Source organism: Salmo salar, chromosome ssa27 (genome assembly GCF_905237065.1).
Source record: "Salmo salar chromosome ssa27, Ssal_v3.1, whole genome shotgun sequence".
NCBI classification, from domain to species: Eukaryota; Metazoa; Chordata; class Actinopteri; order Salmoniformes; family Salmonidae; genus Salmo; species Salmo salar.
Window position 1 is genome coordinate 5890664 of NC_059468.1, and position 142069 is coordinate 6032732.

Sequence of the window (142069 nt, forward strand, 5' to 3'; positions counted from 1 at the left end):
CCCATTCTCATCGACGGGGCTGTAGTGGAGCAGGTTGAGAGCTTCAAGTTAGTTTGGGGTCCACATCACCAACAAACTAACATGGTCCAAGCACACCAAGACAGTTGTGAAGATGGCACGACAAAACCTATTGCCCCTCAAGAGACTGAAAATATTTAGTATGGGTCAGATCCTCAAAAGGTTTTACAGCTGCACCATCAAGAGCATCCTGACTGGTTGCATCACTGCCTGGTATGGCAACTGCTCGGCCTCCGACCGCAAGACACTACAGAGGGTAGTGCGTAAGGCCCAGTACATCACCGGGGCCAAGCCTCCTGCCATCCAGGACCTCTATACCAGGCGGTGTCAGAGGAAAGCCCTAAAAATAGTCAAAGACTCCAGCCACCCTAGTCATGGACTGTTCTCTCTGCTATCGTACGGCAAGCGGTACCGGAGCGCCAAGTCTAGGTCCAAGAGGCTTCTAAACAACTTCTACCCCCAAGCCATAACACTCCTGAAGAGCTAATCAAATGGCTAACCACACTATTTGCATTGTGCCCCCCCCCCATACTGCTGCTACTCTGTTATTATCTATGCATAGCCACTTTAATAACTCCACCTACATGTACATAATTACCTTGACACCGGTGCCCACGCACTTTGACACATTAACTCTGTACCGGTACCCCCTGTACGTAGCCCCACTATTGTTATTTACTGCTGCTCTTTAATTATTTGTTATTCTTATCTCTTACTTTTTTAGGGATTTCCTTAAAATTGCATTGTTGGTCAAGGGCTGGTAAGTAAGCATTTCACTGTAAAGTGAAATTTACCCCTGCATAAACCTTACATGTGACAAATAAAATTTGACTTGATTTGAATAATGAGGCCTGTTTTACCTTGCTTCAAAGTTGCCTTGCGAAAATCCATCAGTAGAAACGTGGAGGCAATTATTTTATAAAGACTTCCTCATGCAATTAACTAGCATTTCTCTCCTATTCTATTTTCATATCAACTCTCTTTCGTTGTCCAGAATCCTACGGCACAATCCTAGTCATATTAGCAACACATCATAGCTGTTGCTATTAGATTCACACACCTCATTGCTAGAGTAATGCTTTTAATAGGTTAATGTTACATAGGCTTACGTTTTTGAAGTCATGTAAAAAAATATATTCTGATCGGTAGATCTTGGCTTGCATTTTGACTCAAAGTAATCTTCACTCAAAAATGGTTGGTGACCACTGGTCTCAGTAGACTAGTTCTAAATTGCTTGCCGAATGGGGCATGTCACGCAGCAATTAGCCTAGTTGTGAGCATGGCATGAGCGCCAATTTGATTGATAACGCGATGACAAGCTCACATAAAAGATAACTGTCAATACTAGTAGACTATGGTGGGAGAAGTCAGTTAAATATGAACTAGAACAAACTGCTCTAAGTTTAAATGACACACGGACCAAGCTTTTGGTGTAGCCCACTTAAAACATGCAGTGGAATGTCTCAAGATCGTTTCTGTTCCACAGGGCCAGACATCTTTCACTTACGATGGGGGCTGTCGGGAGTGGACTAAATGACAGATACTATGGCATAATCTGAACAGGGGCAACGTTGATACCAAATATGTTATAATGTGTCGATACTACATAGTGTGATGGTGGATGTGTGAAAATGTGACTGTGTTGCAAAAGTTGCTAAATAGATAGCATCACTTGCTAACTACATTGTTTTAGAAAAGCTAGTTAAATTGGCAGAAAAACTTGTATCCAGACAGAGTAATGTTGGCTACCGCCAATTTCAACGCCTAAAATCATCGATTATCAAAGATCCTGATAACGTTAATGTCAGTCTAGGAGGCTGTCAGGAGATGTTGTCACTGTTAACTACTAATGTTTACTTGTCACTGAGTACAGTGGATTGGTACAGTAACTAGCCAACATTTGAACCACAATCTGGATTTATAAAAGAGGCGTTGAATACGGCTTGAACGTCACCTGTAAACACAGATTCTGGTTCAGCAAGAATTGAAGTTTGAACAATTGTATAGTTGGATACCTACTGTAGCCAGGTAACGAACGTTATCAGACACTTTATTCTCAATATAATCTATATTACACAGCGAAGGCTGTGGAACATGCACGTGTTAATTGGGTCTGTGGTGTGGGGCTGTTACACGGCTTGGAAACTCACCTCTCCACTCCCGCTTGAGTAGAAACCCGCGTCTCTCTGGCGCCTATGTTTATCAGCAATCCCAAGTAAGCGCAGCAGCGACGGGTCCTCGCTCAACGTTAGTCCAATGTTGATGGGCCTCCGGCCTCCAGTGACTATCCCTCCACTTTCCGAGCCCAACCTTCCCCGCTGCGGACGTTTCTCCGATCGTAGCCGAATACGAGATGTCCATGGCCGGCCCGGGAAACGGGCCCGGGCTACGGCCGGCGTGCTGGAACCCGCGCCATTAGCGGGAGATGATAATCCCCCTCCCGCTGCCGCCATTATTCACTACTATAACAACAACGGTGGTAGTGCGCTGTGTCTGTAGCGCTTCTGGTGAAACAAGATGGAAAGGCGCGAGATCGGAAGGAAATACCATTGCATCATGGGAAAACGAGTTTGTTGTATTTCAGAATTCTCAGCATTCTTTTTGAGGGTTTATGAATGTGGAGTACATATACATTTTGTTTTATTCATGTTTTATATTTCAATTAAGTAAAAAAGTATTAAAAGGAACTAAAAGAACATAAACATACATGTATAGTAAAATGCATTATTATTCAGTATTCAGTCCACTTGCAGTAAATGTTTGCAACTTTAACCATTTTTTTCTCCTTCTGCCCACATGTTCCTCTCCTTTTTGCCATAATATGTATATATTGTTGTGCAGGTAACCACACAGATTCTTATTTGTAATGAGGATCTTAAGTGATCACAGCAATATAAAATACCCCTCAAAATCAATGTCATTCCATCTCTCTCTGCATTCCTTCTCCATGATACTCATTTCCATTTGACTCAACATCTACATCACATTTTACATTTTAGTCACTTAGCAGAAGCTCTTATCCAGAGCGACTTACAGTAGTGAATGCATACATTTGATACATTTTCCCCCCATACTGGTCCCCCGTGGTAATCGAACCCACAACCCTGGCGTTGCAAACACCATGCTCTACCAACTGAGCCACACCTGCCATTATTTTTTATATGACTCTCCAGAGTATCCATCTACTTCAACAGCACCACCCTTATATACCGTTTCTCTGCTGCTTCTCGACCAATCCCTCGTAAACCTATCTACTCTTTTCCTCCTCCACAGCACCATCCCCCTTTCCTGTTTCTCTGCTGCTCTTCTCCAGAATGGTTTTGACCTGGACCCATCCCTCCTTAGTCCATCTCCTTTTCTCCTCCACTTCTCTTAGCCAGGTTAATCTCCAGCTCACTCCTTAGCTGGTTCCAGGTGTTATTCTCCTCTTTCCCATTCTCAACTACAAGCAGTTGCCTTATTTTAGGCTTATTTTTTTACATTCATTCATCCTTGACCTCTCATCTTTTCCTTTTTCTGCCTTTGGATTTCCTTCTCATTCTCTATCCTCACTAGCTCCTTCTGCCACAACCTCAATGAATGGAAAAGATAAGCACCATACAATCTTACTCAGTATTCATCTTTTCCATTAATTTCAGGTTCACACACTAGTTTCCACTAATCTCAAATTCACATAAATTACAGACTCCAATTTAAAAATCACTCCTTACTATTTAATTATGGATGAAAAAAAATACAAGATCATATCACAACAACGACATCCTTCACAGAACAATATATTCTCCAGACCAATATATATAAATTGACATGATCAGAAGATGCCTTGACAGGAACGTAAACTAAATGATGAGTGGAATGTTGAAGGCGGTAGGTTGCCCAGCGATTAAGAGCGATGGGCCAGTAACTGAAAGGTCGAATCCCGAGCTGACAAATCTGTTGATGTGCCCTTGAGCAAAGAATTTCACCCTAATTGCTCCTGTAAGTTGCTCTGGATAAGAGCATCTGCTAAATGACTAAAATGTAAACCAAAAAAACCCATTGATTTCCTACTAAAATCAGTATGATAAGTTACTAAATCTTCTCACAATTGAGGTAATACGGAAATAGATTCCTACCCTGGAAGGGGGCTGGCAGTTGAAATTCACAATCATGTACACATCATTAGAGGGTTCTAAAAGCACTTCAAAATAATCAGTGGGAGCAACCAGGAACAAGCTAATGATCCAACTGAGTGCTTATCCATAATGGTATGTCACATACTCCAAACTCCCATCTTGAACATAAAAAACCCACCCACATCAATGCCTGTTTTAACTAAATTATATTTTCCAAACCCTTAAAAGCTGCAGCATCTAACTTTGTAGGTAACCCGACCAAATTCACATAGAAATATGAGTTATAGAAAGAAGCAACTCATTGAAAGCAAGTCTAAGAAGCCGTCGATCTGTTCTATGTGCGCCATTTCTATGATTCCCTTAAGTTTCGTTTTGCGGCTTTTACTTTTGGGTTTGTACACCAGCCTCAAACAGCTGACAATATATTTCACAGTGGTTTAGATGGTAGAATGATTCTCTATGCTATACATTGCCTAATTTTAGTTTGTGACAAAACAAGCAAACTATTAGAATTTTAGCAACCAGAAAATGTTAAGCAATTTCTGCATATTGCACCTTTAACCATTACATAAATTGTCCATGATGACATTCCCCTTTCCCCAGATTATCTATTTTCTTTGTCTGTTGCCTCTTCTCCCTCAGTGTGGGTCTTCTGGTGTGCCTTTAGGTTGCTCTCCCGGCCAAAGGTCTTGCCGCAGGTGGGGCAGTTGTGTTGGCCGTAGCCGTGAGCCATGACCATGTGGGCTTTGAGCTGCTCCGGTCGAGCATAGCTCTCTTCACATTCAGAGCAGGGGTGAGTCTTGAGAGGTGGAGGTGGCCGCCTGTGCTTCTCCTTCTTGTGGGCCCGGAGAAGGGCAACAGAGGAGAACATGAGGTCACACTCAGCTTCAGGACAGGGAATTTGGAGCTCCTCCTTATGGGGTGGACCCGGTCGTTTCCCTCCTTTTGCCACAAGCTCCTCTCCCCCATCGTCAGCTTTCCCACTCTTCTCTCCATTAGCTGCCTCTCGCTCAGCAGACTTTGGCTCAGCCACAGACACTTTCTTGGGAGGGCGTCCGCGTTTTTTGGCTGGGACTTTTGCATCGCAATGCCGATGACCCACAAAGTTCTCCTGGTGCAGCACAAGCTCCACCTCCATCTCAAACCTGCGGCCGCACTTGCCACAACGATGAGTCTTGGTGTCATCATCCTTCTCTTCCAGCAGCTGGGGGTGCTGGGTGAGGCAGTGGGTGCGTAACTGGTTTGGGCCCCGCAATACCATGCCACAGTCCTTGCACGCACACCGACGCTCCTTGCACAGCTGTCGCCGGTGGACTGTCAACTATGAGAGACATCAAGAGACAAAAAATTACAAAGAGGTTCAGGCAGGGTTTCCGTTATGAAAATGTGGCGCCGGACATTTGCCTGGCAGCATTTTCATTTACCGGACATTTAAAAAAGGTACCGGACCCATATGCATTGTAACATGATTAGGGCTTCCACCTACGGTTCTTAGAATGACAGAAAACACATTTAGTTTATGGTAATTGATCTTAACAGAACATGCAACGGGGTGCATCATTCTTACCAAACTCCCATGAGCAATTTGAAGATATTAGAATACATAGGTGGCGCGTACATAAGGCTAGGGGAAGCTGAGCTTTTTCAACAGTAAATTGAATTTCCAAAATGATATATCCTAATTAGCATACTGTCTATACAAAAAAATACATTCAATGATTCAAAATAGGCTACTACACCAGAAAGCATGATTTTGCCACAGAGGATCATTAAGTTAATTAAAAATCAAAAGCTGTGGATTGTTTAGAATGGCATAGCCTACAGTCGGAAGGGCCCGCAATTTGGGTGATTGATGAGTTGAGACTGTCAGTGAAAAGCAGAGACCCAGCCAGGCATACCACAATATTTAAAAATACAATCGCAGAAAAACTGTTTGGAAAACAAAATGGCTATTGCTGTAAAAAGAAGACAATGAAGAGACTCCAATATGTCTTTTCGTTATGAAAATGTTCAACTTAATTAAGCAAAGAGTAGCCTATCTTATTGGCACCAGCAAAGAATATTGGCCATGTCCTCAGTAAGTGTCCATATTCACTGTCTTTATCATTGGGTTAGTGCCACTTCTTGTTTTTGGACAATAATTTCTTCTTCAGGTTAGAAGGATGTCATTGTATTTGTGTCTCTCCTTTTCATAGGACTAATATATGACTCAGACAATGTTGTTTTTATTGATCTGTTTGTGTCAGCAGAGAAGGTTACCCTGTAATTTTTCCTCTTTGGTGCACGACCCACCACTTGAGAATCGCTGCTATAGGCTATATCAGAGCCTACATTTCTTCTCCTTTCATATATATATATATATTTTTTTTTAATGAAAAATATACTCCAGTCTGAACTTAAGTGACTTAAAACAGGTAGAAATTATAATGAACATACCATTTTTTATTATTATTATTTTATATTTTTTTAATTCAATCACAGTATTTTCAATATAGAGTTCTTAGCGGCAATATTTTGTTTTATTTTGTGGTCTCAAGCCAGTGAGTTTATTAACATTCTTCATCAATAATATTGGCAAAATTGTACTATTGACAATGAAAATGGTGGGAATGTTGTTCCCCTGTCATATAATTGCTCCATTTACTATCAATACAGCATTAAAAATAGTTTTCCAGATTCTATTTTGGCGATTCTTTTTCGCAAAGCAAATATTCGGTCGTGGCAGACTACCTGGTTCAATTTGGATCCCGAGGCAAAACCAGCTGAGAACCACCGGCCTATAGCCTAGGCCTACTCTAAGTCTACTCTTTTTTTGTGAACAATGATTGAGTTATACTTTTAGACAAAAATTAGGACTATGAAATCTAGGAATAGTAGGCCATGGCTATCTTACATACATAAGTCTGCAAATGCGAGGATGCATGGAATGCTTTATTATAAAAGGTACATTTTTATGGTGAAAATTTGCTTCCCCAAACTTAAAACTGCCTATGTTTTATTAACCGCCCACATTTACTTTTCCTCAGCCAACAAGATGAGCAACGAACAGCAAAATCACTAGCCTATGTCAATTTACTATCCCCATAGTAGAAAAGTTGACCTATTCTACTGGTCAGCTTGTCGTTCTGTGCGAGAAAGAAAAAGCCATTCCAAAACACTCTGGGACAATTGCGGGACGATAGATCCCAAATTCATACAACCAGTAGGCCTAGGCTGCATCCAAAAAACATTCAAAAACAATGAGGCTCACGCAACAGATAAGAACGTTAAGCATAAAATGCTGATAAACTATTGTTTTTTCACATTATAAGCGCAGAAATGCACGCATGGCAGTAGGCTACCCGCGAATGGTCATTACAGAATACAACTAGTGGGAAAACACCATTGTGAGCGGTTTCATTTTTATATTTCACCTTTATTTAACCAGGTAAGCTAGTTGAGAACAGGTTCTCATTTACAACTGCGACCTGGCCAAGATAAAGCAAAGCAGTTTGACACATACAACACAGAGTTACACATGGAATTAACAAACATACAATCAATAATACAGTAGAAAAAGTCTATATACAGTGTGTGCAAATGAGGTAGGATAAGGGAGGTAAGGCAATAAATAGGCCATAGTGGCGAAGTAATTACAATATACCAATTAAACAATGGAGTGATAGATGTGCAGAAGATGAATGTGCCTTATAGAGATACTGGGGTGCAAAGGAGCAAGATAAATAAATACAGTATGGGGATGAGGTAGCTGGATGGGCTATTTATGCGACAGAGATGAAAATATCTGTTCGAAATTTAGAACGAGAGAAGATCTAAATATGCAACAACTAGCATGTGTAGCTAATATGAATAGGATTGTGCCTTTGGCTACTGGACAATGAAAGAAAGTTGATTTGAAAACCAGTAGAACATGAGAGAAAAAGGCTACTGGTTTCAATGGCATATGGAGGACTATAAAATAATTGTCTGCACATTTTATTGGATTTTGGCTTGGCTACTTTGAAGCAAGGTAAGACATGCCTCATAATATGTAGTAAAATGTTCAGGTTTCACACAATTAAGTATATCTTTTTAAAATGCATACTGCCTCCAGCCCATTGCAAAGTGGTGTGTATGCACTTGAATGGTGAATGGGAAGTGTGCTTCAATTACTATTTGAGAAATAAAAATAGTAGCTCTGTTTAATCGTGGCCATTGTTTTTTTGTTTTTTTTACAGACGATTAACTTTAGAATTGTTGCACAATGACTGGGCATATTAAAGCACGTTTCAATCCAACAGCAACAAAGTTGTTTGAGCTCTCACACTACATCAACTGGTATTTCAATCAATGAATAGGCTAAAATGCATCATTTTAGCAATGGAATTTTTTCCCCCCGGATAATTGACCGGGGAATTTACTTATCTGCTTTTTTTTTTACGCAGCCAAAAGTTGGCTAACAGAAATCCTGGGCTCAGGCCACCTTGAGGAAACAAACATGGAGACAGAGGCACCAATGGATAACAGAAGGCAGATGCACTACAGAGATTTACTTGACCTTCTATAAATGGTATTTCAATGTTTGGTTTTTAAATGTGATACGCAACTCTGGCATGTCTAATGTCCGTTTTTATAGTTTACTCCGTTTGCTACTTGAGTTGCCTTTCTCCCTCTCCTCCTGCTGCATGCCGCTTCCCACACCTAGCCCCGCCCCCTGTCACTCAATGAGAGAGCAGTTGCTCCAACATGGAGTCATGAGTACTTTCTTGTTGTTCACTCTGACACCTGCATGGTCAGATAGATGCAAAAATATGTTGGTGAGAACAATGGTGCTTTCCACAAGCATTCTATAATTACACTATTGATTTGTGTGTGTGTGTGTGTGTGTGTATCTTACTTTCTGCAAACTACTGTCTGGTAGTTTGTCTTAGCAAGTTGTAAATAAATCGCTAGCCGCTAATGTTAATCGCTAGTTAGCTGGCTAGCTAGCTAGCTTGCTAAATGTACTAAGAGTCAGAGCAAATGTAACTAGCTAATATAGCCTTAGTACCAGTGCTGGTGATATTAATGTTGTTTGTCCAACAGTATCTTCTAAATCAGATAGGAATTATATAGGTGAAGCATGAATATGTTAGCTAGCTAACTACATGAGGTAAGAAAACATGTAAAGTACCATCTAATTAGAGTCCCATGGAAAAACTAAGCAACACTTTGGTCCTTACCCTGTCAATAATTCCTCCCCGACTTATTCATTTGTTGCCATGTCAAACTATGTATTCAAGGTGGGTCTCACTATACTCATATTTCCATGATTCCAACAGTTCACCAATTAACTAGGCCTAGATTTTTTTGCCCATATCATGCAGCCCTGCGTGCCAGTGCGTAAATGATAACAAAAGTGCAGGAAATGCAGAAATTGATCAATTATTTTGGTTTGGAGTTGCATTAAACAGAATAAAACAAATCAGAATGGATAAAGCCCCATTGAAATCACTTAATTTATGTGTTGCCACCTTAGGGTCATGAACTATTGAAAGCATATTTAGAACTTTTATTATTCAAAAACATAAAATACTGTCAAAATATTGTAATATGACATTTTGGCCATATTGCCCAACCCTAGGCTTATCCCCAAAACCTAATTAAGCATCTCCCCAAATGTGAAAGTTTCAAATTTGAAACTTGAAATTACACAAGATTTTAGTTCTGGGTTAAATGAGATTACTGGGGCACTTACACACAGCTAAAAGTCATTACAGGCTAAAGACTTTACAACTTCCATTGAAAGACCGCTCTCACCTCAGAGAAAGTGCGGAAGCTTCCCTGGCAGTGGGTGCAGCGGAAGGGTTTGTCTTCGAGGCTGTGTGAGGCCTGGTGCTGCGTCAGCTCCTCAGAGGAGGAGAAGGTACGATCGCACACATAACAGGTGAACAGCGTATCGGTCTGCAGAATAACATAAAACAGCAAATAATTAACAGTGTCTTAGTTATGCTGTGCATATAGGCCTACAGCATTTTGCTGTTAAGCTGTGTGCTTTGCAGCTACGGGGTGAAGTTACCCCTAGGTACAGTTGTAGAATCAGCTCCCCCCTACCCCCAAAATCTTAAACTTAATCACTACTGAGGAAAGTGCTAAACTCACCCAAAACCAGCATCTAGGGGCAACTTCACCCTACTCTTACATTTATTTTCTCCGTTCCATACCTGCTGGAGCGACTGCTTGTATTCCTCACGATGGCTCTTCCTCATGTGTCTCTCCTTGGACTTGGCATTACAGAAGGTAATGAAGCACTGAAAACACTGTAGGCTGTCATGCTGATCTGCAATGAGAGGAGATTTATTTATTTTTTATTTATTTAATCTTTATTAACTAGGCAAGTCAGTTAAGAACAAATTCTTATTTACAATGACGGCCTAGGAACAGTGGGTTAACTGCCTTGTTCAGGGGCAGAACGACAGATTTTTACCATGTCAGCTCGGGGATTCGATCTAGCAACCTTTCAGTTACTGGCCCAACGCTCTAACTACTAGGCTACCTGCCGCCCCAATACTGCACTTGAAATTCATACATATGAACAACAATGTGAAATAATAAAATAAAAAATGTGTACTTACAGGTTTGGAGAGCAGGGACAGTCTGTGGTTTGATGATGGATGCTGTGGCACTGGTCATCACCTCTTCCCCCAAAACGACCTGCTCTATATCCAACATAACGTTACCAAACTCCATTTTCACGTCTGAATCCACCCAGCTATGCAAAAAAGTTTACGTCGAGCTGTAACCAAAATATAGGAATCATATACGGGAATACATTAATATCTGTAGCATGGTCTTATTTTACTCTTACATGCTTACCACACTGCCCACATCACGTGCGCTGCAAAATACATTTACACATACATGTTATTCAATCATTTGTATTTATTATGGATCCCCATTAGCTGCTGCAGCTACTCTTCCTGGGTTCCAGCTAAATTAAGGCAGTTTATACAATTTTAAAAACATTACATTCACAGATTTCACAACACACTGTGTGCCCACAGGCCCTTACTTCACCACTACCACATATCTACAGTACTAAATCCGTGTGTATGTAGTCATGGCTCTATGTAGTACTGTGTGCCTCCCATAGTCTGTTCTGGACTTGCAGACTGTGAAGAGACCTCTTGTAGCATGTCTTGTGGGGTATGCATGGGTGTCTGAGCTGTGCGCCAGTAGTTCAAACAGACAGCTCTGTGCATTCAACATGTCAGTACCTTTCATTAATACAAGTAGAGATTAAGTCAATCTCTCCTCCACTTTGAGCCAGGAGAGATTGACATTAATAGTAGCTCTCTATGTACATCCAAGGGCCAGCCCAACTGCCCTGTTCTGAGCCAAATGCAATTTTCCTAAGTCCCTTTTTGTGGCACCTGACAACATGACTGAACAATAGTCCAGGTGCGACAAAACCTGCCTTGTTGATTGCACCTACACTGCTCACGCGCATCTGTGTAGCCAGGCGCTAAAATATAACTTGGGTTCTATTGTGAGTTTAAAGCGCTGCCTCATTGGTTTTTAGGAGCATATACCCACGTGGGTGATTGAAAGATTAACTGAAGTCCACACACCAGTCCAGTGTGTTCTAAATTCAATCTGGAGTGCGCTCTGGCACTCAGACGAGTGTTCAGAGTTTACAGCCAGAGTTAATTTACGAACGCACCCTTAATGTTAATTGAGAACTAATAGTTAGCAAATGTGAACCTTTGGGTATTTGTTTCAATAACTACCCAGTTACAACCAATTTAATAAAAATGCGCCGTGGATCAAATTATTGAGGAACTTAATTAGGATTTAGCATGCTAGCTGGGAAGGCTGGCGGGCTTTGCCATCGCGGAATTATGAGGGCAAGAGAGGTACAACAAATCAGGTATTCAGTTACCTAACAAACATTCACTATATGTTTTACAGAACAGTAAAGAAAAAGGCAATGACAACTAACCAGAAACACTGCAAAAATAGCAAGCGAAGTAGCTAAAACTTTAGTCAAGTAATGCAGACAAAACAAACGCGAGGGGGGAGAAAATAAGATAGCAGATATTTTCCGAGACCATGCTAAAATAGTATTATAATGTTGTCTTAGGTGTATATGAAAGTGTCTTTAAAATAATTTGGGAATAAACATGAAAAACCAAGTTAAAAATAAATGTACACATGTATACTTATGTTTATAACGACCTACAACCGTTGCTTACCTTTGAAAGTATCCAACGACGCACTGCTGTAAAGTACTTCCAGGTCACGGATTTTTGGAATCCTTCAGAATAAAAGTGCTGTCCTGTACACGTAAAATAATAATTAGGGCAATGATGGAACTATCGAACGATTTTATACTAGTTATTATACAAAGAATAATTACAAGTATTTCTATCAGGTATTATGCCATTCATTTTTATTTATTTTTCATATTGGACATACATATTGAGTATGGTGCAATAAATTATAGGAGTACACAAACAAAAAATATTGTTGTCCATTTAGCTGATTGGCCTTTAAGGGCCGCAGAATGAGTAGCGATGCTCCTTGGGTTGTATACCGTGGATTTGGAAACTAGAGGTGCTCCTGAGTAAAATGGACACCCCTTTTACTGCGACACAATGTACAGGGCAGGGGCGCAGCTTTGGTTTTAGAAGGGGGGCATAACATATATATATATATATATATAAAAAATAAAATATATATATATATATATATATATATATATTTTATTTGTTTATTTATTTATTTATTTATTTATTATTATTATTATTATTATTATTATTTTTAACCAGTCGGATAAACACTCCAAACAGCCTACTCGACCACTCGGAGGCATCCGCATGGTCCTAAAGCACACATTTGCCTAATTTTCCATCACATTCCAATGATAGAAATGGGGAGACAAAAATGCAATTTCAGAATGTGAAGGGGGACATGTACCCCCCCATCACCAGTGAAAGTTGCACCCCAGCGGTACAGTGCAGTATGTATGTCCAATATGAAAAACTGACTGGATTTAAGCTGAAACATATTTTTCAGCACTTTTTAAAGACAAATGACAAAATTATTGTTTTAGGCCCTAACCGTTATGCAAACCAGTTTTGTTGTCCCTATCCGGCCTGCCTCTAGTTCAGCATGACGGGAGACACTGTTTCTGGGTCACGAATTTGAATCATATTTTTGAGCACACTTTCATGAACATAGCCCAAAAATGTTTTTTGTCCTTGTCCGGCATGCCGCTAGTTCAGCATGACAGGAGACACCGTTTCTGGACTGCGAATTTGAAACATATTTTTCAGCACTTTTTCAAGAACAAGGACGAAAAACCTTTCTTAGCTAGCCACAATCGGCATTCTGCTAGTTGTCCCTATCCATCATGCCTCCAGTTCGTCATGACGTGAGACATCGTTTCTGGGTCACGAATTTGAAACATATTTTTCAGCACTTTTTCATGAACAAGGACGAAAAACCTTTTTTAGGCACAATCGGCATTCTGCTAGTTGTCCCTATCCGTCATGCCTCTAGTTCGTCATGACGGGAGACACTGTTTCTGGGTCACGAATTTGAAACATATTTTACAGCACTTTTTAAAGAAAAATGACACAACTCTTGATTTAGGCCCAAACTGTTATGCCACTAGTTTTGTTGTCCCTATCCGGCATGCCTCTGTTTCGGCATGACTGGAGACATTGTTTCTGGGTCAAGAATTTGAATCATGTTTTTCAGTATAGTTTCATTAACATAAACGAAAATACTTTTTGTTGTCCTTGTCCGGCATGCTGCTAGTTCAGCATGACAGGAGACACCGTTTCTTGATAACGAATTACAAACATATTTTTCAGCACTTTTTCATGAACAAGGACGAAAAACCTTTTTTAGGCCCTATCCGGCATTCTGCTAGTTGTCCCTATCCGTCATGCCTCTAGTTCGTCATGACGGGAGACAGTGTTTCTAGGTCACGAATTTGAAACATATTTTTCAGCACTTTTATATGACCAAGAACAAAAAACTTTTTTAGGCCCTAACCGGCATTCCACTGGTTTTGTTGTCCCTCTCTGGCATGCCTCTAGTTCGTCATGACGGGAGACACTGTTTCTGGGTCACGAATTTGAAACATATTTTTCAGCACTTTTTCATTAAAGGCCGAAAATCTTGTTTTAGGCCCTAACTGTTATGCCACTTATTTGATGTCCCTATCCGAAATGCCGCTAGTTCGGCATGACGGGAGACACTGTTACTGGGTCACGATGTCACGTCCTGACCGATGAAAAGGGTCATTAGCCATAGTAGCATGTTCAGGGCGTGGCAGGGGGGTTGTTTTGTGTGTTTTGGGGTTTTTGTTTCTAGGGGAATTTGTTCTAGTTTTGTATTTCTATGTTTCGTTTTCCATGTTTGGCCGAGTATGGTTTCCAATCAGAGGCAGGTGTCTTTCGTTGGCTCTGATTGGAAGCCATACTTAGGCAGCCTGTTTTCCTTTGGGATTTGTGGGTGGTTATTTTCCGTTTAGTTGTTGTACCTGACGGAACTGTTGAGCGTTTGTTATTTTGTTGTTTGAAGTGCATTTCATTAGAATCTAAAGATGAGCACTATACACGCTGCGCCTTGGTCTAATCCTTTCGACGCCTGTGACACACGAATTTGTAATATTTTTTTGGAGCTTTTTTTAAATAAATAGGGCAAAAATCTTGTTTTAGGCCCTAACTGTTATGCCACTAGTTTTTGTCCCTATCCGGCATGCCGCTAGTTCAGCATGACAAGATACACAGTTTCTGGGTCACGAATTTGAAACATATTTTTCAGCACTTTTTCATGAACAAGGACAAAAAACTTTTTTTAGGTCCTATCCGTCATTCTGCTAGTTGTCCCTATCTGACATGCCTCTAGTTCGGCACGACTGTCAGGACTTCCGCCAAAGTTGGTCCCTCTCCTTGTTCGGGCGGCGTTCGGCGGTCGACGTCACCGACCTTCTAGCCATCGCCGATCCACTTTTCGTTTTCCATTGGTTTTGTCTTGTCTTCCATCACACCAGGTTCTAATTCCATCAATTACATGTTGTGTATTTTACCCTCTTCCCACCCATGTCCTTGTCTGTAATTGTTTCTTGTAGTGCTTGTGCACGGTATGCTGGTTATTACCAGGTTTTGTTTGACCCATTTCATGTATTGTTCTGTTGACGGTGGTTTATGTTTATTAAACCACACCGTTGTAAATCAGTTTTCGCTCTCCTACGCCTGACTTCTCTGCCGCCAGTACGCACCTCATTACAGAATTACGGACCAAAACTATGGAGTCAGCAGGAGCAGGTACCCCGGGTATAGGGGTGGAGGAGTGTGTCCGGGAGCACGCAGCAATGCTCCAACATCTTGCCACCGTCATGGACCGCGTTGTCCAGACTATGGACCGCTGGAAGAGACAGGGAGTTCTTCCAGCGCCTCCACTAGCACAACCGGGGTCTCCTATGAGCGCCCCACTTCCTCCTGGTCTCAGTGGGATTTGTCTCTCCCTGCCCCATGAATACGATGGGAAGGCTGCGAACTGCCAGGGGTTCCTTTTACAACTGGACCTATACCTGGCCACCGTCCACCCGGCTCCATTGGGCCGTGAGAGGGTGTCCGCCCTCGTCTCCTGCCTCACCGGGAAAGCCCTGGAGTGGGCCAACGCCGTGTGGAGAGAGGGAGATGCGGCGTTGGACCAGTTTGAGGAGTTCACCCGCCCGAGGGTAGAGCGGTGGGTGAGCGCCTCTTCCATCTGAGGCAGGAGACGAGGAGCGCCCAGGAGTTCGCCCTGGAGTTTAGGACCCTGGCTGCCGGCACGGGATGGAATGACAGGGCCCTGATTGACCATTACCGCTGTAGTCTGCGCAAGGACGTCCGGTGGGAGTTGGCCTGCAGAGACACCACCCTCACGTTCAATCAGCTGGTGGACCTGTCCATCCGGCTGGACAACCTGCTGGCTACCCGCGGATGTTCAGTTTGGGGTCTGGTGGTTCCATCCCCCGCAGGGGGTTCCAGCTCGTGCACCATCTGTGGCCGCAGAGGTCACACTGCCGGTCGGTGCCGGGTTGGTTCCTCTGAAGATTGAGGCAGCAGGCAGGGCGCTCTGGCGTCACACCAGGTGAGCTGGCACCATTCTCACCCATAGCCCTCTGTTGCTCATATGTTTGTCTATGTCACTTTTTCTGAGTTTTCCCCGCATTCCCAGCATAAGGCGCTCGTCAATTCAGGCGCGGCTGGGAATTTTATAGACAGATCGTTCGCCCATAGTTTAGGGATCCCCATTGTTCCCGTGGATGTGCTCTTCCCCGTTCACGCCTTAGATAGTCGACCATTAGGGTCAGGTTTGATCAGGGAGGCCACTGCTCCTCTGGGCATGGTGACGCAGGGGGAGCACAAGGAGAGAATTAGTCTCTTCCTTATTGACTCTCCTGCGTTTCCTGTGGTGCTAGGCCTACCCTGATTAGTTTGTCATGACCCCACTGTTTCTTGGCCACAGAGGGCTCTCACGGGGTGGTCGCGGGAGTGCCTGGAGAGGTGTTTAGGGGTTTCCGTTGGTGCTACTATGGTGGAAAGTCCAGACCAGGTCTCCACCGTGCGCATTCCCCCTAAATATGCCGATTTGGCTCTCGCCTCCTCTAAAAAGAAGGCGATTCAATTACCACCCCATCGACGGGGCGATTGTGCGATAAATCTCCTGGTAGACGCTGCACTTCCCAGGAGTCATGTGTATCCCCTCTCACAGGCAGAGATGGAGGCTATGGAAACATATGTCTCCGAATCCCTGCGTCAGGCATACATTTGGTCCTCCACTTCAGCCGTCTCCTGGAGGTTCTTTTTTGTGAAGAAGAAAGAGCACCCATGTATTGACTATCGGGGTCTAAACCAGATCACGGTGAGGTATAGTTACCCGCTATCACTCATAGCCACAGCGATTGAGTCAATGCACGGGGCGCGCTTCTTCACCAAACTAGATCTCAGGAGCTCTTACAACCTGGTGCGTATCCGAGAGGGAGACGAGTGGATGACGGCGTTCAGTACCACCTCAGGGCACTATGAGTACCTCGTCATGCCGTACGGGTTGATGAATGCGCCATCAGTCTTCCAAGCCTTTGTAGACAAGATTTTCAGGGACCTGCACGGGCAGGGTGTAGTGGTGTATATTGATGACATTCTGATATACTCCGCTACACGCGCCGAGCATGTGTCCCTGGTGCGCAGGGTGCTTGGTGGCCTGTTGGAGCATGACCTGTACGTCAAGGCTGAGAAATGCTTGTTTTTCCAGCAGTCCGTCTCCTTCCTAGGGTATCGCATTTCCACCTCAGGGGTGGAGATGGAGAGTGACCGCATTTCAGCCGTGCGTAATTGGCCGACTCCCACCACGGTAAAGGAGGTGCAGCGGTTCTTAGGGTTTGCCAACTACTACCGGAGGTTTATCCGAGGTTTTGGTCAGGTAGCGGCTCCCATTACCTCACTGCTGAAGGGGGGGCCTGGTGTGTTTGCAGTGGTCGGCTGAGGCGGTCAGAGCTTTTAATCATCTGAGGGCTCTGTTTACCTCGGCTCCCGTGCTGGCCCATCCGGATCCCTCTTTGGCGTTCATAGTGGAGGTGGACGCGTCCGAGGCTGGGATAGGAGCTGTGCTCTCTCAGCGCTCGGGTACGCCACCGAAGCTCCGCACCTGTGCCTTCTTCTCGAAGAAGCTCAGCCCGGCGGAGCGAAACTATGACGTGGGGGACCGGGAGCTGTTGGCTGTCGTCAAGGCCTTGAAGGCGTGGAGACATTGGCTTGAGGGGGCTAGACACCCTTTTCTCATCTGGACTGACCACCGCAATCTGGAGTACATCCGGGCAGCGAGGAGACTGAACCCTCGCCAGGCCATGTTTTTCAACCGTTTTGTGTTTACCCTCTCTTACAGAGCAGTGTCGTGTCTTTGGGGTACCATTAAACTGAAGACATGTTTATCAATTAACTCCCTGTAATTATTATCACGCGATCAAACTGATTAATCGTTTAATTGTAATTAACTAGGAGATCGGGGCACCAAGGAAAATATTCAGATTACAAAGTTATAATTTTCCTAATATAACTTTCCTACATTATAACATTATATATTATATTCTATTATAGTATAGGCCGATTATCTTCTGGTTTAAATGGTGTATTTTACCTCGCGTCCAGTCTCATTCCAAACGTCGTAAATTGTTGTATCTGCACGAACCCAGTCTTTACTAAAATCATCCATACATCAATTGTCTTAAAATCATTTATTTACTAAACTAAGTAATTCACAGAAAGTATACAAACAGTAATTATCATCACAAAGAATTGGTAGAGTAATGTGCCCTAGTGGTCTAAACAGGCCTGGCTGCTGTCTTGTAGAACAATGGTTCATAAAAGGCAGCTGAGAAGACACTACAGAGTTCATTAATATTAACAATTGATATGCTAATCCTTTGCACATGAACGCTCACTCATTCGGGAACAATTGCAATCAATATATATTTACGCTCAGTGTGTCGTCGGGATCCTTGTTGGAGCGTCGTTCTGTTGGAGAGTTTTGTCCGCGTTCTCTCTCTCTCTCTCTCTCTCTCTCTCGGTTAGAATGGATCTTTCAAAGCGACATTCATTAATGTCGTTATAGAATAAATGTTTCGTTGGTCTTCGCCTTCAATGATATAATTTCTAGCTGCAGACTAATAATTAATATCAAAGACTTGTTCTTATTCTGTCGGTATCAATAGTCTAAAAGTTAACCACGTGGTATGGTTCACTTTCAGTAGATGGATTGGATGGTCAAACCTATTGGCCAACTCGCAATGGAGTGGAGGCCTGGTCTGTTAGAAAGTAAATCTAGGTATGGTTTTATAGTGAACATGTCACATGACGCCTGGTCCTGTCTGTGTCCCTGGGGGCGTGCCGATGACTGAGTTAAGCTTGGTACAGAAATACAATTCTATCACATTAACGTCAGTACATAGCATCTCAATGTATTACAAATAGCTTTATCCTTATTAATACATTCTATACAACCATGTGGATGCAAGTCTCAAGGCTGAGGCTATTATATAAACTGTTTTATGGTAATATGGCTATATTGTCTCTTCTGAGTATCACAAAATTGTACCAAGCGGACCAGTTCGTAGCTGGATTCTTCACCAATCTTCCATACCTTCTCCAGAACACAAATGTCACTCGGTTCCCCAATTCTGTGAGTTGGAAGAATTTCCTGTGTCTCTCTATGGGCCATGTGGCCAGAGATTCTTCTCTGGAATTTTACCACTCCTTCACACAGGGACTGGGTGGGGGAAGGTAGGTTGGGGGATGGTGCAAGGGGGAGGGGGTCAACTGTCCTCCCTGTACTCAAAGAGGCCAACGTCATGACACCAGGTTCCCAGAACGTGAAGGCAGACGCATTGTCCCGGCTGGATGACACAGAGGAGCGGCCCATGGATCCCACTCCCATACTCTCCGCCTCCTGCCTGGTAGCGCCGGTAATGTGGGAGCTGGACACGGACATAGAGCAGGCGTTACGTGCAGAGCCCGCTACCTTCCAGTGTCCCGCTGGGCGTCTGTATGTACCGTCTGCTGTTCGTGACCGGTTGATCTATTGGGTCCACAGGTCACCCTCCGCTGGTCATCCTGGGATCGGTCAACAGTGCGCTGTTTGAGCGGGAGGTACTGGTGGCCTACCTTGGCTAAGGATGTGAGGGTTTATTTTTCCTCCTGCTCTGTGTGCGCCCAGTCTAAGGCTCCTAGGCACCTGCCCAGAGGTAAGCTACACCCCTTACCCGTTCCACAGCGGCCTTGGTCGCACCTGTCGGTGGATTTTCTGACTGATCTTCCACCCTCACAGGGTAACACCACGATCCTGGTAGTTGTGGATCGTTGCGCTATGTCCTGTCGTCTCCTCCCTCTGCCCGGTCTCCCTACGGGCCTACATACTGTGGCGGCCTTGTTTACACACGTCTTCCGGCACTACGGGGTGCCTGAGGATATAGTGTCTGATCGGTGTTCCCAGTTCACGTCTAGGGTCTGGAAGGCGTTCATGGAATGTCTGGGGGTCTCTATCAGCCTTACTTCAAGGTTTCACCCCGAGAGTAATGGGCAGGTGGAGAGCGTGAACTAGGATGTGGGTAGGTTTCTGCGGTCCTATTGCCAGGACTGGCCGGGGGAGTGGGCGGCGTTCGTGCCCTGGTCCAAGATGGCACAGAACTCGCTTCGCCACTCCTCCACTAACCTCTCTCCCTTCCCGTGCGTACTGGTGTACCAGCCGGTTCTGGAGCCTTGGCATCAGAGTCAGACCGATGTTCCTGCGGTGGACGACTGATTCAGGCACGTGGAGGAGACATGGGAAGCTGTCCATGTTCACCTTCAGCAGGCCGTGATGCGCCAAAAGGAGAACGCAGATCACCACCACAGTGGAGGGGCAGCTTTCGACCCGAAACCTGCCCCTCCGCCTGCCCTGCCGGAAGCTGGGTCCACGGTTTGTGGGGCCATTTAAAGTCCTGAGGAGAGTGAACAAGGTTTGTTATAGGTTACAGCTTCCTGTCACCAAGAAGTTAACAAATGTGTTGTCAGGCTTAGTGGTCTAAAGTGCTTGATTAAGTGTGTGGAGGTGTCGGTTGAAATCCCACCATTGAGGTTGAACTTGGTAAAGCTATTCTTCAATACCTGAATCTTAGCAGTCGCTCTATTATTGTGCAGGGATTCTATATTCATGTGGAGCCATACAAGAGAAGAAATAACAACTGTTTTGCAAAGAGGTTGGTGTTCCAATCCACACATGGAGTTCATCACCTTCACCACTCAGATACCAAGTGCTGTGCTCTCGCAGTGGCAGTCAGCCATCTTACCAGTGTTTGCGAAAGTCAAAATCTTACAGTACCATAAGAAGTTCAGATTTTTTTTGGTTGCTCGATGAGGATGGGATTTGAACCCATGCATGCAGAGCACAATCCATCACCTTAACCACTTGGCCACCCCATCCTGTAGCCCACCTGTGGCAGTTGCCTCCACAAACTGTAGTTGCTGTATGTAAACCCTTGATTGAAATCAATGAAAGTTATGCATAGCAATGGCAGAGCCATGTGTCGATCCCATCGAGACATTTAACAAATGTGTTGTCAGGCCGAGTGGTCTAAAGTGCTTGATTAAGTATGTGGAGGTGTCGGTTCAAATCCCACCATTGAGGTTGCCCTGCAAGAGAAGAAATAACAACTGTTTTGCGAAGAGGTAAGTGTTCCAATCCACACATGTAGTTCATCGCCTTCACCGCTCAAATACCAAGTCCTGTGCTCTCACAGTGGCAGTCGGCCATTTTACCAGTGTTTGCGAAAGTCATAATATTCCAGTGCAATAATGAAGCACTGATATTTTTGTGAGGTCAATGGGATTCAAACCCATGCGTGCAGAGCACAAAGGATTAGCAGTCCATCACCTTAACCACTCGCCCACCACAACCTGTATCCTACTGGTGGCAGTTGCCCCCACAAACTGTAGTTGATGTGTGTTATCCCTTGATTGAAATCAATGAAAGTTAGGCATAGCAATGGCAGGGCCATGTGTCGAACCCATTGAGACAGTTAACAAATGTGTTGTCAGGCCGAGTGGTCTAAAGTGCTTAATTGAGTGTGTGGAGGTGTCGGTTAAAATCCCACCGTTGAAGTTGCCCTTGGTAAAGCTATTATTCTTTGCTGATGTTCATCGGAATGCAATCCCAGGACTCCCACTTCCACAAGAAATTCAATAAACTCCATATTTATGTCCAAATACCTCCGTTTTGTTCACGCGTTCAGATCTCTAATCCATAGGCATAATGCGCGAGCGCGAAACCAGAAACTATAAGTCAAATAGTTCCATTACCGTTCGTAGAAACATGTCAAACGATGTTTACAATCAATACTGGGAATCTGTGCTTGCACGAACAATGACAACATCAAAGATGACAGCATTGTGATACAAAGCCAATCCTCCAGAGAGACTTGAGCATAGAAGATCTTCAAAGGTAGGGCATTTATTATATCGCTATTTCTGACTTTCGTGACGCACCTGCCTGATTGAAAAATGTTTTCCATGTTTTTGTATGCGGGGCGCTGTCCTCAATTAATCGCATGGTGTGCTTTCGCCGTAAAGCCTTTTTGAAATCTGACACAGCGGCTGGATTAACAAGAAGTTAAGCTTTATTTTGATGTATAATACTTGTATTTTCATGAATGTTAAATATTTATATTTCTGTAATTTGAAATTCGCGCTCTGCAATTTCACCGGATGTTGGCCAGGTGGGACGCTACAGTTAGGCAGATCTCAGCCAACTGGTTTGCGGGGCCACCGCTACAGCAGAGGACGAGTTAGTTAAGGCAATGTGCTGCTAATTCATTGTGTTCTGCACTCGTGGGTTTGACGTCACACAACATTTTCCTCCTTTTTCCTTTTGTATTCTTCATTTATATCACTTTGCTTTTTCTTCCTGTGTCAACACACCATTTGTTTTTGCTGCTTTGTCTGAAGATCACATTTGTAGTTCCCTTTAACAAGCTCAGAAAGGTGTATCTCGGCCAACTGGTAGGAGGGCCACCGCTATAGCACAGGACCAGGTAAGGCAATGTAGTGCTAATTCAATGTGTTCTGTACTCGTGGGTGCGACTACACACAACATTTCTTATTTCCCTTGTAAAAATATAGAAACGCTGCAAAAGTATGGATTGACTAAAGAGATAGCCACACTGAAGCCTTGCACGAACAATGACAACATCAAAGATGACAGCATTGTGATACAAAGCCAATCCTCCAGAGAGACTTGAGCCTAAATCCAGGGCCTTAGACCACTCTGCCACGCTACCCAGCCCCTTCCTCAAAGTCACACTTTGTCATCTGTTACCTAGGTTTGCTAAGCTCCCATTAATTTCAACCTCTTCTTTTTCCTTTTTCATTTCATTTTCTTCGTTTATGTCATGTTGCTTTTTCTTCCTGTGCCAACACATCATTTGTTCTTGCTTCTATGTCTGAAGAGCACATTTGTAGAGCACTTTAACAAGCTCAGAAAGGTGGATCTCGGCCAGCTGGTGGGTGTGGCCACCGCTATAGCACAGGACGAGGTAGTTAAGGCAATTTAGTGCTAAAGATGCCAGCGGTGTTATTTCCCTTGTTTGAATATGGAAATGCTACCAAAGTTTTAATTGACCACACTGAAGACGTGCACAAAAAACAAGAATGATGGCAGCAGTGGGATTCGAACCCACGCCTCCAGAGAGACTGGAGCCTAAATCCAGCGCCTTAGACCACTCGGCCACGCTACCCTTCACTGCCAATGACCCCACACTTTGCCATCTGTTACCTAAGCCTGCTAAGCTCCCATTAATATCGCTCTCTTCTTTTTCATTTTTCCTTTTGTGTCCTTCATTTATATCACGTTGCTTTTTCTTCCTGTCTCAACACATTATTTGTTTTGCTGCTATGTCTGAAGAGCACATTTATAGAGCCCTTTAACCTCTCTTGGGTAGGGGGCAGTATTTTCACGTCCGGATGAAAAGCGTGCCCAAAATAAACTGCCTGTTACTCAGGCCCAGAAGCTAGGATATGCATATAATTGGTAGATTTGGATAGGAAACACTCTAAAGTTTCTACAACTGATAACATGATGTCTGTGAGTATAACACAACTGATATGGCAGGCGAAACCCCGAGGACAAACCATCCAACAAAAACAAAAATTCAGCCTTCCACTGTTTCCAATGGCTTTCATGTTTATTATGAGGCGAAGTCCTCCCAGATTGCAGTTCCTAGGGCTTCCACTAGATGTCAACAGAAAGAGTTTCAGGCTGGTTTTTGGAAAAATGAGCTAGAAGTTGTAGTTTTTCTAAGTGGCTCCCATTTTGGCTGAAGTGTTTCCATGCGCGTGGGTGAAAGCGCGTTCTTTGTTATTTCTCTCCGGTAATGAACATACCTTTCTCCGTCTTAAATTTGATCATTTCTTTGTGTATAAGGGTACCTGAGGTTTGATTATAAACGTTGTTGGACTTGTTTGGATAAGTTTATTGGTAGCGTTTGGGATTCATTTTGTATGCATTTTGAAGGAGGGAAACCGGTGGATTATTGAATGAAGCGCGCCAGCTAAACTGAGTTTTTATGGATATAAAGAAGGACTTTATCGAACAAAAGGACCCTTTGTGATGTAACTGGGACCTTTTGGAGTGCCAACAGAAGAAGATCTTCAAAGGTAGGGCATTTATTATATCGCTATTTCTGACTTTCGTGACGCACCTGCCTTGTTGAAAAATGTTTTCCATGTTTTTGTATGCGGGGTGCTGTCCTCAATTAATCGCATGGTGTGCTTTCGCCGTAAAGCCTTTTTGAAATCTGACACAGCGGCTGGATTAACAAGAAGTTAAGCTTTATTTTGATGTATAATACTTGTATTTTCATGAATGTAAAATATTTATATTTCTGTAATTTGAAATTCGCGCTCTGCAATTTCACCGGATGTTGGCCAGGTGGGACGCTACAGTCCCACATGCCCATAAGAAGTTTTAACAAGCTCAGATAGGCAGATCTCAGCCAACTGGTTTGCGGGGCCACCGCTACAGCAGAGGACGAGTTAGTTAAGGCAATGTGCTGCTAATTCATTGTGTTCTGCACTCGTGGGTTTGACGTCACACAACATTTTCCTCCTTTTTCCTTTTGTATTCTTCATTTATATCACTTTGCTTTTTCTTCCTGTGTCAACACACCATTTGTTTTTGCTGCTTTGTCTGAAGATCACATTTGTAGTGCCCTTTAACAAGCTCAGAAAGGTGTATCTCGGCCAACTGGTAGGAGGGCCACCGCTATAGCACAGGACCAGGTAAGGCAATGTAGTGCTAATTCAATGTGTTCTGTACTCGTGGGTGCGACTACACACAACATTTCTTATTTCCCTTGTAAAAATATAGAAACGCTGCAAAAGTATGGATTGACTAAAGAGATAGCCACACTGAAGCCTTGCACGAACAATGACAACATCAAAGATGACAGCATTGTGATACAAAGCCAATCCTCCAGAGAGACTTGAGCCTAAATCCAGGGCCTTAGACCACTCTGCCACGCTACCCAGCCCCTTCCTCAAAGTCACACTTTGTCATCTGTTACCTAGGTTTGCTAAGCTCCCATTAATTTCAACCTCTTCTTTTTTCCTTTTTCATTTCATTTTCTTCGTTTATGTCATGTTGCTTTTTCTTCCTGTGCCAACACATCATTTGTTCTTGCTTCTATGTCTGAAGAGCACATTTGTAGAGCACTTTAACAAGCTCAGAAAGGTGGATCTCGGCCAGCTGGTGGGTGTGGCCACCGCTATAGCACAGGACGAGGTAGTTAAGGCAATTTAGTGCTAAAGATGCCAGCGGTGTTATTTCCCTTGTTTGAATATGGAAATGCTACCAAAGTTTTAATTGACCACACTGAAGACGTGCACAAAAAAAACAAGAATGATGGCAGCAGTGGGATTCGAACCCACGCCTCCAGAGAGACTGGAGCCTAAATCCAGCGCCTTAGACCACTCGGCCACGCTACCCTTCACTGCCAATGACCCCACACTTTGCCATCTGTTACCTAAGCCTGCTAAGCTCCCATTAATATCGCTCTCTTCTTTTTCATTTTTCCTTTTGTGTCCTTCATTTATATCACGTTGCTTTTTCTTCCTGTCTCAACACATTATTTGTTTTGCTGCTATGTCTGAAGAGCACATTTATAGAGCCCTTTAACCTCTCTTGGGTAGGGGGCAGTATTTTCACGTCCGGATGAAAAGCGTGCCCAAAATAAACTGCCTGTTACTCAGGCCCAGAAGCTAGGATATGCATATAATTGGTAGATTTGGATAGGAAACACTCTAAAGTTTCTACAACTGATAACATGATGTCTGTGAGTATAACACAACTGATATGGCAGGCGAAACCCCGAGGACAAACCATCCAACAAACAACAAAAAATTCAGCCTTCCACTGTTTCCAATGGCTTTCATGTTTATTATGAGGCGAAGTCCTCCCAGATTGCAGTTCCTAGGGCTTCCACTAGATGTCAACAGAAAGAGTTTCAGGCTGGTTTTTGGAAAAATGAGCTAGAAGTTGTAGTTTTTCTAAGTGGCTCCCATTTTGGCTGAAGTGTTTCCATGCGGCGTGGGTGAAAGCGCCGTTCTTTGTTATTTCTCTCCGGTAATGAACATACCTTTCTCCGTCTTAAATTTGATCATTTCTTTGTGTATAAGGGTACCTGAGGTTTGATTATAAACGTTGTTGGACTTGTTTGGATAAGTTTATTGGTAGCGTTTGGGATTCATTTTGTATGCATTTTGAAGGAGGGAAACCGGTGGATTATTGAATGAAGCGCGCCAGCTAAACTGAGTTTTTATGGATATAAAGAAGGACTTTATCGAACAAAAGGACCCTTTGTGATGTAACTGGGACCTTTTGGAGTGCCAACAGAAGAAGATCTTCAAAGGTAGGGCATTTATTATATCGCTATTTCTGACTTTCGTGACGCACCTGCCTGGTTGAAAAATGTTTTCCATGTTTTTGTATGCGGGCGCTGTCCTCAATTAATCGCATGGTGTGCTTTCGCCGTAAAGCCTTTTTGAAATCTGACACAGCGGCTGGATTAACAAGAAGTTAAGCTTTATTTTGATGTATAATACTTGTATTTTCATGAATGTTAAATATTTATATTTCTGTAATTTGAAATTCGCGCTCTGCAATTTCACCGGATGTTGGCCAGGTGGGACGCTACAGTCCCCCAAAGTTTTACAAGCTCAGATAGGCAGATCTCAGCCAACTGGTTTGCGGGGCCACCGCTACAGCAGAGGACGAGTTAGTTAAGGCAATGTGCTGCTAATTCATTGTGTTCTGCACTCGTGGGTTTGACGTCACACAACATTTTCCTCCTTTTTCCTTTTGTATTCTTCATTTATATCACTTTGCTTTTTCTTCCTGTGTCAACACACCATTTGTTTTTGCTGCTTTGTCTGAAGATCACATTTGTAGTGCCCTTCAACAAGCTCAGAAAGGTGTATCTCGGCCAACTGGTAGGAGGGCCACCGCTATAGCACAGGACCAGGTAAGGCAATGTAGTGCTAATTCAATGTGTTCTGTACTCGTGGGTGCGACTACACACAACATTTCTTATTTCCCTTGTAAAAATATAGAAACGCTGCAAAAGTATGGATTGACTAAAGAGATAGCCACACTGAAGCCTTGCACGAACAATGACAACATCAAAGATGACAGCATTGTGATACAAAGCCAATCCTCCAGAGAGACTTGAGCCTAAATCCAGGGCCTTAGACCACTCTGCCACGCTACCCAGCCCCTTCCTCAAAGTCACACTTTGTCATCTGTTACCTAGGTTTGCTAAGCTCCCATTAATTTCAACCTCTTCTTTTTTCCTTTTTCATTTCATTTTCTTCGTTTATGTCATGTTGCTTTTTCTTCCTGTGCCAACACATCATTTGTTCTTGCTTCTATGTCTGAAGAGCACATTTGTAGAGCACTTTAACAAGCTCAGAAAGGTGGATCTCGGCCAGCTGGTGGGTGTGGCCACCGCTATAGCACAGGACGAGGTAGTTAAGGCAATTTAGTGCTAAAGATGCCAGCGGTGTTATTTCCCTTGTTTGAATATGGAAATGCTACCAAAGTTTTAATTGACCACACTGAAGACGTGCACAAAAAACAAGAATGATGGCAGCAGTGGGATTCGAACCCACGCCTCCAGAGAGACTGGAGCCTAAATCCAGCGCCTTAGACCACTCGGCCACGCTACCCTTCACTGCCAATGACCCCACACTTTGCCATCTGTTACCTAAGCCTGCTAAGCTCCCATTAATATCGCTCTCTTCTTTTTCATTTTTCCTTTTGTGTCCTTCATTTATATCACGTTGCTTTTTCTTCCTGTCTCAACACATTATTTGTTTTGCTGCTATGTCTGAAGAGCACATTTATAGAGCCCTTTAACCTCTCTTGGGTAGGGGGGCAGTATTTTCACGTCCGGATGAAAAGCGTGCCCAAAATAAACTGCCTGTTACTCAGGCCCAGAAGCTAGGATATGCATATAATTGGTAGATTTGGATAGGAAACACTCTAAAGTTTCTACAACTGATAACATGATGTCTGTGAGTATAACACAACTGATATGGCAGGCGAAACCCCGAGGACAAACCATCCAAAAACAAAAAATTCAGCCTTCCACTGTTTCCAATGGCTTTCATGTTTATTATGAGGCGAAGTCCTCCCAGATTGCAGTTCCTAGGGCTTCCACTAGATGTCAACAGAAAGAGTTTCAGGCTGGTTTTTGGAAAAATGAGCTAGAAGTTGTAGTTTTTCTAAGTGGCTCCCATTTTGGCTGAAGTGTTTCCATGCTGCGTGGGTGAAAGCGCGTTCTTTGTTATTTCTCTCCGGTAATGAACATACCTTTCTCCGTCTTAAATTTGATCATTTCTTTGTGTATAAGGGTACCTGAGGTTTGATTATAAACGTTGTTGGACTTGTTTGGATAAGTTTATTGGTAGCGTTTGGGATTCATTTTGTATGCATTTTGAAGGAGGGAAACCGGTGGATTATTGAATGAAGCGCGCCAGCTAAACTGAGTTTTTATGGATATAAAGAAGGACTTTATCGAACAAAAGGACCCTTTGTGATGTAACTGGGACCTTTTGGAGTGCCAACAGAAGAAGATCTTCAAAGGTAGGGCATTTATTATATCGCTATTTCTGACTTTCGTGACGCACCTGCCTGGTTGAAAAATGTTTTCCATGTTTTTGTATGCGGGCGCTGTCCTCAATTAATCGCATGGTGTGCTTTCGCCGTAAAGCCTTTTTGAAATCTGACACAGCGGCTGGATTAACAAGAAGTTAAGCTTTATTTTGATGTATAATACTTGTATTTTCATGAATGTTAAATATTTATATTTCTGTAATTTGAAATTCGCGCTCTGCAATTTCACCGGATGTTGGCCAGGTGGGACGCTACAGTCCCACATGCCCATAAGAAGTTTTAACAAGCTCAGATAGGCAGATCTCAGCCAACTGGTTTGCGGGGCCACCGCTACAGCAGAGGACGAGTTAGTTAAGGCAATGTGCTGCTAATTCATTGTGTTCTGCACTCGTGGGTTTGACGTCACACAACATTTTCCTCCTTTTTCCTTTTGTATTCTTCATTTATATCACTTTGCTTTTTCTTCCTGTGTCAACACACCATTTGTTTTTGCTGCTTTGTCTGAAGATCACATTTGTAGTGCCCTTCAACAAGCTCAGAAAGGTGTATCTCGGCCAACTGGTAGGAGGGCCACCGCTATAGCACAGGACCAGGTAAGGCAATGTAGTGCTAATTCAATGTGTTCTGTACTCGTGGGTGCGACTACACACAACATTTCTTATTTCCCTTGTAAAAATATAGAAACGCTGCAAAAGTATGGATTGACTAAAGAGATAGCCACACTGAAGCCTTGCACGAACAATGACAACATCAAAGATGACAGCATTGTGATACAAAGCCAATCCTCCAGAGAGACTTGAGCCTAAATCCAGGGCCTTAGACCACTCTGCCACGCTACCCAGCCCCTTCCTCAAAGTCACACTTTGTCATCTGTTACCTAGGTTTGCTAAGCTCCCATTAATTTCAACCTCTTCTTTTTTCCTTTTTCATTTCATTTTCTTCGTTTATGTCATGTTGCTTTTTCTTCCTGTGCCAACACATCATTTGTTCTTGCTTCTATGTCTGAAGAGCACATTTGTAGAGCACTTTAACAAGCTCAGAAAGGTGGATCTCGGCCAGCTGGTGGGTGTGGCCACCGCTATAGCACAGGACGAGGTAGTTAAGGCAATTTAGTGCTAAAGATGCCAGCGGTGTTATTTCCCTTGTTTGAATATGGAAATGCTACCAAAGTTTTAATTGACCACACTGAAGACGTGCACAAAAAAAACAAGAATGATGGCAGCAGTGGGATTCGAACCCACGCCTCCAGAGAGACTGGAGCCTAAATCCAGCGCCTTAGACCACTCGGCCACGCTACCCTTCACTGCCAATGACCCCACACTTTGCCATCTGTTACCTAAGCCTGCTAAGCTCCCATTAATATCGCTCTCTTCTTTTTCATTTTTCCTTTTGTGTCCTTCATTTATATCACGTTGCTTTTTCTTCCTGTCTCAACACATTATTTGTTTTGCTGCTATGTCTGAAGAGCACATTTATAGAGCCCTTTAACCTCTCTTGGGTAGGGGGGCAGTATTTTCACGTCCGGATGAAAAGCGTGCCCAAAATAAACTGCCTGTTACTCAGGCCCAGAAGCTAGGATATGCATATAATTGGTAGATTTGGATAGGAAACACTCTAAAGTTTCTACAACTGATAACATGATGTCTGTGAGTATAACACAACTGATATGGCAGGCGAAACCCCGAGGACAAACCATCCAACAAAAAAAAAAATTCAGCCTTCCACTGTTTCCAATGGCTTTCATGTTTATTATGAGGCGAAGTCCTCCCAGATTGCAGTTCCTAGGGCTTCCACTAGATGTCAACAGAAAGAGTTTCAGGCTGGTTTTTGGAAAAATGAGCTAGAAGTTGTAGTTTTTCTAAGTGGCTCCCATTTTGGCTGAAGTGTTTCCATGCGCGTGGGTGAAAGCGCGTTCTTTGTTATTTCTCTCCGGTAATGAACATACCTTTCTCCGTCTTAAATTTGATCATTTCTTTGTGTATAAGGGTACCTGAGGTTTGATTATAAACGTTGTTGGACTTGTTTGGATAAGTTTATTGGTAGCGTTTGGGATTCATTTTGTATGCATTTTGAAGGAGGGAAACCGGTGGATTATTGAATGAAGCGCGCCAGCTAAACTGAGTTTTTATGGATATAAAGAAGGACTTTATCGAACAAAAGGACCCTTTGTGATGTAACTGGGACCTTTTGGAGTGCCAACAGAAGAAGATCTTCAAAGGTAGGGCATTTATTATATCGCTATTTCTGACTTTCGTGACGCACCTGCCTGGTTGAAAAATGTTTTCCATGTTTTTGTATGCGGGCGCTGTCCTCAATTAATCGCATGGTGTGCTTTCGCCGTAAAGCCTTTTTGAAATCTGACACAGCGGCTGGATTAACAAGAAGTTAAGCTTTATTTTGATGTATAATACTTGTATTTTCATGAATGTTAAATATTTATATTTCTGTAATTTGAAATTCGCGCTCTGCAATTTCACCGGATGTTGGCCAGGTGGGACGCTACAGTCCCACATGCCCATAAGAAGTTTTAACAAGCTCAGATAGGCAGATCTCAGCCAACTGGTTTGCGGGGCCACCGCTACAGCAGAGGACGAGTTAGTTAAGGCAATGTGCTGCTAATTCATTGTGTTCTGCACTCGTGGGTTTGACGTCACACAACATTTTCCTCCTTTTTCCTTTTGTATTCTTCATTTATATCACTTTGCTTTTTCTTCCTGTGTCAACACACCATTTGTTTTTGCTGCTTTGTCTGAAGATCACATTTGTAGTGCCCTTCAACAAGCTCAGAAAGGTGTATCTCGGCCAACTGGTAGGAGGGCCACCGCTATAGCACAGGACCAGGTAAGGCAATGTAGTGCTAATTCAATGTGTTCTGTACTCGTGGGTGCGACTACACACAACATTTCTTATTTCCCTTGTAAAAATATAGAAACGCTGCAAAAGTATGGATTGACTAAAGAGATAGCCACACTGAAGCCTTGCACGAACAATGACAACATCAAAGATGACAGCATTGTGATACAAAGCCAATCCTCCAGAGAGACTTGAGCCTAAATCCAGGGCCTTAGACCACTCTGCCACGCTACCCAGCCCCTTCCTCAAAGTCACACTTTGTCATCTGTTACCTAGGTTTGCTAAGCTCCCATTAATTTCAACCTCTTCTTTTTTCCTTTTTCATTTCATTTTCTTCGTTTATGTCATGTTGCTTTTTCTTCCTGTGCCAACACATCATTTGTTCTTGCTTCTATGTCTGAAGAGCACATTTGTAGAGCACTTTAACAAGCTCAGAAAGGTGGATCTCGGCCAGCTGGTGGGTGTGGCCACCGCTATAGCACAGGACGAGGTAGTTAAGGCAATTTAGTGCTAAAGATGCCAGCGGTGTTATTTCCCTTGTTTGAATATGGAAATGCTACCAAAGTTTTAATTGACCACACTGAAGACGTGCACAAAAAACAAGAATGATGGCAGCAGTGGGATTCGAACCCACGCCTCCAGAGAGACTGGAGCCTAAATCCAGCGCCTTAGACCACTCGGCCACGCTACCCTTCACTGCCAATGACCCCACACTTTGCCATCTGTTACCTAAGCCTGCTAAGCTCCCATTAATATCGCTCTCTTCTTTTTCATTTTTCCTTTTGTGTCCTTCATTTATATCACGTTGCTTTTTCTTCCTGTCTCAACACATTATTTGTTTTGCTGCTATGTCTGAAGAGCACATTTATAGAGCCCTTTAACCTCTCTTGGGTAGGGGGCAGTATTTTCACGTCCGGATGAAAAGCGTGCCCAAAATAAACTGCCTGTTACTCAGGCCCAGAAGCTAGGATATGCATATAATTGGTAGATTTGGATAGGAAACACTCTAAAGTTTCTACAACTGATAACATGATGTCTGTGAGTATAACACAACTGATATGGCAGGCGAAACCCCGAGGACAAACCATCCAAAAAAAAAAAATTCAGCCTTCCACTGTTTCCAATGGCTTTCATGTTTATTATGAGGCGAAGTCCTCCCAGATTGCAGTTCCTAGGGCTTCCACTAGATGTCAACAGAAAGAGTTTCAGGCTGGTTTTTGGAAAAATGAGCTAGAAGTTGTAGTTTTTCTAAGTGGCTCCCATTTTGGCTGAAGTGTTTCCATGCGGCGTGGGTGAAAGCGCGTTCTTTGTTATTTCTCTCCGGTAATGAACATACCTTTCTCCGTCTTAAATTTGATCATTTCTTTGTGTATAAGGGTACCTGAGGTTTGATTATAAACGTTGTTGGACTTGTTTGGATAAGTTTATTGGTAGCGTTTGGGATTCATTTTGTATGCATTTTGAAGGAGGGAAACCGGTGGATTATTGAATGAAGCGCGCCAGCTAAACTGAGTTTTTATGGATATAAAGAAGGACTTTATCGAACAAAAGGACCCTTTGTGATGTAACTGGGACCTTTTGGAGTGCCAACAGAAGAAGATCTTCAAAGGTAGGGCATTTATTATATCGCTATTTCTGACTTTCGTGACGCACCTGCCTGGTTGAAAAATGTTTTCCATGTTTTTGTATGCGGGCGCTGTCCTCAATTAATCGCATGGTGTGCTTTCGCCGTAAAGCCTTTTTGAAATCTGACACAGCGGCTGGATTAACAAGAAGTTAAGCTTTATTTTGATGTATAATACTTGTATTTTCATGAATGTTAAATATTTATATTTCTGTAATTTGAAATTCGCGCTCTGCAATTTCACCGGATGTTGGCCAGGTGGGACGCTACAGTCCCACATGCCCATAAGAAGTTTTAACAAGCTCAGATAGGCAGATCTCAGCCAACTGGTTTGCGGGGCCACCGCTACAGCAGAGGACGAGTTAGTTAAGGCAATGTGCTGCTAATTCATTGTGTTCTGCACTCGTGGGTTTGACGTCACACAACATTTTCCTCCTTTTTCCTTTTGTATTCTTCATTTATATCACTTTGCTTTTTCTTCCTGTGTCAACACACCATTTGTTTTTGCTGCTTTGTCTGAAGATCACATTTGTAGTGCCCTTTAACAAGCTCAGAAAGGTGTATCTCGGCCAACTGGTAGGAGGGCCACCGCTATAGCACAGGACCAGGTAAGGCAATGTAGTGCTAATTCAATGTGTTCTGTACTCGTGGGTGCGACTACACACAACATTTCTTATTTCCCTTGTAAAAATATAGAAACGCTGCAAAAGTATGGATTGACTAAAGAGATAGCCACACTGAAGCCTTGCACGAACAATGACAACATCAAAGATGACAGCATTGTGATACAAAGCCAATCCTCCAGAGAGACTTGAGCCTAAATCCAGGGCCTTAGACCACTCTGCCACGCTACCCAGCCCCTTCCTCAAAGTCACACTTTGTCATCTGTTACCTAGGTTTGCTAAGCTCCCATTAATTTCAACCTCTTCTTTTTCCTTTTTCATTTCATTTTCTTCGTTTATGTCATGTTGCTTTTTCTTCCTGTGCCAACACATCATTTGTTCTTGCTTCTATGTCTGAAGAGCACATTTGTAGAGCACTTTAACAAGCTCAGAAAGGTGGATCTCGGCCAGCTGGTGGGTGTGGCCACCGCTATAGCACAGGACGAGGTAGTTAAGGCAATTTAGTGCTAAAGATGCCAGCGGTGTTATTTCCCTTGTTTGAATATGGAAATGCTACCAAAGTTTTAATTGACCACACTGAAGACGTGCACAAAAAACAAGAATGATGGCAGCAGTGGGATTCGAACCCACGCCTCCAGAGAGACTGGAGCCTAAATCCAGCGCCTTAGACCACTCGGCCACGCTACCCTTCACTGCCAATGACCCCACACTTTGCCATCTGTTACCTAAGCCTGCTAAGCTCCCATTAATATCGCTCTCTTCTTTTTCATTTTTCCTTTTGTGTCCTTCATTTATATCACGTTGCTTTTTCTTCCTGTCTCAACACATTATTTGTTTTGCTGCTATGTCTGAAGAGCACATTTATAGAGCCCTTTAACCTCTCTTGGGTAGGGGGCAGTATTTTCACGTCCGGATGAAAAGCGTGCCCAAAATAAACTGCCTGTTACTCAGGCCCAGAAGCTAGGATATGCATATAATTGGTAGATTTGGATAGGAAACACTCTAAAGTTTCTACAACTGATAACATGATGTCTGTGAGTATAACACAACTGATATGGCAGGCGAAACCCCGAGGACAAACCATCCAAAAAAAAAAATTCAGCCTTCCACTGTTTCCAATGGCTTTCATGTTTATTATGAGGCGAAGTCCTCCCAGATTGCAGTTCCTAGGGCTTCCACTAGATGTCAACAGAAAGAGTTTCAGGCTGGTTTTTGGAAAAATGAGCTAGAAGTTGTAGTTTTTCTAAGTGGCTCCCATTTTGGCTGAAGTGTTTCCATGCGCGTGGGTGAAAGCGCTGTCTTTGTTATTTCTCTCCGGTAATGAACATACCTTTCTCCGTCTTAAATTTGATCATTTCTTTGTGTATAAGGGTACCTGAGGTTTGATTATAAACGTTGTTGGACTTGTTTGGATAAGTTTATTGGTAGCGTTTGGGATTCATTTTGTATGCATTTTGAAGGAGGGAAACCGGTGGATTATTGAATGAAGCGCGCCAGCTAAACTGAGTTTTTATGGATATAAAGAAGGACTTTATCGAACAAAAGGACCCTTTGTGATGTAACTGGGACCTTTTGGAGTGCCAACAGAAGAAGATCTTCAAAGGTAGGGCATTTATTATATCGCTATTTCTGACTTTCGTGACGCACCTGCCTGGTTGAAAAATGTTTTCCATGTTTTTGTATGCGGGCGCTGTCCTCAATTAATCGCATGGTGTGCTTTCGCCGTAAAGCCTTTTTGAAATCTGACACAGCGGCTGGATTAACAAGAAGTTAAGCTTTATTTTGATGTATAATACTTGTATTTTCATGAATGTTAAATATTTATATTTCTGTAATTTGAAATTCGCGCTCTGCAATTTCACCGGATGTTGGCCAGGTGGGACGCTACAGTCCCACATGCCCATAAGAAGTTTTAACAAGCTCAGATAGGCAGATCTCAGCCAACTGGTTTGCGGGGCCACCGCTACAGCAGAGGACGAGTTAGTTAAGGCAATGTGCTGCTAATTCATTGTGTTCTGCACTCGTGGGTTTGACGTCACACAACATTTTCCTCCTTTTTCCTTTTGTATTCTTCATTTATATCACTTTGCTTTTTCTTCCTGTGTCAACACACCATTTGTTTTTGCTGCTTTGTCTGAAGATCACATTTGTAGTGCCCTTTAACAAGCTCAGAAAGGTGTATCTCGGCCAACTGGTAGGAGGGCCACCGCTATAGCACAGGACCAGGTAAGGCAATGTAGTGCTAATTCAATGTGTTCTGTACTCGTGGGTGCGACTACACACAACATTTCTTATTTCCCTTGTAAAAATATAGAAACGCTGCAAAAGTATGGATTGACTAAAGAGATAGCCACACTGAAGCCTTGCACGAACAATGACAACATCAAAGATGACAGCATTGTGATACAAAGCCAATCCTCCAGAGAGACTTGAGCCTAAATCCAGGGCCTTAGACCACTCTGCCACGCTACCCAGCCCCTTCCTCAAAGTCACACTTTGTCATCTGTTACCTAGGTTTGCTAAGCTCCCATTAATTTCAACCTCTTCTTTTTTCCTTTTTCATTTCATTTTCTTCGTTTATGTCATGTTGCTTTTTCTTCCTGTGCCAACACATCATTTGTTCTTGCTTCTATGTCTGAAGAGCACATTTGTAGAGCACTTTAACAAGCTCAGAAAGGTGGATCTCGGCCAGCTGGTGGGTGTGGCCACCGCTATAGCACAGGACGAGGTAGTTAAGGCAATTTAGTGCTAAAGATGCCAGCGGTGTTATTTCCCTTGTTTGAATATGGAAATGCTACCAAAGTTTTAATTGACCACACTGAAGACGTGCACAAAAAACAAGAATGATGGCAGCAGTGGGATTCGAACCCACGCCTCCAGAGAGACTGGAGCCTAAATCCAGCGCCTTAGACCACTCGGCCACGCTACCCTTCACTGCCAATGACCCCACACTTTGCCATCTGTTACCTAAGCCTGCTAAGCTCCCATTAATATCGCTCTCTTCTTTTTCATTTTTCCTTTTGTGTCCTTCATTTATATCACGTTGCTTTTTCTTCCTGTCTCAACACATTATTTGTTTTGCTGCTATGTCTGAAGAGCACATTTATAGAGCCCTTTAACCTCTCTTGGGTAGGGGGCAGTATTTTCACGTCCGGATGAAAAGCGTGCCCAAAATAAACTGCCTGTTACTCAGGCCCAGAAGCTAGGATATGCATATAATTGGTAGATTTGGATAGGAAACACTCTAAAGTTTCTACAACTGATAACATGATGTCTGTGAGTATAACACAACTGATATGGCAGGCGAAACCCCGAGGACAAACCATCCAAAAAAAAAAATTCAGCCTTCCACTGTTTCCAATGGCTTTCATGTTTATTATGAGGCGAAGTCCTCCCAGATTGCAGTTCCTAGGGCTTCCACTAGATGTCAACAGAAAGAGTTTCAGGCTGGTTTTTGGAAAAATGAGCTAGAAGTTGTAGTTTTTCTAAGTGGCTCCCATTTTGGCTGAAGTGTTTCCATGCGCGTGGGTGAAAGCGCCGTTCTTTGTTATTTCTCTCCGGTAATGAACATACCTTTCTCCGTCTTAAATTTGATCATTTCTTTGTGTATAAGGGTACCTGAGGTTTGATTATAAACGTTGTTGGACTTGTTTGGATAAGTTTATTGGTAGCGTTTGGGATTCATTTTGTATGCATTTTGAAGGAGGGAAACCGGTGGATTATTGAATGAAGCGCGCCAGCTAAACTGAGTTTTTATGGATATAAAGAAGGACTTTATCGAACAAAAGGACCCTTTGTGATGTAACTGGGACCTTTTGGAGTGCCAACAGAAGAAGATCTTCAAAGGTAGGGCATTTATTATATCGCTATTTCTGACTTTCGTGACGCACCTGCCTGGTTGAAAAATGTTTTCCATGTTTTTGTATGCGGGCGCTGTCCTCAATTAATCGCATGGTGTGCTTTCGCCGTAAAGCCTTTTTGAAATCTGACACAGCGGCTGGATTAACAAGAAGTTAAGCTTTATTTTGATGTATAATACTTGTATTTTCATGAATGTTAAATATTTATATTTCTGTAATTTGAAATTCGCGCTCTGCAATTTCACCGGATGTTGGCCAGGTGGGACGCTACAGTCCCACATGCCCATAAGAAGTTTTAACAAGCTCAGATAGGCAGATCTCAGCCAACTGGTTTGCGGGGCCACCGCTACAGCAGAGGACGAGTTAGTTAAGGCAATGTGCTGCTAATTCATTGTGTTCTGCACTCGTGGGTTTGACGTCACACAACATTTTCCTCCTTTTTCCTTTTGTATTCTTCATTTATATCACTTTGCTTTTTCTTCCTGTGTCAACACACCATTTGTTTTTGCTGCTTTGTCTGAAGATCACATTTGTAGTGCCCTTCAACAAGCTCAGAAAGGTGTATCTCGGCCAACTGGTAGGAGGGCCACCGCTATAGCACAGGACCAGGTAAGGCAATGTAGTGCTAATTCAATGTGTTCTGTACTCGTGGGTGCGACTACACACAACATTTCTTATTTCCCTTGTAAAAATATAGAAACGCTGCAAAAGTATGGATTGACTAAAGAGATAGCCACACTGAAGCCTTGCACGAACAATGACAACATCAAAGATGACAGCATTGTGATACAAAGCCAATCCTCCAGAGAGACTTGAGCCTAAATCCAGGGCCTTAGACCACTCTGCCACGCTACCCAGCCCCTTCCTCAAAGTCACACTTTGTCATCTGTTACCTAGGTTTGCTAAGCTCCCATTAATTTCAACCTCTTCTTTTTTCCTTTTTCATTTCATTTTCTTCGTTTATGTCATGTTGCTTTTTCTTCCTGTGCCAACACATCATTTGTTCTTGCTTCTATGTCTGAAGAGCACATTTGTAGAGCACTTTAACAAGCTCAGAAAGGTGGATCTCGGCCAGCTGGTGGGTGTGGCCACCGCTATAGCACAGGACGAGGTAGTTAAGGCAATTTAGTGCTAAAGATGCCAGCGGTGTTATTTCCCTTGTTTGAATATGGAAATGCTACCAAAGTTTTAATTGACCACACTGAAGACGTGCACAAAAAACAAGAATGATGGCAGCAGTGGGATTCGAACCCACGCCTCCAGAGAGACTGGAGCCTAAATCCAGCGCCTTAGACCACTCGGCCACGCTACCCTTCACTGCCAATGACCCCACACTTTGCCATCTGTTACCTAAGCCTGCTAAGCTCCCATTAATATCGCTCTCTTCTTTTTCATTTTTCCTTTTGTGTCCTTCATTTATATCACGTTGCTTTTTCTTCCTGTCTCAACACATTATTTGTTTTGCTGCTATGTCTGAAGAGCACATTTATAGAGCCCTTTAACCTCTCTTGGGTAGGGGGCAGTATTTTCACGTCCGGATGAAAAGCGTGCCCAAAATAAACTGCCTGTTACTCAGGCCCAGAAGCTAGGATATGCATATAATTGGTAGATTTGGATAGGAAACACTCTAAAGTTTCTACAACTGATAACATGATGTCTGTGAGTATAACACAACTGATATGGCAGGCGAAACCCCGAGGACAAACCATCCAAAAAAAAAAATTCAGCCTTCCACTGTTTCCAATGGCTTTCATGTTTATTATGAGGCGAAGTCCTCCCAGATTGCAGTTCCTAGGGCTTCCACTAGATGTCAACAGAAAGAGTTTCAGGCTGGTTTTTGGAAAAATGAGCTAGAAGTTGTAGTTTTTCTAAGTGGCTCCCATTTTGGCTGAAGTGTTTCCATGCGGCGTGGGTGAAAGCGCGTTCTTTGTTATTTCTCTCCGGTAATGAACATACCTTTCTCCGTCTTAAATTTGATCATTTCTTTGTGTATAAGGGTACCTGAGGTTTGATTATAAACGTTGTTGGACTTGTTTGGATAAGTTTATTGGTAGCGTTTGGGATTCATTTTGTATGCATTTTGAAGGAGGGAAACCGGTGGATTATTGAATGAAGCGCGCCAGCTAAACTGAGTTTTTATGGATATAAAGAAGGACTTTATCGAACAAAAGGACCCTTTGTGATGTAACTGGGACCTTTTGGAGTGCCAACAGAAGAAGATCTTCAAAGGTAGGGCATTTATTATATCGCTATTTCTGACTTTCGTGACGCACCTGCCTGGTTGAAAAATGTTTTCCATGTTTTTGTATGCGGGCGCTGTCCTCAATTAATCGCATGGTGTGCTTTCGCCGTAAAGCCTTTTTGAAATCTGACACAGCGGCTGGATTAACAAGAAGTTAAGCTTTATTTTGATGTATAATACTTGTATTTTCATGAATGTTAAATATTTATATTTCTGTAATTTGAAATTCGCGCTCTGCAATTTCACCGGATGTTGGCCAGGTGGGACGCTACAGTCCCACATGCCCATAAGAAGTTTTAACAAGCTCAGATAGGCAGATCTCAGCCAACTGGTTTGCGGGGCCACCGCTACAGCAGAGGACGAGTTAGTTAAGGCAATGTGCTGCTAATTCATTGTGTTCTGCACTCGTGGGTTTGACGTCACACAACATTTTCCTCCTTTTTCCTTTTGTATTCTTCATTTATATCACTTTGCTTTTTCTTCCTGTGTCAACACACCATTTGTTTTTGCTGCTTTGTCTGAAGATCACATTTGTAGTGCCCTTCAACAAGCTCAGAAAGGTGTATCTCGGCCAACTGGTAGGAGGGCCACCGCTATAGCACAGGACCAGGTAAGGCAATGTAGTGCTAATTCAATGTGTTCTGTACTCGTGGGTGCGACTACACACAACATTTCTTATTTCCCTTGTAAAAATATAGAAACGCTGCAAAAGTATGGATTGACTAAAGAGATAGCCACACTGAAGCCTTGCACGAACAATGACAACATCAAAGATGACAGCATTGTGATACAAAGCCAATCCTCCAGAGAGACTTGAGCCTAAATCCAGGGCCTTAGACCACTCTGCCACGCTACCCAGCCCCTTCCTCAAAGTCACACTTTGTCATCTGTTACCTAGGTTTGCTAAGCTCCCATTAATTTCAACCTCTTCTTTTTTCCTTTTTCATTTCATTTTCTTCGTTTATGTCATGTTGCTTTTTCTTCCTGTGCCAACACATCATTTGTTCTTGCTTCTATGTCTGAAGAGCACATTTGTAGAGCACTTTAACAAGCTCAGAAAGGTGGATCTCGGCCAGCTGGTGGGTGTGGCCACCGCTATAGCACAGGACGAGGTAGTTAAGGCAATTTAGTGCTAAAGATGCCAGCGGTGTTATTTCCCTTGTTTGAATATGGAAATGCTACCAAAGTTTTAATTGACCACACTGAAGACGTGCACAAAAAACAAGAATGATGGCAGCAGTGGGATTCGAACCCACGCCTCCAGAGAGACTGGAGCCTAAATCCAGCGCCTTAGACCACTCGGCCACGCTACCCTTCACTGCCAATGACCCCACACTTTGCCATCTGTTACCTAAGCCTGCTAAGCTCCCATTAATATCGCTCTCTTCTTTTTCATTTTTCCTTTTGTGTCCTTCATTTATATCACGTTGCTTTTTCTTCCTGTCTCAACACATTATTTGTTTTGCTGCTATGTCTGAAGAGCACATTTATAGAGCCCTTTAACCTCTCTTGGGTAGGGGGGCAGTATTTTCACGTCCGGATGAAAAGCGTGCCCAAAATAAACTGCCTGTTACTCAGGCCCAGAAGCTAGGATATGCATATAATTGGTAGATTTGGATAGGAAACACTCTAAAGTTTCTACAACTGATAACATGATGTCTGTGAGTATAACACAACTGATATGGCAGGCGAAACCCCGAGGACAAACCATCCAAAAAAAATAATTCAGCCTTCCACTGTTTCCAATGGCTTTCATGTTTATTATGAGGCGAAGTCCTCCCAGATTGCAGTTCCTAGGGCTTCCACTAGATGTCAACAGAAAGAGTTTCAGGCTGGTTTTTGGAAAAATGAGCTAGAAGTTGTAGTTTTTCTAAGTGGCTCCCATTTTGGCTGAAGTGTTTCCATGCGCGTGGGTGAAAGCGCGTTCTTTGTTATTTCTCTCCGGTAATGAACATACCTTTCTCCGTCTTAAATTTGATCATTTCTTTGTGTATAAGGGTACCTGAGGTTTGATTATAAACGTTGTTGGACTTGTTTGGATAAGTTTATTGGTAGCGTTTGGGATTCATTTTGTATGCATTTTGAAGGAGGGAAACCGGTGGATTATTGAATGAAGCGCGCCAGCTAAACTGAGTTTTTATGGATATAAAGAAGGACTTTATCGAACAAAAGGACCCTTTGTGATGTAACTGGGACCTTTTGGAGTGCCAACAGAAGAAGATCTTCAAAGGTAGGGCATTTATTATATCGCTATTTCTGACTTTCGTGACGCACCTGCCTGGTTGAAAAATGTTTTCCATGTTTTTGTATGCGGGCGCTGTCCTCAATTAATCGCATGGTGTGCTTTCGCCGTAAAGCCTTTTTGAAATCTGACACAGCGGCTGGATTAACAAGAAGTTAAGCTTTATTTTGATGTATAATACTTGTATTTTCATGAATGTTAAATATTTATATTTCTGTAATTTGAAATTCGCGCTCTGCAATTTCACCGGATGTTGGCCAGGTGGGACGCTACAGTCCCACATGCCCATAAGAAGTTTTAACAAGCTCAGATAGGCAGATCTCAGCCAACTGGTTTGCGGGGCCACCGCTACAGCAGAGGACGAGTTAGTTAAGGCAATGTGCTGCTAATTCATTGTGTTCTGCACTCGTGGGTTTGACGTCACACAACATTTTCCTCCTTTTTCCTTTTGTATTCTTCATTTATATCACTTTGCTTTTTCTTCCTGTGTCAACACACCATTTGTTTTTGCTGCTTTGTCTGAAGATCACATTTGTAGTGCCCTTCAACAAGCTCAGAAAGGTGTATCTCGGCCAACTGGTAGGAGGGCCACCGCTATAGCACAGGACCAGGTAAGGCAATGTAGTGCTAATTCAATGTGTTCTGTACTCGTGGGTGCGACTACACACAACATTTCTTATTTCCCTTGTAAAAATATAGAAACGCTGCAAAAGTATGGATTGACTAAAGAGATAGCCACACTGAAGCCTTGCACGAACAATGACAACATCAAAGATGACAGCATTGTGATACAAAGCCAATCCTCCAGAGAGACTTGAGCCTAAATCCAGGGCCTTAGACCACTCTGCCACGCTACCCAGCCCCTTCCTCAAAGTCACACTTTGTCATCTGTTACCTAGGTTTGCTAAGCTCCCATTAATTTCAACCTCTTCTTTTTTCCTTTTTCATTTCATTTTCTTCGTTTATGTCATGTTGCTTTTTCTTCCTGTGCCAACACATCATTTGTTCTTGCTTCTATGTCTGAAGAGCACATTTGTAGAGCACTTTAACAAGCTCAGAAAGGTGGATCTCGGCCAGCTGGTGGGTGTGGCCACCGCTATAGCACAGGACGAGGTAGTTAAGGCAATTTAGTGCTAAAGATGCCAGCGGTGTTATTTCCCTTGTTTGAATATGGAAATGCTACCAAAGTTTTAATTGACCACACTGAAGACGTGCACAAAAAACAAGAATGATGGCAGCAGTGGGATTCGAACCCACGCCTCCAGAGAGACTGGAGCCTAAATCCAGCGCCTTAGACCACTCGGCCACGCTACCCTTCACTGCCAATGACCCCACACTTTGCCATCTGTTACCTAAGCCTGCTAAGCTCCCATTAATATCGCTCTCTTCTTTTTCATTTTTCCTTTTGTGTCCTTCATTTATATCACGTTGCTTTTTCTTCCTGTCTCAACACATTATTTGTTTTGCTGCTATGTCTGAAGAGCACATTTATAGAGCCCTTTAACCTCTCTTGGGTAGGGGGCAGTATTTTCACGTCCGGATGAAAAGCGTGCCCAAAATAAACTGCCTGTTACTCAGGCCCAGAAGCTAGGATATGCATATAATTGGTAGATTTGGATAGGAAACACTCTAAAGTTTCTACAACTGATAACATGATGTCTGTGAGTATAACACAACTGATATGGCAGGCGAAACCCCGAGGACAAACCATCCAAAAAAAAAAATTCAGCCTTCCACTGTTTCCAATGGCTTTCATGTTTATTATGAGGCGAAGTCCTCCCAGATTGCAGTTCCTAGGGCTTCCACTAGATGTCAACAGAAAGAGTTTCAGGCTGGTTTTTGGAAAAATGAGCTAGAAGTTGTAGTTTTTCTAAGTGGCTCCCATTTTGGCTGAAGTGTTTCCATGCGCGTGGGTGAAAGCGCGTTCTTTGTTATTTCTCTCCGGTAATGAACATACCTTTCTCCGTCTTAAATTTGATCATTTCTTTGTGTATAAGGGTACCTGAGGTTTGATTATAAACGTTGTTGGACTTGTTTGGATAAGTTTATTGGTAGCGTTTGGGATTCATTTTGTATGCATTTTGAAGGAGGGAAACCGGTGGATTATTGAATGAAGCGCGCCAGCTAAACTGAGTTTTTATGGATATAAAGAAGGACTTTATCGAACAAAAGGACCCTTTGTGATGTAACTGGGACCTTTTGGAGTGCCAACAGAAGAAGATCTTCAAAGGTAGGGCATTTATTATATCGCTATTTCTGACTTTCGTGACGCACCTGCCTGGTTGAAAAATGTTTTCCATGTTTTTGTATGCGGGCGCTGTCCTCAATTAATCGCATGGTGTGCTTTCGCCGTAAAGCCTTTTTGAAATCTGACACAGCGGCTGGATTAACAAGAAGTTAAGCTTTATTTTGATGTATAATACTTGTATTTTCATGAATGTTAAATATTTATATTTCTGTAATTTGAAATTCGCGCTCTGCAATTTCACCGGATGTTGGCCAGGTGGGACGCTACAGTCCCACATGCCCATAAGAAGTTTTAACAAGCTCAGATAGGCAGATCTCAGCCAACTGGTTTGCGGGGCCACCGCTACAGCAGAGGACGAGTTAGTTAAGGCAATGTGCTGCTAATTCATTGTGTTCTGCACTCGTGGGTTTGACGTCACACAACATTTTCCTCCTTTTTCCTTTTGTATTCTTCATTTATATCACTTTGCTTTTTCTTCCTGTGTCAACACACCATTTGTTTTTGCTGCTTTGTCTGAAGATCACATTTGTAGTGCCCTTCAACAAGCTCAGAAAGGTGTATCTCGGCCAACTGGTAGGAGGGCCACCGCTATAGCACAGGACCAGGTAAGGCAATGTAGTGCTAATTCAATGTGTTCTGTACTCGTGGGTGCGACTACACACAACATTTCTTATTTCCCTTGTAAAAATATAGAAACGCTGCAAAAGTATGGATTGACTAAAGAGATAGCCACACTGAAGCCTTGCACGAACAATGACAACATCAAAGATGACAGCATTGTGATACAAAGCCAATCCTCCAGAGAGACTTGAGCCTAAATCCAGGGCCTTAGACCACTCTGCCACGCTACCCAGCCCCTTCCTCAAAGTCACACTTTGTCATCTGTTACCTAGGTTTGCTAAGCTCCCATTAATTTCAACCTCTTCTTTTTTCCTTTTTCATTTCATTTTCTTCGTTTATGTCATGTTGCTTTTTCTTCCTGTGCCAACACATCATTTGTTCTTGCTTCTATGTCTGAAGAGCACATTTGTAGAGCACTTTAACAAGCTCAGAAAGGTGGATCTCGGCCAGCTGGTGGGTGTGGCCACCGCTATAGCACAGGACGAGGTAGTTAAGGCAATTTAGTGCTAAAGATGCCAGCGGTGTTATTTCCCTTGTTTGAATATGGAAATGCTACCAAAGTTTTAATTGACCACACTGAAGACGTGCACAAAAAACAAGAATGATGGCAGCAGTGGGATTCGAACCCACGCCTCCAGAGAGACTGGAGCCTAAATCCAGCGCCTTAGACCACTCGGCCACGCTACCCTTCACTGCCAATGACCCCACACTTTGCCATCTGTTACCTAAGCCTGCTAAGCTCCCATTAATATCGCTCTCTTCTTTTTCATTTTTCCTTTTGTGTCCTTCATTTATATCACGTTGCTTTTTCTTCCTGTCTCAACACATTATTTGTTTTGCTGCTATGTCTGAAGAGCACATTTATAGAGCCCTTTAACCTCTCTTGGGTAGGGGGGCAGTATTTTCACGTCCGGATGAAAAGCGTGCCCAAAATAAACTGCCTGTTACTCAGGCCCAGAAGCTAGGATATGCATATAATTGGTAGATTTGGATAGGAAACACTCTAAAGTTTCTACAACTGATAACATGATGTCTGTGAGTATAACACAACTGATATGGCAGGCGAAACCCCGAGGACAAACCATCCAAAAAAAAAAATTCAGCCTTCCACTGTTTCCAATGGCTTTCATGTTTATTATGAGGCGAAGTCCTCCCAGATTGCAGTTCCTAGGGCTTCCACTAGATGTCAACAGAAAGAGTTTCAGGCTGGTTTTTGGAAAAATGAGCTAGAAGTTGTAGTTTTTCTAAGTGGCTCCCATTTTGGCTGAAGTGTTTCCATGCGCGTGGGTGAAAGCGCGTTCTTTGTTATTTCTCTCCGGTAATGAACATACCTTTCTCCGTCTTAAATTTGATCATTTCTTTGTGTATAAGGGTACCTGAGGTTTGATTATAAACGTTGTTGGACTTGTTTGGATAAGTTTATTGGTAGCGTTTGGGATTCATTTTGTATGCATTTTGAAGGAGGGAAACCGGTGGATTATTGAATGAAGCGCGCCAGCTAAACTGAGTTTTTATGGATATAAAGAAGGACTTTATCGAACAAAAGGACCCTTTGTGATGTAACTGGGACCTTTTGGAGTGCCAACAGAAGAAGATCTTCAAAGGTAGGGCATTTATTATATCGCTATTTCTGACTTTCGTGACGCACCTGCCTGGTTGAAAAATGTTTTCCATGTTTTTGTATGCGGGCGCTGTCCTCAATTAATCGCATGGTGTGCTTTCGCCGTAAAGCCTTTTTGAAATCTGACACAGCGGCTGGATTAACAAGAAGTTAAGCTTTATTTTGATGTATAATACTTGTATTTTCATGAATGTTAAATATTTATATTTCTGTAATTTGAAATTCGCGCTCTGCAATTTCACCGGATGTTGGCCAGGTGGGACGCTACAGTCCCACATGCCCATAAGAAGTTTTAACAAGCTCAGATAGGCAGATCTCAGCCAACTGGTTTGCGGGGCCACCGCTACAGCAGAGGACGAGTTAGTTAAGGCAATGTGCTGCTAATTCATTGTGTTCTGCACTCGTGGGTTTGACGTCACACAACATTTTCCTCCTTTTTCCTTTTGTATTCTTCATTTATATCACTTTGCTTTTTCTTCCTGTGTCAACACACCATTTGTTTTTGCTGCTTTGTCTGAAGATCACATTTGTAGTGCCCTTCAACAAGCTCAGAAAGGTGTATCTCGGCCAACTGGTAGGAGGGCCACCGCTATAGCACAGGACCAGGTAAGGCAATGTAGTGCTAATTCAATGTGTTCTGTACTCGTGGGTGCGACTACACACAACATTTCTTATTTCCCTTGTAAAAATATAGAAACGCTGCAAAAGTATGGATTGACTAAAGAGATAGCCACACTGAAGCCTTGCACGAACAATGACAACATCAAAGATGACAGCATTGTGATACAAAGCCAATCCTCCAGAGAGACTTGAGCCTAAATCCAGGGCCTTAGACCACTCTGCCACGCTACCCAGCCCCTTCCTCAAAGTCACACTTTGTCATCTGTTACCTAGGTTTGCTAAGCTCCCATTAATTTCAACCTCTTCTTTTTTCCTTTTTCATTTCATTTTCTTCGTTTATGTCATGTTGCTTTTTCTTCCTGTGCCAACACATCATTTGTTCTTGCTTCTATGTCTGAAGAGCACATTTGTAGAGCACTTTAACAAGCTCAGAAAGGTGGATCTCGGCCAGCTGGTGGGTGTGGCCACCGCTATAGCACAGGACGAGGTAGTTAAGGCAATTTAGTGCTAAAGATGCCAGCGGTGTTATTTCCCTTGTTTGAATATGGAAATGCTACCAAAGTTTTAATTGACCACACTGAAGACGTGCACAAAAAACAAGAATGATGGCAGCAGTGGGATTCGAACCCACGCCTCCAGAGAGACTGGAGCCTAAATCCAGCGCCTTAGACCACTCGGCCACGCTACCCTTCACTGCCAATGACCCCACACTTTGCCATCTGTTACCTAAGCCTGCTAAGCTCCCATTAATATCGCTCTCTTCTTTTTCATTTTTCCTTTTGTGTCCTTCATTTATATCACGTTGCTTTTTCTTCCTGTCTCAACACATTATTTGTTTTGCTGCTATGTCTGAAGAGCACATTTATAGAGCCCTTTAACCTCTCTTGGGTAGGGGGCAGTATTTTCACGTCCGGATGAAAAGCGTGCCCAAAATAAACTGCCTGTTACTCAGGCCCAGAAGCTAGGATATGCATATAATTGGTAGATTTGGATAGGAAACACTCTAAAGTTTCTACAACTGATAACATGATGTCTGTGAGTATAACACAACTGATATGGCAGGCGAAACCCCGAGGACAAACCATCCAAAAAAATAATAATTCAGCCTTCCACTGTTTCCAATGGCTTTCATGTTTATTATGAGGCGAAGTCCTCCCAGATTGCAGTTCCTAGGGCTTCCACTAGATGTCAACAGAAAGAGTTTCAGGCTGGTTTTTGGAAAAATGAGCTAGAAGTTGTAGTTTTTCTAAGTGGCTCCCATTTTGGCTGAAGTGTTTCCATGCGCGTGGGTGAAAGCGCGTTCTTTGTTATTTCTCTCCGGTAATGAACATACCTTTCTCCGTCTTAAATTTGATCATTTCTTTGTGTATAAGGGTACCTGAGGTTTGATTATAAACGTTGTTGGACTTGTTTGGATAAGTTTATTGGTAGCGTTTGGGATTCATTTTGTATGCATTTTGAAGGAGGGAAACCGGTGGATTATTGAATGAAGCGCGCCAGCTAAACTGAGTTTTTATGGATATAAAGAAGGACTTTATCGAACAAAAGGACCCTTTGTGATGTAACTGGGACCTTTTGGAGTGCCAACAGAAGAAGATCTTCAAAGGTAGGGCATTTATTATATCGCTATTTCTGACTTTCGTGACGCACCTGCCTGGTTGAAAAATGTTTTCCATGTTTTTGTATGCGGGCGCTGTCCTCAATTAATCGCATGGTGTGCTTTCGCCGTAAAGCCTTTTTGAAATCTGACACAGCGGCTGGATTAACAAGAAGTTAAGCTTTATTTTGATGTATAATACTTGTATTTTCATGAATGTTAAATATTTATATTTCTGTAATTTGAAATTCGCGCTCTGCAATTTCACCGGATGTTGGCCAGGTGGGACGCTACAGTCCCACATGCCCATAAGAAGTTTTAACAAGCTCAGATAGGCAGATCTCAGCCAACTGGTTTGCGGGGCCACCGCTACAGCAGAGGACGAGTTAGTTAAGGCAATGTGCTGCTAATTCATTGTGTTCTGCACTCGTGGGTTTGACGTCACACAACATTTTCCTCCTTTTTCCTTTTGTATTCTTCATTTATATCACTTTGCTTTTTCTTCCTGTGTCAACACACCATTTGTTTTTGCTGCTTTGTCTGAAGATCACATTTGTAGTGCCCTTCAACAAGCTCAGAAAGGTGTATCTCGGCCAACTGGTAGGAGGGCCACCGCTATAGCACAGGACCAGGTAAGGCAATGTAGTGCTAATTCAATGTGTTCTGTACTCGTGGGTGCGACTACACACAACATTTCTTATTTCCCTTGTAAAAATATAGAAACGCTGCAAAAGTATGGATTGACTAAAGAGATAGCCACACTGAAGCCTTGCACGAACAATGACAACATCAAAGATGACAGCATTGTGATACAAAGCCAATCCTCCAGAGAGACTTGAGCCTAAATCCAGGGCCTTAGACCACTCTGCCACGCTACCCAGCCCCTTCCTCAAAGTCACACTTTGTCATCTGTTACCTAGGTTTGCTAAGCTCCCATTAATTTCAACCTCTTCTTTTTTCCTTTTTCATTTCATTTTCTTCGTTTATGTCATGTTGCTTTTTCTTCCTGTGCCAACACATCATTTGTTCTTGCTTCTATGTCTGAAGAGCACATTTGTAGAGCACTTTAACAAGCTCAGAAAGGTGGATCTCGGCCAGCTGGTGGGTGTGGCCACCGCTATAGCACAGGACGAGGTAGTTAAGGCAATTTAGTGCTAAAGATGCCAGCGGTGTTATTTCCCTTGTTTGAATATGGAAATGCTACCAAAGTTTTAATTGACCACACTGAAGACGTGCACAAAAAACAAGAATGATGGCAGCAGTGGGATTCGAACCCACGCCTCCAGAGAGACTGGAGCCTAAATCCAGCGCCTTAGACCACTCGGCCACGCTACCCTTCACTGCCAATGATCCCACACTTTGCCATCTGTTACCTAAGCCTGCTAAGCTCCCATTAATATCGCTCTCTTCTTTTTCATTTTTCCTTTTGTGTCCTTCATTTATATCACGTTGCTTTTTCTTCCTGTCTCAACACATTATTTGTTTTGCTGCTATGTCTGAAGAGCACATTTATAGAGCCCTTTAACCTCTCTTGGGTAGGGGGCAGTATTTTCACGTCCGGATGAAAAGCGTGCCCAAAATAAACTGCCTGTTACTCAGGCCCAGAAGCTAGGATATGCATATAATTGGTAGATTTGGATAGGAAACACTCTAAAGTTTCTACAACTGATAACATGATGTCTGTGAGTATAACACAACTGATATGGCAGGCGAAACCCCGAGGACAAACCATCCAAAAAAAATAAAATTCAGCCTTCCACTGTTTCCAATGGCTTTCATGTTTATTATGAGGCGAAGTCCTCCCAGATTGCAGTTCCTAGGGCTTCCACTAGATGTCAACAGAAAGAGTTTCAGGCTGGTTTTTGGAAAAATGAGCTAGAAGTTGTAGTTTTTCTAAGTGGCTCCCATTTTGGCTGAAGTGTTTCCATGCGCGTGGGTGAAAGCGCGTTCTTTGTTATTTCTCTCCGGTAATGAACATACCTTTCTCCGTCTTAAATTTGATCATTTCTTTGTGTATAAGGGTACCTGAGGTTTGATTATAAACGTTGTTGGACTTGTTTGGATAAGTTTATTGGTAGCGTTTGGGATTCATTTTGTATGCATTTTGAAGGAGGGAAACCGGTGGATTATTGAATGAAGCGCGCCAGCTAAACTGAGTTTTTATGGATATAAAGAAGGACTTTATCGAACAAAAGGACCCTTTGTGATGTAACTGGGACCTTTTGGAGTGCCAACAGAAGAAGATCTTCAAAGGTAGGGCATTTATTATATCGCTATTTCTGACTTTCGTGACGCACCTGCCTGGTTGAAAAATGTTTTCCATGTTTTTGTATGCGGGCGCTGTCCTCAATTAATCGCATGGTGTGCTTTCGCCGTAAAGCCTTTTTGAAATCTGACACAGCGGCTGGATTAACAAGAAGTTAAGCTTTATTTTGATGTATAATACTTGTATTTTCATGAATGTTAAATATTTATATTTCTGTAATTTGAAATTCGCGCTCTGCAATTTCACCGGATGTTGGCCAGGTGGGACGCTACAGTCCCACATGCCCATAAGAAGTTTTAACAAGCTCAGATAGGCAGATCTCAGCCAACTGGTTTGCGGGGCCACCGCTACAGCAGAGGACGAGTTAGTTAAGGCAATGTGCTGCTAATTCATTGTGTTCTGCACTCGTGGGTTTGACGTCACACAACATTTTCCTCCTTTTTCCTTTTGTATTCTTCATTTATATCACTTTGCTTTTTCTTCCTGTGTCAACACACCATTTGTTTTTGCTGCTTTGTCTGAAGATCACATTTGTAGTGCCCTTCAACAAGCTCAGAAAGGTGTATCTCGGCCAACTGGTAGGAGGGCCACCGCTATAGCACAGGACCAGGTAAGGCAATGTAGTGCTAATTCAATGTGTTCTGTACTCGTGGGTGCGACTACACACAACATTTCTTATTTCCCTTGTAAAAATATAGAAACGCTGCAAAAGTATGGATTGACTAAAGAGATAGCCACACTGAAGCCTTGCACGAACAATGACAACATCAAAGATGACAGCAATGTGATACAAAGCCAATCCTCCAGAGAGACTTGAGCCTAAATCCAGGGCCTTAGACCACTCTGCCACGCTACCCAGCCCCTTCCTCAAAGTCACACTTTGTCATCTGTTACCTAGGTTTGCTAAGCTCCCATTAATTTCAACCTCTTCTTTTTTCCTTTTTCATTTCATTTTCTTCGTTTATGTCATGTTGCTTTTTCTTCCTGTGCCAACACATCATTTGTTCTTGCTTCTATGTCTGAAGAGCACATTTGTAGAGCACTTTAACAAGCTCAGAAAGGTGGATCTCGGCCAGCTGGTGGGTGTGGCCACCGCTATAGCACAGGACGAGGTAGTTAAGGCAATTTAGTGCTAAAGATGCCAGCGGTGTTATTTCCCTTGTTTGAATATGGAAATGCTACCAAAGTTTTAATTGACCACACTGAAGACGTGCACAAAAAACAAGAATGATGGCAGCAGTGGGATTCGAACCCACGCCTCCAGAGAGACTGGAGCCTAAATCCAGCGCCTTAGACCACTCGGCCACGCTACCCTTCACTGCCAATGACCCCACACTTTGCCATCTGTTACCTAAGCCTGCTAAGCTCCCATTAATATCGCTCTCTTCTTTTTCATTTTTCCTTTTGTGTCCTTCATTTATATCACGTTGCTTTTTCTTCCTGTCTCAACACATTATTTGTTTTGCTGCTATGTCTGAAGAGCACATTTATAGAGCCCTTTAACCTCTCTTGGGTAGGGGGCAGTATTTTCACGTCCGGATGAAAAGCGTGCCCAAAATAAACTGCCTGTTACTCAGGCCCAGAAGCTAGGATATGCATATAATTGGTAGATTTGGATAGGAAACACTCTAAAGTTTCTACAACTGATAACATGATGTCTGTGAGTATAACACAACTGATATGGCAGGCGAAACCCCGAGGACAAACCATCCAAAAAAAAAAATTCAGCCTTCCACTGTTTCCAATGGCTTTCATGTTTATTATGAGGCGAAGTCCTCCCAGATTGCAGTTCCTAGGGCTTCCACTAGATGTCAACAGAAAGAGTTTCAGGCTGGTTTTTGGAAAAATGAGCTAGAAGTTGTAGTTTTTCTAAGTGGCTCCCATTTTGGCTGAAGTGTTTCCATGCGCGTGGGTGAAAGCGCGTTCTTTGTTATTTCTCTCCGGTAATGAACATACCTTTCTCCGTCTTAAATTTGATCATTTCTTTGTGTATAAGGGTACCTGAGGTTTGATTATAAACGTTGTTGGACTTGTTTGGATAAGTTTATTGGTAGCGTTTGGGATTCATTTTGTATGCATTTTGAAGGAGGGAAACCGGTGGATTATTGAATGAAGCGCGCCAGCTAAACTGAGTTTTTATGGATATAAAGAAGGACTTTATCGAACAAAAGGACCCTTTGTGATGTAACTGGGACCTTTTGGAGTGCCAACAGAAGAAGATCTTCAAAGGTAGGGCATTTATTATATCGCTATTTCTGACTTTCGTGACGCACCTGCCTGGTTGAAAAATGTTTTCCATGTTTTTGTATGCGGGCGCTGTCCTCAATTAATCGCATGGTGTGCTTTCGCCGTAAAGCCTTTTTGAAATCTGACACAGCGGCTGGATTAACAAGAAGTTAAGCTTTATTTTGATGTATAATACTTGTATTTTCATGAATGTTAAATATTTATATTTCTGTAATTTGAAATTCGCGCTCTGCAATTTCACCGGATGTTGGCCAGGTGGGACGCTACAGTCCCACATGCCCATAAGAAGTTTTAACAAGCTCAGATAGGCAGATCTCAGCCAACTGGTTTGCGGGGCCACCGCTACAGCAGAGGACGAGTTAGTTAAGGCAATGTGCTGCTAATTCATTGTGTTCTGCACTCGTGGGTTTGACGTCACACAACATTTTCCTCCTTTTTCCTTTTGTATTCTTCATTTATATCACTTTGCTTTTTCTTCCTGTGTCAACACACCATTTGTTTTTGCTGCTTTGTCTGAAGATCACATTTGTAGTGCCCTTCAACAAGCTCAGAAAGGTGTATCTCGGCCAACTGGTAGGAGGGCCACCGCTATAGCACAGGACCAGGTAAGGCAATGTAGTGCTAATTCAATGTGTTCTGTACTCGTGGGTGCGACTACACACAACATTTCTTATTTCCCTTGTAAAAATATAGAAACGCTGCAAAAGTATGGATTGACTAAAGAGATAGCCACACTGAAGCCTTGCACGAACAATGACAACATCAAAGATGACAGCATTGTGATACAAAGCCAATCCTCCAGAGAGACTTGAGCCTAAATCCAGGGCCTTAGACCACTCTGCCACGCTACCCAGCCCCTTCCTCAAAGTCACACTTTGTCATCTGTTACCTAGGTTTGCTAAGCTCCCATTAATTTCAACCTCTTCTTTTTTCCTTTTTCATTTCATTTTCTTCGTTTATGTCATGTTGCTTTTTCTTCCTGTGCCAACACATCATTTGTTCTTGCTTCTATGTCTGAAGAGCACATTTGTAGAGCACTTTAACAAGCTCAGAAAGGTGGATCTCGGCCAGCTGGTGGGTGTGGCCACCGCTATAGCACAGGACGAGGTAGTTAAGGCAATTTAGTGCTAAAGATGCCAGCGGTGTTATTTCCCTTGTTTGAATATGGAAATGCTACCAAAGTTTTAATTGACCACACTGAAGACGTGCACAAAAAAAACAAGAATGATGGCAGCAGTGGGATTCGAACCCACGCCTCCAGAGAGACTGGAGCCTAAATCCAGCGCCTTAGACCACTCGGCCACGCTACCCTTCACTGCCAATGACCCCACACTTTGCCATCTGTTACCTAAGCCTGCTAAGCTCCCATTAATATCGCTCTCTTCTTTTTCATTTTTCCTTTTGTGTCCTTCATTTATATCACGTTGCTTTTTCTTCCTGTCTCAACACATTATTTGTTTTGCTGCTATGTCTGAAGAGCACATTTATAGAGCCCTTTAACCTCTCTTGGGTAGGGGGGCAGTATTTTCACGTCCGGATGAAAAGCGTGCCCAAAATAAACTGCCTGTTACTCAGGCCCAGAAGCTAGGATATGCATATAATTGGTAGATTTGGATAGGAAACACTCTAAAGTTTCTACAACTGATAACATGATGTCTGTGAGTATAACACAACTGATATGGCAGGCGAAACCCCGAGGACAAACCATCCAAAAAAAAAAATTCAGCCTTCCACTGTTTCCAATGGCTTTCATGTTTATTATGAGGCGAAGTCCTCCCAGATTGCAGTTCCTAGGGCTTCCACTAGATGTCAACAGAAAGAGTTTCAGGCTGGTTTTTGGAAAAATGAGCTAGAAGTTGTAGTTTTTCTAAGTGGCTCCCATTTTGGCTGAAGTGTTTCCATGCGCGTGGGTGAAAGCGCGTTCTTTGTTATTTCTCTCCGGTAATGAACATACCTTTCTCCGTCTTAAATTTGATCATTTCTTTGTGTATAAGGGTACCTGAGGTTTGATTATAAACGTTGTTGGACTTGTTTGGATAAGTTTATTGGTAGCGTTTGGGATTCATTTTGTATGCATTTTGAAGGAGGGAAACCGGTGGATTATTGAATGAAGCGCGCCAGCTAAACTGAGTTTTTATGGATATAAAGAAGGACTTTATCGAACAAAAGGACCCTTTGTGATGTAACTGGGACCTTTTGGAGTGCCAACAGAAGAAGATCTTCAAAGGTAGGGCATTTATTATATCGCTATTTCTGACTTTCGTGACGCACCTGCCTGGTTGAAAAATGTTTTCCATGTTTTTGTATGCGGGGCGCTGTCCTCAATTAATCGCATGGTGTGCTTTCGCCGTAAAGCCTTTTTGAAATCTGACACAGCGGCTGGATTAACAAGAAGTTAAGCTTTATTTTGATGTATAATACTTGTATTTTCATGAATGTAAAATATTTATATTTCTGTAATTTGAAATTCGCGCTCTGCAATTTCACCGGATGTTGGCCAGGTGGGACGCTACAGTCCCACATGCCCATAAGAAGTTTTAACAAGCTCAGATAGGCAGATCTCAGCCAACTGGTTTGCGGGGCCACCGCTACAGCAGAGGACGAGTTAGTTAAGGCAATGTGCTGCTAATTCATTGTGTTCTGCACTCGTGGGTTTGACGTCACACAACATTTTCCTCCTTTTTCCTTTTGTATTCTTCATTTATATCACTTTGCTTTTTCTTCCTGTGTCAACACACCATTTGTTTTTGCTGCTTTGTCTGAAGATCACATTTGTAGTGCCCTTCAACAAGCTCAGAAAGGTGTATCTCGGCCAACTGGTAGGAGGGCCACCGCTATAGCACAGGACCAGGTAAGGCAATGTAGTGCTAATTCAATGTGTTCTGTACTCGTGGGTGCGACTACACACAACATTTCTTATTTCCCTTGTAAAAATATAGAAACGCTGCAAAAGTATGGATTGACTAAAGAGATAGCCACACTGAAGCCTTGCACGAACAATGACAACATCAAAGATGACAGCATTGTGATACAAAGCCAATCCTCCAGAGAGACTTGAGCCTAAATCCAGGGCCTTAGACCACTCTGCCACGCTACCCAGCCCCTTCCTCAAAGTCACACTTTGTCATCTGTTACCTAGGTTTGCTAAGCTCCCATTAATTTCAACCTCTTCTTTTTTCCTTTTTCATTTCATTTTCTTCGTTTATGTCATGTTGCTTTTTCTTCCTGTGCCAACACATCATTTGTTCTTGCTTCTATGTCTGAAGAGCACATTTGTAGAGCACTTTAACAAGCTCAGAAAGGTGGATCTCGGCCAGCTGGTGGGTGTGGCCACCGCTATAGCACAGGACGAGGTAGTTAAGGCAATTTAGTGCTAAAGATGCCAGCGGTGTTATTTCCCTTGTTTGAATATGGAAATGCTACCAAAGTTTTAATTGACCACACTGAAGACGTGCACAAAAAACAAGAATGATGGCAGCAGTGGGATTCGAACCCACGCCTCCAGAGAGACTGGAGCCTAAATCCAGCGCCTTAGACCACTCGGCCACGCTACCCTTCACTGCCAATGACCCCACACTTTGCCATCTGTTACCTAAGCCTGCTAAGCTCCCATTAATATCGCTCTCTTCTTTTTCATTTTTCCTTTTGTGTCCTTCATTTATATCACGTTGCTTTTTCTTCCTGTCTCAACACATTATTTGTTTTGCTGCTATGTCTGAAGAGCACATTTATAGAGCCCTTTAACCTCTCTTGGGTAGGGGGCAGTATTTTCACGTCCGGATGAAAAGCGTGCCCAAAATAAACTGCCTGTTACTCAGGCCCAGAAGCTAGGATATGCATATAATTGGTAGATTTGGATAGGAAACACTCTAAAGTTTCTACAACTGATAACATGATGTCTGTGAGTATAACACAACTGATATGGCAGGCGAAACCCCGAGGACAAACCATCCAAAAAAAAAAATTCAGCCTTCCACTGTTTCCAATGGCTTTCATGTTTATTATGAGGCGAAGTCCTCCCAGATTGCAGTTCCTAGGGCTTCCACTAGATGTCAACAGAAAGAGTTTCAGGCTGGTTTTTGGAAAAATGAGCTAGAAGTTGTAGTTTTTCTAAGTGGCTCCCATTTTGGCTGAAGTGTTTCCATGCGCGTGGGTGAAAGCGCGTTCTTTGTTATTTCTCTCCGGTAATGAACATACCTTTCTCCGTCTTAAATTTGATCATTTCTTTGTGTATAAGGGTACCTGAGGTTTGATTATAAACGTTGTTGGACTTGTTTGGATAAGTTTATTGGTAGCGTTTGGGATTCATTTTGTATGCATTTTGAAGGAGGGAAACCGGTGGATTATTGAATGAAGCGCGCCAGCTAAACTGAGTTTTTATGGATATAAAGAAGGACTTTATCGAACAAAAGGACCCTTTGTGATGTAACTGGGACCTTTTGGAGTGCCAACAGAAGAAGATCTTCAAAGGTAGGGCATTTATTATATCGCTATTTCTGACTTTCGTGACGCACCTGCCTGGTTGAAAAATGTTTTCCATGTTTTTGTATGCGGGCGCTGTCCTCAATTAATCGCATGGTGTGCTTTCGCCGTAAAGCCTTTTTGAAATCTGACACAGCGGCTGGATTAACAAGAAGTTAAGCTTTATTTTGATGTATAATACTTGTATTTTCATGAATGTTAAATATTTATATTTCTGTAATTTGAAATTCGCGCTCTGCAATTTCACCGGATGTTGGCCAGGTGGGACGCTACAGTCCCACATGCCCATAAGAAGTTTTAACAAGCTCAGATAGGCAGATCTCAGCCAACTGGTTTGCGGGGCCACCGCTACAGCAGAGGACGAGTTAGTTAAGGCAATGTGCTGCTAATTCATTGTGTTCTGCACTCGTGGGTTTGACGTCACACAACATTTTCCTCCTTTTTCCTTTTGTATTCTTCATTTATATCACTTTGCTTTTTCTTCCTGTGTCAACACACCATTTGTTTTTGCTGCTTTGTCTGAAGATCACATTTGTAGTGCCCTTCAACAAGCTCAGAAAGGTGTATCTCGGCCAACTGGTAGGAGGGCCACCGCTATAGCACAGGACCAGGTAAGGCAATGTAGTGCTAATTCAATGTGTTCTGTACTCGTGGGTGCGACTACACACAACATTTCTTATTTCCCTTGTAAAAATATAGAAACGCTGCAAAAGTATGGATTGACTAAAGAGATAGCCACACTGAAGCCTTGCACGAACAATGACAACATCAAAGATGACAGCATTGTGATACAAAGCCAATCCTCCAGAGAGACTTGAGCCTAAATCCAGGGCCTTAGACCACTCTGCCACGCTACCCAGCCCCTTCCTCAAAGTCACACTTTGTCATCTGTTACCTAGGTTTGCTAAGCTCCCATTAATTTCAACCTCTTCTTTTTTCCTTTTTCATTTCATTTTCTTCGTTTATGTCATGTTGCTTTTTCTTCCTGTGCCAACACATCATTTGTTCTTGCTTCTATGTCTGAAGAGCACATTTGTAGAGCACTTTAACAAGCTCAGAAAGGTGGATCTCGGCCAGCTGGTGGGTGTGGCCACCGCTATAGCACAGGACGAGGTAGTTAAGGCAATTTAGTGCTAAAGATGCCAGCGGTGTTATTTCCCTTGTTTGAATATGGAAATGCTACCAAAGTTTTAATTGACCACACTGAAGACGTGCACAAAAAAACAAGAATGATGGCAGCAGTGGGATTCGAACCCACGCCTCCAGAGAGACTGGAGCCTAAATCCAGCGCCTTAGACCACTCGGCCACGCTACCCTTCACTGCCAATGACCCCACGCTTTGCCATCTGTTACCTAAGCCTGCTAAGCTCCCATTAATATCGCTCTCTTCTTTTTCATTTTTCCTTTTGTGTCCTTCATTTATATCACGTTGCTTTTTCTTCCTGTCTCAACACATTATTTGTTTTGCTGCTATGTCTGAAGAGCACATTTATAGAGCCCTTTAACCTCTCTTGGGTAGGGGGCAGTATTTTCACGTCCGGATGAAAAGCGTGCCCAAAATAAACTGCCTGTTACTCAGGCCCAGAAGCTAGGATATGCATATAATTGGTAGATTTGGATAGGAAACACTCTAAAGTTTCTACAACTGATAACATGATGTCTGTGAGTATAACACAACTGATATGGCAGGCGAAACCCCGAGGACAAACCATCCAAAAAAAAAAATTCAGCCTTCCACTGTTTCCAATGGCTTTCATGTTTATTATGAGGCGAAGTCCTCCCAGATTGCAGTTCCTAGGGCTTCCACTAGATGTCAACAGAAAGAGTTTCAGGCTGGTTTTTGGAAAAATGAGCTAGAAGTTGTAGTTTTTCTAAGTGGCTCCCATTTTGGCTGAAGTGTTTCCATGCGCGTGGGTGAAAGCGCCGTTCTTTGTTATTTCTCTCCGGTAATGAACATACCTTTCTCCGTCTTAAATTTGATCATTTCTTTGTGTATAAGGGTACCTGAGGTTTGATTATAAACGTTGTTGGACTTGTTTGGATAAGTTTATTGGTAGCGTTTGGGATTCATTTTGTATGCATTTTGAAGGAGGGAAACCGGTGGATTATTGAATGAAGCGCGCCAGCTAAACTGAGTTTTTATGGATATAAAGAAGGACTTTATCGAACAAAAGGACCCTTTGTGATGTAACTGGGACCTTTTGGAGTGCCAACAGAAGAAGATCTTCAAAGGTAGGGCATTTATTATATCGCTATTTCTGACTTTCGTGACGCACCTGCCTGGTTGAAAAATGTTTTCCATGTTTTTGTATGCGGGCGCTGTCCTCAATTAATCGCATGGTGTGCTTTCGCCGTAAAGCCTTTTTGAAATCTGACACAGCGGCTGGATTAACAAGAAGTTAAGCTTTATTTTGATGTATAATACTTGTATTTTCATGAATGTTAAATATTTATATTTCTGTAATTTGAAATTCGCGCTCTGCAATTTCACCGGATGTTGGCCAGGTGGGACGCTACAGTCCCACATGCCCATAAGAAGTTTTAACAAGCTCAGATAGGCAGATCTCAGCCAACTGGTTTGCGGGGCCACCGCTACAGCAGAGGACGAGTTAGTTAAGGCAATGTGCTGCTAATTCATTGTGTTCTGCACTCGTGGGTTTGACGTCACACAACATTTTCCTCCTTTTTCCTTTTGTATTCTTCATTTATATCACTTTGCTTTTTCTTCCTGTGTCAACACACCATTTGTTTTTGCTGCTTTGTCTGAAGATCACATTTGTAGTGCCCTTTAACAAGCTCAGAAAGGTGTATCTCGGCCAACTGGTAGGAGGGCCACCGCTATAGCACAGGACCAGGTAAGGCAATGTAGTGCTAATTCAATGTGTTCTGTACTCGTGGGTGCGACTACACACAACATTTCTTATTTCCCTTGTAAAAATATAGAAACGCTGCAAAAGTATGGATTGACTAAAGAGATAGCCACACTGAAGCCTTGCACGAACAATGACAACATCAAAGATGACAGCATTGTGATACAAAGCCAATCCTCCAGAGAGACTTGAGCCTAAATCCAGGGCCTTAGACCACTCTGCCACGCTACCCAGCCCCTTCCTCAAAGTCACACTTTGTCATCTGTTACCTAGGTTTGCTAAGCTCCCATTAATTTCAACCTCTTCTTTTTTCCTTTTTCATTTCATTTTCTTCGTTTATGTCATGTTGCTTTTTCTTCCTGTGCCAACACATCATTTGTTCTTGCTTCTATGTCTGAAGAGCACATTTGTAGAGCACTTTAACAAGCTCAGAAAGGTGGATCTCGGCCAGCTGGTGGGTGTGGCCACCGCTATAGCACAGGACGAGGTAGTTAAGGCAATTTAGTGCTAAAGATGCCAGCGGTGTTATTTCCCTTGTTTGAATATGGAAATGCTACCAAAGTTTTAATTGACCACACTGAAGACGTGCACAAAAAACAAGAATGATGGCAGCAGTGGGATTCGAACCCACGCCTCCAGAGAGACTGGAGCCTAAATCCAGCGCCTTAGACCACTCGGCCACGCTACCCTTCACTGCCAATGACCCCACACTTTGCCATCTGTTACCTAAGCCTGCTAAGCTCCCATTAATATCGCTCTCTTCTTTTTCATTTTTCCTTTTGTGTCCTTCATTTATATCACGTTGCTTTTTCTTCCTGTCTCAACACATTATTTGTTTTGCTGCTATGTCTGAAGAGCACATTTATAGAGCCCTTTAACCTCTCTTGGGTAGGGGGCAGTATTTTCACGTCCGGATGAAAAGCGTGCCCAAAATAAACTGCCTGTTACTCAGGCCCAGAAGCTAGGATATGCATATAATTGGTAGATTTGGATAGGAAACACTCTAAAGTTTCTACAACTGATAACATGATGTCTGTGAGTATAACACAACTGATATGGCAGGCGAAACCCCGAGGACAAACCATCCAAAAAAAAAAATTCAGCCTTCCACTGTTTCCAATGGCTTTCATGTTTATTATGAGGCGAAGTCCTCCCAGATTGCAGTTCCTAGGGCTTCCACTAGATGTCAACAGAAAGAGTTTCAGGCTGGTTTTTGGAAAAATGAGCTAGAAGTTGTAGTTTTTCTAAGTGGCTCCCATTTTGGCTGAAGTGTTTCCATGCGGCGTGGGTGAAAGCGCGTTCTTTGTTATTTCTCTCCGGTAATGAACATACCTTTCTCCGTCTTAAATTTGATCATTTCTTTGTGTATAAGGGTACCTGAGGTTTGATTATAAACGTTGTTGGACTTGTTTGGATAAGTTTATTGGTAGCGTTTGGGATTCATTTTGTATGCATTTTGAAGGAGGGAAACCGGTGGATTATTGAATGAAGCGCGCCAGCTAAACTGAGTTTTTATGGATATAAAGAAGGACTTTATCGAACAAAAGGACCCTTTGTGATGTAACTGGGACCTTTTGGAGTGCCAACAGAAGAAGATCTTCAAAGGTAGGGCATTTATTATATCGCTATTTCTGACTTTCGTGACGCACCTGCCTGGTTGAAAAATGTTTTCCATGTTTTTGTATGCGGGCGCTGTCCTCAATTAATCGCATGGTGTGCTTTCGCCGTAAAGCCTTTTTGAAATCTGACACAGCGGCTGGATTAACAAGAAGTTAAGCTTTATTTTGATGTATAATACTTGTATTTTCATGAATGTTAAATATTTATATTTCTGTAATTTGAAATTCGCGCTCTGCAATTTCACCGGATGTTGGCCAGGTGGGACGCTACAGTCCCACATGCCCATAAGAAGTTTTAACAAGCTCAGATAGGCAGATCTCAGCCAACTGGTTTGCGGGGCCACCGCTACAGCAGAGGACGAGTTAGTTAAGGCAATGTGCTGCTAATTCATTGTGTTCTGCACTCGTGGGTTTGACGTCACACAACATTTTCCTCCTTTTTCCTTTTGTATTCTTCATTTATATCACTTTGCTTTTTCTTCCTGTGTCAACACACCATTTGTTTTTGCTGCTTTGTCTGAAGATCACATTTGTAGTGCCCTTCAACAAGCTCAGAAAGGTGTATCTCGGCCAACTGGTAGGAGGGCCACCGCTATAGCACAGGACCAGGTAAGGCAATGTAGTGCTAATTCAATGTGTTCTGTACTCGTGGGTGCGACTACACACAACATTTCTTATTTCCCTTGTAAAAATATAGAAACGCTGCAAAAGTATGGATTGACTAAAGAGATAGCCACACTGAAGCCTTGCACGAACAATGACAACATCAAAGATGACAGCATTGTGATACAAAGCCAATCCTCCAGAGAGACTTGAGCCTAAATCCAGGGCCTTAGACCACTCTGCCACGCTACCCAGCCCCTTCCTCAAAGTCACACTTTGTCATCTGTTACCTAGGTTTGCTAAGCTCCCATTAATTTCAACCTCTTCTTTTTTCCTTTTTCATTTCATTTTCTTCGTTTATGTCATGTTGCTTTTTCTTCCTGTGCCAACACATCATTTGTTCTTGCTTCTATGTCTGAAGAGCACATTTGTAGAGCACTTTAACAAGCTCAGAAAGGTGGATCTCGGCCAGCTGGTGGGTGTGGCCACCGCTATAGCACAGGACGAGGTAGTTAAGGCAATTTAGTGCTAAAGATGCCAGCGGTGTTATTTCCCTTGTTTGAATATGGAAATGCTACCAAAGTTTTAATTGACCACACTGAAGACGTGCACAAAAAACAAGAATGATGGCAGCAGTGGGATTCGAACCCACGCCTCCAGAGAGACTGGAGCCTAAATCCAGCGCCTTAGACCACTCGGCCACGCTACCCTTCACTGCCAATGACCCCACACTTTGCCATCTGTTACCTAAGCCTGCTAAGCTCCCATTAATATCGCTCTCTTCTTTTTCATTTTTCCTTTTGTGTCCTTCATTTATATCACGTTGCTTTTTCTTCCTGTCTCAACACATTATTTGTTTTGCTGCTATGTCTGAAGAGCACATTTATAGAGCCCTTTAACCTCTCTTGGGTAGGGGGCAGTATTTTCACGTCCGGATGAAAAGCGTGCCCAAAATAAACTGCCTGTTACTCAGGCCCAGAAGCTAGGATATGCATATAATTGGTAGATTTGGATAGGAAACACTCTAAAGTTTCTACAACTGATAACATGATGTCTGTGAGTATAACACAACTGATATGGCAGGCGAAACCCCGAGGACAAACCATCCAAAAAATAAATAATTCAGCCTTCCACTGTTTCCAATGGCTTTCATGTTTATTATGAGGCGAAGTCCTCCCAGATTGCAGTTCCTAGGGCTTCCACTAGATGTCAACAGAAAGAGTTTCAGGCTGGTTTTTGGAAAAATGAGCTAGAAGTTGTAGTTTTTCTAAGTGGCTCCCATTTTGGCTGAAGTGTTTCCATGCGCGTGGGTGAAAGCGCGTTCTTTGTTATTTCTCTCCGGTAATGAACATACCTTTCTCCGTCTTAAATTTGATCATTTCTTTGTGTATAAGGGTACCTGAGGTTTGATTATAAACGTTGTTGGACTTGTTTGGATAAGTTTATTGGTAGCGTTTGGGATTCATTTTGTATGCATTTTGAAGGAGGGAAACCGGTGGATTATTGAATGAAGCGCGCCAGCTAAACTGAGTTTTTATGGATATAAAGAAGGACTTTATCGAACAAAAGGACCCTTTGTGATGTAACTGGGACCTTTTGGAGTGCCAACAGAAGAAGATCTTCAAAGGTAGGGCATTTATTATATCGCTATTTCTGACTTTCGTGACGCACCTGCCTGGTTGAAAAATGTTTTCCATGTTTTTGTATGCGGGCGCTGTCCTCAATTAATCGCATGGTGTGCTTTCGCCGTAAAGCCTTTTTGAAATCTGACACAGCGGCTGGATTAACAAGAAGTTAAGCTTTATTTTGATGTATAATACTTGTATTTTCATGAATGTTAAATATTTATATTTCTGTAATTTGAAATTCGCGCTCTGCAATTTCACCGGATGTTGGCCAGGTGGGACGCTACAGTCCCACATGCCCATAAGAAGTTTTAACAAGCTCAGATAGGCAGATCTCAGCCAACTGGTTTGCGGGGCCACCGCTACAGCAGAGGACGAGTTAGTTAAGGCAATGTGCTGCTAATTCATTGTGTTCTGCACTCGTGGGTTTGACGTCACACAACATTTTCCTCCTTTTTCCTTTTGTATTCTTCATTTATATCACTTTGCTTTTTCTTCCTGTGTCAACACACCATTTGTTTTTGCTGCTTTGTCTGAAGATCACATTTGTAGTGCCCTTTAACAAGCTCAGAAAGGTGTATCTCGGCCAACTGGTAGGAGGGCCACCGCTATAGCACAGGACCAGGTAAGGCAATGTAGTGCTAATTCAATGTGTTCTGTACTCGTGGGTGCGACTACACACAACATTTCTTATTTCCCTTGTAAAAATATAGAAACGCTGCAAAAGTATGGATTGACTAAAGAGATAGCCACACTGAAGCCTTGCACGAACAATGACAACATCAAAGATGACAGCATTGTGATACAAAGCCAATCCTCCAGAGAGACTTGAGCCTAAATCCAGGGCCTTAGACCACTCTGCCACGCTACCCAGCCCCTTCCTCAAAGTCACACTTTGTCATCTGTTACCTAGGTTTGCTAAGCTCCCATTAATTTCAACCTCTTCTTTTTTCCTTTTTCATTTCATTTTCTTCGTTTATGTCATGTTGCTTTTTCTTCCTGTGCCAACACATCATTTGTTCTTGCTTCTATGTCTGAAGAGCACATTTGTAGAGCACTTTAACAAGCTCAGAAAGGTGGATCTCGGCCAGCTGGTGGGTGTGGCCACCGCTATAGCACAGGACGAGGTAGTTAAGGCAATTTAGTGCTAAAGATGCCAGCGGTGTTATTTCCCTTGTTTGAATATGGAAATGCTACCAAAGTTTTAATTGACCACACTGAAGACGTGCACAAAAAACAAGAATGATGGCAGCAGTGGGATTCGAACCCACGCCTCCAGAGAGACTGGAGCCTAAATCCAGCGCCTTAGACCACTCGGCCACGCTACCCTTCACTGCCAATGACCCCACACTTTGCCATCTGTTACCTAAGCCTGCTAAGCTCCCATTAATATCGCTCTCTTCTTTTTCATTTTTCCTTTTGTGTCCTTCATTTATATCACGTTGCTTTTTCTTCCTGTCTCAACACATTATTTGTTTTGCTGCTATGTCTGAAGAGCACATTTATAGAGCCCTTTAACCTCTCTTGGGTAGGGGGCAGTATTTTCACGTCCGGATGAAAAGCGTGCCCAAAATAAACTGCCTGTTACTCAGGCCCAGAAGCTAGGATATGCATATAATTGGTAGATTTGGATAGGAAACACTCTAAAGTTTCTACAACTGATAACATGATGTCTGTGAGTATAACACAACTGATATGGCAGGCGAAACCCCGAGGACAAACCATCCAAAAAAAAAAAATTCAGCCTTCCACTGTTTCCAATGGCTTTCATGTTTATTATGAGGCGAAGTCCTCCCAGATTGCAGTTCCTAGGGCTTCCACTAGATGTCAACAGAAAGAGTTTCAGGCTGGTTTTTGGAAAAATGAGCTAGAAGTTGTAGTTTTTCTAAGTGGCTCCCATTTTGGCTGAAGTGTTTCCATGCGGCGTGGGTGAAAGCGCGTTCTTTGTTATTTCTCTCCGGTAATGAACATACCTTTCTCCGTCTTAAATTTGATCATTTCTTTGTGTATAAGGGTACCTGAGGTTTGATTATAAACGTTGTTGGACTTGTTTGGATAAGTTTATTGGTAGCGTTTGGGATTCATTTTGTATGCATTTTGAAGGAGGGAAACCGGTGGATTATTGAATGAAGCGCGCCAGCTAAACTGAGTTTTTATGGATATAAAGAAGGACTTTATCGAACAAAAGGACCCTTTGTGATGTAACTGGGACCTTTTGGAGTGCCAACAGAAGAAGATCTTCAAAGGTAGGGCATTTATTATATCGCTATTTCTGACTTTCGTGACGCACCTGCCTGGTTGAAAAATGTTTTCCATGTTTTTGTATGCGGGCGCTGTCCTCAATTAATCGCATGGTGTGCTTTCGCCGTAAAGCCTTTTTGAAATCTGACACAGCGGCTGGATTAACAAGAAGTTAAGCTTTATTTTGATGTATAATACTTGTATTTTCATGAATGTTAAATATTTATATTTCTGTAATTTGAAATTCGCGCTCTGCAATTTCACCGGATGTTGGCCAGGTGGGACGCTACAGTCCCACATGCCCATAAGAAGTTTTAACAAGCTCAGATAGGCAGATCTCAGCCAACTGGTTTGCGGGGCCACCGCTACAGCAGAGGACGAGTTAGTTAAGGCAATGTGCTGCTAATTCATTGTGTTCTGCACTCGTGGGTTTGACGTCACACAACATTTTCCTCCTTTTTCCTTTTGTATTCTTCATTTATATCACTTTGCTTTTTCTTCCTGTGTCAACACACCATTTGTTTTTGCTGCTTTGTCTGAAGATCACATTTGTAGTGCCCTTTAACAAGCTCAGAAAGGTGTATCTCGGCCAACTGGTAGGAGGGCCACCGCTATAGCACAGGACCAGGTAAGGCAATGTAGTGCTAATTCAATGTGTTCTGTACTCGTGGGTGCGACTACACACAACATTTCTTATTTCCCTTGTAAAAATATAGAAACGCTGCAAAAGTATGGATTGACTAAAGAGATAGCCACACTGAAGCCTTGCACGAACAATGACAACATCAAAGATGACAGCATTGTGATACAAAGCCAATCCTCCAGAGAGACTTGAGCCTAAATCCAGGGCCTTAGACCACTCTGCCACGCTACCCAGCCCCTTCCTCAAAGTCACACTTTGTCATCTGTTACCTAGGTTTGCTAAGCTCCCATTAATTTCAACCTCTTCTTTTTTCCTTTTTCATTTCATTTTCTTCGTTTATGTCATGTTGCTTTTTCTTCCTGTGCCAACACATCATTTGTTCTTGCTTCTATGTCTGAAGAGCACATTTGTAGAGCACTTTAACAAGCTCAGAAAGGTGGATCTCGGCCAGCTGGTGGGTGTGGCCACCGCTATAGCACAGGACGAGGTAGTTAAGGCAATTTAGTGCTAAAGATGCCAGCGGTGTTATTTCCCTTGTTTGAATATGGAAATGCTACCAAAGTTTTAATTGACCACACTGAAGACGTGCACAAAAAACAAGAATGATGGCAGCAGTGGGATTCGAACCCACGCCTCCAGAGAGACTGGAGCCTAAATCCAGCGCCTTAGACCACTCGGCCACGCTACCCTTCACTGCCAATGACCCCACACTTTGCCATCTGTTACCTAAGCCTGCTAAGCTCCCATTAATATCGCTCTCTTCTTTTTCATTTTTCCTTTTGTGTCCTTCATTTATATCACGTTGCTTTTTCTTCCTGTCTCAACACATTATTTGTTTTGCTGCTATGTCTGAAGAGCACATTTATAGAGCCCTTTAACCTCTCTTGGGTAGGGGGCAGTATTTTCACGTCCGGATGAAAAGCGTGCCCAAAATAAACTGCCTGTTACTCAGGCCCAGAAGCTAGGATATGCATATAATTGGTAGATTTGGATAGGAAACACTCTAAAGTTTCTACAACTGATAACATGATGTCTGTGAGTATAACACAACTGATATGGCAGGCGAAACCCCGAGGACAAACCATCCAAAAAAAAAAATTCAGCCTTCCACTGTTTCCAATGGCTTTCATGTTTATTATGAGGCGAAGTCCTCCCAGATTGCAGTTCCTAGGGCTTCCACTAGATGTCAACAGAAAGAGTTTCAGGCTGGTTTTTGGAAAAATGAGCTAGAAGTTGTAGTTTTTCTAAGTGGCTCCCATTTTGGCTGAAGTGTTTCCATGCGGCGTGGGTGAAAGCGCGTTCTTTGTTATTTCTCTCCGGTAATGAACATACCTTTCTCCGTCTTAAATTTGATCATTTCTTTGTGTATAAGGGTACCTGAGGTTTGATTATAAACGTTGTTGGACTTGTTTGGATAAGTTTATTGGTAGCGTTTGGGATTCATTTTGTATGCATTTTGAAGGAGGGAAACCGGTGGATTATTGAATGAAGCGCGCCAGCTAAACTGAGTTTTTATGGATATAAAGAAGGACTTTATCGAACAAAAGGACCCTTTGTGATGTAACTGGGACCTTTTGGAGTGCCAACAGAAGAAGATCTTCAAAGGTAGGGCATTTATTATATCGCTATTTCTGACTTTCGTGACGCACCTGCCTGGTTGAAAAATGTTTTCCATGTTTTTGTATGCGGGCGCTGTCCTCAATTAATCGCATGGTGTGCTTTCGCCGTAAAGCCTTTTTGAAATCTGACACAGCGGCTGGATTAACAAGAAGTTAAGCTTTATTTTGATGTATAATACTTGTATTTTCATGAATGTTAAATATTTATATTTCTGTAATTTGAAATTCGCGCTCTGCAATTTCACCGGATGTTGGCCAGGTGGGACGCTACAGTCCCACATGCCCATAAGAAGTTTTAACAAGCTCAGATAGGCAGATCTCAGCCAACTGGTTTGCGGGGCCACCGCTACAGCAGAGGACGAGTTAGTTAAGGCAATGTGCTGCTAATTCATTGTGTTCTGCACTCGTGGGTTTGACGTCACACAACATTTTCCTCCTTTTTCCTTTTGTATTCTTCATTTATATCACTTTGCTTTTTCTTCCTGTGTCAACACACCATTTGTTTTTGCTGCTTTGTCTGAAGATCACATTTGTAGTGCCCTTTAACAAGCTCAGAAAGGTGTATCTCGGCCAACTGGTAGGAGGGCCACCGCTATAGCACAGGACCAGGTAAGGCAATGTAGTGCTAATTCAATGTGTTCTGTACTCGTGGGTGCGACTACACACAACATTTCTTATTTCCCTTGTAAAAATATAGAAACGCTGCAAAAGTATGGATTGACTAAAGAGATAGCCACACTGAAGCCTTGCACGAACAATGACAACATCAAAGATGACAGCATTGTGATACAAAGCCAATCCTCCAGAGAGACTTGAGCCTAAATCCAGGGCCTTAGACCACTCTGCCACGCTACCCAGCCCCTTCCTCAAAGTCACACTTTGTCATCTGTTACCTAGGTTTGCTAAGCTCCCATTAATTTCAACCTCTTCTTTTTTTCCTTTTTCATTTCATTTTCTTCGTTTATGTCATGTTGCTTTTTCTTCCTGTGCCAACACATCATTTGTTCTTGCTTCTATGTCTGAAGAGCACATTTGTAGAGCACTTTAACAAGCTCAGAAAGGTGGATCTCGGCCAGCTGGTGGGTGTGGCCACCGCTATAGCACAGGACGAGGTAGTTAAGGCAATTTAGTGCTAAAGATGCCAGCGGTGTTATTTCCCTTGTTTGAATATGGAAATGCTACCAAAGTTTTAATTGACCACACTGAAGACGTGCACAAAAAAAACAAGAATGATGGCAGCAGTGGGATTCGAACCCACGCCTCCAGAGAGACTGGAGCCTAAATCCAGCGCCTTAGACCACTCGGCCACGCTACCCTTCACTGCCAATGACCCCACACTTTGCCATCTGTTACCTAAGCCTGCTAAGCTCCCATTAATATCGCTCTCTTCTTTTTCATTTTTCCTTTTGTGTCCTTCATTTATATCACGTTGCTTTTTCTTCCTGTCTCAACACATTATTTGTTTTGCTGCTATGTCTGAAGAGCACATTTATAGAGCCCTTTAACCTCTCTTGGGTAGGGGGCAGTATTTTCACGTCCGGATGAAAAGCGTGCCCAAAATAAACTGCCTGTTACTCAGGCCCAGAAGCTAGGATATGCATATAATTGGTAGATTTGGATAGGAAACACTCTAAAGTTTCTACAACTGATAACATGATGTCTGTGAGTATAACACAACTGATATGGCAGGCGAAACCCCGAGGACAAACCATCCAAAAAAAAAAAATTCAGCCTTCCACTGTTTCCAATGGCTTTCATGTTTATTATGAGGCGAAGTCCTCCCAGATTGCAGTTCCTAGGGCTTCCACTAGATGTCAACAGAAAGAGTTTCAGGCTGGTTTTTGGAAAAATGAGCTAGAAGTTGTAGTTTTTCTAAGTGGCTCCCATTTTGGCTGAAGTGTTTCCATGCGCGTGGGTGAAAGCGCGTTCTTTGTTATTTCTCTCCGGTAATGAACATACCTTTCTCCGTCTTAAATTTGATCATTTCTTTGTGTATAAGGGTACCTGAGGTTTGATTATAAACGTTGTTGGACTTGTTTGGATAAGTTTATTGGTAGCGTTTGGGATTCATTTTGTATGCATTTTGAAGGAGGGAAACCGGTGGATTATTGAATGAAGCGCGCCAGCTAAACTGAGTTTTTATGGATATAAAGAAGGACTTTATCGAACAAAAGGACCCTTTGTGATGTAACTGGGACCTTTTGGAGTGCCAACAGAAGAAGATCTTCAAAGGTAGGGCATTTATTATATCGCTATTTCTGACTTTCGTGACGCACCTGCCTGGTTGAAAAATGTTTTCCATGTTTTTGTATGCGGGCGCTGTCCTCAATTAATCGCATGGTGTGCTTTCGCCGTAAAGCCTTTTTGAAATCTGACACAGCGGCTGGATTAACAAGAAGTTAAGCTTTATTTTGATGTATAATACTTGTATTTTCATGAATGTTAAATATTTATATTTCTGTAATTTGAAATTCGCGCTCTGCAATTTCACCGGATGTTGGCCAGGTGGGACGCTACAGTCCCACATGCCCATAAGAAGTTTTAACAAGCTCAGATAGGCAGATCTCAGCCAACTGGTTTGCGGGGCCACCGCTACAGCAGAGGACGAGTTAGTTAAGGCAATGTGCTGCTAATTCATTGTGTTCTGCACTCGTGGGTTTGACGTCACACAACATTTTCCTCCTTTTTCCTTTTGTATTCTTCATTTATATCACTTTGCTTTTTCTTCCTGTGTCAACACACCATTTGTTTTTGCTGCTTTGTCTGAAGATCACATTTGTAGTGCCCTTTAACAAGCTCAGAAAGGTGTATCTCGGCCAACTGGTAGGAGGGCCACCGCTATAGCACAGGACCAGGTAAGGCAATGTAGTGCTAATTCAATGTGTTCTGTACTCGTGGGTGCGACTACACACAACATTTCTTATTTCCCTTGTAAAAATATAGAAACGCTGCAAAAGTATGGATTGACTAAAGAGATAGCCACACTGAAGCCTTGCACGAACAATGACAACATCAAAGATGACAGCATTGTGATACAAAGCCAATCCTCCAGAGAGACTTGAGCCTAAATCCAGGGCCTTAGACCACTCTGCCACGCTACCCAGCCCCTTCCTCAAAGTCACACTTTGTCATCTGTTACCTAGGTTTGCTAAGCTCCCATTAATTTCAACCTCTTCTTTTTTCCTTTTTCATTTCATTTTCTTCGTTTATGTCATGTTGCTTTTTCTTCCTGTGCCAACACATCATTTGTTCTTGCTTCTATGTCTGAAGAGCACATTTGTAGAGCACTTTAACAAGCTCAGAAAGGTGGATCTCGGCCAGCTGGTGGGTGTGGCCACCGCTATAGCACAGGACGAGGTAGTTAAGGCAATTTAGTGCTAAAGATGCCAGCGGTGTTATTTCCCTTGTTTGAATATGGAAATGCTACCAAAGTTTTAATTGACCACACTGAAGACGTGCACAAAAAAAACAAGAATGATGGCAGCAGTGGGATTCGAACCCACGCCTCCAGAGAGACTGGAGCCTAAATCCAGCGCCTTAGACCACTCGGCCACGCTACCCTTCACTGCCAATGACCCCACACTTTGCCATCTGTTACCTAAGCCTGCTAAGCTCCCATTAATATCGCTCTCTTCTTTTTCATTTTTCCTTTTGTGTCCTTCATTTATATCACGTTGCTTTTTCTTCCTGTCTCAACACATTATTTGTTTTGCTGCTATGTCTGAAGAGCACATTTATAGAGCCCTTTAACCTCTCTTGGGTAGGGGGCAGTATTTTCACGTCCGGATGAAAAGCGTGCCCAAAATAAACTGCCTGTTACTCAGGCCCAGAAGCTAGGATATGCATATAATTGGTAGATTTGGATAGGAAACACTCTAAAGTTTCTACAACTGATAACATGATGTCTGTGAGTATAACACAACTGATATGGCAGGCGAAACCCCGAGGACAAACCATCCAAAAAAAAAAATTCAGCCTTCCACTGTTTCCAATGGCTTTCATGTTTATTATGAGGCGAAGTCCTCCCAGATTGCAGTTCCTAGGGCTTCCACTAGATGTCAACAGAAAGAGTTTCAGGCTGGTTTTTGGAAAAATGAGCTAGAAGTTGTAGTTTTTCTAAGTGGCTCCCATTTTGGCTGAAGTGTTTCCATGCGGCGTGGGTGAAAGCGCGTTCTTTGTTATTTCTCTCCGGTAATGAACATACCTTTCTCCGTCTTAAATTTGATCATTTCTTTGTGTATAAGGGTACCTGAGGTTTGATTATAAACGTTGTTGGACTTGTTTGGATAAGTTTATTGGTAGCGTTTGGGATTCATTTTGTATGCATTTTGAAGGAGGGAAACCGGTGGATTATTGAATGAAGCGCGCCAGCTAAACTGAGTTTTTATGGATATAAAGAAGGACTTTATCGAACAAAAGGACCCTTTGTGATGTAACTGGGACCTTTTGGAGTGCCAACAGAAGAAGATCTTCAAAGGTAGGGCATTTATTATATCGCTATTTCTGACTTTCGTGACGCACCTGCCTGGTTGAAAAATGTTTTCCATGTTTTTGTATGCGGGGCGCTGTCCTCAATTAATCGCATGGTGTGCTTTCGCCGTAAAGCCTTTTTGAAATCTGACACAGCGGCTGGATTAACAAGAAGTTAAGCTTTATTTTGATGTATAATACTTGTATTTTCATGAATGTTAAATATTTATATTTCTGTAATTTGAAATTCGCGCTCTGCAATTTCACCGGATGTTGGCCAGGTGGGACGCTACAGTCCCACATGCCCATAAGAAGTTTTAACAAGCTCAGATAGGCAGATCTCAGCCAACTGGTTTGCGGGGCCACCGCTACAGCAGAGGACGAGTTAGTTAAGGCAATGTGCTGCTAATTCATTGTGTTCTGCACTCGTGGGTTTGACGTCACACAACATTTTCCTCCTTTTTTCCTTTTGTATTCTTCATTTATATCACTTTGCTTTTTCTTCCTGTGTCAACACACCATTTGTTTTTGCTGCTTTGTCTGAAGATCACATTTGTAGTGCCCTTTAACAAGCTCAGAAAGGTGTATCTCGGCCAACTGGTAGGAGGGCCACCGCTATAGCACAGGACCAGGTAAGGCAATGTAGTGCTAATTCAATGTGTTCTGTACTCGTGGGTGCGACTACACACAACATTTCTTATTTCCCTTGTAAAAATATAGAAACGCTGCAAAAGTATGGATTGACTAAAGAGATAGCCACACTGAAGCCTTGCACGAACAATGACAACATCAAAGATGACAGCATTGTGATACAAAGCCAATCCTCCAGAGAGACTTGAGCCTAAATCCAGGGCCTTAGACCACTCTGCCACGCTACCCAGCCCCTTCCTCAAAGTCACACTTTGTCATCTGTTACCTAGGTTTGCTAAGCTCCCATTAATTTCAACCTCTTCTTTTTTCCTTTTTCATTTCATTTTCTTCGTTTATGTCATGTTGCTTTTTCTTCCTGTGCCAACACATCATTTGTTCTTGCTTCTATGTCTGAAGAGCACATTTGTAGAGCACTTTAACAAGCTCAGAAAGGTGGATCTCGGCCAGCTGGTGGGTGTGGCCACCGCTATAGCACAGGACGAGGTAGTTAAGGCAATTTAGTGCTAAAGATGCCAGCGGTGTTATTTCCCTTGTTTGAATATGGAAATGCTACCAAAGTTTTAATTGACCACACTGAAGACGTGCACAAAAAAAACAAGAATGATGGCAGCAGTGGGATTCGAACCCACGCCTCCAGAGAGACTGGAGCCTAAATCCAGCGCCTTAGACCACTCGGCCACGCTACCCTTCACTGCCAATGACCCCACGCTTTGCCATCTGTTACCTAAGCCTGCTAAGCTCCCATTAATATCGCTCTCTTCTTTTTCATTTTTCCTTTTGTGTCCTTCATTTATATCACGTTGCTTTTTCTTCCTGTCTCAACACATTATTTGTTTTGCTGCTATGTCTGAAGAGCACATTTATAGAGCCCTTTAACCTCTCTTGGGTAGGGGGCAGTATTTTCACGTCCGGATGAAAAGCGTGCCCAAAATAAACTGCCTGTTACTCAGGCCCAGAAGCTAGGATATGCATATAATTGGTAGATTTGGATAGGAAACACTCTAAAGTTTCTACAACTGATAACATGATGTCTGTGAGTATAACACAACTGATATGGCAGGCGAAACCCCGAGGACAAACCATCCAAAAAAAAAAAATTCAGCCTTCCACTGTTTCCAATGGCTTTCATGTTTATTATGAGGCGAAGTCCTCCCAGATTGCAGTTCCTAGGGCTTCCACTAGATGTCAACAGAAAGAGTTTCAGGCTGGTTTTTGGAAAAATGAGCTAGAAGTTGTAGTTTTTCTAAGTGGCTCCCATTTTGGCTGAAGTGTTTCCATGCGCGTGGGTGAAAGCGCGTTCTTTGTTATTTCTCTCCGGTAATGAACATACCTTTCTCCGTCTTAAATTTGATCATTTCTTTGTGTATAAGGGTACCTGAGGTTTGATTATAAACGTTGTTGGACTTGTTTGGATAAGTTTATTGGTAGCGTTTGGGATTCATTTTGTATGCATTTTGAAGGAGGGAAACCGGTGGATTATTGAATGAAGCGCGCCAGCTAAACTGAGTTTTTATGGATATAAAGAAGGACTTTATCGAACAAAAGGACCCTTTGTGATGTAACTGGGACCTTTTGGAGTGCCAACAGAAGAAGATCTTCAAAGGTAGGGCATTTATTATATCGCTATTTCTGACTTTCGTGACGCACCTGCCTGGTTGAAAAATGTTTTCCATGTTTTTGTATGCGGGCGCTGTCCTCAATTAATCGCATGGTGTGCTTTCGCCGTAAAGCCTTTTTGAAATCTGACACAGCGGCTGGATTAACAAGAAGTTAAGCTTTATTTTGATGTATAATACTTGTATTTTCATGAATGTTAAATATTTATATTTCTGTAATTTGAAATTCGCGCTCTGCAATTTCACCGGATGTTGGCCAGGTGGGACGCTACAGTCCCACATGCCCATAAGAAGTTTTAACAAGCTCAGATAGGCAGATCTCAGCCAACTGGTTTGCGGGGCCACCGCTACAGCAGAGGACGAGTTAGTTAAGGCAATGTGCTGCTAATTCATTGTGTTCTGCACTCGTGGGTTTGACGTCACACAACATTTTCCTCCTTTTTCCTTTTGTATTCTTCATTTATATCACTTTGCTTTTTCTTCCTGTGTCAACACACCATTTGTTTTTGCTGCTTTGTCTGAAGATCACATTTGTAGTGCCCTTTAACAAGCTCAGAAAGGTGTATCTCGGCCAACTGGTAGGAGGGCCACCGCTATAGTTTCTACAACTGATAACATGATGTCTGTGAGTATAACACAACTGATATGGCAGGCGAAACCCCGAGGACAAACCATCCAAAAAAAAAATTCAGCCTTCCACTGTCCTTCCAATGGCTTTCATGTTTATTATGAGGCGCAAGTCCTCCCAGATTGCAGTTCCTAGGGCTTCCACTAGATGTCAACAGAAAGAGTTTCAGGCTGGTTTTTGGAAAAATGAGCTGAAGTTGTAGTTTTTCTAAGTGGCTCCCATTTTGGCTGAAGTGTTTCCATGCGGCGTGGGTGAAAGCGCCGTTCTTTGTTATTTCTCTCCGGTAATGAACATACCTTTCTCCAAGTCTGTAAATTTGATCATTTCTTTGCGTATAAGGGTACCTGAGGTTTGATTATAAACGTTGTTGGACTTGTTTGGATAAGTTTATTGGTAACGTTTGGGATTCATTTTGTATGCATTTTGAAGGAGGGAAACCGGTGGATTATTGAATGAAGCGCGCCAGCTAAACTGAGTTTTTATGGATATAAAGAAGGACTTTATCGAACAAAAGGACCCTTTGTGATGTAACTGGGACCTTTTGGAGTGCCAACAGAAGAAGATCTTCAAAGGTAAGGCATTTATTATATCGCTATTTCTGACTTTCGTGTCGCACCTGCCTGGTTGAAAAACGTTTTTCATGTTTTTGTATGCGGGGCGCTGTCCTCAATTAATCGCATGGTGTGCTTTCGCCGTAAAGCCTTTTTGAAATCTGACACAGCGGCTGGATTAACAAGAAGTTAAGCTTTATTTTGATGTATAATACTTGTATTTTCATGAATGTTAAATATTTATATTTCTGTCATTTGAAATTCGCGCTCTGCAATTTCACCGGATGTTGGCCCGGTGGGACGCTACAGTCCCACATGCCCATAAGAAGTTTTAACAAGCTCAGATAGGCAGATCTCAGCCAACTGGTATGCGGGACCACCGCTACAGCAGAGGACGAGTTAGTTAAGGCAATGTACTGCTAATTCATTGTTTTTTTTTTTCTCTTTTTCTTTTTTTTTTTTCATTTATATCCTTGCTTTTTTCTTCCTGTGTCACACACACCATTTGTTTTTGCTTCTTTGTCTGAAGATCACATTTGTAGTGCCCTTTAACAAGCTCAGAAAGGTGTATCTCGGCCAACTGGTAGGAGGGCCACCGCTATAGCACAGGACCAGGTAATTAAGGCAATGTAGTGCTAATTCAATGTGTTCTGTACTCGTGGGTGCGACTACACACAACATTTCTTATTTCCCTTGTAAGAATATCGTGCAGTAAATGTGTTCTCAATTCAATACGATGTGCATTTACTATACATATAGCCAATATAGCTATTAAACCCATGTTCAGTGACTGTAATCTGTGACGCAAGTGGCCTAATATGTTTGTGACGTTCCATGGAACCCATGGTATTCTTTAAAACTAGATTCTGATTTGCTTGCAGGTCATTCTACAGTGTACATTTTAAATGAAAACGTGCTTTTATATCAGTGTTACAGATTCACATTACCGAGCGTGTCTCAACCCGTACCGCGCTTTTATCTGCCTAAAGGTATCTTCACGCACGACTGGATAGGCCTTTTGGATACGCTTGTCCATGGTAAGGATATGCGTCAAGCTATAGCCTACTTTTAATGTTTTAGTTCCGAACTCAAGTTACTCCAGTCAAGTGATTAAATCGTAAAAGTTAGTTGTTTTGACTGAGCAGTCCAATGGCCAATGCGGTTTTTGGACTATGAGATCCTCTGATATATACTATGATGAGCCAATAACATGCATAGATTATGCATTAGGCATTGCACAAGTCAGTGTCTAGGTCAGAATATAAAGTTGCTACTTCCGTCAACTCAAGTTACTCAAGTCAAGTGATTAATTTTGTTTTGACTGTCAAAACAAATAACTTTGATGGAATATTCCAAATTACAATGGCAATTATGCATCACAAATTCACAATATTACTTGTATTTCAATGATTCACCCAGGCCCAAGACATAAAGTCGCCTGAAAGCTGTGTAGCAATCATTCCATTGCTGACTCATAGGATGGTAATCACATACATGATTGGCTTAATCTAGAATCATGGATACCTTTCATGTGAGTACTCTCACACCAGATTTTTTTACATACCTCAGAAGGAAGATACCTCAATATCTGGAAGCACTGTCTCATGTACAATTGTTAATGCTATCTCTGAAATGTCTAACAAAATGTTGACCTGATCATTATATCAAGACCTTCTCATCACAAGTTGGAACTAGTGGTCAACATTGGGGCAATGCATCCCAAAATAACAGGGGCCAATATTTTCATGGCGGTAAGCACTACACTTCTGATGGGTTTAAAGATTGTATTACATTAACTAAAAGTGATTAAGTAAACCCCAGCTGTTATTCTTTTCACAGGGAAGGACAATCCCCATTATGCCATGAATGTTTCATTGCTGAACAACCATAGATATTTTTCCTCTAATTTGGCTCCCATTCCTCCAACAGTGAGCAAGACCTGCCAGCAGAGCTCACTGGAGCAGGGAGACATCCCGTCATAATTTTGGCGCCTTACAAAGTACACTTTTTTCTTCTAAATACCACTATAGTAACATCTTCTGCACAAAGTGACATTCCTAATAAGATTGGTGTTAAGTGAGAGAGAATCCTAAAGATGGCCCAATGGGTATGGTCTGAAGCCTCTCGTCATCTCAGTATGTTGAACCACCTGATTTCTTGCAGGCTTGAGATTCAGATCCTGCTGAACGATGTTAAGCAGTCGATTAACCACATGCAGGGGATGCTGAACACCATGCAGGGGCAGTGTATTGACTTGCAGACTGCCATATCTAAGGTAGTGTCAGATGAGTCTCAGATACAGAAGAATAAGTCTATGATGGTATGGTGATAGTGATTGAGATGGTGATTATAATAATGATGACTAGCGGTACCCCACCCTACGGGCGGTAAATCATTGGATCTGATTTATTCAATTCAATCGTAGAACATTCTGACATTTCTGACTCGCTAACTCGTTATGGAATGATGATTTCAAGTTTCCCACTTGTGAAGTATCAGAATCAACCAGTTGGAAGCTCTACACTAATAACTTACATTCATTTTAACTCTGAGGTTCCAAGTTTCCGATGGCATGTGAATGCGTCATTAATTGCCATGGTAATTTTGAATGTTCAGTCAGTGAGTATTATGGGTAATTGTCCTACATACTTACATGAAATGCTGTAGTAACAGTGCCATTCCAAACACAATAAATGTGAAAATTAACAAAGTTACAAAATATTGGTAAAGTGAAGAAAATCAGCTCAAAATTGTAGGAGGAAATGCCCCTGCAGCAGGGAGTCTTACGGTATTATAATATATTGTAGATAACTTTAATATAATTTGTGTATTTACATTATCAGTACACATACAAATGAAAGTATATGCTAGGGATTAATCTACACTGAGTGAACAAAACATTAAGAACACCTTCCTATTGCGTTGCAATTTAACAATTGAATTTAATAAGGGATTATAGCTTTCACCTGATTAGTCTATGTCACGGAAAGAGAAGGTGTTCTTAATGTTTAACACACTCAGTGTATGTGTCAATTATGTTATAGATTCTAAGTGGTTGATTTTTTATCTTTTTATTGACTATATGCTCTACATTATACCTGCAGATCATCACAGCAGCCGAAGTTGCTGTGCAGAGGGAGGAGATCGTCCGAGCATCAGGCCTCATCCCGTCACAGAGGGAGGGGATCCTCCAAACAGCCAGTGTCCCTGCACAGAGTGAGGGGATCCTACAAACAGCCAGTGTCCCTGCACAGAGGGAGGGGATCCTCCAAACAGCCAGTGTCCCTGCACAGAGGGAGGATATTCTCTCAGCAGCCAGCAGCCAGCATCAATGCACAGAGGGAGGAGATCCTCCGATCATCAGGCCTCATCCCTGCACAGAGGGAGGGGATCCTCCAAACAGCCAGTGTCCCTGCACAGAGGGGGGGGATCCTCCAAACAGCCAGTGTCCCTGCACAGAGGGAGGGGATCCTCCAAACAGCCAGCATCAATGCACAGCGGGAGGAGATCCTCCGATAATGAGGCCTCATCCCTGCTCACAGGGAGGGGATTGTCCCAAAGGCTAGTGTCCTTGCTGAGAGGGAGGAGATCCTCCGAGCATCAGGCCTCATCCCTGCACATAGGGAGGGGATCCTCCGAGCATCAGGCCTCATCCTGTCACAGAGAGAGGGGATTCTTCCAGCAGCTTCTATCACTGCTCGGAAGAAGAAGATCCTCAGAGCATCACACCTCACCCCTGCACAAAGGGAGTTGATCATCCTGATGGCCAGTGTCACTGCGCAGAGGAAGGGAATCTTCCCAAAGGCTGGTGTCCCTGCAGAGAGGGAGGAGATCTTCCTCACAACCAGTGTCCCTGTGAAGAATGGAAACAATCATCCACAACCACCCCCCCCCCCCCATCATCCCCATGGTGGCACCACTGTGGAAATGGGATGGTGGAACGTGTACTCCACCTGTGGATTTCTATTCCAAGAGAAGAGGTCACTTAACCTTATCTAATTAGTAAAGAAATTACCATTGTGATAGCGTGAGAATAAGTTGTGATAGATTAAATGTATGGCTCATGTGAGTGTATAGGTGTAATACTTTCATGCATTTTCTACATACAACAGGTTTAGCTCCATTTTACTTTTACATTTTAGTCATTTAGCAGACGCTCTTATCCAGAGCGACTAACAGTAGTGAGTGTATACATTTTCATACTCCGGTGAATCTCTCCAGGATTTCGCATGGATTTATTTGCTATTAGCTGATAAATATGCTAGATTTTGCAGCGACATTTATGACATTTTGCATAGCCATATGCAATTGTTTTGTCCAATTTGTTGCAAAAATGCGCTGACAAGGGAAAAAACTGTGTTGACGTCTGGCTTGATTGAACCATATTATGCAGTAAATGTGCGGTGATTGGTTGAAATTGCGAGCCCTCTTTTTGTACTGTGGTAATGGGTCAGTTCTATGCGATAATATTGTGATGAAGTGATTATTTTATGCAGAAATGGTTTGGTGAATGGTCAAATTTGTAAGCCCTCACATAATATGCAGGGAATTGTTGATTTTGCAACCAAAACAATGCGATCACAGAGTCCTGGAGTAACCTCCTAGTAATCCCTGTGACTGCGTGTAGGTTAAGATTGGGTTGTAACAGTATCAGAGCGAGACGTTTCTATCTGTCAGCTTGTAATTGTTCTGTGTGGTGACATGAGCAGAGTGGCCTGACTTCTCCCACTTATTACAGATGTCCGACTTAGATATGTTGAGCATCCTGCTATGATGTCCATCACCAAGCCGGAACACTCCGATGCCAACCCTCAGAGCCAGACTGGCAGCCGGCTGGTGGCTGAGCCCGAGACCCCTGCTGTTCACAATAACAGTGGAGGCTGGCTCAGCTGGGTCTTTGGGAGTGGAAGAGTTAATAAGAAGGAGGTTCATCTACCTGAGGACAAAGACAGATCTGTAAGGAACTGGTTATTAACACTTTATTCTATGTAGAGACAATTGAGTGGATAAAAAAAAAAAAAATTGTGGCTTGCTTCACATTGCTAATATCTTCTTCCTCAGATTGTCTGGGATCCAACTCTGCACAGATGGGTTAACAAAACTGAGCCCAAGGCTGACATACACACTTAAATTCAATGAAATTAAAATCAGTGAACAACCATTGTATTTCAACTGTGATAATATTACTAACAATTTGGAAAATGTGTTGATGTGTTTTACAGAACAAGTGTGTACCACCACCTCCACCGATGGGAACATATGGATATCAGGGGAACACTGGCAGTGTCCCCAAAGGAGTCAATCCTTACTCTATGAAAGCAGGTGAATATTGCTTTAGAATACATGTGGTTTAACCAAGACTGTGTCAGCCGATCATAGATGTCCCTGGTGGTCTCCTGCTAACACCTTTCCCACTACCAGCAGGTCTAAGGGGCAGCAGATACCCTACAATGCATTACAATGATGGGACCAACTCAAAGCCTCCAAGCCATGGGCCTGGACTGCTTCCTAGACAGCTCTCTGGCTTGCTCCCTCCTTCACACTTTGACCTCATGGCACCAATGGTTGTGCCACCTGACACTCTACCCTACTGAGGTATGACTGGAAAATCCTTCCAAATTGTATCCATTCATCATTAACTGAGATTTTACTTTAACATAGCAAATGGCTGAAGTAGCAAGGATGTTAACTATTTTTTATTTTTGCCAACAGGGCATTTGCCCAGAGTGGATTTGCCATACTGTAACGGCTGTCTGAAGAAGTAGACCAAGGCGCAGCGTGTTGATTGCTCATATTTAATTGAGACACTTTGAACAAAACAAGAAAATACCAGCCAAACAGTTCTGTTAGGCATAACAAAACACTAAACAGAAATTAACTACCCACAAACCCCAAAGGAAAACAGGCTGCCTAAGTATGACTCCCAATCAGCGACAACGATGTACAGCTGTCCCTGATTGAGAGCCATACCAGGCCAAAAACAAAGAAATACAAAGCATAGAAAAAAGGACATAGAATGACCACCCAAATCACACCCTGACCAAACCTAAATAGAGACATAAAAAAGGCTCTCTCAGGTCAGGGCGTGACACATACATAGATTTTTTCAGCATTAAAAAACTTCAGCATTAAAAATGTATTAAAAGATGATCTTTTAATTAAATCTCTCCTTTGTGTCCTCATGTTCACATTAATTTGATGTGTTCTATCATCATTTACAATGCTTATTGCTTCTGCATTGCTATACGTTACAGGCAAGTATATATTATACACATATATTTTATTTTAGACATTAGAAAAACATTTTGGATTTCCTACATTTACTTACTGTACAGACAAGTATATTTTATGCACATAAAAAAAAAAAATATATATATATATATAATTATTTTATGTATTCCTTAGACAGAAGTAAATATATTTAGATGCATTTTGAATTCCTAAATGTCAATATTTTTATTTTCTGTGTCACGTGTTTATGCCCATTTATGTACATCCTGTATACGTTACCCTTCCAATGAGCTTATCATATAAACTACAATGCGAAAAGTACGGTTTACTTCACTTTTAATCATGTCAGCACAGGTAACAGCCGTTTAGTCTTTCTTTAGTTTTTCATTCTTACTCTTCCCAATTCACTTAAACAATATTTCTTTATTTCCCATGGGCTTCACCAGAGTACCCCCTAGTGGCTGGAATACAAGTGTATTAAGCCCCTTACAACACCCCCCTGCAAAAACGAAATGTTGCCCCAAACATTTCACTGACCTCAAAACAAACAGAAGATGTAAGTACTGGTCATGAGAACAACGGAGAAACTGGCCTAACAGCCATATAACTATCTAGACATGTCCAGTCTGCCTTATGGGCAAAAACGCAACCCCCACTAAACATTATCACACTGTGATTAGTAAAGGTAAACAAGAAAATATATACACATCAGAACATCTCTAGTTGGTATCCTGATAAGAGCTTGGCAGCCCTAAAGTGTTATAGGTTAGAATGTCTCTGGGCCTCCTCTGCCGGTCTGAACGGCGGGGCAAGGTCATGGGTGACCCCAATGAATCAGTGTCCACTTCATCATGAGATGATTGAGTCTCTGAGCCCTCAGCTGTTTTCATATTTACCCCTGTCCTCTCCGGGCTCTCTCTGAGGACTGGCTGGCACTCCTTCACAGTGAAGTTTCTATCAGTCTGACGCCATTCCTCACTATTAAAGAAAATTAAAAATAAAAAATAAAAAATGCATGACATGTATGTCTGCATAAGAGCGTCTGCTAAATGACTAAAATGTAAAATGTAAAATGATTATCTGATACTAGTTGTGTGCTATTCTGTCTGCTCTCTTCATCCCTACGTGGCCTATTGATGAATACTGGATAAGAATCCTCATCTGAGCACTCAGACTCAGCGCTCTCCCCATTTTGCTGATTTTGCTGGGGTGGTTCTCTTCTCCACAGACATCTCCTGGGTATTTCAACAGGTTCCTCAAATGGTAGGGAATTACATGACATGAGCATATTGCGATGCAGAACCCGGGCCCTGCCTGTGCCCCTCTCGGGTTTGACCTCAGACAGGGCTCTTATCACCTTTCCTGGTTACCACCACACGTATTTGGTCCTCCCAGTGTAATCTTAGCTTTCCCGGCCCCCCACGTTCTGACATGTTCCTCACCAGTACACGATCCCCTGGGACCAGAACCGAACTCCTTTTCTTCCGATCTTAGTAGGCTTTTCCCTTTGCTGTTGATTTCTCCATGTTTCTACTGGCGATGTCATAGGCTTCCGCCATCTGTTGCTGCCACTTCTTAGCACAATACTGGTATGATTTCTCCTGTTCCTTTATCTGTAACCCAAAGACAAGGTCAAGAGGTTGCAGTGGAGCCCTTCCAAACAGCAGGAAATACGGTGAGAACCCAGTAGCATCAATGGTGGTACAATTATATGCATGAATGACCTTGTTCAGATAATCACCCCAGTTGGCCTTTTTCTCTTCATCTAGTGTGCGCAACATTGACAACAGTGTATGGTTAAATCTCAGATTCCCCTGTGGATGATATGGAGAGGTTCTGGAATTGGCTATTCCCGTACAGTTCTGCAAGGCTCTGAATAACTGATTTTCAAACTCTCTTCCCTGATCATGATGGATTTTTGACACAAAGCCAAACTTTGGGAAAAAAATCATCGAAAAGCTTTTTTGCTGCAGTTTTCCCAGACTTATTTCTGGTGGGGTAGGCTTGTGCAAATTTTGTAAAGTTATCTAAAATAACTCAAATGTACTCGTAGCCCCCTCTGCTTTTCTCCAAATGCACATAGTCAATTGAAATCATCTGGAAAGGAGCTGTAGCTCGTACATGTTGCATTGGGGCCCTAGTTATTACACTGGGTTTCTTTGGTTTGAATCACTTAAACACATTGGTGATAAAGTGTTCAATGTCATGTTGCATGCGCGGCCAATAAAAGCATTCTCGTGCTCAGTTCAACACTCTTTCTGTTCCTAGATGGGCCATTTCAGTGTGAAAGTACTTGTAAATCAGTGTTCTATACTGACTTGGTACCACAACTTGTGTCCTTTTTGTTGTTTTCCTTTGTAATAATCAATCTGGTGAGACATGGAGCCTGTTCCACTCTTGCAGTAAATGTTTGACTTTGTATGACTCTTGTTGACATTCTGTTGGTTTAGGCTTAGTCCTTTGACTTTTCAGTTCCAAGATTCTCGATACAGCCGCATCCTTTAACTGAGCCTGCATGATATCGTGTGGAGACAGTCAGTCGGTCTGTAACTGTTCCCCCCCACCATGACAGCTCATCTTGCACTGATGGCCTTAGTGTGACCGTGGATATCCACATTACACAGTCATTCTGCTCTCTGAACATTATTGAGTGTTGCTTTTACCATTTCAAGTGAGTGTTTCTCAGTGCATTCTTCCATGTAATGTTCAACATTTTCTCCATTCCTCAGTTATGATGGATACCTGAGCCCCTGTGTCTTTACACCCTCCATATAACACCACACTTTACATTTTTTACCAATGAGCTGTGCTATATTACATTGTCCTGTGGTTGCTGGGGTAGTTGGCCGCCACTCTCTCTGTGTCATGGGAAAAGGGGAGTTGTGGTCAGTCTTGCAAGCAGTCTTACATGTAGGTTGGTGCTGTTTCCAATGATCCTGTTGGCACACTTTGGAACAATAGGCAGCTTTATGACACAATAAACACAATGAACACAACTCTGAGATTCTCTCTACCTTTGCACTGCAGCCACTGCAACACTGGATGGAACTAGATGTATCTGAGGTCACTCCCCGTTCCATGGTTGTGACCCCCAGGCGTTTCGCGATGGATGTGTGTTGCCCCTGATCCTCTACTGCCCAATGGCTATCACTGCCACATTTGTAGCAATGATGGCAAGTCTGTTGACCAGTCTCATAACAACTTTTGCATTGTCTTTTCTCCCTGTTGGTTGGACTTGGTTTTCTGTTGGAGCGATTCCTAACTGAACTGTCACCCTGGCCCTACACTGACTGTACTAATGAGGCAACCTGACAGGTCAGTTGTTTGTTTGCTTCATTGCTCGCATCAATTTTACTCAGGAGAGGATTATATTTCTTTTGTTTTTGGACTGTGGTCTGTGAGGGCTCTGCCTGTTCACATTCCTTTCCTCTATCCCCTTCATCCTGACTCTATACTGCGTTCACTCGTGTGAGTGTGAACTTACGGGAAATCCTGGCCTTTTGCATGCGTTCGCTTTCATTGCCCTGGGCAATTAGCATTTTCTCAAGCAACAGTTCATCACTGGTGTTAATATTCTGGAGATGCACTCTCATCTCTGCCCTGACATTATCATTTGTTAATCCTGTAACAATGGCCTGCAGGCATTGACTCTTGACTAACTCTGTGCCATATTTCAGTCCTGATTGGGCACGAGCTGAGGCTGATAACACTTTCTGTCTCAGGTCAAAGACTCGGACTAGGAAGTCCAAGGCAGACTCCCGACTCTTGTGTTGCTATAGTCAACTTGTGATACAGTTCAGTAGCATCCTTCTCTGCATAATGTGTCCTCAAGATTTGCCTTAGTGTGTAGAGTGTCATGTCTGTTTTTCCCTCCAGATAACTCATCATCTTAAGCCCTGGGCTCACAGCTCTGATTACTGCTTCTATGATTTCTAATTCATGGTAGCCTTTTCTCCGTCCATTTTCAATATGATGTTCTAGGCTGCTGAAGCTGAGCTTATCTTTTTGATTCTGATCTCCGATCTGTCCATGAACTTTAAAGTCTTTATAACTGGACATACTCATTCCATTCTCTCTCTGTGGCGGGTGCCTTTCTGGAGCTGAGACCACTTCTCTGCTGGGTTCCTCTTCTTTTCATTCTGCCGCAGCTCCCGTCTCTCTGCTGGGTTCGCTGTCCACTTGCCTCGATGGCGCCGACTGGCTGGGACTTGTAGGCAGACTTTCACAGTATCCTCAAGAGTCCGATATTCCTTTGATTTCGTCTTTCAGTTGAAGCAGCCAAGACATTGCCTCATCCTCTGATTCCATTAAATCCTCCTTCTCACCGTAATCTTCCATCAATTTGCGCCGCAAAGCGATATGGCTCTTTCCTTTTATTTCAGTCATCTACACCTCCTATTCCACAATGTACACACAAGTGCTGTAAATTGTCCTCAGTTAAAGTCCATAAACTCTGTTCGATTTCATCCAACAGCGTTTCCCTCTCTCGACTCATATTGTCCTACTCATGTGGCAACAACGACAATGCAGGCAATGGCAAGATAGCTACACTCCGTTAGGTGGTTAGCCTGCTAACGTTAGCTAGCTAGCTACTCTCCCAATGTCTCTCACTCGTTGTCCGTTCCAGGAATATGGGCCGGTGCTCATATGAAAATAAATCTCAGCGGTGCCTCCAAATTTGTTACCCTTCCAATGAGCTTATCATATAAACTACAAGGCGAAAAGTACGGTTTACTTCACTTTTAACTAGTATAGGCTATGTGGGACACCCGCTGTACAGCCAGTGAAATAGCAGGGCGGCAAATTCAAAACAACAAAAATCTCATAAATCAAATTTCTCAAACATACAACTATTATACATAATTTTAAAGATAAGATTCTTCTTAATCTAACCACAGTGTCCGATTTCTAAAAGGCTTAACGGCGAAAGCAAAACATTAGATTATGTTAGGACATTGCCTTGACAAGAAAAACCACACAGCCATTTTCCAAGCTAGGAGAGGCGTCACAAAAACCAGAAATACAGCTAAAATGAATCACTAACCTTTGATGATTTTCATCAGATGACACTCCCAGGACTCAATGTTACAAAATACATGTATGTTTTGTTCGATAAAGTTCATATTTATGTCCATAAACCCCATTTTACATTGGCGCATGATGTTCAGAAAATGTATTCCCACCAAACCTTCCGGTGAATGAGCACATCAATTTACAGAAATACTCATCATAAACGTTGATAAACTTTACAACAGTTATTGAAAGAATTATAGATATACTACTCCTTAATGCAACCGCTGTGTCAGATTTTAAAATAGCTTTTCGGCGAAAGCACATTTTTCAATATTCTGAGTACAGAGCTCAGCCATCAAAGCAAGCTATACAGTTACCCGCCAAGTTCTGGAGTCAACTAAACTCAGAATTAGTATTATAAAATCTTCCCTTACCTTTGCTGATCTTCATCGGAATGCAGTCCCAGGACTCCCATTTCCACAAGAAATGTTATTATTGTTCGAAATACTCCATATTTATGTCCAAATACCTCCATTTTGTTTGTGCGTTCAGGTCACTAATACAAAGGCATAACGCGAGAGCGCAGAACCAGAGACGAAAAGTCAAATAGTTCCATTACCGTTCATAGAAACATGTCAAACGATGTTTACAATCAATCCTTAGGGTCTTTTTAACATAAAACGTAGATAATATTCCAACCGGACAATAGCGTATTCATTACAGAGGAAAAAGAAGGAGAGGAGCACCAATGTGCCTGCGCAGTAAACAACTCACTGGTCCCAGGCAGTCCACTGATTGACTGAGCTCCTATTCTCTGCCCAGTAACAGTAGACGGATGAAACAAGTTTCTAAAGGCTGTTGACAGCCAATGGAAGCCTTAGGAAGTGCAAAATGACCCCACAGACACTGTAGTTTGAATAGGGATTAGATGTAGTTCTTCTAAGTCACTTCCTGGTTGGATTTTTTCTCAGGTTTTTGCCTGCCATATGAGTTCTGTTATACTCACAGACATCATTCAAACAATTTTAGAAACTTCAGAGTGTTTTCTATCCAAATCTAGTAATAATATGCATATCCTACCTTCTTGGCCCGAGAAGCAGGCAGGTTAATTTGGGCACGTATTCATCTGAATTTCTGAATACTGCCCCCTGTCACCAATAAGTTTTAATCATGTCAGCACAGGTGACAGCTGTTTACAGCTTTTCTTTAGTTTTTCATTCTTACTCTTCCCAATTCACTTAAACTATATTTCTTTATTTCCCATGGTGTCACGACTCCCGCCGAAGTCGGTTCCTCTTGTTCAGGCGGCGTTCGGCGGTCGACGTCACCGGTCTTCTAGCCATCGCCGCTCCACCTTTCATTTCCCATTTGTTTTGTCTTGTTTTTCCACACACCTGGTTTACATCCCCTCATTACTCTACGTGTATATTATTCTGAGGTCCCCTCGTGTCTGTGTGTGGTATTGTTAGTTCGTTTTGTGTGTGACGCTACAGGCTAGTTTTGCGCCGGGTATTATGTTAACCCGTGGTTTTTGTATTTTGCACTATTTTGTGTATTTGTGCGCTCGCTTTTTCCATGGGCCGGAGTGTTGTTTCGCAGTTGCGTCCGGCTGTTTTCCTCTGCCTAATAAAGCGTGCCTGTTCACTCATCTCTGCTCTCCTGCACCTGACTTCCTTCGACCAGTTGTGCACACTCTGACAGAATACCACACCCTGCCTTATGGAGTCAGCAGGAGCAGGTACCCCTGTTGTAGGGGTCGAGGAGCGCGTTCGAGAGTACACGGCGATGCTCAACCATCTCGGCGCCGTTATGGACCGCGTCGTTCAGACGATGGACCGCTGGGAGAGACAGGGAGTCCCTCCAGCGCCTCCACCAGCACAACAGGGGTCGCCACTACTCGCCCCTCCTGTACCTGGTCCCAGTGGGATTCGTCTCGCTCTTCCCGGGGAGTATGATGGGACGGCGACATGCTGCCAGGGTTTCCTGCTGCAGCTGGACCTGTACCGGCTCCTTCGGGACGTGAGAGGGTGTCAGCCCTCATCTTGTGCCTCTCGGGGAAAGCCCTGGAGTGGGCTAACGCCATGTGGGTAGAAGGAGATGCAGCGCTGGACCACTTCGAGGAGTTCACCCGCCGCTTCCGAGCAGTCTAAGACCACCCGCCCGAGGGTAGAGTGGCGGGTGAACGTCTCTTCCATCTGAGGCAGGGGACGAGGAGCGCCCAGGAGTTCGCCCTGGACTTTCGGACCCTGGCCCCAATACATGTGGGGGAAGAGGTGGCTGTCGAATATATGATTCTGATATGTACAGGTAAGCTCATTGTGTGTGTGGTGGGCGTCCACATTTGTGTGCGTACTCTGAGGTGTGTTTGAATATGAATGAGCAGCAGTGTTGTGATGTGTCCTATCCCGTCCTTGCAGAGTGATCTTCCTTGGCCTCATCACATGCCTCAGTGGCACCTCCTTAGGAGGAGGGGGACACCACCACGGGACAGACCCCACAGTCATCGCTAGAGATCGAACTTCTGACTCCCTCCAAAACACACCGAAAGGTGCACACCCTTAGAGGGAGCCGGAACAGGATAACTCCCTCCAAACTCACAAAGACACAGAGGAGGAGGAACTATCCAACACCCAGGGAGAGAGAACGAGTGACCTCAGTCGAACACAGTCAGAAAGAGGAGGTGGAAGAGGCGTTAGATAGAGGAGGAGGTTACCCCAGAGGCCATTCCTCCTGTTCATGTGAGCAAGAAAGAGCAGAAGGCTTCTGATCAGCCAAATGGCAGGCAGAGGGAGAGGTCCTGTCTGGCTCAGTTGGTAGAGCATGGTGTTTCCAACGCCAGGGTTGTGGGTTTGATTCCCACGGGGGACCAGTACGAAAAGAAGAAAAAAAATGTATGAAATGTATCCATTCAATTCTGTAAGTAGCTCTGGATAAGAGCGTCTACTAAAATTATGAAACATTTTTTTTTAAATGTCATAGTGATTCACACCCCCAGAGAGAAAGACAACCCACACAACCTCTTGGTTGAGATGAACCACACAGAGGTAGAGGCAGAGGGCCTTCAGGGCTAGCCAGTCAGCCTGCCTGCTCTGAACCTCAAGTCAATTGTATTTAAATTCATGTTCATTAAAGATTTTTATTCAAGAATTGAAAAGTCCCATTTACTTAATGATCATTTTTCACTATCTTCAACCCTCAAGAACCAGGGTGAGTCTGGGTCACCCTTTTCTTGGGCAAACACAACTTGCATATCGTCATAGACTAGGCCGAAACGTTAATCTTTTAACCTTGCTTAAATAAAACAATGCATTTTTTATATTGAGCAAGAGTTGCGCTTTTTCCTATTTTCCTATGATGAATCAAGTTTTTGGTTGCACCTCAACTCAACATTGGTTTGAGTTTATTTTATTTTTACAGGGACAGTGCACATTTATCAATGTTTCAGTTAAGCCAGTTAACCATCCGGCTAATTTTCAACTGCAGTCCCTGGGCAGGTTATTAAAAAACAATTACAATATAGACAATCATTGAGCAGTGAGCACACACAGAGCAACATAGGACAAGCTAGACGTAGCATACAGTTAGAGCAACATAGAACAAAAAGCAACAAGACAAAATCCATAAAAGCAACAGTGTTTCCATACCTCACAAGCTACAGACAACATGGAAAGCGGCAATACACAGCTAGGGATTGTGTTCACAAATCTGATTGACCTTTAGCCATGTCTTCATGTTTTTTGTGAAAGTGTGATAGGTGTTGCAGTTATTTATGTGTGTCTGATGGCAGTGTATTCCAGATATGGGAAGCTCTCACAGAGAAAGCGGATTGACTAAAGGTTCTTTTCCTTAAGGGAACTATACATTCACCTCTCATGGCAGACCTTGTGGATCTGCTGCCATATGTTTGGGTTTTCTGTTTAACAAAAATACGGAGTGGAGGGGGAGCCAGGCCATTTAGGATCTTGAATACAAGACATGCGTCAGTGTATTGCACAAGATTTTCCCAACTCAGGAGCTCACCACCTGGAGCTTCTCCCCTGACACATAGACATCTGGCTCAGTAGCATCTGTTGCCCTCTTTGTGAAGAACTTGCAGACAGTTTTTTTCACATTGAGATGCAAACACAAGTCACTGAGCCACTTTGTAACCTGGACTATTACAGTAGTGAGTTCTTGTGCAGCTTGTTGTTTGTTCTTTGCATGCACATATATCACTATCATCTGCATACATTTGAACTTCATACCCAGTACAGACAGGAGGCAGATCATTAATGTACAGGCTGAACAGGAGGGGCCCCAGTATTGACCCTTGGGGCACGCCCACATCATAGCTAAGAGTGGGCAACAGCTCATTGCTCACTCTGACACACTGAGTTCTGCCTTCAAGGTATGATTTCATCCATCTCAAGGCATCGGGGGAAAAGTTGAACTTGGACAATTTTGTGATGAGAATCTCATGGTTAACAGTATCAAAAGCCTTCCTTAGGTCCAGAAACACAGCCCCAACAACGCCCCCTTTGTCCATCTTGGACTTACATTTTCCAGAAGAAAGCAGTTGGCCGTTACTGTGGAGTGTTTCGCTCTGAAGCCAAACTGCATGGAGTGTAATGTGAAGGGGCTGTTGTTGAGGTGGTCAATCAGTTGTTCTGCTACACACTTTTCAACAACCTTTGACACCACAGGTAGTAAGTATACTAATGGGCCTGTAGTTACTCACGTCAGCAGGGTCACCCGATTTAAAGATGGCCGTTATTATGGCCGACTTCCATACCCTTGGAAACACCTCCAGACCAATAGATGTGTTGGTGACCTTAGTAATGGGGCCAATGAGTGACTCTTTGTAGTTTTTAAGAAAGGTAGAGTCCAGCCCTAAACATCTTTGGCTTTAGAGTTCTTTAGTGAGCTAATCACCTTGTTCACCTTTGACTCAGAAACCTCCCTTATGATGAAGACAGGTTGAGCGTCATTTACTAGCACTGAGCCCAAGAAACCAGTGAAGGGGTTCTGTGTCAGTACCCTGACAGAGTCAATAAAGTAGGAATTGAATGCTATTGCTATTTCGACTGCATCCTGTGTTCGATTGTTATTCACCATGGTTTATAGTCTTTTTGCAGTGTTACTATGGTCTTTCCCTGTTAACTTTTTTAGATTCTCCCAGATCAATTTAGAATTTCCATTTGCTTCACCAATTATGTTAATAACAAAGTTTGCCTTGGCCTCTCTGATTTCTTTCATCACCTTATTTCTCAACATTGTAAACCTGCGTCTGTCATGCTCTAATTTGGATTTTATGGCTGTTTTTAGAGCATAATCTTGTTCTTTCATCAGTTTCCAGATTTCTCCATTTAGCCAAGGAAGAGTGCTCTTTTGGCCAGGTTTGGATTTGATTTTCTTTAGGAAACCATTTATTGTAGTCTGGATTGTGGATAGAAAAACCTGACTATCAGCTTCCACATCTGTATAGGACAAGAGATCATTCCAGTTAATTCCCTTAATTGCGATTTCAAAATAGTTTAATTCACTCTTAGGAATTCTTAGTTGATCCGTCTTTCTAGCAGTAGAGAGGTTAAACCTGCTCTTAGAAAGCTTTCTGGCTATAAGTGTCAGATTATGATCAGACAGCCCAGTAACCATATTCAATGATTTAGTCACTCTCTCTGGTTTATTACTGAACACCAAATCAATCTGTGTTTTAGAGCAACAAGTCACCCTGGTTGGCCCTTTAACTAGTTGTGTAAGGTCAAAGGTATTAGTGATCTGTTTGAGGGTTTTCCTACAAGACTTATCTTCATAATTAATATTAAAATCTCCCATTAAGATCCCAAAATCACATTCTCTAAGCATGTTATTAAACTGATCAAAAAACACACTTTTGGTGGAAGGTGGTCTATACATTCCAATAAGGGTAAAAGACATTTGGGGAGACAGTGTAACGTTCAGGCCAATACATTCTAGTTCATTATCACATGACCACTCAATTTGTTTACATCAGATATGTTCTTTAATGTAAATCATCAGACCCCCCTCCTCTTCCTTCAATCTTGTCTCTCCTGAAAACATTGTAGCCAGGCACAATCAAAGCAGCATATGGAAAGTTTTTTATGGAGCCATGTATCTGAAAGGCAGAGGAAGTCAAGGTTGGAGTCTGTGAGATGTTGAATTTGATCACTTTTTGGAATGTTCAAGTTCCCCCCTAGTAGTCCCTTGGGCTTAGCTCGTGGGTCCCAGATGACTTGAGAGTTTTTTATTTTATTTTATTATTTCACCTTTATTTAACCAGGTAAGCTAGTTGAGAACAAGTTCTCATTTACAACTGCGACCTGGCCAAGATAAAGCAAAGCAGTGCGACAGACACGACAACACAGAGTTACATGGAATAAACAAGCGTACAGTCAATAACACAATAGAAAAAAAGAAAGTCTATATACAGTGTGTGCAAATGGCATGAGGAGGTATGGCAATAAATAGGCCATCGTAGCAAAGTAATTACAATTTAGCAGATTAACACCGGAGTGATAGATGAGCAGATGATGATGAGCAGATGATGGTGTGTAAGTAGTGATACTGGTGTGCAAAAGAGCAGCAAAGTAAATAAAACTATATGGGGATGAGGTAGGTAGATTGGGTATTATAGATGGACTATGTACAGCTGCAGCGATCGGTTAGCTGCTCAGATACGTAGTGTGATTGACACATTGAAAAAAGTTTGATTTTCTGTGTTTTCTGACGCTGGGTTTAGGCCGTTTTGTTTCGTTTTGATTAGGGGCAGTTCGGTAGCGCAATTAACAATCCCTCCCTCCCGCATGCACTGGATGTGGGGAACTATTTAAAACAGCTTGCGTACCAGAAGCAAAGTCAGGGATCGCATATAGCGACTTGTGTATGTTTGAAGTGTCGAGAGAAACCATGGGACCATAGCATTACCCCACTTCCGCAGCGGCGACGATCAGTGGACGAGGCCATCCACTGCTTTCCACTTCAGTGAGTATCGCTGGCTCGGTGATGTTAGGCCCAGGCAGGGGCGGAAATCCCGGGGGGGACGAGGGGGACACGACCCCCCCCCCCATCCTGGGAAAAATATGATTTGTCCCCCCCAATATATCACTGAAACATAACTATGTAATTTAAATAATATTAATAATACGCAATGAAAGCAATTGTGCTGATTATAGACACTTAATGCGCGTTTTCAAGTTTCAAAAGATTGCGACCCGCCCCGCCCTTTGCCTCACAATGGTTTGATCCACTGCCAGTTCCTTAGTTTGCACGTAACTGCCGTGAGGTTCATCCAGTCAATCGCGCACACACACACTAGCTGAATATGCAGAGCTAGCGCGCAAATATTAACTATTAAGCTAGCTAGTACCTATTCCATTTATGTAGCGTCGTCAAAGATGGAATCTTTGCTATCGTCAATGTATTCCAAGATCAGCATGAAGATGATGATGTAAGTTAGTGCTTCAAAGTCCCTGTGATAAGGTTAGCGATAAACTGAAGTCCAAACTGAACAGAACAACACTCTCTTCTACCATTGTCTTAAATATATTTAATGGTCTCGTTGCAAAAGCTAAATTGTCGCAAGGGAACTTTTATTTATTTATTTTATTTCACCTTTATTTAACCCGGGTAGCAAAGATTATAGCAAACACCACTGAAACTGAATTGGTGCTCGCTAGCTTTGCAAATTCAGCTATTGTTGGAAGCCAGCCAATATGAAACAAACTATTAAAATTACAAAAGGTTGCAGCATATGTTGTGTAAATGGTGAACTCATACAGCTGTCAACTCTTGTCATTTTAATCCGTTTCACATTTGCTAGCTACCTTTTAGATCGAAGCCCAAATAGAATGATTGAAGATGATAGAAGCCCATCTCCTACTGTAAATAACCTACACACTGTGTGTGTGTGTAGCCAGCCAGCCAGGTAGAAAAATGTCAGAAAAATACAAGACGGACATCAGAGTATTTTTCAATACACCAAAACACATAGTAAGAACCCTAGTAGCCTAATATCTCAAAGACTAGTTGATAAAATGTTCATAAGAAAGAAATGAAATTCTAATGGAAATGTTTCACAATGATGTCATTAGGCAGAGCAGGCAACAGATGGCACACAGACAGCAGAGTTGGGACAGATATGCAGGTACAGACTGGCAGAGACAGGGAGTCTCGGGTAAGTTTGTTGAGTCTTTGTTTGGCAACATTATGAAAGGTTCTCCATTTTTTTGACTTGTAAAATAGGAACATAATTGGAAAATGCCATGGATACCCCCACTCTCAACTTAAACTGGTGACTGAACTAAGATTTGTTAAAGGCAATGGTATTGCTGTTGTGATTAGTTGTGTAGTTTTGGGTACCGGTAGTTAGGAGTACGTCAAACACCTTATTTCTTTGGTTCCTCAATATACATTTACCATATTACAATGTAGGCTATGTGTTACAGCACTACTTGTGGTGTCCTCCTCAGGAATTGCACTTGAGAAAATTTCATGTAATTGTCCCCCTCCAAAGTTGATATCAGATTTTCGCCCCTGGGCCCAGGATTGAGTTGCACATCCCCGGAGAGCAGGAGGATAGTGAACAGGTAGTTTAACAGTTTCCGATAAATGTTGGACTTGTGTTTGTTACGCCTAAGCAGGTCAGTGGAATAGGGAGCGAGGTAGACTTGGCCATTATTCAGAACATTATGGTATGCTGTGTACTGTCCGCTCCCGTGGAACGGTGAACCAATGTGTTTGGTGTTGATATTCTCCGGCAGTAGATTGATTGTGTCATCCCAGCAAGGACGCACTGAGATTATCAGTAGAGCAGCTACATAACTGACAATCATGGCAATGTACTGGAGATAAAACACATCATTGCGCTTTAAATCTTTGCATGAGTTACTTAGCTGGGGTCGGCGTACACCTGATGTTTTAGATAAAATAACAGCATTTGTATGAGAAGCGGCACCTGCCACACCACCCTGCCATTTTCCTTTCCCTTCGTTTTTTTGTTGTCAAATAATATTTTTTAAATGTACTAAGTAAATAATTAAAAGCATTAAAATTGGGATGTTTCCCACTTATTTACACAACCTACTCCACACTTGCAAAGTGAAAGTTTATAGAAAAGTTCTGAAATTAAGTAATAAACAGAAGAAAAGCAGAATTGAGTTCAATTAGAATGCAAATAATTTAATGGTCTATGGTTCAATCCCATTTCTGAATGTCTGATGAATAATTAATATTGTTCCTCCTCTTCCTTGTAGCAGGCGCAGCAGCACACTGCCTTCCAAAGCCTGCAAAATAATCGCCGGACTGCCCCTTTCCTAGCTCTACATGGAACATCCAGTGTCACGTCCTTGGTGACGTGTGGGGTGACATCCGGGATGACCACAGCAACATCCTCTGGAAAGGGAAAAAAGAGGAACAGAATGTAAACAAATGCAAACCGTAGGTTCTAAACACTGGCCAGTTGAAAGGTTCTACTAAGATGTCATGACAAACGGCACCTGTCAGAGTGCTCTCTAAGTGTTACTCACCTGCTTGGATGTCAGCTGGCAGAGTGGTGAAGACGGCCATCGTGAGAGTCCTTTCTTCAGGTGTGACGTCCACAACCTCCAAGAGGGAAGAGATGGGCTCTGCCTCTGTATTAGGGGTGATGTCCACATTATTCAGGTGGAAAGAAGCCGGCTCTGCCTCTGTGTTAGGGGTTATGTCCACAACATTCAGGTGGGAAGAAGCCGGATCTGCCTCTGTTTTTGGGGTGATGTCTTGAACCTCCAGGTGGGAAGATGCCGGGTCTGCCTCTGTTTTAGGGGTGATATCCACAACCTCCAGGTGGGAACAACCCGGGTCTGCCTCTGTTTTTGGGGTGATGTCCACAATATCTAGTTGGGAACAACCCGGGTCTGCCTCTGTGTTAGGGGTGATGTTCACAACCTCCAGGTGGGAACAAGCCGGGTCTGCCTCTGTGTTAGGGGTGATGTTCACAACCTCCAGGTGGGAACAAGCCGGGTCTGCCTCTGTTTTTGGGGTGATGTCCACAACCTCCAGGTGGGAACAAGCCGGGTCTGCCTCTGTTTTGGGGGTGATGTCCACAACCTCCAGGTGGGAAGATGCTGGGTCTGTGTCATGGGTGACAACAACAATCCTGATGAGCTCTACTACTACTACACCAAGATGTCATCAGAACAGGCATCTGTCAGAGTGCTCTCTATCATTGCTACTCACCTGCTTGGATGTCAGCTGGTCGTGTGGTGGAGACGGCCACCGGGAGGACAGGGGGGACTGGTAGGGTGGCTGCAGGGGGCTGGAAGCGGCTCTGAACCTCGTTCGCCACATAAAAAGGGCTCTGGAGGTCATCGGTGGAGAAGGACTGACTGATTCTCCCGAGGATCGACCGCACAGAGTCAAAAGCAGCAGCCCGGGAGAAAGGGATGTGATGTGAAGGGTCCTTTAACATGCAGGAGAGCTTCTCCACTACGGCCGCCACCATGCCCACGGCCATCCCGCTTATTAGGATTGGGTGCTCTGAATGGCCTTCCTCTGGTTGAAGCCACAGGGCCAGGAGGAGCCTGGGCACCACCTCCACCACCACCTGAGATGGGCTGAGCAGGTTGCTACGGGGCTCATTGGACTGCACGCCCAGAATGCTCCTTACAGCTCTCTCCACGATGCTGTGGACTTTAGGATCGCTAAAATCAACAAAAAGGAGAAGACAAAGATCAACAATGTGCAATGTGCTCACAGAGAACACTGTCTTAGTCTGTTTCTGCGTAGTTCCAGATGTGTAGATAAATGGATCAAGTCATGCAGGGCAGTACATGGAACTCACATGTCAGCTGGCGAGGTGGAGTGCATGGAGCGGCGGAGCTTGCAGAAAGCCTCGTGCTCTATGTCCATCATTTTTAGGCAAGTGTTTACTTCCCAGGCCTGCAGTATGAAACAGGAAGTCCCATTAGTGTGATTTCACAACAGATCTATCCTGCTGTGCTAACTCGTTGTTGAAAGGCTAGTAAAGAGCTCACTAACTTGTAGTATGTCTCTAACTATCATTCTCTTACCAGCCGAGCGAGGTCGTTTCCCTCCTCCAGGGTTTCCTTCCACACCCTTCAAATAAAACACAGTGCAATTCAACTTTCCTGGCTTCTGATTTTTCTGTAGTTTATTTTACCCAAACCTGGAGTGCTGCTGGTGGCAGGGAATGGCAGTGAAGGTGAGTGCTGACGTGGTGCTCACCTCTCCCTAAGGGATTTTTTGCCCTGAGACACCAGCCAGTTGCTCATGTGCTCCGTGGTGACATGGGGCGGGACCTGGCCTTGACTCTGGAGCAGCAGATAATGGACCATGACCTTCTTCTGCAAGATGAGGTAAGGTGTGAGACCATACCACGAAATACCATATCATGTGCTTTCAGAAGGGCCTCTCGCAACATTTCACAACTACTCATGCCTGATAATTTGCAAGTGATATTAAGAACTCTTATGACCAACTTCTATAAACTGTCTTGAAATACAACTCTCTTTCTGTTGTTTATGTTTTTGTGGGATGAATCTTACCTGTTTATTGTAATATGTTTCCTCCCAGCAGGCCTGCAGAGTCTGAAAATAAAGGCTGCTTCTACAGAATTCCTTTGAAGATAATGAAAATAATTATGCTTTGTTATGCACATTATGCTCAGGCATTTACACTATGCTAAAATTAATTTCTCCTAAGATTACCTTTGTGGGACCATAAGTGAACTCCGGAATGCACCAAACCCTATCCATGGAAAGATGGGGAAGAAATGCCGCGCTATAGATATACGGGATGCTCTAGAGATAACAGGAATGACTTAAAGTTGCAAATGATCAATGACTGTGTTGTCGTCCAATATGCTGCACTTAGAATTGAGTTGTAGGCGATGTTTGGTGCAAAATAGAATGTTTACATTCTATTGCCATGGAGAAATGGAATGTGTAGAACCTGTATAATTGGGTATGCTTCTATGTCTTTATTTCGTGAAAGATTAAGCTCTTTATTATGTCATAATGTGTATATTACATTTACATTTTTTACATTTAAGTCATTTAGCAGACGCTCTTATCCAGAGCGACTTACAAATTGGTGCATTCACCTTATGATATCCAGTGGAACAACCACTTTACAATAGTGCATCTAAATCTTTTAAGGGGGGGGGGGTTAGAAGGATTACTTTATCCTATCCTAGGTATTCCTTAAAGAGGTGGGGTTTCAGGTGAGGACAGTCCCACAGTTGTGTCAAATTGTCTTTTGAGTGGTGGACCATTCTTGATACACACGGGAGACTTTGGAGCGTAAAAATCCAGCAGCGTTGCAGTTCTTGACACAAACTGGTACCCCTGGCACCTTCTACCATGCCCCGTTGAAAGGCATGTACATATTTTGTCTTGCCCATTCACCCTCTGAATGGCACACATACACAATCCATGTCTCAATTATCTCAAGCCTTACAATATTTTTTTTAACTTTTCTCCTCCTCTTTATCTATACTTATTTAAGTGGATTTAACTAGTGACATCCATAAGGGATTACAGCGTTAACCTGGATTCACCTGGTCAGCATATGTCTTGGAAAGAGCAGGTGTTCTTAATGTTTTATACACTCAGTGTAACTCATTGGCACTGACATAAGTTATTTTCAAACATTAACTGGGGCCTTGTTGAGGCCTTATCTAAGTAAGTAATTGCTGATTGACAATAAAGTATTATTTTGATGTATGGAAGAAATATGGTATGCAATTCCTACGTAGAGAAGGTTCTCTCTGGTAGTTGTTCAATATGACTTCAACTTTTCCAGGGCTTTTTTTATTTTCTTTTTTTTTATTAACAAATATCATGAAACAAAAGAGGAATAGTCACATGCAAACAAGCATACTAACACACTATTTACATTGCCAGGAATCCTAAACAAACAAGTTTTAATTGCCTTTTTGTTTTTCATTTTAGTCAGAGTGCTGCCATATTGTTTAAACTCATTTATAAAGTGAAAAAAGTTAGGTTTTGAATTAGACCATTTGTGAATATGAAATTTACTTAGTATTATTAGCAGTTGAATTAAATATACTACATCTTTATCTATGTCAGAATTTCTGAAATAAATCATATCAAAACCATTAAATAGTACAACCGGTCCTATTCTTTTGTAACAAAATTCTGTATGTCAATCCAAAACATTCTGCTATAAATACAGGTAAAAAACAAATGCAAAATGGTCTCCTTCTCCATTCCACAGAAATCACAGTTATATTCAGCTTGTCACGCCCTGACCATAGAGAGCCCTCGGGGTGTTTTAGGTCAGGGCGTGACTAGGGGGGTTTCTAGGAATTATATTTCTATGTTGGTGTGTGTGTGTATGGTTCCCAATTGGAGGCAGCTGATAATCGTTACCTCTAATTGGGGATCATACTTAGTGTGTCCTTTTTCCCACCTGCGATGTGGGATATAGTTTTGTGTGAGTGCCTATGTGCGCTACGTGTTTCATGATCGTCATAGCTTTGTTGTTTTTGGAAGTTTCACTATTATTAAAATGTGGAACTCTACTCACACTGCGCCTTGGTCTAATTATTCATACGACGGTCGTGACAGCTTGAATCTTTCCAAAACATATTTCACAGGATAAATTCTATGTAACATTTTAAATAAAACTTCCTTTACTTTGTTACTGATACAATATTTGTTAGCAATTTTCCATGCTTTCCGCCATTGTATATCACCATAGATATCTGCCCAAAAGAATCTTGCTGAGGGAGAATCTTGCTGAGGGAATCAGGGTATCACAAATCTTGCTGAGGGAATCAGGGTATCACAAACAATATTCCTGATCTGTTTCTTACATCATTTATCTTTGATGTTAATATTGCCAATGAATATATTTATGTAACCCCCCCCCTTGGAATCTCATCAAAAACACTTGCATATTCTTTTCGGGGTTATTGGAATTTTAAACTTATCAAGAAATTCCCCATATGAGAGTAGATATCCATCCTTATTCAGTAACTGACCAACCAAAATAATTGTATTCTCAAACCAGTTATGAAAAATACTTATTTTTAAACCGTATTTCTTTATTCCATAAAAAGTATCTGTGGGTAAAAATTGTGTTTATACTAGCTAAAATTGCCTGCTTATGGAATTTGGCCAACTTTACTGGGATTTTATCAATATCAAAATTACATCAAAGCAAAAATTCTAAACCAACAAGAGTCAAATAAATACTTAGGGAAGACATTCCAAATACTGTTCTGGTTCTTAACATACTTCAGAATCCAATTTATTTTAAAAGTATTATTTAGAGTATTGAAATCTAAAACCTCAAGACCTCCTTGTTCTTGGGTATTAGTGAGAATATCTTATCGTAGATAGTGAGGCTTGTTCCTCCAAATAAAATGATAAAGAATCTTATCTAAGTCCTTTACAATTTTAGGGGGTAAGTCGGCTTTGGATAACAAAACCCGACCGTATAACGAAATATCTCTCATCATCCAGAGGTTGAATTTCTTCTTTGTTTTCTCAATAATGGGGTTAAAGTTCAATTCACTCCTTTGTTTTTCATACTTGGATATAACAACTTCAAGATAAGTAACCTTATCTTTAATTGGGATACCATATACTTCCTGTAAAACACAATCCTTGAGTGGAAATAAGACTGACTTATTGATATTAATTTTCAAACCCGAAACTAGGGAAAAGTCTTCAGTACAGGAAACTGCTTTAGAAACCTCATTCCTGTCTCTTAAAAATATGGTGGTATCATCAGCCAGTTGACATAGTTTAAATTCCTTGCCAAGTGCTGAAACACCTTAAATTCCCTTTCTTGATATGAAAGGCCATAATTTGAGTAACCAATAAAAATACAAATGGACTAATTGGGCAGCCCTGCCTAATGCCACGGCCAATATCAAATCTTTGGGATGTCCCGCGAGCTAATTTTACAGAGCTAGTCCAACCACTATATAAAGTTTGGACTGCTTTCAAAAAAGTCACCAAACCCCAAAAAACGTATTGCTTTGAACATAAACTCGTGTTCTACATTGTCAAAAGCTTTATAAAAATCAACAAACATAAGAAAACTATCATCAAGGATGAGGTCATTATAGTCAATCATATCTAAGATCAACCTGATGTTATTACTAATTGTTCTTCATCAATTATATGATGCAAGCCTTGTTTCAACCTCTTAGCAAATAGAAGGGCAAATAATTTCCCATCATTTTTCAACAGGCTAATGGATCTCCAGTTGTTTATATAAACAGTATCCTTTTTAGGTTTAGGAATCAAAGTAATTACACCTTGCTTTAAGGAAGCCGGTAACTCCCCTTTTTCTATTAATTCTTGAAACATAGCAAGAATGAAAGGAATCAATTTATCATTGAATGCTTTATAAAACTCGCTTATTAAACCATCAATTCAAGGGGACCTATTGTCCTTAAGGCTTTTAATACAGTCTTTAATCTCAATTTCAGATAACTCATCATCACAAAAATCCCTGAAATCATTATCTATCTTCTTAGCAATGTTTGCTACATTGTCTAAGAAAAGATCCATATTGGAAGTTGGCTGGGCTGATGTATACAGATTCTGATAAAACTGGGCAACATGCTGAGAGATTTATTTTGGATTTTCATTGGGAGTATTATTAATCATTAATTTACATATGGAAGTCTTTTCGCCTGCCCTTTTTTCAAAATTAAAGAAATATTTCCTCCTTCCATCCATTTTCGTCTTGATCTTAACTGCATTTGCAATGGTTATCAGGCTCTGATCAGGCCCTACACCCAAACAAGGGCACTGCGTTCATCCACCTCTGGCCTGCTGGCCCCCCTACCTCTGCGGAAGCACAGTTCCCGCTCAGCCCAGTCAAAACTGTTCGCTGCTCTGGCACCCCAATGGTGGAACAAGCTCCCTCACGACGCCAGGACAGCGGAGTCAATCACCACCTTCCATAGACACCTGAATCCCCACCTCTTTAAGGAATACCTGGGATAGGATATAGTAATCCTTCTAACCCCCCCTCAAAAAAACGATATAGATGTACTATTGTAAAGTGGTTGTTCCACTGGATATCATAAGGTGAATGCACCAATTTGTAAGTCGCTCTGGATAAGAGCGTCTGCTAAATGACGTAAATGTAAATGTAAAAATGTTAGCTCCAGTAATTCCTGATTAGTTAGTTCACTTTTTTTAGTATAATCCATTATTCCCTTTATGATGTCATATTCTTTCTCTCTCTTGGCACGAGCAATTTCTTTCCCCATTGAAATAGCCAAAAGCCTTAATCAAATTTCATAAGCTCCCAGTAACTTCCAAACGTATTCATAACACAGGCACAATTCCAGTATTTATCATTAATTCCTGCTACTTCCTTCTTAAATACTTCATTCTCTAGTAAAGTCTTGTTAATTTTCCAGTAACCTTTGCTAACTTTTTTTGTTGACAAACCATGCATATTTATCTTCAATGAGATCCCTTTGTGGTCTGTTAAAATCGATGGTTCAATCGAGACCGTATCAACCTTGTCAGCCATATCTTCAGATATCAGACAGAAATCAATACGGGATTGTATAGATAAATCTTTGGTACTCCATATAAACATAATCTTATCTGGGTTCCTATGTCTCCAAATATCTAGAACACCTAACCTTAGACATATATTCCCTATCTCACAAACATAATTGCTATCCTTAGGAGGCCATCTATCTAGATTATCATGTAATACTGTATTAAAATCTCCACCCCATATTACTTTGGCCAATGGAAATTTTGACATAATTTTACTTATTTTCCTCTCAATGTCTCTAAATAAAATACAGTTATTTGACTTGTTATTGGAAGCATAAGTATTTACAACAATAAATTGAACATGGTTGACATCTACCAATAGTATAATCCATCTCCCTGTATTATCTGCTTCATGACTCAATATATGACCCTTAAAGTTGCCTTTTAAAATAGCGACACCTGCTGACCGATTAGTACCAAATGAAAACCAAATATCATTCCCCCATTGACACTTCCAAAACGCAGTATCTGTGGAACAGGCATGAGTTTCTTGAACGAAATAAAAGTCGGCACTAAACTCATGTTCTTACAATACAAAAATAAAGATTTCCTTTTCAAAATATTACGGATTCCCCTGGCATTAATAGAAAAAACAGAAATGGACATTTACTATCACAGTGACTATATGAAGAATATTAAACTTGTATTTGTTCACATGAATCAGGGTCTCACAAAAGAAAAGTTCTTACTAGTTGCAAATAAAAACAGTCCTTTGCACCACGCAAGTGGTTGACCTAAATTATATATGTTTTTTTGTTATACAATTGCAAATAACATTGTACCATAGACTGGTAAAAACAAATAGCCATCAAGCTAACATTAAGTGTCAGTGCGAATTTCCCTGCCATAAAAAAAAATATATATATATATATATATATAAAATAAGTTTGGCTCACACAAACAATGCTCTTTCATCAAGAAATATAAAGTTTTATCAGATGCAAATAAAACTCAGTCCTGCACAAGTCACTTGATAAATCCAGCAGTCAACAAACTAGGCGTCAGCGTGAATTTCCCTTCCATTAACAAAAGCCTTAGCTCCGCAAAGTATGCACTTTTCCCTTCCTTCCTTGCTCTCTCGATCATCTGCCACAGATGATTCCGAGCTTCTTTGTCAAATGCTGTCAGATCCTCCTTGATCCTCAGGTTGTTCTTCTTTAAATAGTCATTTTTCTTTGCACTTTTCCATGTCATATCCCTCGCTGTCCTGGAGATGAATCTCATGATCACTGGTCGTGGTGGCTGGTTGTTTTCCCCATCTCTCAGCCTACCCAGGCGGTGCACTACATCCAGAGAACCTGCAACAACATTTCGCTCCTCCTATTGCCCTGCAAATGTCCTTCACTCTTGCTTTGATGTTCTCGTTAGATTTTCCTGCTATTCCATAAATTCTAAGACTCCATCTCCGACTATACCGGTCATTCTCGTTTACCTTTGACTCCATTTCAGTGAGTTTCTTCTCCTGCTTTGCAACCTGAATGTTCAATGTTGCGTTGTGCTGCTTCAGAGTTTTTACTTCCTCAGCACTGAAATCAATCGATTTATTCAGGTTAACGATACTGATAGTGCTCTTTCACACCAAATTCATCATGTCATCTGCGCTCTCTTTGATTTCAGCCGTGAGGATGCGGACGATGTTGTCCTGTAGCTGGCTCATTGATGGTTCACTTCTCAGCTTCTTTGGAAGTTGCTCCTTGGTTGGGGTATTCGGGTATGACTCGCATGAGTGAGTTTCAACAATGCCTCTTTTCTCCTTGGAAGTTTCAACATCCATTATCTCAGCAACAGTTTGGTCATGTCCTGATTACATGCTACTAGCTATGAAGATGTTAGCAGGCCAAATTAACTACACACGCTGAAACTTTTCGATAGTCATAAAACCCTGTATGAATATGGTTTAGTTTATTTACCAAAGTAATTGATTACTTTCTGCAAGTTATTCACCTCTAAAACCAAGTTTGCGACAACACTAGCCTGATAAGCTAGCTAGCTCAAAAACTAGCTTGTCGAACGTACATGAAAACTGCCACGACTGGAACCAAAAGGAAAGAAATGGAGAGATAGTAAGATGGACAATTAACCACTAAAGATAGTATGATTTTGGGTACTCCTCTTCAGAATGTAACTGTGGGGGGAAATACTGCAATGGGTGATGAAAATGCGGTGAGCACGGACAACAATGCTCACATCTTGCGCCCCTCCAGTCCCCAGCTCAGGCCTTTACCTTATGACCCCGGCACTCCAGTCAAGCCCCAGGGGGAAAAGATGAGAGGCCAAGAAGGTATGTCACTTCTTGAGATGCAAAACAATATTATAATGCTTTTGACAGCAAAGATAGATGAAAGGGCAAATGGCTTGGAGGTCATGGTTAGGGAGAATACGATGAAAATTGAGGCCATTAAAAAATCTGTTGACTTTATCTTTGGAGAAGTGAAAACCCTCAAAAGTGACATGAAGAAAGTAGAAGTTATCTGCCAGGAAAATGAAAAGAAGGTGGCTGAACTCGAGCAAAAGGTGAATGAGGCGGAGAGATACGAGCACAGGTGGAACCTGAGGCTCCATGGAATTCCAGAGCAGGCGGGTGAGGACATCAAATGCAGAGTTGTTGACATCTGTGGAGCTGTCATTCCCGAATCAAAAGCCAAACTTCAGGAAAATGTAGACATCGTCCATCGTTTGGGAAGACTTAAGGATCAAGACAAGAGACCAAGGACAACCATCATCCGGTTCACCAACATATCTACACGGGTTGTTCTTTGGAGGCGAGCAAAGAATTGTGAATTCCTCATCAAACAAAAATTTAGGTTCACGGAGGATCTGACCTCAGCAGACAAAGTGACAAGAGAGAAACTGTGGCCGATGGTGGCTGCAGCTCGAAAGGCAGGGAAAACTGCAATTTTTTTATCGGTGCAAGAGTGATCATCGATGGGAAAGAAATGTGGCCAAATCAGAACATTTGAGTGAGAGCCAGAGTCTAACTCGGGCAGAACTGTCAGGCCAAAAAACTGATTACCAGGTGAAAAGCAGCCTTTTATTATAAAAATGTACACAAACACTTGAATGAGAAAAGGCTGACCTGAGAACTGGTAAACTAAACACTAACTATAGGCGAATAACTGCTTATTGTAAAGTCTACACAATGTCTCCCCCTTGTGGGAGTAACAATACTTTGGTAATTTTATGACCAATATTATTATTACTTTTTTTGGAGAGGTTAATAATGGGATGGAAATCCTTTTGAGTTACATATCCTTGGGAAAAGCTTATATTAGCATAACAAGGTTGTTGGTTGAAGTTTATGTCTTTATCTCTTTGTTCAATTAATGTCAGGGGTATTCTTCATTTACTCAAGCGTAAGGCTATTTTCCTGTATTGCAAACGGTTTAATGCAGACTTTTACTTTTTACAAGAGACTCATGCTTGTTCTTCCGATCTATCATTTTGGAAAAATCAATGGGGTAACGATATCTGGTTATCAAATGGCAACAACCACTCTGCAGGTGTAGCAGTTTTAAGAGGTGCATTTAAAGGGAAGGTCATCAGTAGTAAGACTCACCACTCTGGATGTTGGTTAATTTTAACAGTATATTTTTACAGTGAAATGTTTTTATTAGGGAATATGTATGTATCCAACAACAAACCAAACAACAGGATATTATTTCAAGAATTTGAAGAAGAAATTAGGTGTATTTCAGGATATCAAAATTATTTTAGGTGGAGATTTTAATGCTGTATCTAATGTGATGATTGACAGATATCCCCTCCTAACAGATCCTGCATAGTTAATCCTGAGTTTAATAACCTATGTCTTGGTCTTGGATTAGTCGATATTTGGAGATCTAAATATCCTGATAAAAAGGAATTCACTTGGAGTAACAAGGACATGTCCAGACAGTCAAGAATTGACTTCTGGTTCATTTCTAATTCATTAGATAATTCTGTAGTCAAGGTATCAATTGAACCATCAATTCTTACTGATCATAAAGTTATATTCTTATCTTTGTTGGAAGATGATAATTTCAAGATGGATGCCAAAGATATTATACAAGACAATTGGAGGAAAGCCCAACTATTTAAGTCTTATGGGAAATATTGGGAATTAATGAAGTATGAAATAAGACAAACAGCCATGAAGAGAGGTAAAGAAATTGCTGAACTTAAAAGATTGAGGGAAGATAAACTTGTTAAGGAAATACTTTCTCTAATCTCTATGGAGGACCTTGATGAAGAAGGAAAGGGCCAGTTATTCTCTTTACAACTAGAAATGGACCGAATGAATGAAGAGAGAGCAAAAGGGGCATTTATAAGATCAAGAAGGAGATGCTTGGAGGAAGGTGAAAAAAATACAAAATACTTTTACAATTTAGAAAGAAAGAATTCTGAATTTACATCTATTCATAAGCTCAATATAATGAAAACCCCAAAGATATTTCAAAATATGTTTCGGATTTCTATGGTAACCTTTATACCAGTAATGCCTGTCCTACTAGTGACATATCTGCCTTTCTAGACTCTGTCAAAGACTGTGCAAAATTCATAGATGAAGACTTCCAGACTTCATCTTGTGATGAAATTCTTTCTATTAATGAAATAAAAAAATGTATCAGCAAGTTAAAAGAGAACAAATCTCCAGGGAATGATGGCATTATCAGTGAATTCCATAAATATTTTCAGGAGGATATTAGTGAATTTATATTTCATGTTTTTAAGTAGGCAATTGATTTAGAGGTCTGTTTCTATGACACAGGGCCTAATTTCTGTAATACCCAAACCAAACAAAGATTCTATGATGTTAGAAAATTGGAGACCAATCACATTAATGAACAATGATGGAAAGATACTTGCATCCATCTTTGCAGAAATACTTAAAAAGGTCTTGACCAAATCATTGACGATACCCATTCTGATTTTATGAAGGGCAGACATATATGTAATAATATTCGACTAGTATTGGACTTGATAGACTACATTGAGCACATTATGGAAGATAGCTTTATTTTATTTGTAGACTTTTACAAGGCATTTGATACAGTTGAACATTATTTTTGGTTTTGGTCAATATTTTCAAAATTTAATTAAGACACTTTACAAAAAGATTCGACATTAGACGTGGAATTAAACGAGGATGCCCAATTTCTCCTTTCTTATTTTTATTGGTCAAACAAGTTATGGCACTTCATATAAATAAGGATAGTTTTAGGGGTATTCAGATACAAGACAAAGAGATAAAATGTTCACAACTGGCTGACGACGCCACAATTTTTTTGGAAAGATCATAATGAAGTCAAGAAAGCTATTGAGTGTTTAATGCCTTCACACATGTATCAGGTTTATCTCTGAATATTAGGAAATGTGAATTATTTGCGTTGAAAAGATGTGACTTAAACTCAGTATGTAATATCCCTGTAAAAGATATGATCACATATCTTGGTATTACAGTTAGCAAAGATCAGAAAGAAAGGGCCAACTTCAATTTCTCTCCTATTGTAGAGGAAATTGGAAAGAGATTTAACTCCTGGTTATTAAGAGATCTTTCTTTATCTGGACGTGTACTTTTATCAAAATCTGAAGGTCTGTCCAGATTAGTTTCCTTGCCTTGGATGTTCCTCTGTCAGTAACTAAAATGGTTGATACGAAATTATTTAACTTCATATAGAGGAATAAACCACATTATTTAAGAAAAGCGTTAATATGCAGCACCCAAGGTGAGGGAGGGTTGAATGCTCTGGATTTTAAAACCTCTAATATAATATTTAAAATTAAATGGATGCAAAACTATTTAAGAAATAAGGATTGCATCTGGAATATCATCCCAAATGTAATATTCCAACAAATTGGTGGTCTAGAAAGAACATAGTCTAACAGAGCAGTGACCAAAAAACCCCGGAATACATAAATCAACTACCCTCTACATAATACACACACCCCGAACCACATAAACCAAATACCCTCTGCCACGTCCTGACCAGCCTACACTAACAAAATAACCCTCATACTGGTCAGAACGTGACATTGACTTACCCCCTAAAATTGTAAAGGACTTAGATAAGATTCTTTATAATTTTATTTGGAGGAACAAGCCTCACTATCTACGATAAGATATTTTCACTAATACCCAAGAACAAGGAGTTCTTGAGGTTTTAGATTTCAATACTCTAAATAATACTTTTAAAAGAAATTGGATTCTGAAGTATGTTAAGGACCAGAACTGTCACGGAATTCTAGGACCAGTGGAGATGCGGAATCAGGCGCAGGAGACAGAGGCCCGGAGCAACAGTGTTTTAATGCAACGGTAAACAAAACACAATAGCCGAAAGACACAGGGCGCTTAAATAGGTCCGCCCGGGAAACACATTCCCAAAAGAAAACACGAAGAAAAGCGCACGGGGCGCATCCCGGCAATAACTCGTACACAGGCCAGCGAAACAGGCCAAACACACAACTGTCCTGAGTGGACAATAAACAATACCGCACGAGAACCCAAACTGAAAATACACACTAAATAACCCCCCACTAATGACAGACAGGTGCGGGATAGACAGACAAAACCAAAAGACACAGAAACATAGATCGGTGGGAGCTAATAGGCCGGGGACGACGACCGCCGAGCGCCGCCCGACCTAGGAGGGGCGCCACCTTCGTTGGATACTGTGACAAGAACAGTATTTGGAATGTCTTCCCTAAGTATTTATTTGACTCTGTTGTTGGTTTAGATTCCAATAACCCCGAAAGAATATGCAATTGTTTTTGATGCGATTCCAAGGGGGGGGTTGTCTCTTAAATTCCTCTGTGGTTGATGTAAATAATATAGATTTACATAAATATATTCATTGGCAATATTAACATCAAAGATAAATGATGTAAGAAACAGATCAGGAATATTGTTTGTGATACTACAATTCCCTCAGCAAGATTCTTTTGGGCAGATATCTATGGTAATATACAATGGCGGAAAGCATGGAAAATTGCTAACAAATATTGTATCAGTAACAAAGTAAAGGAAGTTTCATTTAAAATGTTACATAGAATTTATCCTGTGAAATATGTTTGGGAAAGAGTCAAGCTGTCACGACCTCGTATGAATAATTAGACCAAGGCACAGTGTGAGTAGAGTTCCACATTTTAATAATAGTGAAACTTCCAAAAACAACAAAGCTATGACGATCATGAAACACGTGCACATAGGCACTCACACAAAACTATATCCCACATCGCATGTGGGAAAAAGGACACACTAAGTATGATCCCCAATTAGAGGTAACGATTATCAGCTGCCTCCAATTGGGAACCATACACACCAACATAAATATATAATACCTAGAAATCCCCCTAGTCACGCCCTGACCTAAAACACCATAGAGAACCCCGAGGGCTCTCTATGGTCAGGGCGTGACAAGCTGAATATAACTGATTTCTGTGGAATGGAGAAGGAGACCATTTTGCATTTGTTTTTTACCTGTATTTATAGCAGAATGTTTTGGATTGGCATACAGCATTTTGTTACAAAAAAATAGGACCGGTTGTACTATTTACTGGTTTTGATATAATGCTTTATTTCAGAAATTCCTACATAAATATGTAGTATATTTAATTCAACTGCTAATAATACTAGGTAAATTTCACACAAATGGTCTAATTCAAAACCTAACTTTTTAACTTTATAAATGAGTTTAAACAATATGGCAGCACTCTGACTAGAATGCTTCCCTGTAGCTCAGTTGGTAGAGCATGGTGTTTGCAACACCAGGGTTGTGGGTTCGATTCCCACGGGGGGCCAGCACAGAAAAAAAAAAAATGTATGAAATTGTATGAAATGTATGCATTTACTACTGTAAGTCGCTCTGGATAAGAGCGTCTGCTAAATGACTAAAATGTAAAAACAAAAAGGCAAAAGTTGAAGTCATATTGAACAACTACCAGAGAGAACCTTCTCTACATAGGAATTGCATACCATATTTTTTCCATACATCAAAATAATACTTTATTGTCAATCAGCAATTACTTACTTAGATAAGGCCTCAACAAGGCCCCAGTTAATGGTTGAAAATAACTTATGTCAGTGCCAATGAGTTACACTGAGTGTATAAAACATTAAGAACACCTGCTCTTTCCAAGACATATGCTGACCAGATGAATCCAGGTTAACGCTATAATCCCTTATGGATGTCACTAGTTAAATCCACTTAAATAAGTATAGATAAAGAGGAGGAGAAAGCTTTAAAAAAATATTGTAAGGCTTGAGATAATTGAGACATGGATTGTGAATGTGTGCCATTCAGAGGGTGAATGGGCAAGACAAAATATTTACATGCCGTTCAACGGGGCATGGTAGTAGGTGCCAGGGGTACCAGTTTGTGTCAAGAACTGCAACGCTGCTGTTTTTTTTACGCTTCAAAGTCTCCCTCCCGTGTGTATCAAGAATGGTCCACCACTCAAAAGACAATTTGACACAACTGTGGGACTGTCCTCATATACACATTATGACATAATAAAGAGCTTAATCTTTCACGAAATAAAGACATAGAAGCATACCCAATTATACAGGTTCTACACATTCCATTTCTCCATGGCAATAGAATGTAAACATTCTATTTTGCACCAAACATCGCCTACAACTCAATTCTAAGTGCAGCATATTGGACGACAACACAGTCATTGATCATTTGCAACTTTAAGTCATTTCTGTTATCTCTAGAGCATCCCGTATATCTATAGCGCTGCATTTCTTCCCCATCTTTCCATGGATAGGGTTTGGTGCATTCCGGAGTTCACTTATGGTCCCACAAAGGTAATCTTAGGAGAAATTAATTTTAGCGTAGTGTAAATGCCTGTGCATAATGTGCATAACAAAGCATCATTATTTTCATTATCTTCAAAGGAATTCTGTAGAAGCAGCCTTTATTTTCAGACTCTGCAGGCCTGCTGGGAGGAAACATATTACAATAAACAGGTAAGATTCATCCCACAAAAACATAAACAACAGAAAGAGAGTTGTATTTCAAGACAGTTTATAGAAGTTGGTCATAAGAGTTCTTAATATCACTTGCAAATTATCAGGCATGAGTAGTTGTGAAATGTTGCGAGAGGCCCTTCTGAAAGCACATGATATGGTATTTCGTGGCATGGTCTCACACCTTACCTCATCTTGCAGAAGAAGGTCATGGTCACTTATCTGCTGCTCCAGAGTCAAGGCCAGGTCCCGCCCCATGTCACCACGGAGCACATGAGCAACTGGCTGGTGTCTCAGGGCAAAAAATCCCTTAGGGAGAGGTGAGCACTACGTCAGCACTCACCTTCACTGCCATTCCCTGCCACCAGCAGCACTCCAGGTTTGGGTAAAATAAACTACAGAAAAATCAGAAACCAGGAAAGTTGAATTGCTCTGTGTTTTATTTGAAGGGTGTGGAAGGAAACCCTGGAGGAGGGAAACGACCTCGCTCGGCTTGTAAGAGAATGATAGTTAGAGACATACTACAAGTTAGTGAGCTCTTTACTAGCCTTTCAACAACGAGTTAGCACAGCAGGATAGATCTGTTGTGAAATTACACTAATGGGACTTCCTGTTTCATACTGCAGGCCTGGGAAGTAAACACTTGCCTAAAAATGATGGACATAGAGCACGAGGCTTTCTGCAAGCTCCGCCGCTCCATGCACTCCACCTCGCCAGCTGACATGTGAGTTCCATGTACTGCCCTGCATGACTTGATCCATTTATCTACACATCTGGAACTACGCAGAAACAGACTAAGACAGTGTTCTCTGTGAGGACATTGCACATCGTTTAGCTTTGTCTTCTCCTTTTTGTTGATTTCAGCGATCCTAAAGTCCACAGCATCGTGGAGAGAGCTGTGAGGAGCATTCTGGGCGTGCAGTCCAATGAGCCCCGTAGCAACCTGCTCAGCCCATCTCAGGTGGTGGTGGAGGTGGTGCCCAGGCTCCTCCTGGCCCTGTGGCTTCAACCAGAGGAAGGCCATTCAGAGCACCCAATCCTAATAAGCGGGATGGCCGTGGGCATGGTGGCGGCCGTAGTGGAGAAGCTCTCCTGCATGTTAAAGGACCCTTCACATCACATCCCTTTCTCTCGGGCTGCTGCTTTTGACTCTGTGCGGTCGATCCTCGGGAGAATCAGTCAGTCCTTCTCCACCGATGACCTCCAGAGCCCTTTTTATATGAGCTCTGTCTGTGCCTTTGTGGCGAACGAGGTTCAGAGCCGCTTCCAGCCCCCTGCATCCACCCTACCAGTCCCCCCTGTCCTCCCGGTGGCCGTCTCCACTACACGACCAGCTGACATCCAAGCAGGTGAGTAGCAATGATAGAGAGCACTCTGACAGATGCCTGTTCTGATGACATCTTGGTGTAGTAGTAGTAGAGCTCATCAGGATTGTTGTTGTCACCCATGACACAGACCCATCGTCTTCCCACCTGAATGTTGTGGACATCACCACTAACACAGAGGCAGATCCGGCTTCTTTCCACCTGGAGATTGTGAAAGTCACCCCTAACACAGAGGCAGACCCGGCTTGTTCCCACCTGGAGGTTGTGGACATCACCCCAAAAACAGACGCAGACCCGGCTTGTTCCCACCTGGAGGTTGTGGACATCACCCCAAAAACAGAGGCAGACCCGGCTTGTTCCCACCTGGAGGTTCAAGACATCACCCCAAAACTAGAGGTAGACCCGGCTTCTTCCCACCTGGAAGTTCAATGACATCACCCCAAAAACAGAGGCAGACCCGGGTTGTTCCCACCTGGAGGTTCAAGACATCACCCCAAAAACAGAGGCAGGCCCGGCTTCTTCCCACCTGGAGGTTGTGAACATCACCCCTAACACAGAGGAAGATCCGGCTTCTCTCCACCTGAATGTTGTGGACATAACCCTTAATACAGAGGCAGATCCGGCTTCTTACTAATGTTTACATAACCCTTAATACAGAGGCAGATCCGGCTTCTTCCCACCTGAATGTTGTGGACATAACCCCTAACACAGAGGCAGAGCCGGCTTCTTTCCACCTGAATAATGTGGACATCACCCCTAACACAGAGGCAGAGCCGGCTTCTTTGCACCTAAATATTGTGGACATCACCCCTAATACAGAGGCAGAGCCCATCTCTTCCCTCTTGGAGGTTGTGGACGTCACACCTGAAGAAAGGACTCTCACGATGGCCGACTTCACCACTCTGCCAGCTGACATCCAAGCAGGTGAGTAACACTTAGAGAGCACTCTGACAGGTGCCGTTTGTCATGACATCTTAGTAGAACCTTTCAACTGGCCAGTGTTTAGAACCTACGGTTTGCATTTGTTTACATTCTGTTCCTCTTTTTTCCCTTTCCAGAGGATGTTGCTGTGGTCATCCCGGATGTCACCCCACACGTAACCAAGGACGTGACACTGGATGTTCCATGTAGAGCTAGGAAAGGGGCAGTCCGGCGATTATTTTGCAGGCTTTGGAGGGCAGTGTGCTGCTGCGCCTGCTACAAGGAAGAGGAGGAACAATATTAATTATTCATCAGACATTCAGAAGTGGGATTGAACCATAGACCATTAAATTATTCGCATTATAATTGGACTCAATTCTGCTTTTCTTCTGTTTACTACTTAATTTCAGAACTTTTCTATAAACTTTCACTATGCAAGTGTGGAGTAGGTTTTATAAATAAGTGGGAAACATCCCAATTTTAATGCTTTTAATAATTTACTTTGTACATTTTTTTAAAAAAAACGTTGAGTTTCGGTGCAACCAAAAATTTGAATCATCATTGAAAAGGAAAAAGCACTACTCTTGCTCACTATAAAAAAATGCATTGTTTTATTCAGGCAAGGTTAAAAGATTAACGTTTCGGCCTAGTCTATGACGATATCGAAGTTGTGTTTGCCCAGTAAAAGGGTTACCCAGACTCACCCTGGTTCTTGAGGTTGAAGACAGTGAAAAATGATCATTAAGTAAATGGGACTTTTTAATTCTTGAATAAAAATCTTTAATGAACATGAATTTAAATACAATTGACTTGAGGTTCAGAGCAGGCAGGCTGACTGGCTAGCCCTGAAGGCCCTCTGCCTCTACCTCTGTGTGGTTCATCTCAACCAAGAGGTTGTGTGGGTTGTCTTTCTCTCTGGGGGTGTGAATCACTATGACCTCTCCATCTGCCTGCCATTTGGCTGATCAGAAGCCTTCTGCTCTTTCTTGCTCACATGAACAGGAGGAATGGCCTCTGGGGTAACCTCCTCCTCTATCTAACGCCTCTTCCACCTCCTCTTTCTGACTGTGTTCAACTGAGGTCACTCGTTCTCTCTCTCTGGGTGTTGGATAGTTCCTCCTCCTCTGTGTCTTTGTGAACGGAACGGCGTCAGACTGATAGAAACTTCACTGTGAAGGAGCGCCAGCCAGTCCTCAGAGAGAGCCCGGAGAGGACAGGGGTAAATATGAAAACAGCTGAGGGCTCAGAGACTCAATCATCTCATGATGAAGTGGACACTGATTCATTGGGGAGACCCATGACCTTGCCCCGCCGTTCACACCGGCAGAGGAGGCCCAGAGACATTCTAACCTATAACACTTTAGGGCTGCCAAGCTCTTATCAGGATACCAACTAGAGATGTTCTGATGTGTATATATTTTCTTGTTTACCTTTACTAATCACAGTGTGATAATGTTTAGTGGGGGTTGCGTTTTTGCCCATATGGCAGACTGGACATGTCTAGATAGTTATATGGCTGTTAGGCCAGTTTCTCCGTTGTTCTCATGACCAGTACTTACATCTTCTGTTTGTTTTGAGGCCAGTGAAATGTTTGGGACAACATTTCGTTTTTGCAGGGGGGTGTTGTAAGGGGCTTAATACAGTTGTATTCCAGCCACTAGGGGGTACTCTGGTGAAGCCCATGGGAAATAAAGAAATATAGTTTAAGTGAATTGGGAAGAGTAAGAATGATAAACTAAAGAAAGACTGTAAACGGCTGTTACCTGATTAAAAGTGAAGTAAACCGTACTTTTCGTGTTGAAAGTTAATATGATAAGCTCATTGGAAGGCTAACATTAACAGATACATGTCCTGCCTTTCCAACTGATGTAAAGTTCCAACACAAATTTTCATTTGAAAAAGCAATAGACTTTCACATTGTAGGCCTGTTGTTTAAACAATGTAATCATAATATATGCCGTTTAGCAGATCTTTTCATCCAAAGCGACTTACAGTCATTTCCACATACATTCTACGTATGGGTTGCCTTGGGAATCGAACCCACAACCCTGGTGGTGGGATCGGCATGCTCTACACAGGATCATCATTTATAATGTAACATGTGTTAATGAATGACATTGATAATAAAAGTCTATAGCAGTGTAATACGTGTTTATAACAATGTACAGCAGCACATCTACCAACAGACCGATGCGTTTCAAGAGCCTAAACTATTTTGTTTCAGAATCCTCAGACCCTGACAGGGAGTAGCATAGGGGATAGTGCCATCTAGTGGAATGGAAATTAAACTATTATTCCAGATATTATTTAGTGAAGAATATTGAAAACCTAAATTACTTTTCAGAGATCAGAGAAACGAAACAGAACGCTTCTTGAAACAGGGAAATACACTACAATTTGTGATGTGTTCAAGTAAACGATGGACTTTTAATTTAAAGCTTTTTGCTCGATTTGGACCCGTTAATGTCACTGATTTCATGGAGTTCTCCTGCGCATCATTTACTTCACAAAATCTCGCAAACGTGAAAGCGCCAGAAATAAACATCGCGAGATTGTAAAAATGTATGAGCGTCAGAGATTTGAAAGCAGATGCTTTCATCCAAAACGATGTACAGTAATGCGTACATACATTTTACTTTTGGGTGGCCCAGGGAAATGAGACTTTTTCGAGCTTTTCGAAGCAATTTTTGTGTCTCTTTCCTTGTAATACTGTATGTATTCAATCATTTCGAATTGATCACTTCCCACTGGGCACATACATCAATTCACATACGTTGGTTCAACGTAATTTAATGGAAATTACATGGATGTTATGTCACAGTAAATTTTATAATCTGCCCTCAATTTAATGATGTTTTCATGTGCCATGATTCTGATATTTGACCAGGGGCGGCAATCCCGGGGGGGACGGGGGGGACACCACTGAAACATAACTATGTAATTTTAAAAATATTAATAATACGCAATGAAAGCAATTGTGCTGATTATAGACACTTAATAGCGCGTTTTTAAGTTTCAAAAGATTGCGACCCCCCCCCCCCGCCCTTTGCCTCACAACGGTTTGATCCACTGCCAGTTCCTTAGCTTGCTACGTAACTGCCGTGAGGTTCATCCAGTCCATCGCGCACACACACTAGCTGAATATGCAGAGCTAGCGCGCAAATATTAACTATTAAGCTAGCTAGTACCTATTCCATTTATGTGGCGTCGTCAAAGATGGAATCAGCATGCAGATGATGTAAGTTAGTGCTTCAAAGTCCCTGTGATAAGGTTAGCGATAAACTGAAGTCCAAACTGAACAGAACTACACTCTCATCTACCATTGTCTTAAATATATTTAATGGTCTCGTTGCAAAAGCTAAATTGTCGCAAGGGAACTTTTATTTATTTAATTTCACCTTTATTTAACCCGGGTAGCAAAGATTATAGCAAACACCACTGAAACTGAATTGGTGCTCGCTAGCTTTGCAAATTTAGCTATTGTTGGAAGCCAGCCAATATGAAACAAACTATTAAAATTACAGAAAGTTGCAGCATATGTTGTGTAAATGGTGAACTCATACAGCTGTCAACTCTTGTCATTTTAATCCGTTTCACATTTGCTAGCTACCTTTTAGATCGAAGCCCATATAGAATGATTGAAGATGATAGAAGCCCATCTCCTACTGTAAATAACCTACACACTGTGTGTGTAGCCAGCCAGGTAGAAAAATGGCAGAAAAATAAAAGACAGACATCAGAGTATTTTTCAATACACCAAAACGCATAGTAAGAACCCTAGTAGCCTAATATCTCAAAGACTAGTTGATGAAATGTTCATAAGAAAGAAATGAAATTCTAATGGAAATGTTTCACAATGATGTCATTAGGCAGAGCAGGCAACAGATGGCACACAGACAGCAGAGTTGGGGACAGATATGCAGGGACAGACTGGCAGAGACAGGGAGTCTCAGGTAAGTTTGTTGAGTCTTTGTTTGGCAACATTATGAAAGGTTCTCCATTTTTTTGACTTGTAAAATAGGAACATAATTGGAAAATGCCATGGATACCCCCACTCTCAACTTAAACTGGTGACTGAACTAAGATTTGTTAAAGGCAATGGTATTGCTGTTGTGATTAGTTGTGTCGTTTTGGGTACCGGTAGTTAGGAGTACGGCAAACACCTTATTTCTTTGGTTCCTCAATATACATTTACCATATTACAATGTAGGCTGTGTGTTACAGCACTACTTTTGGTGTCCCCCTCAGGAATTGCTCTTGAGAAAATTTCATGTAATTGTCCCCTCCAAAGTGGATATCAGATTTTTGCCCCTGCATTTGACATATGATCCTCATAGGATTAGGCTTCATAATTACAGTGGTGCAGTAAATGTAATCTCAATTCAATACGATGTGCATATACTGTACATATAGCCAATATAGCTATTAAACCCATGTTCAGTGACTATAATCTGTGACGCAAGTGGCCTAATATGTTTGTGACGTTCCATGGAACCCACGGTATTGTTTAAAACTAGATCCTGATTGGCTTGCAGGTCATTCTACAGTGTCAATTATAAATGAAAACGTGCTTTTATATCAGTGTTACAGATTCACATTACCGAGCGTGTCTCAACCCGTACCGCGCTTTTATCTGCCTAAAGGTATCTTCACGCACGACTGGATAGGCCTTTTGGATACGCTTGTCCATGGTAAGGATATGCGTCAAGCTATAGCCTACTTTTAATGTTTTAGTTGCGAACTCAAGTTACTCCAGTCAAGTGATTAAATCGTAAAAGTTAGTTGTTTTGACTGAGCAGTCCAATGGCCAATGCGGTTTTTGGACTATGAGATCCTCTGATATATACTATGATGAGCCAATAACATGCATAGATTATGCATTAGGCATTGCACAAGTCAGTGTCTAGGTCAGAATATAAAGTTGCTACTTCCGTCAACTCAAGTTACTCAAGTCAAGTGATTAATCGTAAGAGTTAGTTGTTTTGACCGTCAAAACAAATAACTTTGATGGAATATTCCAAATTACAATGGCAATTATGCATCACAAATTCACAATATTACTTGTATTTCAATGATTCATCCAGGCCCAAGACATAAAGCCGCCTGAAAGCTGTGTAGCAATCATTCCATTGCTGACCCATAGGATGGTAATCACATACATGATTGGCTTAATCTAGAATCATGGATACCTTTCATGTGAGTACTCACACACCAGATTTTTTTTTACATACCTCAGAAGGAAGATACCTCAATATCTGGAAGCACTGTCTCATGTACAATTGTTAATGCTATCTCTGAAATGTCTAACAAAATGTTGACCTGATCATTTCAAGACCTTCTCATCACAAGTTGGAACTAGTGGTCAACATTGGGGCAATGCAGCACCAAAATAACAGGGGCCAATATTTTCATTGAGGTAAGCACTGCACTTCTGATGGGTTTAAAGATTGTATTACATTATCTAAAAGTGAGAAAGTAAACCCCAGCTGTTATTCTTTTCACAGGGAAGGACAATCCCCATTATGCCATGAATGTTTCATTGCTGAACAACCATAGATATTTTTCCTCTAATTTGGCTCCCGTTCCTCCAACAGTGAGCAAGACCTGCCAGCAGAGCTCACTGGAGCAGGGAGACATCCCGTCATCATTTTGGCAACTGACAAAGTACACCTTTTTCCTTCTAAATAACACTATAGTAACATCTTCTGCACAAAGTGTCATTCCTAATAAGATTGGTGTTAAGTGAGAAAGAATCCTAAAGATGGTCCAATGGGCATGGTCTGAAGCCTCTCGTCATCTCAGTATGTTGAACCACCTGATTTCTTGCAGGCTTGAGATTCAGATCCTGCTGAACGATGTTAAGCAGTCGATTAACCACATGCAGGGGACGCTGAACACCATGCAGGGGCAGTGTATTGAGTTGCAGACTGCCATATCTAAGGTAGTGTCAGATGAGTCTCAGATACAGAAGAATAAGTCTATGATGGTATGGTGATAATGATTGAGATGGTGATTATAATAATGATGACTAGCGGTACCCCACCCTACGGGTGGTAAATCATTGGATCTGATTCATTAAATTCAATGCAATTCAATCGTAGAGGACTGCAACCATAGAAATACAATGTATTTACACTAATAATAAGCTATTGTCAACTTCCCGTCTATGGTTATCTTGCTCATTGCTCACTGTCAATTGCTGACTGTTACCCTATGTGTGCAACTATTATTGATTTCTCACAGAAAAAAAAATTGTTTGCAAATGTACCTGGGGCCATGTAAATAATTGTTAGGCTACTCATTTTGAATCCACCGGTGGCAACTTGTGTGATCATAAAAGTCTGTGTGCGACTGGGCACAGTAAAATAATTTGGTTACTGACCTGCCCTACATCATTGAAGGCCCTTCAAGTCAGAAATAGGAAATTCTGACAATTCTGACTCACTAACTCATTATGGAATGATGATTTCAAGTTTCCCACATGTGAAGTATGAGAATCAACCAGTTGGAAGCTCTACACTAATAACTTACATTCATTTTAACTCTGAGGTTCCAAGTTTCCGATGGCATGTGAATGCGTCAATAATTGCCATGGTAATTTTGAATGTTCAGTCAGTGAGCATTATAGGTAATTGTCCTACAAACTTACATCAAATGCTGTAGTAACAGTGCCATTCCAAACACAATAAATGTGAAAATTAACAAAGTTACAAAATATTGGTAAAGGGAAGAAAATCAGCTCAAAATTGTAGGAGGAAATGCCCTTGCAGCAGGGAGGCTTACGGTATTATAATATATTGTAGATAATGTAAATACACAAATTATATTAATGTTTTCAGTACACACAAATGAATGTATATGCTAGGGATTGATCTACACTGAGTGAACAAAACATTAAGAAAACCTTCCTATTGCGTTTTAGGGAATGACTATATGCGCTATATCATACCTGGAGATCATCACAGCAGCCGAAGTTGCTGTGCAGAGGGAGGAGATCGTCCGAGCATCAGGCCTCATCCCGTCACAGAGGGAGGGTATCCTCCAAACAGCCAGTGTACCTTCACAGAGGGAGGGAATCCTCCAAACAGCCAGTGTCCCTGCACAGAGGGAGGGGATTCTCTCAGCAGCTAGCATCACTGTGCAGAGGGAGGGAATCCTCCAAACAGCCAGTGTCCCTGCACAGAGGGAGGGAATCCTCCAAACAGCCAGTGTCCCTGCACAGAGGGAGGAGATTCTCCAATCAGCCAGTGTCCCTGCACAGAGGGAGGAGATTCTCCAATCAGCCAGTGTCCCTGCACAGAGGGAGGAGATCCTCCAATCAGCCAGTGTCCCTGCACAGAGGGAGGGGTTTCTCCAAACAGCCAGTGTCCCTGCACAGAGGGAGGGGTTTCTCCGAGCAGCTAGCATCACTGCGCAGAGGGAGGAGATCCTCCGAGCATCAGGCCTCATCCCTGCACAGAGGGAGAGGGTCCTCCGAGCATCAGGCCTCATCCCTGCACAGAGGGAGGGGATTCTTCCAGCAGCTTCTATCACTGCGCGGAAGAAGAAGATCCTCAGAGCATCACACCTCACCCCTGCACAAAGGGAGTTGATCCTCCTGATGGCCAGTGTCACTGCGCAGAGGAAAGGAATCTTCCCAAAGGCCAGCGTCCCTGCAGAGAGGGAGGAGATCTTCCTCACAACCAGTGTCCCTGTGAAGAATGGAAACAATCATCCACAACCACCTCCCATCATCCCCATGGTGGCACCACTGTGGAAATGGGATGGTGGAGCGTGTACTCCACCTGTGGATTTCTATTCCAAGAGAAGAGGTCACTTAACCTTATCTAATTAGTAAAGAAATTACCATTGTGATAGCGTGAAAATAAGTTGTGATAGATTAAATGTATGGCTCATGTGAGTATATAGCTGTAATACTTTCATGCATTTTCTACATACAACAGGTTTAGCTCCATTTTACTTTTACATTTTAGTCATTTAGCAGACGCTCTTATCCAGAGCGACTTACAGTAGTGAGTGTATACATTTACATACTCTGGTGAATCTCTCCAGGATTTCGCATGGATTTCTTTGATATTAGCTGATAAATATGCTAGATTTTGCAACGACAATTATGGACATTTTGCATAGCAATATGCAATTGTTTTGTCCAATTTGTTGCAAAAATGCGCTGACATGGGAAAAAACTGTGTTGACGTCTGGCTTGATTGAACCATATTATGCAGTAAATGTGCGGTGATTGGTTGAAATTGCGAGCCCTCTTTTTGTACTGTGGTAATGGGTCAGTTCTATGCGATAATATTGTGATGACGTGACTATTTTATGCAGAAATAGTTTGATGATTGGTCAAATTTGTAAGCCCTCACATAATATACAGGGAATTGTTGATTTTGCAACCAAAACAATGCGATCGCAGAGTCCTGGAGTAACCTCCTAGTAATCCCTGTGACTGCGTGTAGGTTAAGATTGGGTTGTAACAGTATCAGAGCGAGACGTTTCTATCTGTCAGCTTGTAATTGTTCTGTGTGGTGACATGAGCAGAGTGGCCTGACTTCTCCCACTTATTACAGATGTCCGACTTAGATATGTTGAGCATCCTGCTATGATGTCCATCACCAAGCCGGAACACTCCGATGCCAACCCTCAGAGCCAGACTGGCAGCCGGCTGGTGGCTGAGCCCGAGACCCCTGCTGTTCACAATAACAGTGGAGGCTGGCTCAGCTGGGTCTTTGGGAGTGGAAGAGTTAATAAGAAGGAGGTTCATCTACCTGAGGACAAAGACAGATCTGTAAGGAACTGGTTATTAACACTTTATTCTATGTAGAGACAATTGAGTGGATTAAAAAAAAAATAATTTGTGGCTTGCTTCACATTGCTAATATCTTCTTCCTCAGATTGTCTGGGATCCAACTCTGCACAGATGGGTTAACAAAACTGAGCCCAAGGCTGAGGTACACACTTAAATTCAATGGAATTAAACAGTGAACAACCATTGTATTTCAACTGTGAAAATATTACTAACAATTTGGAAAATGTGTTGATGTGTTTTACAGAACAAGTGTGTACCACCACCTCCACCGATGGGGACATATGGATATCAGGGGAACACTGGCAGTGTCCCCAAAGGAGTCAATCCTTACTCTATGAAAGCAGGTGAATATTGCTTTAGAATACATGTGGTTTAACCAAGACTGTGTCAGCCAATCATAGATGGCCCTGGTGGTCTCCTGCTAACACCTTTCCCACTACCAGCAGGTCTATGGGGCAGCAGATACCCTACAATGCATTACAATGATGGAACCAACTCAAAGCCTCCAAGCCATGGGCCTGGACTGCTTCCTAGACAGCTCTCTGGCTTGCTCCCTCCTTCACACTTTGACCTCATGGCACCAATGGTTGTGCCACCTGACACTCTACCCTACTGAGGTATGACTCTGGAAAATCCTTCCAAATTGTATCCATTCATCATTAACTGAGATTTTACTTTAACATAGCAAATGGCTGAAGTAGCAAGGATGTTAACTATTTTTTATTTTTGTCCAACAGGCCATTTGCCCAGAGTGGATTTGCCATACATAGATTTTTTTCAGCATTAAAAAACTTCAGCATTAAAAATGTATTAAAAGATGATCTTTTAGTTAAATCTCTCGTTTGTGTCCTCATGTTCACATTAATTTGATGTGTTCTATCATCATTTACAATGCTTATTGCTTCTGCATTGCTTTATGTTACAGACAAGTATATATTATACACATATTTTATTTTAGACATTAGAAAAACATATTTTTGTGCATTTTGGATTTCCTACATTTACTTACTGTACAGACAAGTATATTTTATACACTTCATTTTTTTAAATATATATATACATAATTATTCAAATTTTTTTTATGTATTCCATAGACAACGAAATATATTTAGATGCATTTTCAATTCCTAAATGTCAATATTTTTATTTTCTGTGTCACGTGTTTATGCCCATTTATGTACATCCTGTATATATGTTACCCTTCCAATGAGCTTATTATAAACTACAACGCGAAAAGTACGGTTTACTTCACTTTTAATCATGTCAGCACAGGTAACAGCCATTTACAGTCTTTCTTTGGTTTATTATTCTTACTCTTCCCAATTTACTTAAACAATATTTCTTTATTTCCCATGGGCTTCACCAGAGTACCCCCTAGTGGCTGGAATACAACTGTATTAAGCCCCTTACAACACCCCCCTGCAAAAACGAAATGTTGTCCCAAACATTTCACTGGCCTCAAAACAAACAGAAGATGTAAGTACTGGTCATGAGAACAACGGAGAAACTGGCCTAACAGCCATATAACTATCTAGACATGTCCAGTCTGCCTTATGGGCAAAAACGCAACCCCCACTAAACATTATCACACTGTGATTAGTAAAGGTAAACAAGAAAATGTATACACATCAGAGCATCTCTAGTTGGTATCCTGATAAGAGCTTGGCAGCCCTAAAGTGTTATAGGTTAGAATGTCTCTGGGCCTCCTCTGCCGGGCTGAACGGCGGGGCAAGGTCATGGGTAACCCCAATGAATCAATGTCCACTTCATCATGAGATGATTGAGTCTCTGAGCCCTCAGCTGTTTCCATATTTACCCCTGTCCTCTCCGGGCTCTCTCTGAGGACTGGCTGGCACTCCTTCACAGTGAAGTTTCTATCAGTCTGACTCCGTTCCTCACTATTATCTGATACTAGTTGTGTGCTACTCTGTCTGCTCTCTTCATCCCTACGTGGCCTATTGATGAATACTGGATAAGAATCCTCATCTGAGCACTCAGACTCAGCGCTCTCCCCATTTTGCTGCTTTTGTTGGGGTGGTTCCCTTCTCCACAGAACTCTACTGGGTGTTTCAACAGGTTCCTCAAATGGTAGGGAATTACATGACATGAGCATATTGCGATGCAGAACCCGGGCCCTGCCTGTGCCCCTCTCGGGGTTTGACCTCAGACAGGGCTGTCATCACCTTTCCTGGTTACCACCACATGTATTTGGTTCTCCCAGTGTGATCTTAGCTTTCCCGGCCCCCCACGTTCTGACATGTTCCTCACCAGTACACGATCCCCTGAGACCAGAACCGAACTCCTTTTCTTCCGATCGTAGTAGGCTTTTCTCTTTGCTGTTGATTTCTCCATGTTTCTACTGGCGATGTCATAGGCTTCAGCCATCTGTTGCTGCCACTTCTTAGCACAATACTGGTATGATTTCTCCTGTTCCTTTATCTGTAACCCAAAAACAAGGTCACATTTACATTTTACATTTAAGTCATTTAGCAGACGCTCTTATCCAGAGCGACTTACAAATTGGTGCATTCACCTTATAATATCCAGTGGAACAACCACTTTACAATAGTGCATCTAAATCTTTCAAGGGGGGGGGGTTAGAAGGATTACTTTATCCTATCCTAGGTATTCCTTAAAGAGGTGGGGTTTCAGGTGTCTCCGGAAGGTGGTGATTGACTCCGCTGTCCTGGCGTCGTGAGGGAGCTTGTTCCACCATTGGGGTGCCAGAGCAGCGAACAGTTTTGACTGGGCTGAGCGGGAACTGTGCTTCCTCAGAGGTAGGGAGGCGAGCAGGCCAGAGGTGGATGAACGCAGTGCCCTTGTTTGAGTGTAGGGCCTGATCAGAGCCTGAAGGTACGGAGGTGCCGTTCCCCTCACAGCTCCGTAGGCAAGCACCATGGTCTTGTAAGGTCAAGAGGTAGCAGTGGAGCCCTTCCAAATAGCAGGAAATACGGTGAGAACCCAGTAACATCAATGGTGGTACAATTATATGCATGAATGACCTTGTTCAGATAATCACCCCAGTTGGCCTTTTTCTCTTCATCTAGTGTGCGCAACATTGACAACAGTGTATGGTTAAATCTCAGATTCCCCTGTGGATGATATGGAGAGGTTCTGGAATTGGCTATCCCCGTACAGTTCTGTAAGGCTCTGAATAACTGATTTTCAAACTCTCTTCCCTGATCATGATGGATTTTTGACACAAAGCCAAACTTTGGGAAAAAATCATCGAAAAGCTTTTTTGCTGCAGTTTTCCCAGACTTATTTCTGGTGGGGTAGGCTTGTGCAAATTTTTTTAAGTTATCTAAAATAACTCAAATGTACTCGTAGACCCCTCTGCTTTTCGCCAAATTGTCACGATTCCCACCGACGGTGGCGCCCCCTCCTGCTCGGGTGGCGCTCGGCGGTCGTCGTCACCGGCCTATTAGCTGCCACCGATTCCCTTTTGCTTTTCCCTTTTTTTATTTTGTGACACCTGTGGTCAATTAGCCATTAGAGGGGCTATTTAGTTTAGCTGGCCCGCTCCTGTTCGTGCGGGATTAATGATTGTTTCTTGTGTGACGGCTTGTGTTCATGTCGACGTTGTTGTACGCCGCATGTATTTTCTCCCCTGTGTGTGAGAACATTTGTTTTTTGTGAGTGTATATTAAAAACACCACTACCCTGTGTTCGCTGCTTCCTGCGCCTCATTCCTCCTCCACAATTACCAAGCCTTAACAGAATCCCGCACCACGATAGAAGGCATGGAATCAGCGGGAGCAGCGGCCACTCCTCTGCCCTCGATGGAGGAACGCGTACTCCACCACACGACAGTCCTCCATCGCATCGGATCGGCAATGGACCAGATGATGGAGAGGATGGACAGATGGGAGAGAAGTGGTATCCTCTCTCCACCTCCACCTCCCCCGATACAGCCATCTTCGCCTCCCATGACGTCTGGCTCTGGCGCGCTTCGTCTGGCGCTCCCGAGGGAGTACGATGGGGCGGCGGCTGGGTGCCAGGGGTTTTTGCTCCAGCTTGAGCTGTACCTGGCCACCGTCAGACCTGCTCCCACGGGGGAGGAGAGCGTGAGTGCCCTCGTTTCCTGCCTGACGGGCAGAGCTCTGGAGTGGGCTAATGCGGTCTGGAACAGTCCAGACTCGGCGATGGACCACTACCCGGAGTTCACCCGCCGCTTTCGGGCCGTGTTCGACCACCCTCCGGAAGGAACGGCTGTTCCACCTCAGGCAGGAGACGAGGAGTGCCCAGGACTTCGCGCTGGACTTCAGGACCTTGGCTGCTGGGGCGGGGTGGAACGACAGGGCCCTCATAGACCACTACCGCTGCAGTCTCCGGGCGGACGTCCGCAGGGAGCTGGCCTGTCGGGACACAGCTCTGTCCCTGGACGAACTGATAGATATGTCCATACGACTGGACAACTTGCTGGCTGCCCGCGGGCGTTCGGAGAGGGTCCTGCCCGTTCCACCCCCGTGCACCCCCGCCCCTACCCCTATGGAGGTAGGGGGGGCCGTGCCAAGGGGCACCGGAGGAGGTGGCTCCTCCTGCACCAGCTGTGGTCGGAGAGGACACACGGCCGACCGGTGCCGGAGGAGCCAGTCTGGGAGTCGAGATGGTAGGCAGAACACTTCTCGGTTACCTCAGGTGAGTCAGCACCAGATTCACCCAGAACCCCCTGTTGGTCATGTGTTTTTACCTGTTTTGTTTACTAAATTTTTTCCCTCTTCCCAGCATAGGGCGCTAGTCGATTCAGGCGCAGCTGGGAATTTTATGGACCGTGGACTTGCCATTAAGCTGGGCATTCCGCGGGTGCCGATAGATTCCCCTTTCCCCGTGCACTCCCTAGATAGCCGACCATTAGGGTCAGGGCTAGTCAGGGAGTCTACGGTGCCACTGGACATGGTAACGCTGGGGAATCATAAGGAACGCATTCGTTTTTTCCTTATTGACTCGCCTGCGTTTCCGGTGGTGCTGGGGGTCCCCTGGCTGGCTGGTCACAATCCCCGTATTTCGTGGAAACAGGGGGTTCTCCAGGGGTGGTCAGAGGAGTGTTCAGGTAGGTGTCTAGGAGTTTCCATAGGTGCCACGTCGGTGGAGAGTCCAGACCAGGTGTCCACCGTGCGCATTCCCCCGAATACGCCGATTTGGCGATCGCTTTTTGTAAAAAGAGGGCGACTAAATTACCACCTCATCGACAGGGGGATTGTGCGATAGATCTCCAGGTTAACGCTGCGCTTCCCAGGAGTCACGTGTACCCCTTGTCACAGGAGGAGACGGCGGCTATGGAGACATATGTCACGGAATCCCTGGGACAGGGGGTACATTCGGCCCTCCATCTCACCCGCTTCCTCGAGTTTCTTTTTGTGAAGAAAAAGGAGGGAGGTCTGCGTCCGTGCATTGATTACCGAGGTCTAAACGCTATTACGGTGGGGTTTAGTTACCCACTACCTCTCATCGCTACGGCGGTGGAATCATTTCACGGAGCGCAGTTCTTCACAAAACTGGATCTCAGGAGCGCGTATAACCTGGTGCGTATCAAGAAGGGAGACGAGTGGAAAACCGCCTTTAGTACCACATCGGGCCATTATGAGTACCTCGTCATGCCGTATGGGTTGAAAAATGCTCCAGCCGTCTTTCAATCCTTTGTTGACGAGATTCTCAGGGACCTGCACGGGCAGGGCGTGATTGTATATATCGATGACATTCTGATATATTCCGCCACCCGCTCCGCGCATGTGTCCCTGGTGCGCAAGGTGCTTGGTAGACTGCTGAAGCATGACCTATACGTTAAGGCTGAGAAGTGTGAGTTTTCCAAACGAGCCGTCTCCTTTCTGGGTTATCGCATTTCCACCACGGGGGTGGTGATGGAGTGTGACCGCATTAAGGCCGTGCGTAATTGGCCGACTCCAACCACGGTGAAGGAGGTGCAGCGGTTTTTAGGCTTTGCCAATTACTACCGGAGGTTTATCCGGGGTTTTGGCCAGGTAGCGGCTCCCATTACCTCACTGCTGAAGGGGGGGCCGGTGCGTTTGCGATGGTCGACGGAGGCGGACGGAGCCTTCAAGAAATTGAAGACGCTGTTCACCGACGCACCCGTGTTGGCGCACCCGGACCCGTCTTTAGCGTTCGTAGTGGAGGTGGACGCATCCGAGGCTGGGGTGGGTGCCGTGCTATCACAGCGCTCGGGTGCGCCATTGAAACTCCGCCCCTGCGCTTTCTTTCGAAGAAGCTCAGTTCGGCGGAGCGTAACTACGATGTGGGGGACAGGGAGTTGCTAGCAGTGGTTAAAGCTTTGAGGGTGTGGCGGCACTGGCTTGAGGGGGCTAAACACCCCTTTCTCATCTGGACCGACCACTGAAACCTGGAGTACATCCGGGCAGCGAGGAGACTGAATCCACGTCAGGCGAGGTGGGCCATGTTCTTCGCCCGGTTTAGGTTTACCATCTCCTATAGACCGGGTTCCCTAAATACTAAGGCCGACGCGCTGTCCCGTCTCTATGACACGGAGGACCGGCCCATCGATCCAACTCCCATCATTCCAGCGTCTAGGCTGGTGGCACCTGTGGTATGGGAGGTGGACGCGGACATCGAGCGGGCATTGGTGTTGGAACCTGCGCCTGCGCAGGTGCCCGTGGGGCGCATGTATGTGCCGCTCGGTGTTCGTGATCGTTTGATTCGGTGGGCGCACACGCTACCTACTGCGGGTCATCCTGGTGAGGCGAGGACAGTGGGGAGTCTAAGGGGGAAGTACTGGTGGCCCACCTTAGCTAAGGACGTGAGGTCCTATGTCTCTTCCTGTTCGGTGTGTGCCCAGAGTAAGGCTCCTAGGCATCTACCAAGAGGGAAGTTACAGCCCCTCCCCGTTCCACAACGACCATGGTCGCACCTGTCCATTGACTTCCTGACAGATCTTCCCCCCTCTCAGGGGAACACGGCGATTCTGGTGGTTGTGGATCGGTTCTCTAAGTCCTGCCGTCTCCTCCCATTGCCCGGTCTCCCTACGGCCCTGCAGACTGCGGAGGCCCTATTTACCCACGTCTTCCGGCACTACGGGGTGCCGGAGGACATTGTCTCTGATCGAGGTTCCCAGTTCACATCCAGGGTCTGGAGAGCGTTTATGGAGCGGCTGGGGGTCTCGGTCAGTTTGACCTCCGGTTATCACCCCGAGAGCAATGGGCAGGCGGAGAGGGTGAACCAGGAGGTGGGCAGGTTCCTGAGGTCGTATTGCCAGGACCGGCCAGGGGAGTGGGCGAGGTATATTCCCTGGGCTGAGTTAGCCCAGAACTCACTTCGCCACTCCTCTACTAACATATCACCCTTTCAGTGTGTGTTAGGTTACCAGCCGGTCCTGGCACCATGGCACCGGAGTCAGACCGAGGCTCCTGCGGTGGAGGACTGGGTCCAGCACTCCAAGGAGACCTGGAGAGCCGTCCAGGACTCACTAAAGGAGGCCAGTGCGCGGCAGAAGAGGAGTGCTGACCGCCACCGCAGTGAGGCGCCCGTGTTCGCACCGGGAGACAGGGTCTGGCTCTCGACCCGGAACCTGCCCCTCCGCGTGCCCTGCCGGAAGCTGGGGCCGCAGTGTGTGGGGCCCTTCAAAGTCCTGAGGAGGATAAACGAGGTGTGTTATCGGTTGCAACTCCCTTCCTATTACCGTATTAACCCCTCGTTTCATGTGTCTCTCCTCAGGCCGGTGGTAGCTGGTCCCCTTCACGAAGATGAGGTGCCGGAGGTCCCTCCGCCCCCTCTGGACATCGGGGGGTCCCCGGCGTACAGCGTACGGCCATTCTGGACTCGCGACGCCGGGTGAGGGGCCTACAGTACCTCGTGGACTGGGAGGGGTACGGCCCGGAGGAGAGGTGCTGGGTGCCGGCGGCGGACGTCCTGGACCCATCTATGTTGAGGGAGTTCCACCACCTCCGTCCGGATCGCCCTGCCCCTCGCCCTCCGGGTCGACCTCGAGGCCGGTGTAGGCGCGCTGCGGGAGCCGCGCGTCAGGAGGGGGGTACTGTCACGATTCCCACCGACGGTGGCGCCCCCTCCTGCTCGGGTGGCGCTCGGCGGTCGTCGTCACCGGCCTATTAGCTGCCACCGATTCCCTTTTGCTTTTCCCTTTTTTTATTTTGTGACACCTGTGGTCAATTAGCCATTAGAGGGGCTATTTAGTTTAGCTGGCCCGCTCCTGTTCGTGCGGGATTAATGATTGTTTCTTGTGTGACGGCTTGTGTTCATGTCGACGTTGTTGTACGCCGCATGTATTTTCTCCCCTGTGTGTGAGAACATTTGTTTTTTGTGAGTGTATATTAAAAACACCACTACCCTGTGTTCGCTGCTTCCTGCGCCTCATTCCTCCTCCACAATTACCAAGCCTTAACACAAATGCACATAGTCAATTGAAATCATCTGGAAAGGAGCTGTAGCTCGTACATGTTGCATTGGGGCCCTAGTTATTACACTGGGTTTCTTTGGTTTGAATCACTTAAACACATTGGTGATAAAGTGTTCAATGTCATGTTGCATGCGCGGCCAATAAAAGCATTCTCGTGCTCAGTTCAACACTCTTTCTGTTCCTAGATGGGCCATTTCAGTGTGAAAGTACTTGTAAATCAGTGTTCTATACTGACTTGGTACCACAACTTGTGTCCTTTTTGTTGTTTTCCTTTGTAATAATCCATCTGGTGAGACATGGAGCCTGTTCCACTCTTGCAGTAAATGTTTGACTTTGTATGACTCTTGTTGACATTCTGTTGGTTTAGGCTTAGTCCTTTGACTTTTCAGTTCCAAGATTCTCGATACAGCCGCATCCTTTAACTGAGCCTGCATGATATCGTGTGGAGACAGTCAGTCGGTCTGTAACTGTTCCCCCCCACCATGACAGCTCATCTTGCACTGATGGCCTTAGTGTGACCGTGGATATCCACATTACACAGTCATTCTGCTCTCTGAACATTATTGAGTGTTGCTTTTACCATTTCAAGTGAGTGTTTCTCAGTGCATTCTTCCATGTAATGTTCAACATTTTCTCCATTCCTCAGTTATGATGGATACCTGAGCCCCTGTGTCTTTACACCCTCCATATAACACCACACTTTACATTTTTTACCAATGAGCTGTGCTATATTACATTGTCCTGTGGTTGCTGGGGTAGTTGGCCGCCACTCTCTCTGTGTCATGGGAAAAGGGGAGTTGTGGTCAGTCTTGCAAGCAGTCTTACATGTAGGTTGGTGCTGTTTCCAATGATCCTGTTGGCACACTTTGGAACAATAGGCAGCTTTATGACACAATAAACACAATGAACACAACTCTGAGATTCTCTCTACCTTTGCACTGCAGCCACTGCAACACTGGATGGAACTAGATGTATCTGAGGTCACTCCCCGTTCCATGGTTGTGACCCCCAGGCGTTTCGCGATGGATGTGTGTTGCCCCTGATCCTCTACTGCCCAATGGCAATCACTGCCACATTTGTAGCAATGATGGCAAGTCTGTTGACCAGTCTCATAACAACTTTTGCATTGTCTTTTCTCCCTGTTGGTTGGACTTGGTTTTCTGTTGGAGCGATTCCTAACTGAACTGTCACCCTGGCCCTACACTGACTGTACTAATGAGGCAACCTGACAGGTCAGTTGTTTGTTTGCTTCATTGCTCGCATCAATTTTACTCAGGAGAGGATTATATTTATTTTGTTTTTGGACTGTGGTCTGTGAGGGCTCTGCCTGTTCACATTCCTTTCCTCTATCCCCTTTATCCTGACTCTATACTGCGTTCACTCGTGTGAGTGTGAACTTACGGGAAATCCTGGCCTTTTGCATGCGTTCGCTTTCATTGCCCTGGGCAATTAGCATTTTCTCAAGCAACAGTTCATCACTGGTGTTAATATTCTGGAGATGCACTCTCATCTCTGCCCTGACATTATCATTTGTTAATCCTGTAACAATGGCCTGCAGGCATTGACTCTTGACTAACTCTGTGCCATATTTCAGTCCTGATTGGGCACGAGCTGAGGCTGATAACACTTTCTGTCTCAGGTCAAAGACTCGGACTAGGAAGTCCAAGGCAGACTCCCGACTCTTGTGTTGCTATAGTCAACTTGTGATACAGTTCAGTAGCATCCTTCTCTGCATAATGTGTCCTCAAGATTTGCCTTAGTGTGTAGAGTGTCATGTCTGTTTTTCCCTCCAGATAACTCATCATCTTAAGCCCTGGGCTCACAGCTCTGATTACTGCTTCTATGATTTCTAATTCATGGTAGCCTTTTCTCCGTCCATTTTCAATATGATGTTCTAGGCTGCTGAAGCTGAGCTTATCTTTTTGATTCTGATCTCCGATCTGTCCATGAACTTTAAAGTCTTTATAACTGGACATACTCATTCCATTCTCTCTCTGTGGCAGGTGCCTTTCTGGAGCTGAGACCACTTCTCTGCTGGGTTTCTCTTCTTTTCGTTCTGCCGCAGCTCTCTGCTGGGTTCGCTGTCCACTTGCCTCGATGGCGCCGACTGGCTGGGACTTGTAGGCAGACTTTCACAGTATCCTCAAGAGTCCGATATTCCTTTGATTTCGTCTTTCAGTTGAAGCAGCCAAGACATTGCCTCATCCTCTGATTCCATTAAATCCTCCTTCTCACCGTAATCTTCCATCAATTTGCGCCGCAAAGCGAGATGGCTCTTTCCTTTTATTTCAGTCATCTACACCTCCTATTCCACAATGTACACACAAGTGCTGTAAATTGTCCTCAGTTAAAGTCCATAAACTCTGTTCGATTTCATCCAACAACGTTTCCCTCTCTCGACTCATATTGTCCTACTCATGTGGCAACAACGACAATGCAGGCAATGGCAAGATAGCTACACTCCGTTAGGTGGTTAGCCTGCTAACGTTAGCTAGCTAGCTACTCTCCCAATGTCTCTCACTCGTTGTCCGTTCCAGGAATATGGGCCGGTGCTCATATGAAAATAAATCTCAGCGGTGCCTCCAAATTTGTTACCCTTCCAATGAGCTTATCATATAAACTACAAGGCGAAAAGTACGGTTTACTTCACTTTTAACTAGTATGGGCTATGTGGGACACCCGCTGTACAGCCAGTGAAATAGCAGGGCGGCAAATTCAAAACAACAAAAATCTCATAAATCTAATTTCTCAAACATACAACTATTATACATCATTTTAAAGATAAGATTCTTCTTAATCTAACCACAGTGTCCGATTTCAAAAAGGCTTAACGGCGAAAGCAAAACATTAGATTATGTTAGGACATCGCCTTGACAAGAAAAACCACACAGCCATTTTCCAAGCTAGGAGAGGCGTCACAAAAACCAGAAATACAGCTAAAATGAATCACTAACCTTTGATGATTTTCATCAGATGACACTCCCAGGACTCAATGTTACAAAATACATGTATGTTTTGTTCGATAAAGTTCATATTTATGTCCATAAACCCCATTTTACATTGGCGCATGATGTTCAGAAAATGTATTCCCACCAAACCTGCCGGTGAATGAGCACATCAATTTACAGAAATACTCATCATAAACGTTGATAAACTTTACAACAGTTATTGAAAGAATTATAGATATACTACTCCTTAATGCAACCGCTGTGTCAGATTTTAAAATAGCTTTTCGGCGAAAGCACATTTTTCAATATTCTGAGTACAGAGCTCAGCCATCAAAGCAAGCTATACAGTTACCCGCCAAGTTCTGGAGTCAACTAAACTCAGAATTAGTATTATAAAATCTTCCCTTACCTTTGCTGATCTTCATCGGAATGCAGTCCCAGGACTCCCATTTCCACAAGAAATGTTATTTTTGTTCGAAATACTCCATATTTATGTCCAAATACCTCCGTTTTGTTTGTGCGTTCAGGTCACTAATACAAAGGCATAACGCGAGAGCGCAGAACCAGAGACGAAAAGTCAAATAGTTCCATTACCGTTCATAGAAACATGTCAAACGATGTTTACAATCAATCCTTAGGGTCTTTTTAACATAAAACGTAGATAATATTCCAACCGGACAATAGCGTATTCATTACAGAGGAAAAAGAAGGAGAGGAGCGCCAATGTGCCTGCGCAGTAAACAACTCACTGATCCCAGGCAGTCCACTGATTGACTGAGCTCCTATTCTCTGCCCAGTAACAGTAGACGGATGAAACAAGTTTCTAAAGGCTGTTGACAGCCAATGGAAGCCTTAGGAAGTGCAAAATGACCCCACAGACACTGTAGTTTGAATAGGGATTAGATGTAGTTCTTCTAAGTCACTTCCTGGTTGGATTTTTTCTCAGGTTTTTGCCTGCCATATGAGTTCTGTTATACTCACAGACATCATTCAAACAGTTTTAGAAACTTCAGAGTGTTTTCTATCCAAATCTAGTAATAATATGCATATCCTACCTTCTTGGCCCGAGAAGCAGGCAGGTTAATTTGGGCACGTATTCATCTGAATTTCTGAATACTGCCCCCTGTCACCAATAAGTTTTAATCATGTCAGCACAGGTGACAGCTGTTTACAGCTTTTCTTTAGTTTTTCATTCTTACTCTTCCCAATTCACTTAAACTATATTTCTTTATTTCCCATGGTGTCACGACTCCCGCCGAAGTCGGTTCCTCTTGTTCAGGCGGCGTTCGGCGGTCGACGTCACCGGTCTTCTAGCCATCGCCGCTCCACCTTTCATTTCCCATTTGTTTTGTCTTGTTTTTCCACACACCTGGTTTACATCCCCTCATTACTCTACGTGTATATTATTCTGAGGTCCCCTCGTGTCTGTGTGTGGTATTGTTAGTTCGTTTTGTGTGTGACGCTACAGGCTAGTTTTGCGCCGGGTATTATGTTAACCCGTGGTTTTTGTATTTTGCACTATTTTGTGTATTTGTGCGCTCGCTTTTTCCTTGGGGCGGAGTGTTGTTTCGCAGTTGCGTCCGGCTGTTTTCCTCTGCCTAATAAAGCGTGCCTGTTCACTCATCTCTGCTCTCCTGCACCTGACTTCCTTCGACCAGTTGTGCACACTCTGACAGAATACCACACCCTGCCTTATGGAGTCAGCAGGAGCAGGTACCCCTGTTGTAGGGGTCGAGGAGCGCGTTCGAGAGTACACGGCGATGCTCCACCATCTCGGCGCCGTTATGGACCGCGTCGTTCAGACGATGGACCGCTGGGAGAGACAGGGAGTCCCTCCAGCGCCTCCACCAGCACAACAGGGGTCGCCACTACTCGCCCCTCCTGTACCTGGTCCCAGTGGGATTCGTCTCGCTCTTCCCGGGGAGTATGATGGGATGGCGGCATGCTGCCAGGGTTTCCTGCTGCAGCTGGACCTGTACCGGCTCCTTCGGGACGTGAGAGGGTGTCAGCCCTCATCTTGTGCCTCTCGGGGAAAGCCCTGGAGTGGGCTAACGCCATGTGGGTAGAAGGAGATGCAGCGCTGGACCACTTCGAGGAGTTCACCCGCCGCTTCCGAGCAGTCTAAGACCACCCGCCCGAGGGTAGAGTGGCGGGTGAACGTCTCTTCCATCTGAGGCATGGGACGAGGAGCGCCCAGGAGTTCGCCCTGGACTTTCGGACCCTGGCCCCAATACATGTGGGGGAAGAGGTGGCTGTCGAATATATGATTCTGATATGTACAGGTAAGCTCATTGTGTATGTGGTGGGCGTCCACATTTGTGTGCGTACTCTGAGGTGTGTTTGAATATGAATGAGCAGCAGTGTTGTGATGTGTCCTATCCCGTCCTTGCAGAGTGATCTTCCTTGGCCTCATCACATGTCTCAGTGGCTCCTCCTTAGGAGGAGGGGGACACCACCACGGGACAGACCCCACAGTCATCGCTAGAGAGCGAACTTCTGACTCCCTCCAAAACACACCGAAAGGTGCACACCCTTAGAGGGAGCCGGAACAGGATAACTCCCTCCAAACTCACAAAGACACAGAGGAGGAGGAACTATCCAACACCCAGGGAGAGAGAACGAGTGACCTCAGTCGAACACAGTCAGAAAGAGGAGGTGGAAGAGGCGTTAGATAGAGGAGGAGGTTACCCCAGAGGCCATTCCTCCTGTTCATGTGAGCAAGAAAGAGCAGAAGGCTTCTGATCAGCCAAATGGCAGGCAGAGGGAGAGGTCCTGTCTGGCTCAGTTGGTAGAGCATGGTGTTTCCAACGCCAGGGTTGTGGGTTTGATTCCCACGGGGGACCAGTACGAAAAGAAGAAAAAAAATGTATGAAATGTATCCATTCAATTCTGTAAGTAGCTCTGGATAAGAGCGTCTACTAAAATTATGAAACATTTTTTTTTTAAATGTCATAGTGATTCACACCCCCAGAGAGAAAGACAACCCACACAACCTCTTGGTTGAGATGAACCACACAGAGGTAGAGGCAGAGGGCCTTCAGGGCTAGCCAGTCAGCCTGCCTGCTCTGAACCTCAAGTCAATTGTATTTAAATTCATGTTCATTAAAGATTTTTATTCAAGAATTGAAAAGTCCCATTTACTTAATGATCATTTTTCACTATCTTCAACCCTCAAGAACCAGGGTGAGTCTGGGTCACCCTTTTCTTGGGCAAACACAACTTGCATATCGTCATAGACTAGGCAGAAACGTTAATCTTTTAACCTTGCTTAAATAAAACAATGCATTTTTTATATTGAGCAAGAGTTGCGCTTTTTCCTTTTCTATGATGAATCAAGTTTTTGGTTGCACCTCAACTCAACATTGATTTGAGTTTGTTTTATTTTTACAGGGACAGTGCACATTTATCAATGTTTCAGTTAAGCCAGTTAACCATCCGGCTAATTTTCAACTGCAGTCCCTGGGCAGGTTATTAAAAAACAATTACAATATAGACAATCATTGAGCAGTGAGCACACACAGAGCAACATAGGACAAGCAAGACGTAGCATACAGTTAGAGCAACATAGAACAAAAAGCAACAAGACAAAATCCATAAAAGCAACAGTGTTTCCACACCTCACAAGCTACAGACAACATGGAAAGCGGCAATACACAGCTAGGGATTGTGTTCACAAATCTGATTGACCTTTAGCCATGTCTTCATGTTTTTTGTGAAAGTGTGATAGGTGTTGCAGTTATTTATGTGTGTCTGATGGCAGTGTATTCCAGATATGGGAAGCTCTCACAGAGAAAGCGGATTGACTAAAGGTTCTTTTCCTTAAGGGAACTATACATTCACCTCTCATGGCAGACCTTGTGGATCTGCTGCCATATGTTTGGGTTTTCTGTTTAACAAAAATACGGAGTGGAGGGGGGAGCCAGGCCATTTAGGATCTTGAATACAAGACATGCGTCAGTGTATTGCACAAGATTTTCCCAACTCAGGAGCTCACCACCTGGAGCTTCTCCCCTGACACATAGACATCTGGCTCAGTAGCATCTGTTGCCCTCTTTGTAAAGAACTTGCAGACAGTTTTTTTCACATTGAGATGCAAACACAAGTCACTGAGCCACTTTGTAACCTGGACTATTACAGTAGTGAGTTCTTGTGCAGCTTGTTGTTTGTTCTTTGCATGCACATATATCACTATCATCTGCATACATTTGAACTTCATACCCAGTACAGACAGGAGGCAGATCATTAATGTACAGGCTGAACAGGAGGGGCCCCAGTATTGACCCTTGGGGCACGCCCACATCATAGCTAAGAGTGGGCAACAGCTCATTGCTCACTCTGACACACTGAGTTTTGCCTTCAAGGTATGATTTCATCCATCTCAAGGCAACGGGGGAAAAGTTGAACTTGGACAATTTTGTGATGAGAATCTCATGGTTAACAGTATCAAAAGCCTTCCTTAGGTCCAGAAACACAGCCCCAACAACGCCCCCTTTGTCCATCTTGGACTTACATTACAATTTAGCAGATTAACACCGGAGTGATAGATGAGCAGATGATGATGAGCAGATGATGGTGTGTAAGTAGTGATACTGGTGTGCAAAAGAGCAGCAAAGTAAATAAAACTATATGGGGATGAGGTAGGTAGATTGGGTATTATAGATGGACTATGTACAGCTGCAGCGATCGGTTAGCTGCTCAGATACGTAGTGTGATTGACACATTGAAAAAAGTTAGATTTTCTGTGTTTTCTGACGCTGGGCAGTTCGGTAGCGCAATTAACAATCCCTCCCTCCCGCATGCACTGGATGTGGGGAACTAATTAAAACAGCTTGCGTACCAGAAGCAAAGTCAGGGATCGCATATAGCGACTTGTGTATGTTTGAAGTGTCGAGAGAAACCATGGGACCATAGCATTACCCCACTTCCGCAGCGATGACGATCAGTGGACGAGGCCATCCACTGCTTTCCACTTCAGTGAGTATCGCTGGCTCGGTGATGTTAGGCCCAGGCAGGGGCGGAAATCCCGGGGGGGACGGGGGGGACACGACCCCCCCCATCCTGGGAAAAATATGATTTGTCCCCCCCAATATATCACTGAAACATAACTATGTAATTTAAATAATATTAATAATACGCAATGAAAGCAATTGTGCTGATTATAGACACTTAATAGCGCGTTTTCAAGTTTCAAAAGATTGCGACCCCCCCCCTGCCCTTTGCCTCACAATGGTTTGATCCACTGCCAGTTCCTTAGTTTGCGCGTAACTGCCGTGAGGTTCATCCAGTCAATCGCGCACACACACACTAGCTGAATATGCAGAGCTAGCGTGCAAATATTAACTATTAAGCTAGCTAGTACCTATTCCATTTATGTGGCGTCGTCAAAGATGGAATCTTTGCTATCGTCAATGTATTCCAAGATCAGCATGAAGATGATGATGTAAGTTAGTGCTTCAAAGTCCCTGTGATAAGGTTAGCGATAAACTGAAGTCCAAACTGAACAGAACAACACTCTCTTCTACCATTGTCTTAAATATATTTAATGGTCTCGTTGCAAAAGCTAAATTGTCGCAAGGGAACTTTTATTTATTTATTTTATTTCACCTTTATTTAACCCGGGTAGCAAAGATTATAGCAAACACCACTGAAACTGAATTGGTGCTCGCTAGCTTTGCAAATTCAGCTATTGTTGGAAGCCAGCCAATATGAAACAAACTATTAAAATTACAAAAGGTTGCAGCATATGTTGTGTAAATGGTGAACTCATACAGCTGTCAACTCTTGTCAT

At 42.9% G+C, this 142069-nt stretch overlaps 4 protein-coding genes, 1 long non-coding RNA gene and 24 other non-coding genes across 30 annotated transcripts in view; 2 read left to right on the forward strand and 27 right to left on the reverse strand.

The window, feature by feature from the left end:
- LOC106588247 (histone-lysine N-methyltransferase 2B) overlaps positions 1-2541 on the reverse strand; it is a 62622-nt gene extending 60081 nt beyond the window's left edge. Inside the window, 1 exon segment of the mRNA XM_014177065.2 lies at positions 2169-2541. Within this exon segment, the coding sequence (XP_014032540.2) occupies positions 2169-2471 (303 nt within the window). The 5' untranslated portion in view covers positions 2472-2541.
- A 1168-nt stretch (positions 2542-3709) lies between these two features.
- LOC106588248 (putative zinc finger protein 66) lies at positions 3710-12435 on the reverse strand. Of its 2 annotated transcripts, none has more exons than XM_014177067.2 (5): positions 12347-12435; positions 10727-10887; positions 10316-10431; positions 9912-10055; positions 3710-5454 (listed from the first exon to the last, which is right to left on the reverse strand). In XM_014177067.2, exons 2-5 carry the CDS (start codon positions 10839-10841, stop codon positions 4738-4740), a joined length of 1092 nt encoding a protein of 363 aa, XP_014032542.1. In that variant the 5' UTR covers positions 10842-10887; positions 12347-12435; the 3' UTR covers positions 3710-4737. The 2 variants fall into 2 exon arrangements, with proteins under 2 accessions (XP_014032542.1, XP_014032543.1); XM_014177068.2 differs by lacking the exon at positions 12347-12435 and adding an exon at positions 12094-12336.
- Positions 12436-23336: 10901 nt separating this feature from the next.
- On the reverse strand, positions 23337-23418 carry trnal-uag (transfer RNA leucine (anticodon UAG)). The gene has a single exon. It is a non-coding gene; the product is annotated as a tRNA-Leu (tRNA).
- A 2166-nt stretch (positions 23419-25584) lies between these two features.
- trnal-uag (transfer RNA leucine (anticodon UAG)) lies at positions 25585-25666 on the reverse strand. The gene has a single exon. It is a non-coding gene; the product is annotated as a tRNA-Leu (tRNA).
- Positions 25667-27822: 2156 nt separating this feature from the next.
- Positions 27823-27904, reverse strand: trnal-uag (transfer RNA leucine (anticodon UAG)). Its single transcript has one exon. It is a non-coding gene; the product is annotated as a tRNA-Leu (tRNA).
- A 2165-nt stretch (positions 27905-30069) lies between these two features.
- Positions 30070-30151, reverse strand: trnal-uag (transfer RNA leucine (anticodon UAG)). The gene has a single exon. It is a non-coding gene; the product is annotated as a tRNA-Leu (tRNA).
- Positions 30152-32315: 2164 nt separating this feature from the next.
- Positions 32316-32397, reverse strand: trnal-uag (transfer RNA leucine (anticodon UAG)). Its single transcript has one exon. It is a non-coding gene; the product is annotated as a tRNA-Leu (tRNA).
- Positions 32398-34558: 2161 nt separating this feature from the next.
- On the reverse strand, positions 34559-34640 carry trnal-uag (transfer RNA leucine (anticodon UAG)). Its single transcript has one exon. It is a non-coding gene; the product is annotated as a tRNA-Leu (tRNA).
- Positions 34641-36800: 2160 nt separating this feature from the next.
- On the reverse strand, positions 36801-36882 carry trnal-uag (transfer RNA leucine (anticodon UAG)). The gene has a single exon. It is a non-coding gene; the product is annotated as a tRNA-Leu (tRNA).
- A 2161-nt stretch (positions 36883-39043) lies between these two features.
- On the reverse strand, positions 39044-39125 carry trnal-uag (transfer RNA leucine (anticodon UAG)). The gene has a single exon. It is a non-coding gene; the product is annotated as a tRNA-Leu (tRNA).
- Positions 39126-41286: 2161 nt separating this feature from the next.
- Positions 41287-41368, reverse strand: trnal-uag (transfer RNA leucine (anticodon UAG)). The gene has a single exon. It is a non-coding gene; the product is annotated as a tRNA-Leu (tRNA).
- A 2161-nt stretch (positions 41369-43529) lies between these two features.
- Positions 43530-43611, reverse strand: trnal-uag (transfer RNA leucine (anticodon UAG)). Its single transcript has one exon. It is a non-coding gene; the product is annotated as a tRNA-Leu (tRNA).
- Positions 43612-45771: 2160 nt separating this feature from the next.
- On the reverse strand, positions 45772-45853 carry trnal-uag (transfer RNA leucine (anticodon UAG)). Its single transcript has one exon. It is a non-coding gene; the product is annotated as a tRNA-Leu (tRNA).
- Positions 45854-48014: 2161 nt separating this feature from the next.
- trnal-uag (transfer RNA leucine (anticodon UAG)) lies at positions 48015-48096 on the reverse strand. Its single transcript has one exon. It is a non-coding gene; the product is annotated as a tRNA-Leu (tRNA).
- A 2162-nt stretch (positions 48097-50258) lies between these two features.
- trnal-uag (transfer RNA leucine (anticodon UAG)) lies at positions 50259-50340 on the reverse strand. The gene has a single exon. It is a non-coding gene; the product is annotated as a tRNA-Leu (tRNA).
- Positions 50341-52502: 2162 nt separating this feature from the next.
- On the reverse strand, positions 52503-52584 carry trnal-uag (transfer RNA leucine (anticodon UAG)). The gene has a single exon. It is a non-coding gene; the product is annotated as a tRNA-Leu (tRNA).
- A 2162-nt stretch (positions 52585-54746) lies between these two features.
- Positions 54747-54828, reverse strand: trnal-uag (transfer RNA leucine (anticodon UAG)). The gene has a single exon. It is a non-coding gene; the product is annotated as a tRNA-Leu (tRNA).
- Positions 54829-56990: 2162 nt separating this feature from the next.
- On the reverse strand, positions 56991-57072 carry trnal-uag (transfer RNA leucine (anticodon UAG)). Its single transcript has one exon. It is a non-coding gene; the product is annotated as a tRNA-Leu (tRNA).
- A 2161-nt stretch (positions 57073-59233) lies between these two features.
- On the reverse strand, positions 59234-59315 carry trnal-uag (transfer RNA leucine (anticodon UAG)). The gene has a single exon. It is a non-coding gene; the product is annotated as a tRNA-Leu (tRNA).
- A 2161-nt stretch (positions 59316-61476) lies between these two features.
- On the reverse strand, positions 61477-61558 carry trnal-uag (transfer RNA leucine (anticodon UAG)). The gene has a single exon. It is a non-coding gene; the product is annotated as a tRNA-Leu (tRNA).
- Positions 61559-63719: 2161 nt separating this feature from the next.
- On the reverse strand, positions 63720-63801 carry trnal-uag (transfer RNA leucine (anticodon UAG)). The gene has a single exon. It is a non-coding gene; the product is annotated as a tRNA-Leu (tRNA).
- A 2162-nt stretch (positions 63802-65963) lies between these two features.
- trnal-uag (transfer RNA leucine (anticodon UAG)) lies at positions 65964-66045 on the reverse strand. The gene has a single exon. It is a non-coding gene; the product is annotated as a tRNA-Leu (tRNA).
- Positions 66046-68207: 2162 nt separating this feature from the next.
- On the reverse strand, positions 68208-68289 carry trnal-uag (transfer RNA leucine (anticodon UAG)). Its single transcript has one exon. It is a non-coding gene; the product is annotated as a tRNA-Leu (tRNA).
- A 2164-nt stretch (positions 68290-70453) lies between these two features.
- trnal-uag (transfer RNA leucine (anticodon UAG)) lies at positions 70454-70535 on the reverse strand. The gene has a single exon. It is a non-coding gene; the product is annotated as a tRNA-Leu (tRNA).
- A 2163-nt stretch (positions 70536-72698) lies between these two features.
- Positions 72699-72780, reverse strand: trnal-uag (transfer RNA leucine (anticodon UAG)). The gene has a single exon. It is a non-coding gene; the product is annotated as a tRNA-Leu (tRNA).
- Positions 72781-74945: 2165 nt separating this feature from the next.
- Positions 74946-75027, reverse strand: trnal-uag (transfer RNA leucine (anticodon UAG)). Its single transcript has one exon. It is a non-coding gene; the product is annotated as a tRNA-Leu (tRNA).
- A 22548-nt stretch (positions 75028-97575) lies between these two features.
- LOC123730995 (uncharacterized) lies at positions 97576-100392 on the reverse strand. Its single transcript, XM_045709875.1, has 8 exons — positions 100086-100392; positions 99924-99995; positions 99604-99722; positions 99429-99474; positions 99200-99297; positions 98596-99059; positions 97905-98489; positions 97576-97770 (listed from the first exon to the last, which is right to left on the reverse strand). The coding sequence occupies exons 1-8, from the start codon at positions 100131-100133 to the stop codon at positions 97604-97606; spliced, it is 1599 nt and encodes a 532-aa protein (XP_045565831.1). The 5' UTR covers positions 100134-100392; the 3' UTR covers positions 97576-97603.
- A 15710-nt stretch (positions 100393-116102) lies between these two features.
- LOC123730979 (uncharacterized) lies at positions 116103-116504 on the forward strand. Its single transcript, XR_006762483.1, has 2 exons — positions 116103-116141; positions 116276-116504. It is a non-coding gene; the product is annotated as an uncharacterized lncRNA (long non-coding RNA).
- Positions 116505-123063: 6559 nt separating this feature from the next.
- LOC106588272 (uncharacterized) lies at positions 123064-125563 on the forward strand. Its single transcript, XM_045709881.1, has 6 exons — positions 123064-123172; positions 123539-123949; positions 124709-124926; positions 125033-125089; positions 125192-125291; positions 125391-125563. The coding sequence occupies exons 1-6, from the start codon at positions 123064-123066 to the stop codon at positions 125561-125563; spliced, it is 1068 nt and encodes a 355-aa protein (XP_045565837.1).
- The last annotated feature ends 16506 nt before the right edge of the window (positions 125564-142069 follow it).

Coding starts and splice junctions, on each gene's coding strand:
- LOC106588272 (XM_045709881.1), top strand. CDS start 123,064: ATGACTATATGCGCTATATCATACCTGGAGATCATCACAGCAGCCGAA. Junction 123,950..124,708: donor TTTCTATTCCAAGAGAAGAG/GTCACTTAACCT, acceptor CACTTATTACAG/ATGTCCGACTTAGATATGTT. Junction 125,090..125,191: donor AAACTGAGCCCAAGGCTGAG/GTACACACTTAA, acceptor TGTGTTTTACAG/AACAAGTGTGTACCACCACC.
- LOC106588248 (XM_014177067.2), bottom strand. CDS start 10,841: ATGGAGTTTGGTAACGTTATGTTGGATATAGAGCAGGTCGTTTTGGGG. Junction 10,056..10,315: donor ACAAGCAGTCGCTCCAGCAG/GTATGGAACGGA, acceptor GTTATTCTGCAG/ACCGATACGCTGTTCACCTG. Junction 5,455..9,911: donor GCTTCCGCACTTTCTCTGAG/GTGAGAGCGGTC, acceptor TGTCTCTCATAG/TTGACAGTCCACCGGCGACA.
- LOC123730995 (XM_045709875.1), bottom strand. CDS start 100,133: ATGGATAGGGTTTGGTGCATTCCGGAGTTCACTTATGGTCCCACAAAG. Junction 99,723..99,923: donor AAACATATTACAATAAACAG/GTAAGATTCATC, acceptor CTCATCTTGCAG/AAGAAGGTCATGGTCCATTA. Junction 98,490..98,595: donor ACCAGCTGACATCCAAGCAG/GTGAGTAGCAAT, acceptor CCCATGACACAG/ACCCAGCATCTTCCCACCTG.